Source organism: Ptychodera flava, chromosome 13 (genome assembly GCF_041260155.1).
Source record: "Ptychodera flava strain L36383 chromosome 13, AS_Pfla_20210202, whole genome shotgun sequence".
Lineage (NCBI taxonomy): Eukaryota > Metazoa > Hemichordata > Enteropneusta > Ptychoderidae > Ptychodera > Ptychodera flava.
The window spans coordinates 27602430-27712303 of record NC_091940.1 but is presented as its reverse complement, the minus strand read 5'-3'; the positions used below and the strand labels follow the sequence as shown (position 1 = coordinate 27712303).

General features: G+C 37.0%; 3 protein-coding genes and 1 long non-coding RNA gene across 8 annotated transcripts; 3 read left to right on the top strand and 1 right to left on the bottom strand.

Annotated features, from left to right (window-relative positions):
- Positions 1-8109: 8109 nt before the first annotated feature.
- Positions 8110-63958, top strand: LOC139148732 (uncharacterized). 2 transcript variants are annotated; one of them, XR_011555987.1, is made up of 3 exons: positions 8110-8194; positions 61318-61399; positions 61735-63958. It is a non-coding gene; the product is annotated as an uncharacterized lncRNA (long non-coding RNA). The 2 variants fall into 2 exon arrangements; XR_011555988.1 differs by lacking the exon at positions 8110-8194 and adding an exon at positions 59377-59458.
- LOC139146936 (uncharacterized) lies at positions 17217-41299 on the top strand. Its single transcript, XM_070717797.1, has 3 exons — positions 17217-17284; positions 17777-18006; positions 40595-41299. Exons 1-3 carry the CDS (start codon positions 17260-17262, stop codon positions 41297-41299), a joined length of 960 nt encoding a protein of 319 aa, XP_070573898.1. The 5' UTR covers positions 17217-17259.
- LOC139146935 (uncharacterized) lies at positions 42826-49712 on the top strand. The gene is made up of 6 exons (XM_070717796.1): positions 42826-43793; positions 44369-44934; positions 46452-46586; positions 47286-47402; positions 48347-48433; positions 49600-49712. Exons 1-6 carry the CDS (start codon positions 42826-42828, stop codon positions 49710-49712), a joined length of 1986 nt encoding a protein of 661 aa, XP_070573897.1.
- A 23351-nt stretch (positions 63959-87309) lies between the features above and the next one.
- On the bottom strand, positions 87310-98085 carry LOC139148039 (suppressor of tumorigenicity 14 protein homolog). Of its 4 annotated transcripts, none has more exons than XM_070719308.1 (9): positions 97805-98023; positions 94884-95023; positions 93879-93937; positions 93321-93485; positions 92796-93047; positions 91400-91591; positions 90917-91102; positions 90010-90147; positions 87310-88235 (listed from the first exon to the last, which is right to left on the bottom strand). In XM_070719308.1, exons 6-9 carry the CDS (start codon positions 91587-91589, stop codon positions 88030-88032), a joined length of 720 nt encoding a protein of 239 aa, XP_070575409.1. In that variant the 5' UTR covers positions 91590-91591; positions 92796-93047; positions 93321-93485; positions 93879-93937; positions 94884-95023; positions 97805-98023; the 3' UTR covers positions 87310-88029. The 4 variants fall into 4 exon arrangements, with proteins under 4 accessions (XP_070575409.1, XP_070575408.1, XP_070575406.1 ...); XM_070719307.1 differs by having other exon boundaries at positions 93812-93937; positions 97805-98007; XM_070719305.1 differs by lacking the exons at positions 93321-93485; positions 93879-93937 and having other exon boundaries at positions 97805-98085.
- Positions 98086-109874: the final 11789 nt, after the last annotated feature.

The following is a 109874-nucleotide window of genomic DNA, read 5'->3' as shown; positions in this document are numbered from 1 at the left end:
TTCTCAGTCAGGTTTTAGGCAATTCCATTCATACCATACAGATTGATTATGCCTTCGGCTCAACTTTTACAAGTTTGATCAAGGTCTTTATAGCGGTTTGATATTTGTAGATTTGTATAAAACCTTTGATCTCGTTGTTCACAATGTTCTCATTAGAAAACTGTCTAATTATGGTGTACATGGTTCATCGCTGACTTGGTTACGTTCTTATCTAGCATTTCACTTTGCATACGTGTAAAATGTAAAGGTGTCACATAGAAATTTGAAAAAAACCCGACATTTTCAGGAAGGAAGACAGGAGAATGACAGGTGGAAAAAATTCGAAAACTACTCTAGTTCTCAAACGTTGCTTTCACTCTTATTCTACTACTTTTTTATAAAACTTAATCAAGTTTATTTATGCTGTATTGAATCAAACCAGCGACATTATGCCTTATATAATGCAATTCCTTTGTATATGACAAATAATAAAGATCAATTGGATATTTTAAAACAATTGGATATTTTAAAACAAACAGACAGTCAGGCAGACTGACAGAGACAAGCCCACAATCTGTTTGGTTTATCAATTTAACAGCTTGAAAATATTTAACAAGCTTAAATCACAACTTAAATCACAACTTAAGTAATATCAACAACAACAATTATTATTATTGATTCATTTATATTGAGCTTTTTACAATAATCTGATCAAAAGTACATACAAAAGAAAAGTGAAAAAAAAATAATGTAAATGATAACATCATAAAGGATACAACACTATTTACACGGAATTGGGTTGCAAAGTGGGAGGGTTCTACTCCCTTGTCTAGAAATTAAGCATTCATCATCCATACACGTTCTATTCAGCTCTGTTATATTCAATAAGAGACAGGTAAGTAGACGGACAGACAAACCGACAAATAAAGAATGAGTCTGAGATATAAAGAATCGTTTCACATTTCGGCTGGAATGAGGTTGCATCATTTCTAATTTGTCTACAATGCAGCGCAGTAGATTAATGTACGATCAAATAGCTGCAAGTTTACAATTGTAATTGGCATTTGTCAGGTTGCAGTGCTTTTCCCTCTCATATGAGATAGCAAACAAAAACATATTCATAATTTTGGCAAACTGGAGAGAAATTAGACCGATTTTGCAAACTAGGAGGCTGACTGGTGTTGGTGTTCTTATATTTTGCCTGTAATCAAAGTACAAAAATGTTAACGTTCGGCCGTAGGATAGATGATTTCAGAATAACACAATGTAGAATGCAGTTGTGTGATTATTGCTTCTTTCAATGACATACCATGAACATCAAAAATGATTTATAAATATATCCAAGGTAATAGAGATACTTTTCAAAGTCTAGACGGAAATAATAGGGAATTATGAAAGTACACAACAAACCACTTTACTCTACATAACAACTCTCCCCAGGTTAAACCACTTTACTCTACATAACAACTCTCCCCAGGTTTACTCTCATTCAAGTGATATGCCATCAAATTACGTCAATAATAAACATATTTTACAGCAAATAACTGATTACAAGTTCTAAATTACAAATAGAAAAACTGACAAAAACAATCGATCCTTGTTAAACCATTACTCTATTGGATCATATAAGAAGTTCAATGGACGATACCGAGATGTGGTAATATAGAACATATGTTTCACAAATTATGAGTGCACCTTTCCTGGCTTTAACTTTCTCTATTCAGCTATTTTACTCTAAATTTGTCTCTTCGGGTCAAAATTGTCGAATATAGCATGCTAGCATGGCACGCTTAACTAATCCAAACTTTTGATACCACCACCTGGCAATGGTTTGGCATGACCTATTGTTACTGTCATTTTTCTATAAGTAATGTAGAGCTTGTAAATTAGTTATTTACGATACTTTTTATTGACACGTTTGATGGCATATCACTTGAATCAGAGTGAAACCTAAGGAGACTGGAAATGCAGAGTGAAGTGTTTTATTTTGTTTCCATATTTCCCTAGTCTCCTGCTCTTGTTTTTCTGACTTTTTGAATAGAATATTTCCAAAATGTTTTTCGTATTTTATTCTCAAATCTATTCACAGGTAAAATATAAGAACGAAAACATTTTAAACATTAATGTCAGTCTCTTAACTTTGCATTATTAATCCACACTCTAGCTTAATTTCTCTTCGATTTGTCAAAAATGCCGATACGCTTTTTTTTACATTTAACATATATCAGAAAATGCTGCAAACTGACAAATGCTGCGAAAATACACAGCTGTAAAGTTAAATCGACTATACTGCATTTTAGACAACACTAGACGATTTGACTTTAGTCCGTGTGTAATTTGGAATTATATTTTATTATTGTTTTTTGTATGTTAGTCTTCTTAAATTTGTCTGTATGTATGCCTGTGTGTCTTTATTATTTAATATTAGAAAGCTTGTAGTGGGTACATTAATTAGTGAATACTATTTTAAGATACAGGATTAAAAAGACGCCCTATTTCATTTGTGATTCAAGCTTGTTTGTGGCTGTTAAATGAAACGACTGTGGTTTTGACTGCCTTTGTATGTCAGTCAATCAGTCCGTCTGTCTGTCTGTCTGTCTCTGTCTGTCTGTCTCTGTCTCTGTCTGTCTCTCTCTCTCTCAATATTTCCGTCCATATATCTCACAAACCAGCTTCTACATTTGTCTACAGAAATTATTCTCATCGCTTTCGGCTGGTTTACCTTCATATTATCTTGCCTTCTTAAAGTGTCAATTTTCAATGTTTCACTCTGTAAAGTTTACATGTAGGACAAGTTGATTGGACAGTGACACGTTTTCGTCCAAATAGCTTTTAATACGTCATAAGGAATTGACAGGACATCATTGTAGCTACACTGTATTTAAAGTTAGGTGATACTGTGAAAGTTATGTTATTCATTCTGAAGACTTTACCATAACATAATTTAGTGGTAACGGTATCAGTATATTATCTTTGTAGTAAATGTACCAGTAGTGGTTCTAAACCCTCTTCATTGTCTCTATGTGCTGGCCCTGTATAACTGTCATTTTTTCTTCATGTTCTCTCAAAAGAGCCTCCACTCTTGATCACCATAAAAACTGAAAGTAAATACAACAAATTGCCAATCCATTGCATGCTAGTCTGAAATTCTTTTTTATCGATTACTGTCTACTTGATTATAAGAAAGACAATAGATTTGGATATTTACGAAGTGACCTTGCAGGCCACTTTGAAAAGAATAATACGTATTGTCAAACAATCCTTCCAGATGTTAAAAAAATTTGTAAAACATCAAATTGCTTTATGTCATAACCTTGTTTGCTGCTGTTAGACAATAATCTGATATTTTCTAGACGTTCCCGAATAAGTCCTCAAACTTTTCTTTTTCTCTCAGTCTATCTGATTGAGAATTTCAGCCAGTTCCTTCCCAAATTTTCTCTCCATCGGCTGAGAAATTTTAATATGAAAAAGGAATGGCTCATTTTCATTCCAACTGACACTTTTCCTACGCCCCATACCAACTTACAGTAATTTTCTTTTTTATCAATCGATCGGTTGTAAAAACAAAACATATTCTAATAAATGTGACCGTCACCTGTTTCATCTATTAACCCTTAACGTTCTTCTCTGTCACCAACTTTGCAAAATGTCTTTTCTGCATATTTCAAGAGATTCAGTAATTGACAAAGTAATCAACGCTAACAATTATTTACCTAAAAATTATAAAGCTATCATGTCAAGACCCTAACATTCTCAATTTACTGGTAAAAACTGTTGTAAGACATGCCTTATAGACTTACCAAGACAAAATGTTAGTACGGCAGAAAACGCATCTGTACTCTTCATATAAAAAACATGTAGGCCTACCCCTGTCGTTACAGTTTCCAAATCTCAGGTGCCCAAAGATTTTGCTAGCCATAATAACTAAACTCTCCCTTGTGTTAATATAGCTTAGGACGAACTGAGAAAGGACGATAACTGATCATGAGCGCGTTGTTGAAATACAGCTAGGATCCAATATCAGTACTTATTCTACCAGTTCAAAGTCAAATGCTACGAACATAGCAACGAGACACTCCGATGTGGGTGAATGATCTCGGAATCTACCCCACCTAATTGTCAATCTAGATGAACTTCGGACAAGTTCCATTGTGAGTATTCAAATATTACTCTTGTCTAGACTAGGTTTACAAAGATTGACTTAACCTTATGTTCTTATTAATTTCAGAAGTCTAAAGCTGGTGAATCGTATTTGTTTTCGTCTGAATTTATCGTCGGTTTCCAGTGCCTTTCTCTGTCTTTTTCAATTAACATGAATAAGTCAACTTTTCTGACCATGTAATGTGTTCCCTGAAATATTTGTATGTGTGTGTGATATTATAAAATATCTGCAAAAACCATAACAATGCACCCTTGAATAATCTACCATGGAGAGCGAAACTTTTTTGGATTGAAACTGAGTTTTTTTAACGTTTTCTGGTTTTAATCCATGGTACTTACTATACTACCAATTCTAAACATAATCACTGATAAAAAGTTAATTCAGTAAAAATCAATAAGTCGACTTTCCCACAAACTTAACTCTACAGTGATATTTCCCTCTTCTCTCGATATCACAAAATGATAAATTCAATTATTCTATTGAATAATTATTGAAAGCGCCCTGCAATTTTGTGTTTACCAAATGTGTAGAAAATTTGCATTTGTACTTCTTTGCATGCTTCGCCAACAAGAAAACAAATGGTGTGCAATCAAAATGAGCCAACATTTTACTTACATAATATAAATTATTTTAAATTTACACATTTAGCAAGGCAAAATAATGAGTTGAAAATCTGTAAACTTGTACATTCTTCAGAAATTAACAGTAATGAAATATATGTCACAGACAGGCATATTATTTTTTGGCGTTATTTCTTTTCAATTTCTGTCGGTAACTTTCTCTAAATACTACTTGAAGTCATAGTAATGTTCTGTTCATTTTGTTTCAAAATATTTGAGTCTTTTTGCCATGTTACCTGATGTAGTTACAACATCCAAAATAATTTCATAGCACATATCTATGTCTTTAAATCAGTGATTTGAGCCGCTTTGTCTATATCACAGTTGCTAGAGTTCAATCTTAAAATGGAAGTGAGAGGGATGACATGTTCCTACACCCAACTGCCAATATCTATTCTAATCACTCTTCACACAACTTGTGGGATAACACAATACCTCGAATTGCTTGGCCATAAAATACTAGCATGTAAAGGCGGGCGCGGGTGAAGCTCAACATTTAATTTAATTTTTCGATAACAATCTCTGACTCAGACTAAGTGTCGCAGAGCCAGGAAGCGACGTTGCAAAAATCAACTCTGCGTAACGTTGCTAACACTGAATAACTTGCATGATTTCAACGACAGTGAATGAAATCTCAGTATCGAGACGTTAGTGATTCCCCCGCAACTAAAATGGATCTAGACTTTCCTATTGGTATTATTGATATTTCGAGTGAAGTCCTCCCCGATTTGCTATTTTTTTTACAAAGTATCGATGCGGATGTTTCTGAAGTGGGAAACTCTGAAGTACTCGATTTAACGAGACTTTTGTTCCATGACTCTTTTGTTGAGGCAATTTGTTGGTTGCAAGCAAACGATAAATTTTACCAGGCGTATTTGCTTATACCGGAGCCTGATGCATGAAGATATAAAGACTACGCTGGCGATGTCATTAAGCTGTAGTAGAGGTAGGTCATAACTTTTCATTGCCATTTCCCAAACAGTTTCTTTCCAAACGTGTTTTTAAACTGGAGAGCGCTTTGCTAATTGTTTGAATTTGCCTCCCCAGTCTTATTTGATTTGAAGTTTACCATAAACTCATTCAAATGATAATCTAAATTAGATGGTCCAACAAATTTTACTATAGCCAACTGTATTTTAGGTGAACGACACAGAAACATTTCGTCCTTCGGATTTGCAATGTATTACACTATGACTGAACGATTGCACTCTGTCCACGCTGACTCTATTTTATTTATTTACACTATAGAAATTATTTCAGAGCATACAGACTAACATAATATATGTAAAACAGTGGATACAAGTATTAAGCCAAAGTGGCAAGATGTTGCATCTGCATTGCTAGGGCAATTTTGCATAATTTACAGTAAACTGCACAAAAAGGTTGTGAAAACACTCGTACAACAACTCCGGACTTTACCATTTGTATTACCTGTGTTCAATATTTTATCATCGACGAAGAAACATGGTGAAAAGATTTTATTCCCTCGCTGAAATGTAAGCCCCATCAAATATTTACTACGTGATTTGTAGTACTTGAGATATTTAATTTCAAATATCTTCAAAAGTTTGTCCATGACTATGTGACATTGATGACTATTCTGTCATGCTATCGAGCATTAAACTCTCTTACATGAGATAGTTTTATCAGCTGTAGGTCAGTCATGTTGTCTTATACTGAGTAAAACGTAGAACACTCTATTTATTCTGTTCGTTGCACTTCGGAAAGAATCATGCTTATTTGTGTAAATTCGTATCATTTTTCGTCAATTATAAAGATCGATGTCATTTTCTTAATAACATAGTTAAGGGCAGACTTGTTTGCACATAGGACAATAAAGACGAATCTGTACGTACTGAGGTACATAATGGGGATACTCCAAGTCTAAATCTTATGCTCTTGGATTCAGTGAAAATCCCTCGTAACTTTTCTCTACATACACCTCTTGGACACTTAAATAACATTTTTCTCCTATTTTTGAAAATTTCAATTCAATGATATGTCAATGACCACCTTTTCTTTCTGGGAATTAATATGCTATGATATTTCACTTAAAGTTTTGTGTGAAGCGGGGTGTGTGTGTAACTTTATTTGAGCAGCAATACCTTTCGTAGGCCCCATGACATACTAGAAATGACTACAACGTACCCCTGATTTTGAGTATGAGGTCATCGACTCGTGACGAATTACACATATTACATATTGTGGAACTTCTATGCAGGATACAGCTATATTTGCCACCAAACATTGATTTTCATTACGTTTCAGAGTGCTAAGAAGATTTTGTCAGGCCGAAGACGCAGCCAAACTGCTCACTTTGGTTGTGAAGAGATTGCATTGTGTGGAAAGATGCCGCGGAATCCAAGGCTAAGAGGTACAGTGGCACACCCCAGATCTAGCGCATGTTTCTGTCCTTTCCTTCAAGATTTTGCAGAACAATTTATATCTGCGGAAGAAAATTGTTCGGTTTCCACTCGAGAATTACACCAGCGATACATGTGGTGGCTTGACACACAAACTACTGACAAACAGCTTTTGACCTTGTCGAAACGATTTCGACTTTTCTCAACAAATTTGTCCGTACTTGCAAGCCAGAAAAGATGGATAAAAAATACTCATGGGAAGCAAGGGTACAAGATTATCTGCACCGCTCCTACAAGACCAGTCCGCCGTAAAGCCTGTTCCTTTGACGCAAGGAATATTGCACGAGAGAAAATTGATGCTTATTTGTCATCGGATCCCGAAACTCGTAACTTGCCATTCGAAGTCTTGTTTATCAACCAAGAAGTCGGATTTGGGGCATTTGCAATAAAAACTATAAATGCTGGAGAAATTGTCGCTGAATATTTGGGGAAGAGATCAAGCAAGATGAATATGAAGCCGGGAAATTCTTTACGAGGCGCAGGGCAGGGAACCAACAGTATACACATTCAGGAAGTCAGGGCGTGTTGTATATTTCGATGGCAACCGAAGGTCAGATGGTTCTTTAATTGCAAGGCTTGGAAATCCAGGCGCTGTACTTAACCATAGTAACCAGCCGAATTGTCAAGTTGAAAATTTTGTATACAACGGTCGACAAAGATTACTTGTGATAAGTCTTTGTAAGATGTCACCTGGAACAGAATTGGTTCAAAATTATGCAGCCGGAATTTCATGTGAATCGACCAGCATTTATGAAAAACAGTGACAAACATCGTGAGATAATTTAGGTATTCTTCGGACAGTATTTAGTGACAAATTATTATGTATTCAGCGGACAACTTTATTGACGATGCGTCTTCTGTTTAAATGAAAAGTTTAAAACTCACAAACGTTTCAAGACACCACTCAACACCACCTTATGCGACCCGTCAGATCAGTCCGATCGTGACTTGTCTTCCATCAGTCCGATTTTGACTTGTCTTCCATGATAACGTGTTCTACATCCATTAAGGTAAGCAAGTTTGTGTATTTCTATTCAAAGTAAATTTGTCACAAGACATTAAAGATCACCTGAAAGTCAATTTAGATCAGTTGTATAAGCTACATTTTCTGACAGAATGATATTGAAAAAATCTCTAGCCAGCCCCTTGTAAAATCAGCTGTAAAATGTTGTGTCATGCCTCCCAGTGATCCACAATGCCGGATACCGGGACACATAGATAGGCTGAAAACGAGCCTATTTCTAAATTCTATTTTAATAATGCGCCGACGCATTGCAGGAGTGATACACGCATCTTTTTTTCCGATATTCTCGTCCATGTTTTGTTTCTTCTTAAAATGGTTTACATTTATAGGGAATTGGTAGCGAATCTGCATCATTCTGTAGATTCATGAAGGATATTCATATTCACACTTCAACTTCGATTACTCTTTTTAACAAAGCTGCGAGAGGTCGAGGAAAACGAATGTAACGAAAAGGAGATGAGTTCGGGGCTTGGACGATGTCGGGAATACAAATTGTCGGCTGTTGAAAAAGAAAACTAATTCAATATCGTGTTGGCTAAATATTAGAAACGATGGAAGTAAAAATAATTGTCGCGATATACTTGAATTCAGGGGAAAAAACTTGTTCTGTCATAGTCTCTGGTTGCACTCCTTTATTAATACATTTTCACAGTATTTATGATATATGCACATGACAAAAGTCAGATGAAAACATACACATAATGTTGTTATTTGTAGTGACAGATCCTGGACCACGTACTTCCAGGTTTATAATGCAACACACTAACACTGGTACGGTATTATTTAGATAAAGGAGTTAACTATGTACTTGCTCTGTGAAGAGTAAAAATGTAAGGGCATGTGTCAGAGTTCATAATGATTTTAAAGGTAATATATCATTCTCTAAGTGACTAAATTAATGCGCCTCGGAGACAGATATTTTGACTCTCCATGCAAACTTTTATAATTCTATTCAGATCTACCACTTGTTGTGGTTCATGTTACAGCTAGGAAAAGTTTTTATATTATTAGTTTTTCGAAAATCCAAAATTTATTTTTTTTCTATCATGTTTATAGAATTAACATATGGATGGCGGCCATTTTCAATGCAAATATCTGTAAATTTTGTGTAATTTGTGTCTCAGTAAAAAGATTTGTAAGTTGATCCCCGATTTTTATTTTTGATCTTGAAAGAGTACATCGCTCCCCACAGCAGTCACAATTTGCTTATAGTAATATTTTTTACCAATTTTCTGTCGTATTTATAATCTAAATAAAAAGAATACTGTTAACTGGTATAATTTAGAGGTGCTGTTTCAAACCGCGATAGAGTTACGGAATTTACGTTGCGAATTTTGCAGCCATGACATGTTTATTTTCTTTGTCTATAGGTTGCTCAGTAGTTTCGATAATCTGTAAGAAAAATATGCAAATTTACAGAGTTACAAATATAAAAGCTACAATTTCTGAACACATATTTACAAAGACGATCATTTTTGGGGAAGTCGAGGATTAAGTTGTGTTTAAGATATTTTTGATGGAGTCCGAGTAGTATCAACAGACTCCCGTTGAGTTTCTTCAGCGTCATGCATCACAGGCTAGCAATTCTCGGGTAACCGCCATTGTGTTTTCACTAGATATCAAATCAAATTTTTTCTGGAATATTGCATAGTTTCCAAACTCATTATTGCTTGCCGATTTTAATTAATTATTTTCTATATAGATCGAAGTCGTTAAAGTTACATGAAGCTGTGTCGATTTCCAGGTCCTGGAGCAAGTTTACCCAAGGTCAATTGGTCAACATACACTGGTTTTGTGTTTCCATGTTTGAGGTAATCAATCTTGTGAGCACGTCAGCGAACTCAATACATTCTTGATACCGAACTACTTAGAAATGTAACGTGTCTCTCATCAGCTTCCTAAGTGGACGGGTCAATAGCTTAGAGGACGTAAACAGTAAATCTTTGCAAGAGCAAAGATTTAAGCCCAGTAATAGTTCGTCTGTAGTCTGTTGTTAGTCGCGAGGCGGCGGACGGTTACGCCCGTCCCTCCGTCCCTATATTGATTCAGCCAGGATAATTTGCCCATGTAACGTGTAATAAAATCCAAACATCGGAGACGTTAACCGGAAAACTGTCTGAGACAACGACACTTTTATAGTGAATAATTGTAAGGAACGACGTGCAAGTGTCGCATACACATAGCATGTATTAAGGCAAACCTACGTTGTTTTATTTGTCTCCATAGAGTTAAAACAGGAATGGCGGCCATATTGGATTTCAAATATTGGTACATCCTGGGTAATTTGTTTCTCTAGTACCAAAATTTGCATTGTGACCCCTGTTGTTTCTTATTCATTTTGAAAGTCAATTGTTGAAAGATTCCTTGAGGAAATTTTATGTGAAAGCTTCAGGCTTTCACTTTCGAGGCGCCTACTACCTTAATACAAAAATAGACATGACCACCGATACAAAGGATTTAGACTCCCAGGTCTATCCGACCACATGTTGTGAAAATAAGTTTTAAAACGGGTCTTTAAAAATTGCCAAGACAAGCTTAAAGTTAATATTGTTTGTAGCAAAAAGCCAAAATTTAAATATCAAAACTACAAGGTTATTGGGTTATTTATTAGTCACAACAATGGCGTCACAACAATGGCGTATTTCAGTCTCATCAGTAATGACATATGACATTAATGCTGAGTTGAAAACTTTAACTTATAACATACAGGTTATACTATGTAGTTAATACGCAATTATAGTATCACCACGGAATCTTCAAACGTCGAACGAGTTGAATAAGGGAGATCAACTAGATTAGTAGCTTGTGGATGAAGAATAAAAATCTATACTTCTTTGACAACGATGCTTAGAGAAGAACCCGCCTATGATAACAGGCTGCTTTACCGATTCTACTGACTATCTTTATACTTTATTAACTTAATTGTATTTGCATATTCAACCTAAGGTTATTCCACAACTGTGAAGCTGAAATAGCAAATGATCTATAGCCATAAAAAGTGGTTTTACCGATTGGCTGATACAAACTTAGTGCAATCTCAGCAGTCTACCGAAGGGTGCGACCGGAATACGGATATGTAGAAGTTCTGTCAAAAGTAGAGGAACAATGTCATGTAAAACTTTGTAAGTGAATCATAAAAGTTTAAACTCAACACACTTAAATGAAGAGGAAACCAGTGCAAACTATACAGTATTGGTTGAATATGATCTGCTTTCTTTGTCAATGTGACCAAACGGGCAGCGGAATTTTGAACAAGTTTTAATTTCTTGAGTTGTTAATTTGGCAAGCCAAAAAGTAAACTGTTACAATAATCGAGCCTGGATGTAATGAATGCATGAACTAATTTTTCAGTTGAATTAATATCGAGAAGTTTGCGTATTTTACTAATTTTCCACAAAGCAAATGAAGCGGATTTACAAATATTGTTAACATGGGCTGACATAGTTGTTGATGTATCTACAGGATTGTATAATACGTGTATTATAATTCCTATATTCGTACATTTCTTGACAACACACAAATACAGTAATGACAATGTGATAGTCAACATTTTCGATTTTTAGGCCTTTAGATACCGTTCATTTAAAACTGTTGACCCCGAAATCCTTGTTTTACTCCAGATTCCCAGTTGAGCCACTTTGTTTGTCATATGTTTTATTTTGCCCCGTTTTCAGACTGATGAAAGAAGGACGCCATTTCTGGGGCTTCTGTTTTCTTCGGTGTACAATTGACAAAAACTCCAAATTTTCGCTTCAAATGCAGTTCAAAAATCTGAGGCAAGGCAGGCTACCGATGAATGGTGATGCAACTTAGTTTTATGAGACAAAACTTAACTTCCGTTCTTTACTGTATGCGGACTTGGAGTTAATGATGTCCGAAGGAAAATGACAAATTGGTATAAACTTTTCGCATTTTGATAGAGTTATTTGATCGCCATATTTTAGTTAATTTAAATCCTCATTTTGCAGTTTAAATTCACCATTGGAATCTACCAGTCGGACATCTTAAACTCACCCGGCTGTGTTTGAGCAACTGTAGCGGTACGGAGGTCTCGTGTGCTCCGTGCGGTTCGTGCGTGAAACTTGCAAATTTGTCGCTAACGTTTACGGAAAAGCGCAAAGTCTCTGTAGTTTTGGCGCTAAGCATGGATTAAATATGGAAGTGTGGCAAAATCACGGAGGAGCATATATAACTATCACTAAATAAAATGTATCAAAGTGCTATTGTGACTTTTAAGTTCACTGACCCTACGGCCTGCTCAGTCGAGGCCATAAATCTTATAGGTGTAATCTCTTAAGCGGTGTAAGGGCTTCGTCGTAAACCACGCGCCTCTTTACGGCAACAGCTCAGCGCTACCCGTCAAGAGATTTTTGCGTAGGTCAGCGGAGCGGAAATTATTGCTCTGGCTCGCGAGAATGTGTAAGGGATATTTTACAGGCTATATCACATAAAGTATCGAAAGGAAACACTTGAATTACTGAATACGTATTCAGGAAGCCTCCGATGACCACACAATTTCACACATTGACCCTCAGTAACAACTCATTCTTTATTCGCTGTTTAATATCGTCCCCAGATGTTCGTAGCAATACTGGGAGAAACTGTTTGAGGCAGTAAGCCGCGATATATAAGACCAAAGCCAACCTTAGACAACTAAGTACGACAGGATAATTAAGATTACGACGTATCCTGGCAACGGTCAAATTTGACCCTGTTGCCTTAACTGTACGTTGCGCGTAAACTCCCATGGTCAGGACGACAGAAGAGAATAGCCAGCGTGAAAATCGTATACCAGGGACATAATATGCTAATTTCTGCCCGGACAGAGAGTAACCGATTGGAGTGACTTCAGGCGGTTTAAAACACCTTCCCTCTTAAAAATTAATATATCCGATTCATAAAAATACACTTCCTAATTAAACTTCACAACCGGGAGTTGTTGTCGGCTGAATTTTGTTCGTTTACTGAAAAACAAAATTGTAAGCGAGAGACACTTCATTCCTTCAAAGTTGAAGCATCAAGACCACTGCAGTGTACTTTTACTAAATACAGAAATGGAAAACCTGTATGTCCTTAAACCTTGCCAGGAAAATGTTATTACTATTTTTATATTAAAGGGTCTGCTATAGAAATATATCATTTAACGGGGGCAAACCTTGCACCTCCTTGCAAGCTGTAGGCTTGGCCTGACACCGAAGTAATATTGTTCAATATAATTGTACCTCCTACTTCTATTGAGGAATATCTAATACACTTAAATCACTTGTAGTGACCACTTATATTTAAATGATTCTTTTGCTAAGATTTTCCGATATAATAAATCTGAGCAGAAATCGAAAAAATGGAATTATTTTGATATACATTTTCTTCGACACAATCTGGCTTCTTTGGTTGAAATGCTTTCAGTAACGTTTGACCTCGATGTCACTACTACAGCATAAATGTTTTGAAGCTGTTGTCTAAAATACAGAAAGTACGAAAGAAAAACATATTGCAATCGTTCATGTTTATCATGGACGTGCGTCCTTACATTGATTTCCGCAGGTCTAGGCCTCGACTCAAAATAAGACAAAGGCAGAAAAAAGTATAGTCAGCCCTGTGCCTAAACAAGATAGCTGACGGAATTTTACAGTGGAACTCTTTCTCAAGCTAGATAAGGTTTGATCTTGATGTATCAGATATCAACCTGCAGTTGCCGCACAGTTAGGGGAGGTTGAATGTTAATTCTCAAAGCTACCCTTTTGTAAACAAAGGCACCAGACTGAAATATGGACACTGAACTTCGGGTCAAATAGATTAGGCGAACTTATCACCAACCTGTCGTTGGTAACGTTATTATTAGATTCTACAACGCAACGCCGTCTACATAACCCAACCCTAGAGAAATTGACTCCCATTTTACTGAGATATGTAGAATTGAGTTTTATGGTTTATAAAACAGATTTTTATTAGCTATCAGGCAATGTTTTCTCAAATACATAGTAGTGTCACGTAGAGTGGTTGTGATGCGGTTAGTTATGGTCGGGTTTTATTAGCTGAGTAAAGTTCAAGTTACACGGCAAACGTTTATGACTTACGCTAGTCTAACGATAATCTAGTGTCGGTCACGGTCGAACGTCGTCTCGGGCTTCTCAACAGGTTCTACTTCTAACACACTAAAATGCACAGTTTAGATTGAGTGAGGATCTGACTTTTGTATGTGTCTATAATGAGGAACGCAGGGAACGTCACTTAAATCTAAGTACAAGGTTAACAGGATGGAAGTATTTCTCAACGCCGAGCATAGCTGAAACTATCTGTCAACATAGCGTCCGGTCAATGTTCATGATTTAAGCAGTTGTCAAAACAATTCATTCACTAAAAGAGGTCGGTTCTTCAGAAGTCACGAAAATAAACAAGGGGGGGGGGTATTCTCACGATATACCACAGGCAGGGGGCCACTAATTTCAAGGGTAAAATTCTAACGCATTTCTGAGTCTGAAACGAGATAAGCAAAATATAAACGAAAAATCAGTAAATAAAGCTATAAGTAAATCCCCTGACAGTACATTTGGCATATCACATCATAAAACTTTGTTGTTTCAAGAGATTTCCTTATGTCAGTTTCTATAGAAAAAGTGCATTAAAGAATGGTTTGCTGAGATGTAATAAAGTTTACCAAGCAAGCTTAACCGTGAAAGAATGATCTAACAGCAATCTTTAAGCATTTGCATATAAAAATCTTAGATAATTGAATAGCTATTTTGCAGCCCCAAAACAAGCCTGAAGTTCAAGTGATTTGTCAATTTTGACATATTTTTATGTTTTTCGACTTCCTCAATCTCATTTAACAAGGCCATTCACAGACTTTGAGGGGTAGACCCACCTGTCTCGAGTGATTTTGGTCATTTTTTGTTTTATGGTAAATTCTGAGTACGTGTAATATGGCCTTTGAGTGGACGATAAGTTTAAGACCATAACATACTCGGAAATGTGTCAGATTTTAACAAAAATGAACATTGTAGGCCAGTACGCGTGCCGTCGTTTTCTTACGTCTTAACGATTTCCAGATTAATCAAGACTTTCTAAAGATCGTAAGAAGATTACGTTAATTCCATCTGGAGGAGTGCGCATGCGTCAGTCTTCTTCCCTGCTGCAAGCAGGAAGTATGTCGTGGCTACCTAAGGTAGCCGTCAATTGCAAAAGCATGGTCCACAAAAGCGAAATATCAAGCATGTGGCCGGGAATGAGAAAATAGTTGAATATGTAAGAGCTACATTCCAGCTTAAAACTCCTTTTACCGATGCGTTGAAAAGGTATAAACTTGAACTGGTCGCAAGCGCGCACTGTAACTCAGAACGCTAAGCTTACTCATTCAACACAAAACGGAGCTTCGAACAAAGGCTGGTGATACATATTGTGCACAACTGAGAGGCTGCTTAATGTAGTTTACGTTATTGTACCTCGTTTTCCTATAACACGTATTTAATAAAACTGTTCCCGTACAAAACAAATAACGACCGAAAATGCAAATAGTACGTCTTTTATAGTCTTATGCTTTACATGTTTGCCAAACACAGTCCAGCATTCAAAATTAATCACCGCCGAAAACCAAAACGTACATTTGTGTCCGCTAACAAATGACGTGGACTCAATGAAAAGTATAGTCTGACATTCAAAACTGACTCCGCCCCAATCAAACTAGGCCTACTCCGAGAATAAAAAAAATTACGTCTTTTTTCTGATAACAGTTTACATGTTTGTCTGCACCTAATGAAGTTCGACACTCAAAATTGATCCCGCTCCGAACTAATTGAGACGGACGATAAAAATATCAGATGTTATTTTTTTATATCTGCAAATGCCAAGTGAAGTCCGGCAACCAAAACTCTTCTCGCTTACATTACGATTTTAAAGCATGCCATGAAGATTACGTTCCTGTATGTCACCACCAGTTTTCTATCTTTTTTTGTGAAAATGGTTGCGACGCCTTTTTGTTTCAACACACATTTTTGAGCAAAACAAAGACACGCAAACAGGTTTTGAAATACTCTCACAATTTTTGTAATCTTCAATAGTCGAGCTACCCAAACATATACTACATTCGGGTTAAAGATTCATTTTAATGGTGAAAAATCAGATTAAAGATAAGTGTCTGCGAATGTGGGCCTCCCCATAATACAATGTCTAAAGGCTATTTCAAACACTGTAAAATTCTTCCGAAGGATTCCACAACTCGTCTACGATATCTTTGTGAACAGCTGCACTTTCTCACAATAACTTGGCATACATGTGATATCATATGTTGGCATTTCAACGAAATAAGGGGTACCAAATTTCATGTTATGTATCCTGTTCTCCTTGCGGGGTATCGAGTGTGTAAACATCTGTCTTGTGGGGTTATACACTTGATTTGATTCAATAAACTAGTCTAATTGATTAGTGAGTCTGGTTTTCGTCTGTAACTAATAAAAACGTCAATGATATCAGGAACATGTTACAATTTAAAGCTCCTAGCATCCATCACCAAAGTGATGAAAAATTAGCTGTCTATGGAAAAAATTATGCACCGCTTCTGAATAATAAGCCAATCGGTTTGACCTCAAATACTCAGCAAAGTTTAAGTTCTTTGATAGATGTTATTAAAGTATAATATATTTTCAAAGAAATGTTGTTATTTTGCAGAGTTAATGAAACAGGCAAAATTTTACTGTTCATCGACATTTATTTTATTTGTTCTTCTCGACCTCTCAACCAATGGTTGAGCTGTACCTGAATCACGTGATTTCGAGTAGGGCTACACTTTCCCTCTATAAATGGATCCGAAAATCAAACTAAAGCTCAGCTCTTTTGGTTCGATGAAGAACTATACATGTATGCATCACTAAATGTTACCTTTGCTAACTTCACTGATTATCCAGCTTATGCAAGTTTATATTTGTGCACGTCTTATCCTCATTGGAATCGGAACAGTCTATATATTCTTGAACACTAGAATATAGAATATTTTCACTTTTCCTTCCAGAATTGAAGTTCTTGCGGGTTCATCGTATTCCAAAAAGTCCAAGCAAAATGGAAGAAGCGAAAGCTGAAATCGGTGAGTGTAACATAATGATGTATTAAATGAATATTACGCGAGATTGGTAGAGTTCGTGTTTGTGTGTGCGTGTGTGAGAGAGAGAGAGAGAGAGAGAGAGAGAGAGAGAGAGAGAGAGAGAGAGAGAGAGAGAGAGAGAGAGAGAGAGAGAGAGAGAGAGAGAGAGAGAGAGTTGCACTCCTTTGTGTTTCTTGAAAAGTCAACTGTCAAAAGTCAAGAGATTTTATGATACAATAGGATCAGGAAGAGGAGAATAGAAAACCTGTCGAGAACCGATTGTTAATTTATCCTGCTAACATTGACTAAATACAGTCTAATTTATATGTAACTCCTGACAGCAGTGGTATAAATAATTGCCGTTTGTTGCTGAAACACCCTTCCATAAAAATGTAATGGTAATTTTTGGAGGCCAGTAAAATGTACTATTTTTGCTTTCTTTTTTATTTGTGTTGTACAGTGTACACCAACGAAAGTTATTATATTACTTCACAGATATAAGTGACATCAAGAGAGGTCAAATCCTCGCCATAAACGGGGGAGAAGAAGTTTGGATTGGAAAGGCACTTGAAATCGTTTGCCAGGAAATAAGAGTGCAGTGGTACGAAGAGTACAAATTGGGTACATACCGTCCACTCTTCCTAAAAGGAAAGGGTAAAAGACCGTACACGGACACGATCAGCCCCTCTTCAATAGTGAAAAAAGTAAACCTCTTCCGCGGCAAGGTAGGGGCTGTTATCACGAGTTTTTAATACACAGACATACTTTAGTAGGTAATAGTATTGTGTTTGTCATATTCAAGGACATTGCCATCACACCTATAATTCTATTTTTTCCCAGAGTGTGTGTGTCTCAGATGACATTGTGTAACTTTTTTGACATTGAATTGACACTACGATCGGATATTATTATACATCTACCATCGAGAACAATAGAATTCTGCTTGCGCTAATCGTAGTCATAGCTACTCCGGGCATCTCAATACATTTCCCTTCTTTTGAGTACCCTTTGAACGATATTTGTCATTCGAAAGTTTGGTCATTAGAACTTTGTTCTGTACCTGTTAGGTATATGCACATTAGCGGGAGAAATAAGTCATCTTGCTGTAGTGTCTTCGCATTATCTTCCTTCCATTGAATAGTATGTAATGTCGAGGGCGTCCAATCCAAACTTATTTTGGAAAGCTGCTGATGCAAACACTGGCACATTATCGAAGATTATCTTCGGAGATTCCTCATCTTGCAAATAGATTTTGCAACTTTTAAATTAAATGTTTGTACGGTCATATATACAATTTCGGGATATTTGCTGTAGTAAATTGACCATTGCTCCAACCCTACCATCTTCCTTGTACGGCGATATAATTATAGTATTGTAGTAGTCCATGACGACAATATATTTCTTATTATTGAGTTCGCATCGATAGCTGTGTTCTGCCACGGCCTTTATATCAATGGTGTGGCCATCGGCAGCTCTCTTCGTTGTATTGGTTTGTTTTCAAGGCATAACTAAAGATAGTTTTTTATTGACATCCCAGGTGATACCTGACCTCCAAACTGCTTGTATTGCTCGTTCACGGTATTTTGTCACGCCTTGACTTTCTCATTGACCTATTCTCTCACTGTATTTTGTATGACAGAGCTGCTTGATAGATGAATGAAAGCTGGTTTCACTTTTCCTGCTCGTTTAGGCTATCTGAGACAGGTCAATTTTAGTATCAATCTCAGTTTTTCACTATTTCTTGCCGTCTGTCCAAATTCCTCGAAACTTTCTGTATTCCTAATTCCGTAGCTTAGGTTATCGACATGTGTATGTATTTCTTCAGTACTTTCTTATGGTCGTTTGCGTCTGCAGCTGTATCGATTTAAATTGTCTGTAGGTTTTCCCTGCCTCTGGTCCTAACTGATAGATAAGAGACGATTAAGTACCCCGTCTCCTTTAAAAAGCTTTTTATGCTTTCAGTTATGCTACTCTGACGGCTTGCAGTTTTCAGAGGGCTTTTTGTATTTTTGATTTTTTTGTTGTTGTTGGTAGTATGAATGTTTGCAGGCGAGTGCTGACATCTTAGTCTTCCTATGGTCTAGGTGTTCAATAGTGAACCACCGCTATTTTGTCATGAAATACAATGAAGCCGTACTATGTTGTGTTCAGTACATTATTCTCTTTGAATTATACACAACTCTTCTATCGACGAATTGATGTGCTGCTGTAAAGAAATATCTTATATTGACGTTCATTAATATTGTTACAGTTTCACTTTCGGTGTCAGGGGTTCGAGTGCTTATTCATTTTTTCGTATCTATTAAGGATGTTGGAAATTGTATGTTGGTAAATTTTAACAGATGTTTGATTCGTCTGAGTGTTCACTATCTTCTACATATCTGATAGCTTTTTACATTGCTATTTGAAGAATCAATGAGATGATTTCATATTGATTTTGGTAGTTCATATAAAATTTGCTTATGTAGATTGTATTCTCCAAACCGATTTCGATAATTGCTTTCAAATTTGCGTGATAAGAGGGACAAATTATCTCCGTTTCAGTCAAAACATTTTTTCGGTTTGTTAAATTGCATTTAAATTTTGGCTTACTGTGGATTTTGCTGTAAGCTACAGAAAACCAACTAGAACACACAAACTTTAACTGATGTCATTGAAAAGATCAAGCAAAGGACTTTTTGTTCCCAACAATAAATATGGCATCACAAGGTGATATGAAATAGGAAATATAAAAAGATAAACAGTGATGAATATCATGACTAAAATTATTATTCATTTCAGTTATATATTTGTATTCATTCCTGTCAGAGAAGTTACAATATTTACAAAGATGGCAGGTTTGCATAGTATTATATGACTTCATGGTTTAGGCGTGGCTGATGTGCATGACTATGTTTAAAAGTCTGTAAAATATTCATAATTAGATCGACTATTAATATTTTACTAGTTTTGGTAAGAGCAATATCTAGTGTATCATAAGCAATGTGCGTTGTATAATATATGTAAGAATACACAGTTATTTCCAATATTTCTAACCCCAAAGTAGTGGTACTTAACGAGTGCATTATATTAAAAAATAAATGTATGTGTATTCCACTATTAAAATATCTGTTATATATCGATTAATCGATTGATTTTCATATACTGACCTGTTTCGAAAAGAACAACAATTTTAGTATTTAAACTATTTAGGTTGTCTGAAAATAGGTACCAGGAGCAGAATCCCCTGTTTTTTGTTAAACCCGACCCGACGATCCTACTCCCAAATCACCATATTGTAAATTATAGAGAGTTAGTGGCTATGCACAGGTTGAAAGTTTAATGAAATATTTATAACTAGGTAAATTCGCAAAATTTAATAGTTTTCATAAGAGTGATGACACTTATTATTTTGAAACCAACTTGCTCTGAATGAAAATATGCTCGACGAGCACAATTATTAATAAGTATCTAGCCCTCCTACTGATACTTAACACGTGTCATATTTCAAAAGCAATGGTTGCGTATGCAAAGTTTTTAAAAATCTGCAAAAAATTCATAAAATAATTGATTTGTAAATACTAACCTTTTTTATGGCCTATACTGATAACAATAAAGGTTGTATGGAAATATGCACCGGAAGCATGATACTCCCTGGTATTTAACTCGACGCCGTGACTTCTACCAAAATTCGACCATATTGAAACAGTATAGGCTTGTGTGTGTTTTTAATTTAAAATCTGTAAGATTTTTAAACACTTGATTGTTTGCAAATTGTTAACTATTTTGGATAGGAAATACATGGCGTTTTGAAAATCATTTAAGTTGTATGAAAATATGAACCGGGAGCAGAATGTTCCTTTTTAACCAGAGTCTGTGACCTCTGCCCCTAACGACAATATTGAAACGGTAGAGAGTTGGGTATGCCTATGTTTAAAAATGTGTAAGGTGTCCATAAGTTAATTGTTTTTTGACAGAATAATAAAAGTGCGTATGGAAATAATTCAGGTTGTACGAAAATATGCTCCAGGAGCAGAACGCTCCTCTTTTAACCAATTTCGTGACTCTATAAAAAACGACCATATTGAAACGTTAGTACGTTATGTATGCCTTTGTTTAAAACTATGTAAGATGTTCATAAGTTGGTCGAATTGAAAATTCTAAACTATTTTCGATAGAACAATAAATGGTGTATTGAAAATAATTGGATTTGTATGAAAATATGCACCAGGAGTAGAATGTTTCTTTTTTAATCCGACTACGTGACCTCTCTACAAAGGACCATACTGAAACGCTGGTAGGTTGTGTATGCCTATTTTTTAAAAACCTGTAAGATTTTCATAAGTTAGTCGATTTCCAAATTCTTAACTGTTTTTGATAGAACAAAACAATAAAAGTGCGTATTGAAATTTATTTAGGTTGTATGAAAATATGCACCGGGAGCAGGATACTCCCTGGTATTTAACTCGACGCCGTGACTTCTACCAAAATTCGACCATATTGAAATGGTATAGGCTTGTGTGTGTTTTTAATTTAAAATCTGTAAGATTTTTAAACATTTGGTTGTTTGCAAATTGTTTACTATTTTGAATAGGACAATACATGGCGCTTTGAAAATCGTTTAAGTTGTATGAAAATATGAACCGGGAGCAGAATGTTCCTTTTTAACCAGAGTCTGTGACCTCTGCCCCTAACGACCATATTGGAACGGTAGAGAGTTGGGTATGCCTATGTTTAAAAATATGTAAGGTGTCCATAAGTCAGCCAAATTGCAAATTCTTAATTGTTTTTTGACAGAATAATAAAAGTGCGTATTGAAATAATTCAGGTTGTATGAAAATATGCTCCAGGAGCAGAATGCTCCTCTTTTAACCGATTTCGTGACCTCTATAAAAAACGACCATATTGAAACGTTAGTACGTTGTGTATGCCTTTGTTTAAAACTATGTAAGATGTTCATAAGTTGGTCGAATTGAAAATTCTAAACCATTTTCGATAGAACAATAAATGGTGTATTGAAAATAATTGGATTTGTATGAAAATATGCACCAGGAGTAGAATGTTTCTTTTTCAATCCGACTACGTGACCTCTCTACAAAGGACCATACTGAAACGCTGGTAGGTTGTGTATGCCTATTTTTTAAAAACCTGTAAGATTTTCATAAGTTAGTCGATTTCCGATTCTTAACTGTTTTGATATAACAATAAAAGTGCGCATTGAAATTTATTTAGGTTGTACGAAAATATGCATTGGGAGTAAAACGTTTCTCTTTCAACCAGAGTCTGTGACCTCTGCCCCCTAACCACCATATTGAAACGGTAGTAGGTTGTGTATGCCTATGTTTAAAATATGTAAGATGGTCATAAGTCGGTCGAATTGAAAATTCTTAATTGTTTGGAAAGAATAATGAAAGGAGTATTGAAAATAATAAGTTTGTATAACAATATGCACCGGGAGTAGAACGCTCCTTTTTAATCCGATTTCGTGACCTTTATCTAAAACGCATATTGGAATGGTAGTAGGTTGTGTATGCCTGTTTTTAAAAATCAATAAGATTTCCATAAGCTTGCCGATCTGCAAATTCTTAACCATTTTCGATAGAACAATAATGGTGTATTGAAAATAATCGAATTTGTATGAAAATATGCTGTAAAGGGTGTCCTCATCAAAGATCTAGCTATAATCCTGACGTCCGATTTAAATTTCAAAACTCATATTATTTCTTAAGTCAGAAAATCATGCAAAATGCTAGGTTTCCTAAGGCGCTGTAAACCTTCCATCCTTATACTAGCTATGCAGATTTTGTGCATTTCCTTAGTTTGTTCAGCTGTAAATCTTTCACCAACATAGGGCTTTGCAGACTTTGTGCATTTCCTTAATCGCTCCAAGACCCAATAGGTCAGTCTTCCATCAAACCGTCTAAGATATTTTGCACCGATAACATAAGTGTATCATATTATAATAATATGACAGTATTATATTTTTGTATGAGAATTTTATCTCAGCTTTTATTGTCAGACATGGACTTTCGGCCCGTTGGCTGTAAATAAACGAAATAAAATAAAGATAAAAATATAAACATTACAATAAGCAGGCACTTAACTAATTAACAAACAGTTATAAAGATGAGATTACACATCCAATATCAGCACAATTGCTGATACTTTAATTTGTACTTGTACTTGGTATTTTGATAAAACCTCTTAACCTGTAATTTTCTTCAAAACCAATGTGTCATTATATTGAGATCCATCTGTTGATTTCACATCCAAAATCGTTCCACCTTAGGACTGTGATGACGTACTTGTCTTCAAAACCACTGGTTGTGTTGTTTGCCAAGGAGAATTCATTGCCATCTTTGCACACATCCCTGTCTAACACTTTGTACTTTATTTCATGATGATACATGTATAACCATGCAAATTTCTCTGGTATTGCCCAGGTTAAAAAAGGACTCGTTGAGTTTCATGCATAGAGTTGATTAACTACTTACTTCCGATAGGATTGACCATGATAAATGAGTGTTTTAACCTTAGATTTCAAATACTTTGATAATTCTGTACTTTTGGCATACGCCCCTACTTCAGAAAGGTTGGGTATGACTTGCATCAAAGCGTGTTTTAAATGTGTTCTCAGTAAGGCCAAGTTCATGTTGCATCATTGGCTTCACTTGTAACAGTAACTTCATGGATTACACATTTAGACTGGCAAGTTCCCTTGAGTGGGAAATCTGGCTTTTCATGGCAGCTACATTTGTGAGTTAGTTGTTTTCATTGCACTTGGTAATCTGTTTGTGTGATTTAATAACACTGCCTATGTTCTGCATGTCGCATCCTAATTTAAGCTGTAATTTCCACCTTGATCAAAACATGTTTCTGGAATAGTTTGTCCCTACATAATACAGCGAAGCTCTTTTGGCTGAAAGGTGGACTGTTGCAATTTTTTATCAAAAAATTGTTTCCTAGCATTCTGTTGTTAAGTTGATAACACTTGACTGGTATGTTACTGTCAAAAAGAAATTCGTTTCTCAATAGCAAGTTTTTTTTATGTAATTTCTGTACTTCTTACATTATCATATCTAAATCAGTATAGTGATAGTACAGATACAGTAATATGTTTGATTCTTAAAAGTTGTGATACAACACAGTTTTATGTGTACGACATACATGAATTCTCAGTAAGAGAAAAAACAATTAGAATTTAAATCCAGGATTTCAATATACTAATATACACTTGCTTTATGAGATCGTCATAATCCTGTTGTGTACTTACTGCTGTATTTGATTTATTGCAATAATTTGCATTGCCTGTCAGTCACAAAATAATCTACATCATTCATCAACGAAAAAGAAAATGAAAGCTGGTTTTTCATTTATTAGTGTTGTTGAATTTGAGCTCGAACTATTTTTGGCAAATATCATAGTCTAGTATATTCTAGCACTAACCTGTTGTTCATCACCAATTGTCGCTTATCTGATCTTGCCTGGTGTTTCTGGTTCAATTGGCCTCGTGGTGGCCATTTTGTTGTGATTTTGTCATGTCCAGAGAAATAACTCAGGCAAGTCTCAACCGATTTTCTACGTAGTTGGTACAAGGATATTGACCTATGTCATAAATATGCATGTATATTGGTTTCACAATCCACTTAAAATATGGCTGCCTTGTGGCCATTTTGTTATTCTTCTGTCATGTACAAAGCCATAACTCAGATATTTTTCCACCAGTATCATTCATAATTGGTACAAGGACATTAACCCATGCCATACATATGCACATAAATTTGTTTCGCGACATGTAGCATTATCATGTCAATTATTGAATTTTTCTAATAAGGCTGATATGTCAAGAAAAACTGCATCACGTTTCATGGAACTTGGTACAGATGTTAAGCTTACAAAGCTTTAATAGAGAATAAAGACATTTATCAGTGTTAAGCTAATTAATTTGTTATTGCATATGTAATGAACATTCCTAATTAGAGTGATATGTCCACAAATACTGCCTTACATTTGATAAAACTTTGTACAGATATTGATCTCATATTGTTGTAAATACAACTTAATGACACTTAGCAGTATCATTTAAATTTATTGCTAATTTGCATTCAATAATGATTTTTTGTTTTTCGGGTGAATGCCAAGAAACACTGCATCAAACTTTATGAAATATGGTACCGGTGATTATCTGTCAGTGTTACGATAGGATGCAAAAATGTTTGGAAAAACCCTGTCAATTTATTACTAATTGACTCATTTAATGACCTTTTCTAAATTGGATGGCGGCCTACATTGGTTTTATGTTTTCACCACCATGGAACTCATTCTCGGCCATTAAGCCCCATCTGTGTCGCAGTATGTTTTATCACAGACCTAATTAATGAAGAGGACTCTATCTTCTCCGAGGACTTGTAAAGTACCCATTAACAAGTTTGATTTACGTTTCCTAGGGATCTATTGTGTAAAATCTACTGTAGGAAGATCCAATTTTTTGCTTCATTTTCTGCTTTTAATCAGCCCTCTAGATTATTCAACTTTCTCTCAAGGGAAGTCGCCATTTTTTCAACCACTGGCTCTTGGATGGGGTCTTTTCTTCAGATGACTAACAGTCCATCTTCTTGGCCAAAAGCTGAAATACCATCAGATTGGCTTACAGACAGATGATAACAGCATCAACAGCATAATCTTTTCATATTCTTTATCATAATCATAATCAATACTGAAACGCTGGTAGGTTGTGTATGCTTATTTTTTAAAAACCTGTAAGATTTTCATAAGTTAGTCGATTTCCAAATTCTCAACTGTTTTTGATATAACAATAAAAGTGCGTATTGAAATTTATTTAGGTTGTATGGAAATATGCACCGGGAGCAGGATACTCCCTGGTATTCAACTCGACGCCGTGACTTCTACCAAAATTCGACCATATTGAAATGGTATAGGCTTGTGTGTGTTTTTAATTTAAAATCTGTAAGATTTTTTAAACATTTTGTTGTTTTCAAATTGTTAACTATTTGGATAGGACAATACATGGCGTTTTGAAAATCGTTAAGTTGTATGAAAATATGAAACGGGAGCAGAATGTTCCTTTTTAACCAGAGTCTGTGACCTCTGCCCATAACGACCATATTGAAACGGTAGAGAGTTGGGTATGCCTATGTTTAAAAATATGTAAGGTGTCCATAAGTCAGCAAAATTGCAAATTCTTAATTGTTTTTGACAGAATAATAAAAGTGCGTATTGAAATAATTCAGGTTGTATGAAAATATGCTCCAAGAGCAGAACACTCCTTTTTAACCGATTTCGTGACCTCTATAGAAAACGACCATGTTGAAACATTAGTACGTTGTGTATGCCTTTGTTTAAAACTATGTAAGATGTTCATAAGTTGGTCGAATTGAAAATTCTAAACTATTTTCGATAGAACAATAAATGGTGTATTGAAAATAATTGGATTTGTATGAAAATATGCACCAGGAGTAGGATGTTTCTTTTTCAATCCGACTACGTGACCTCTCTACAAAGGACCATACTGAAACGCTGGTAGGTTGTGTATGCCTATTTTTTAAAAACCTGTAAGATTTTCATAAGTTAGTCGATTTCCAAATTCTTAACTGTTTTTGATATAACAATAAAAGTGCGCATTGAAATTTATTTAGGTTATATGAAAATATGCATTGGGAGTAAAACGTTTCTCTTTCAACCAGAGTCTGTGACCTCTGCCCCCTAACCACCATATTGAAACGGTAGTAGGTTGTGTATGCCTATGTTTAAAAATATGTAAGATGGTCATAAGTCGGTCGAATTGAAAATTCTCAATTGTTTTGGAAAGAATAATGAAAGGAGTATTGAAAATAAATAAGTTTGTATAACAATATGCACCGGGAGTAGAACGCTCCTTTTTAATCCGATTACGTGACCTTTATCTAAAACGCATATTGGAATGGTAGTAGGTTGTGTATGCCTGTTTTTAAAAATCAATAAGATTTCCATAAGCCGGTCGATCTGCAAATTCTTAACTATTTTTGATAGAACAGTAAATGGTGTATTGAAAATAATTGAATTTGTATGAAAATATGCACCAGGAGTAGGATGTTTCTTTTTCAATCCGACTACGTGACCTCTCTAAAAAGGACCATACTGAAGCGCTGGTAGGTTGTGTATGCCTATTTTTTTAAAACCTGTAAGATTTTCATAAGTTAGTCGATTTCCAAATTCTTAACTGTTTTTTGTATCGAATGTATTTCATGCATGAGCACATGGACCCATTAATGAATCCTCTTCTTTTTATCTTGTACATGAATGATGTGTCCGCTGTTATCTCTCGTTCCACCATATACACAGACGACACAAAACACCTTTAAATATCTTGGCTAAGCTGATGACTGTAAATTCCTTCTACCTAAATTAAACAATATCTCAAATTTGTGTACCAAATGAAAACTGAATCTAAATGTGTCTAAATGTTGTATCATATCACACGCTAACGAAATAAACAAATTTATCTCTGATTATTCACTCAACGGCTCTATGCTATAAAGGGTGTCCTCATCAAAGATCTAGCTATAATCCTGACGTCCGATTTAAATTTCAAAACTCATATCATTTCTTATGTCAGAAAATCATGCAAAATGCTAGGTTTCCTAAGGCGCTGTAAACCTTCCATCCTTATACTAGCTATGCAGATTTTGTGCATTCCTTAGTTTGTTCAGCTGTAAATCTTTCACACATAGGGCTTTGCAGACTTTGTACATTTCCTTAATCGCTCCAAGACCCAATAGATCAGTCTTCCATCAAACCGTCTAAGATATTTTGCACCTATAATATGAGTGTATCATATTATAATAATATGACAGTATTATATTTTTGTATGAGAATTTTATCTCAGCTTTTATTGTCAGACATGGACTTTCGGCCCGTTGGCTGTAAATAAACGAAATAAAATAAAGATAAAAATATAAACATTACAATAAGCAGGCACTTAACTAATTAACAAACAGTTATAAAGATGAGATTACACATCCAATATCAGCACAATTGCTGATACTTTAATTTGTACTTGTACTTGGTATTTTGATAAAACCTCTTAACCTGTAATTTTCTTCAAAACCAATGTGTCATTATATTGAGATCCATCTGTTGATTTCACATCCAAAATCGTTCCACCATAGGACTGTGATGACGTACTTGTCTTCAAAACACTGGTTGTGTTGTTTGCCAAGGAGAATTCATTGCCATCTTTGCACACATCCCTGTCTAACACTTTGTACTTTATTTCATGATGATACATGTATAACCATGCAAATTTCTCTGGTATTGCCCAGGTTAAAAAAGGACTCGTTGAGTTTCATGCATTAGAGTTGATTAACTACTTACTTCCGATAGGATTGACCATAATAAATTGAGTGTTTTAACCATAGATTTCAAATACTTTGATAATTCTGTACTTTTAACATATGCCCCTACTTCAGAAAGGTTGGGTATGACTTGCATCAAAGCGTGTTTTAAATGTGTTCTCAGTTAGGCCAAGTTCATGTTGCAACATTGGCTGCACTTGTAACAGTAGCTTCATGGATTTCACATTTAGACTGGCAAGTTCCCTTGAGTGGGAAATCTGGCTTTTCATGGCAGCTACATTTGTGAGTTAGTTGTTTTCATTGCACTTAGTAATCTGTTTGTGTGATATAATAACACTGCCTATGTTCTGCATGTCGCATCCTAATTTAAGCTGTAATTTCCACCTTGATCAAAACATGTTTCTGGAATAGTTTGTCCCTACATAATACAGCGAAGCTCTTTTGGCTGAAAGGTGGACTGTTGCAATTTTTTATCAAAAAATTGTTTCCTAGCATTCTGTAGTTAAGTTGATAACACTTGACTGGTATGTTACTGTCAAAAAGAAATTCGTTTCTCAGTAGCAAGTTTTGTTTTTATGTAATTTCTGTACTTCTTACATTATCATATCTAAATCAGTATAGTGATAGTACAGATACAGTAATATGTTTGATTCTTGAAAGTTGTGATACAACACAGTTTATGTGTACGACATACAAAAATTCTCAGTAAGAGAAAAAACAATTAGAATTTTAAATCCAGGATTTCAATATACTAATATATACTTGCTTCATGAGATCGTTGTGTACTTACTGCTGTATTTGATTTATTGCAATAATTTGCATTGCCTGTCAGTCACAAAATAATCTACATCATTGATCTAAAGAGATTTTATTTTTATGGATGACTTCATTGATAATTTTATGTACAAGAACTTTACATCTTCCCTTATATCAAGTCAAAGCAATATACGATTACTACAGTAACATAAGAGTCAACAATAAGTTGTCTGATCCCGTGTCAGGGAGGGTGTCTACTAATAATTTGGCAACAAGTTATCTCTATTTGTGTATCAATAAAAATATCTTTGTCTGCCAACACTTTTCAGTCTCACTTAGATAAGCTGACGAGAAGAGAAAACAATTACCACAAAAGAAACATATTCCCGAGAGGGAGAAGTGTCCCCCATATTTTCATTTCTTCAAACTCCTCATCTAGGTCACCGCCCACGTTGTGTTTGGTTGGTAAGGTTTCCTTTCTTGATATAACACCACCGCTTGACAAGCTACTACTCATGGTATGGCCGCTTTGACTCACAGTACAACTTGTGTACAAATACACAACATCTACAAACTTGTTTTTCTGACACACTCCCTTCAAAGCGTTGCCTTTCCCGTGATTCCTTGATCTATTTGGCTGCCCGAAGCCTGTAAATGAAACCATTTGCACTTTCTCAAACTTTGAATGCCCCTAAAATTATTGGACCTTTGAAAAATGAGGTTAGTTGCTGGCACTACTAAATGTGTATCATTCTCTGTGTACATGCCAGGTTCTTTATTGAGATTTTACTTGAAAAACCTACAGATGACGCTGATATTAACCAAATTTAAATGCTAAAACACAGCCTTCATTGAACATTTAGGGCTTACATTAGGCTTCCAAAAGAAACTCTACAATCAAGGTACATTGCGTCTGCATCAATATTACATTGATTTTCATTTGCTAAAAAGTGCTATATTTCATTTATCATGAAAGGCATCAAAAGACATGCACCAATGGATATCATAAAGGACATTGCCCAAGGATTTTTTAGGTATTCCGGGATGGAAATGATCCACATCAACTAACAACTGTACTGGGTATTTGATATTCTGCTTCTTTCACATTAAAATTACGTATTTGATTAATAATACTTGTCCGAAATCGTTGAAAACAAAGTTTCTGTCGTTTGTTAGCTTTCTGGCCACTCATGGACCGCTTGAACATGTATCTTAGATGACTTTGAAAACTGCCCCTTTCTCAAATGGCTAACATTTTACGTAAGAGCACTTGCTTGTGGGGTGATTGTTTTATTTTATGAATAAATACAGCCAATTTTCTGATCTGTTCCCTTTGCTATTAAATTATAATCAATACCTTATTACATGCCAAAGCCATCGACAACATTCTTAAAAAGTCCTTGTGAAATATTGTCCTGAACTGATTGATATTCATAGCACCAATAGTGTAGCTATGCAGAATTTGCGATAAGCTTTCTTACTTTTTGATATTACTGGTGATGCCTGGACATTTCACTGCAAGGACTCATTCATAACATTTTGTCACACCTTGATGTCCCTCGCGGATTTTTTCCAGGACCTCCTCTCTCGTTGTGGTTGGTATGACAATTCTGTCTTTTGTGATGAGTTTGCCATCATAAATGGGAGCTGGTTTTTCACTTATTAGTATTGTTGAATTTCAACTGGAACTATTTTTGGCAAATATCATAGTCTAGTATATTATAGCACTAACCTGTTGTTCATCACCAATTGTCGCTTATCTGATCTTGCCTGGTGTTCCTGGTTCAATTGGCCTCGTGGTGGCCATTTTGTTATGATTTTGTCATGTCCAGAGAAATAACTCAGGCAAGTCTCAACCGATTTTCTTCGTAGTTGGTACAAGGATATTGACCTATGTCATAAATATGCATGTATATTGGTTTCAAAATCCACTTAAAATATGGCTGCCTTGTGGCCATTTTGTTATTCTTCTGTCATGTACAAAGCCATAACTCAGATATTTTTCCACCAGTATCATTCATAATTGGTACAGGGACATTAACCCATGCCATTCATATGCACATCAATTTGTTTCACGACATGTAGCATTATCATGTCAATCATTGACTTTTTCTAATAAGGCTGATATGCCAAGAAAAACTGCATCACGTTTCATGGAACTTGGTACAGATGTTAAGCTTACAAAGCTTTAATAGAGAATAAAGACATTTATCAGTGTTAAGCTAATTAATTTGTTATTGCATATGTAATGAACATTCCTAATTAGAGTGATATGTCCACAAATACTGCCTTATATTTGATAAAACTTTGTACAGATATTGATCTCATATTGTTGTAAATACAACTTAATGACACTTAGCAGTATCATTTAAATTTATTGCTAATTTGCATTCAATAATGATTTTTTGTTTTTCGGGTGAATGCCAAGAAACACTGCATCAAACTTTATGAAATATGGTACCGGTGATTATCTGTCAGTGTTACGAAAATGATGCAAAACTGTTTGGAAAAACCCTGTCAATTTATTACTAATTGACTCATTTAATGACCTTTTCTAAATAGGATGGCGGCCTACATTGGTTTTATGTTTCCACCACCATGGAACTCATTCTCGGCCATTAAGCCCCATCTGTGTCGCAGTATGTTTTATCACAGACCTAATTAATGAAGAGGACTCTATCTTCTCCGAGGACTTGTAAAGTACCCATTAACAAGTTTGATTTACGTTTCCTAGGGATCTATTGTGTAAAATCTACTGTAGGAAGATCCAATTTTTTGCTTTATTTTCAGCTTTTAATCAGCCCTCCAGATTATTCAACTTTCTCTCAAGGGAAGTCGCCATTTTTTCAACCACTGGCTCTTGGATGGGGTCTTTTCTTCAGATGACTAACAGTCCATCTTCTTGGCCAAAAGCTGAAATACCATCAGATTGGCTTACAGACAGTTGATAACAGCATCAACAGCATAATCTTTTCATATTCTTTATCATAATCATTAATTTGAGAATCGAATAATTCATTTTTTTCATCATCTCCATCTTCCGCTTCCTTGAAAGGTTTGCCTTTTTCCTGACTCTCTGTTATTTCATTCTTAGCAACGTTATGAAACACTGCCAGAGCTTGAAATTAACGGTAGTCTCGCGACAACTGATCACAAATTTATCTGCAGAGACTAACAACTTTGCAAAATGGTTAAGTCACAATTGACTACCAGTATGGAGCATACCGTTCTCCGCTCTGACAAGTAGAAAACCGCACTGACCTAGTTGATACGGTTATTCGAACTGGCTCATGGCGTCACTGACACTAATTTTGTAGCAAACTTCAGGAACTGTTCAACAATGAGTTTGCAACATTTATGATATGTTCCATATACAGAGATATACGTAACGTATATGCAACTAATTTTGTGTTCCATATACGTCAATATACGTAAATATGCTGAACGTATATCAAGCATTTTGCCCAATGTAACTTAGTGATACACAAACGAAGTTTTTACATCATCAAATAGTAGCATGCACATTTGAAGGCCGCCAGATAGCGCTTCAACAAGGTGAAAATGGCAAATCACACGAACGTTAGGAAAACAGAATGTTTCCAAAGAAATGACCAATATATTTTGTGTCTTGTGCCAGAACTATGTTGCATAGAACATTTTTCAAATGTTTTTCCTGAACTTTTGCTTTAACGAAACAGTAATTGATTTCAAGATTGATATCGGAGCTGATATCACTGTTATTTCTTAGAAAGCACACAAACACATTCCTCACTGCGCTATTTTGAAATCACCAGATACTAATCTTACCAGCCCACGAGGTAAGCTGAACTGGAAAGGACGGTTCATTGTCAACATTAAGCACAAGGGGAAAATATATCATACAAAGGTCTATGTAATTGAAATCACGATAATATTCTATTTGAATGAGAAGTTACTTGTGAGTGGGTCTAGTAATAAGAGCTGAGGAAGTCGTCAAGCCTGACTGTCCACAAGAAAGCCAAAATAAGTTCAGAGTAGAATTGTTAGAAAGTTCAACTTTTCGTCAGTTTCTCGTAATTGATTACCATCTTGGATGATTAAAACATATAAAGGCAACTTTCCTGAATCCCAACTTTGACATTTTCTGTACCATCATGTATTGGTCTTCGTATGTTATCAAAACGAAAATGTCATCAAAACGAAATTGCTCAAAATAAGTTTTCATGATAGATTTGTCGAATAAAAGAGACAGAAAAAGTTCCAATTTCGATTTGTGGTCAACTTGATAAGGGTAAAAAAAAATCACGTTTTCGAAGAAAAAAAGGGTGGTCAGATGTCGATGTGAAAGGGTTTTTATGGTAAAACTGGGCTATAAGTTTCCGTATATACTATTTATAGCAATTATTCAATCTGTGTAAACAGTGCGATCAAAGTCAGGTGCAGCCAACGAACAATGCAGTTTTAAAGGGGTCCTTGCTATGATAAGATATACTGTGCATGAAAAGTAGTGTGAACTGACTAATTTAAAGTCATGAGGGTAATTTATAAGCTGTTCATAATTTGCCCTGAAAAGTTTTCTACTTACCCTCCTGCACTCAAACTTCATTTTTAGCTACTATAGACTATAGTCTATATAGAAGCTATTGGGATGGGTATCCGTCCGGCGTCTGTCCTCAGTATGTATGTATGTATGTATGTATGTATGTATGTATGTATGTATGTATGTATGTATGTATGTATGTATGTATGTATGTATGTATGTATGTATGTATGTATGTATGTCCGTTTGTGAGGCGTCCGTCCACTCAAATATCTTGAGACCCGCTGTACTTACTGATTTAATATTTGTTGTGTAGATGAAAAATTTGGTTTTTAGAAACCATTTTTTAATTTTTTTGATATTGTTTAAAAATATGCAAATTAGCGCCAAAAAGGCGTTTTCTTCTTCATAACCGCTGGTCAGACAGCTTTGTTATTTGGTATATAGGTCCCTAGGGATAACCCAACTGAGGTTTGTTCAAATTGTGATGAAATATGCAAATCTGTATTTTTAATGAATTTTTTTTGTCATTTTTGGTCAAAACTTTATCCGACAGCTTTGATATTTGGCATACAGGTTCCTACAGATGAACTTAATATGATATATTGAATATATGACGAAATCTGAAACTTTGTATTTTTGGTGCAATTATTCCCATTTTTGGTCAAAAATGTGTTTCTCAAAAACTACTTGTCTGATGCCTTTGATATTTGGTATACAGGTTCCTAGGGGTTGTCTTAGTGTGATATATTAAAATTTGATGAAATCTTCGATTATTGTATTTTTGGGTCAATTTTTGCCATTTTTGGTCAAAACGTTTGTTTCTCAAAAGTTACTGATCTGATAGCTTTGATATTTGGTATACAGGTTCCTAGGCTTTATCTTAATGTAATATATTGAAATTATGATGACATCATCAATTTTGTATTTTTGCAGCTAATTTTGCCATTTTTGGTCAGGCCATCCTGAAATGAGCTATCAAAGATATCCACCTCCTTCATCAATACATATGTCACAAAAAGTTATTCTCTACATAAAACAGCAGAGCTCTGTCAACTGTTGGGTCGCTTGTCTTTTCAAAACCGCTGGTCAGACAGCTTTAATATTTGGTTTACAGGTCCCTAGGATGACCTTAGTCAGATAATTTCATACAGTCAGGAAATACTTAATTTTGTATCCATGCCTATAGCAGCTTCATAAGCAGTAATATCAATGTGCACAATATATATAGGTTGGTTGGCTATACATATGAAGTATATATATATATATATATATATATATATATATATATATATATATATATATATATATATATATATATATAAATTAAGATAAAGCCTAGGAACCTGTATACCAAAAATCAATATATATAGGTTTGTATGTATGTATGTATGTATGTATGTATGTATGTATGTATGTATGTATGTATGTATGTGTGTATGTATGTATGTATGTATGTATGTATGTATGTATGTATGTATGTATGTATGTATGTATGTATGTGTGTATGTATGTATGTATGTATCTATGTATGTATGTATATATGTATGTGTGTATGTATGTATGTATGTATGTATGTATGTATGTATGTATGTATGTATGTATGTATGTATGTATGTATACGGATAGTTTTCAATCGGATTCGAACCCACAACATACGGCATCAGTCGCCTAGCTGAAAGGCCAGAGACAGAACCAGTCGGCTAAATCTCCACTCCCAAAAAAGAGTGGTTCAATAGCCGGCTAAGTTGTGTATGTATGTTATGTATGATATGTATGTATGTATGTATGTATGTATGTATGTATGTATGTATGTATGTATGTATGTAGTGTTTGGTTGGTTGTATGAATGTATGGTTGTATGGTATGTATTGTTGTATGTATGTATGTATGTATGTATGGTTGTATGTTTGTTTGGTTTGTCTAAGGTAGGTTGTATGTATGGATATGTATATCAATCTATGTATGATCTATGTATCTATGTATGTATGTATGTCTGTTTGTCTGTTTGTCTGTTTGTCTGCATGGGTCAAGCTGATTTTTGGTCTAGTCGTGCTGTATATGAATGATGCTGTTGTTCTAATGAACATGTCAGCATCGTAAAAATTCGAATGAGGTACAAACAATGTGAAAATCGTCAAAAATCAAGAACTTAGGAACTGCTGATCTGACCATTGTCATACTTGGTGACTCAGTACCTTAGGCCACAGAGGTTTATCTGTATTAATGTGATGTCGATATGGGCTGTTTTCTAATTTTAAACAGGAACTTTCCCTATAAAAGCCGGATTATCGTAAATCTTTGAAAATGTAAAAAAAATACGGTACTTATAGGAAGTGCCTTGTTTGGTCCCAGAATCCTATAATTTTGCCATGTTTAAGGCGTTCATTGTCGTTAAATTGTGCATATGATGTCTGTGAATATACAGCGACTAAACTTCAGTCTAAAATAAACTGAAAACATATCCCACTTTTTGTCGGAGAACGCATATGTTTAAAAATGTGTTCCCTGTATGACCTTTTGACCCCTCTTTGCATATGTCACAAAAGTACCCATCATAATTTTTTTAATGTATTACACAGTCAAAGCGACGCTATGAGAATTTAAAAAATCACGCCCAGTGTATGCAAATGGCTGTGTCATAAGTAATCCCCAATTGTGCATCCAGGGTCCTGTAACTTCCTGTTTAATGATTTTTTGTCTATGTTTCCATTTTCTAAAACAAATGGTCTTGTTGCTTTCAAATTTGGTTGAAATGTTCCTAAAGATGGCCGAAATAGGATCCATTGAAATCATGATGAAATTTGCAAATTTGGTTTTGGGGATAATGTTTTACAATTTTTGGTCAAATCCTATCATTTTGAAAGTAGATGCAAAGCCATTATGCTGCTAGGGTATAAGATTAATTTGCACTTGCAAGGGAATTTTCTGAGAAATCATCTTGTAGCAATTCAATGTCATATGTGTAGTAGTAGCTATTATTTCTGTAAAATTGCAGCACAGTGTCATTGACACTATGTTGGATGCAAATTCTGTCAAAATGGCAAATGTATTTCCAACAGAATTACTAAAATGATTTCCTGAGATTTCCTGAATATAATCTCTTAAGTTGTAAATGTGAATCTCGAATCTATGAAGTTAATGGAACCAATGCATATAAATACTTATATTATCAAACACCAGTGGCTCCGTATGTACACAGTCAAATTAGTTTCAAAAATCGACGTAATCGTTCTTGGAAAATGTATGCGTCTGCAACTGTTCCGACTGTTTAGCCTTTGAAGGTTCTACACATTACAAGGAAAAGGCAAATAAAGACATAGTCACGCAATTTTGAACTGGAGAATCATTAAATCGAACCACTTTTCCCTGTTTATTAGCTCTGCTGTCAGCAACGCAGAGGTTATCAAATAGGTTGATTTTCCGTCGGCGTCCGTCGTAGTCCGTCGTCGGCCGTCGTCGGCCGTCAACAATTGCCTTCTCGTCTGAAACCGCAAGTCCAATTGCTTTGAAATTTTATATGCAGTTCACTTGGGGTGACCTCACTTAAGTTTGTTCAAATCGTGGTGAAATTTGCATATTTGTATTTTTGGTGTTTTTGGTAAAAAATCTTCTTCTCTTAAACCGCTTGTCCGATTGCTTTGAAATTTGATATGCAGTTTACTTAGTGTGACTTCAGTCAGAACTGTTCAAATCGTGGTGACATTTGCATATTTGTATTTTTAAGGCAATTTTTGTCATTTTTGGTAAAAAAAATCTTTAAAAATCTTCTTCTTCAAAAGTACCAGTCAGATAGCTTTGATATTTGGTACATATATCCCTATGGACGATCTATTTCAGATTTGTTCAAATTGTGCAGAAATATGCAAATTTGCATTTTTAAGGCAATTTGTGCCATTTTTGGTCAGAAAATGTATATCTCTAAAAGTACTGGTCTGATAGTTTTGAAATTTGGTATACAGCTTTCTATAGATAAACTGAGTAATATTTATTGAAATTATGATATAATCTGCAATTTTTTTTTTTTTGGGGGGGGGGAAACTTTTGCCACTTTTTGTCAAAAAATGTTTATTTCCAAAACTACTCATCTGATAGCTTTGCAATTTGGTATACAGGTTTCTACAGATCACCTCAATGATATTCATTGAAATTATGATGAAATCTGCAATTTTGTAATTTTTGGACATTTTTGCCATTTTTGGTCAAAAAATGTTTTTTCTCAAAAAGTACTGGTCTGATAGCTTTGAAATTTGGTATACAGGTTTCTACAGATGACCTTAGTAATATATATTGAATTTCTGATAAAATCTACAATTTTGTATTTTTTGGGCAATTTTTGCCATTTTGGGTCAAAAAGTGTGTATTTCCAAAACTACTAATCTGAAAGCTTTGAAATTTGGTATATAGGTCTCTAAAGATGAACTAAATAACATTTATTGAAATTATGATGAAATCTGCAATTTTGAATTTTTGTGTCAATTTTTTCCATATGTGGTTAAAAAAAGTTTCTCAAAAAGTACTGGTCTATCAGCTTTGAAATTTGGTATACAGGTTTCTATAGATGAACTAAATTTGATCTTTTGAAATAATGATGAATTCTGCAATTTTTTTTTTTGGGGGGGGGGCAATTGTTGCCATTTTTGGTCAGAAAAATTTATTCTCCAAAAAAATACTCATCAGATAGCTTTGGTTGACATGTTCTTAGGGGTGATCTGATGTGATATATTCAAAGTATGATGAAATCTTTGATTGTGTCTTTTTGCAACTATTTTAGCCACTTTTTTTCTGGCCACTGCATTGAGCTATCAAAGATTTCCACCTTCTTCATCAACATGTGTCAAAAATAGTTTTTCTCTACATAAACACAGCGGAGCTATATCTGTCGCTAGGTCGCTTGTTCTTCATCTTCAGTAATACGTTTTTAGCTCACATTTGGTTATACCAAAGTGAGTTTATCGTATAAGCTGAAGTCGATGGCGTCTGTATGTCTGTGTGTATGTATGTATGTATGTATGTATGTACGTACAGTATGTCCGTCAACATCAAAAACAAGCAAACCGCTGCACATTTCAGCTTGGTATTTGGTGTGTGGATGCATCCTGGGGTATAGATGGGATTTTGTTCAAATGAAGTCTGCATTGCCAAAATTATGCAAATGAGCTTAAAAATGTGAAAATGGTCAAGAATTAATATCTCGAGAACTGCTGTTTTGATTGCTTTGAAAATTAGTGTGCAAGTACCTTAGGTGAACCTTATACAGTTTTATGAATATTGTGAAGATATCCTTAATTTTGTGTTTTTGCTGAATTTTTTTGGTGATTTTTCTCATTTTCAGTAAAAATTCTTCTTCTCTGAAACCGCCAGCCCAATCGCTCTCAAATTTGGGTTGGATCTTTGCAAGGGTGTTACTCTTCTAATTTGTTGAAATTATGACAAAATTGGGAAAATTACTATTTTGGAGCAATTTTGTCATTCTTGGTCAAAAAATCTTAAACAGTATTTTCTTTTTAAAACCCCTGGACAGACAGCTTTTATATTTGGTACACAGACGTACAGAGATGACAATAGTTTGATATGTGGAAATTGTCCTGAAATATACAAATTTGTATTTTTAAGACAATATTGTCATTTTTGGTCCAAAAAAACTTGTTCTCAAAATTACTTGTTTGATAGCTTTGTAATTTGGTATAAAGTCCCGAGGGATGTTATTAGATAAATTTTCTGCTCAAAGTGTTGGGAAACCCCTAAATTTGTATATTTTAGGTAATTTTCTCAGTTTGTGACCTTAAATGACCTACACCAAACCAGGATATGTTGTGAGACAGTTTTGAAGACTGTGAACATAATTTTTTCATATTGGGTATCAAATTGTAGGAAAATTTGATCCAGAAAACAAAGCTGAGGTGAATTTTTTCAGTTTGGACCAATTTTTGCAACTTTCCTATGTAAGACATACAAGAACTGATGAGAAATTTGGATCCAGGATAATTCAATTTGGATCCAGGATAATTCCAGATGTTGTAATCACCGCCCACAGTGGAAGGCATTTCACCATCTGTAACTAACTTCAGTGCTGTTTACATTAGAATGATAACACTCATCGCATTAATTAAAAACTCCCAAGGTTGTAAATACATTTCCTGGCATTATGTAATACCAAGGGATGGAACATTTGATATTCAGGAGGGGGTAAGGTCTAGAAGATTGATGAGGTAGCATTGCTTTTTACCAGATCCCTTGTACATTTTTTTACCCACTCCCACCTTTTCTTTTCATCCAACCTTCTCTGTCTATTTTTTTTGTTGACATTTGCTTATGTATTTAGGATCTGCTTGTCCCATTGCTGTAGAAGTTGATATGCATGTTCCTAAAGATGACCTCCAGTACCTAAGGTGAAGGCCTTATTTGCTTTTGTCATTCTTGTTTTTCCTGGTTTAAATATTTCTCGCATGGAGCTATTCAAACCGAATGTGAGCACACTGTCCTTGACGGTATTTTTTGATAACTGGGACTTCATAAGCTTATGATCATATCCTTACCCGCGTGCCATACAGTATGGTGCTGATATGGTTTAAAATCATCGCTTATACTTACTGAGGGAATCCTTTAAGAAGTAATATATAGGGGAAAAAGCATGAGACAGACAATAAACTCAGCGTATTGTACAAAGTGTATACTTTTGTTTTGCAAAACTTCCTATTCCAGATTTGTCCTGATGGTACTGAAAAAATTAAAAATAAACATGAAATCAAGCAAAACAAGAGAAGGGTAGTAAGGGCAGCAAATGACCAGTCCTGCACAGACGCTAACCTAAAATATAACGCTGAAAAATTGACGAAGATGAAGCCTCAGGTTGTCCTAAGTCCTTTTTATAGTTGCACTGGAGTAACTGATGATAAATATGAGGTGCTGTCCATCAAGAAGCCTGCAGAAGTTTCCGAAAGTAATGACAGTGAATGTGACGATGTTACCTATGGGCCTAAGCCAAGACTTGACGATTTTAAACATGACAGCGATACCTATTCCGATAGTTACATCGTCTCCCGAAAAGATCTTACATCACAGGATCGCTCAGCAAACGGTGCCACACCAGCGTATACATATTCTCCCCGTACTCCCGATAGCAAAATAAGCAATGGATCAGAGCATGATACGTTTATTTTAAGTTCATCATCTTCAGATGGGTGCGAATTGGATACTGATGATTTGGATGTATCCCTGCATGTAAATTGCAGTGACGTTCGTGACATATCAGTAGACAGTGATAATGATATAATAAAAGAAAAAGACAGAGCCTGTACAAATTCAGGCGAGCGTGATTACGACATTATCCTATCCAGAAAACCTGTGGAAGTTGATTCGCTGACATTAAGTGGTAAGGCAGTGATGAGCTTGGCGATGGAAATCTGAGTATGGTAAAGGAAGATCGAGGTGATGGAGAAAAAAGGGAAGATGGGCCACGTGATGAAGCAAATGTTCACGATGACATGAAAAAGCGAATAGCGAAAGAAAGAGAAACAGAAACTCACTATGATAAAGATGACAATGCTAATAATGATGATGATACTAATGATGATGCTATTGACAGTGATTGTGAAGATCAAGAAACAAATGTTCATGATGAGATTGAAAAGCGAATAGTGAAAGAAAGAGAAATAGAAGCTGACTATGATAAAAACAAGGATGCTAATGATGATGATGATGATGATGATGATGATGATGATATTGTTATTGACGACGATGACGACGACGACGATGATGATGGTGATTATGATGAGGATGATGATGATGATATTGTTATTGACGACGATGACGACGACGACGATGATGATGGTGATTATGATGATGATGATGATGATGATATTGTTATTGACGACGATAACGACGACGACGATGATGATGGTGATTATGATGAGGATGATGATGATGATATCGTTATTGACGACGATGACGACGACGACGATGATGATGGTGATTATGATGAGGATGATGATGATGATATTGTTATTGACGACGATGACGACGACGACGATGATGATGGTGATTATGATGAGGATGATGATGATGATGATTACGAGGAAGATAATGACGGAGACGACCATGATGATAACACCGATAAAGATGAGTACAACTACGAGGATAATGATGAAGGAGATTACGACGACAAAGACGACGACTTCGACTACGACACTGATGATAATGATGATGATGGTGGTGGTGATGGTAGTAATACTGCTGCGCATTATGGTGGTGAGAACAATGAATGTGATGGAGAACAAGGTGAAAGTGTCAGCTCCGAAGTTGTAAACGATGTCAAAGGTGACAGCTTTAATCCCAGAGATGCATGTTCATTGGTAAGAGGTGACGGGCAGAGGAGCAGAATGGAAGGCAGAGGGGACAGAAATTCAGGACCTCGATGCTGTGACCACAATAAAGAATTAAACACCGTATCGACCAAAAAAACACCAGATGACTCGACTACACCAGAAACTTTGTCTGATATAAAGCCTTTAATTATGTATACAAATTATAACAATAAAGTCATTGACAGTCGAACGTAATCCGAAAAGCGGACTACTTGTGAATAAAACTATTCACAACCCTGAAGCAAAGGCTGCCACCAAACATGAACGTTATGACAAAGTTGCTCTAACAAGTAAAACAAGAAAGAATATATTTTTCCCTAAAATTACGTACTGGGACAGGACAATGGGACCGAGTTTGAAGAAACAAACGTAAGACACAGAGAATATACAATAAAAATCAGGCATGTATGTTTTGTGGTAAGCTTGTGACTAAAATTAGTAAACACTTACTCCTTGCCCATAAGTGGGAAGATGATGTACGCAAGGTAGCCTCTCTGGCAGTGAATTCTACAGAAAGACGCATTGCACTAGAGCTACTAAGAAACAGGGAAATTTCTATCACAATCAAAAATGATCTCGAAAGGCCGCGGTGAGCTTATCTTGGTGAGACGTCCTACAAAGGCTGTCAACCTACGAGAATATGGGCCATGCCCAGCCTGTCTTGGCTACTATCATAAAGCGGACTTATGGAAGCACGTGAAATACACATGTGTCTGCCCTAGTAAGGAGAAGGATGAAGTGAAAAATTCCGCAGACATAAAATATGAGAGTGATATTCTAATGGAAAAAAATCCTGCAATGAAAGGAATGCATAAAGTATTTGTTGGTATGAGAGCAGATGAACTCAGCAAAATAGCAAAAAATGACGATCTAATTTGTCGTCTTGGCGAAAGTTGGTGGCATAGATGCTGTGACATGGATCAAACCAAACGGAAATATTACACTTCACAGAAAATGAGAGAATCTGCTCGACTACTCAAAAATCTTAGAGTGTGTAATGACGACAATATGTCTATTAGTGACTTTCTTCGTCCTCAGTATTTTGACGACATTGTGCAGGCAGTTTTACTTACTAGTGGTCGAACAACGGGGTATGCTAAGTCTGCTGGTACAAATTACGGTACTGGAGATATGGAGAATCAGAGCTCAGATGAAAAACCGTCGGTCGCCTTGAAATTAGGGTATAATATTAGAAGGCTTACAGAGTTGAAAAGAGCTTTTGCTATCCGTACAAATGACAAGAACAAAGAAAGGGAATGCAAGAAATTTCTCGAACTATACACGACTGAGTGGAACGAAAAAGTATCATCACTGGCTCGAGCAAGTGCTTCATTAAGAAAATACAACAAAGTGGACAAGTTGCCGGAAAGTGAGGATATTAAGAAATTGGTTGTCTACCTAGAGACAAACATTGAAACCTGTGTAAAGGAGATAAGTTCAGTTCCAAGTCCTGAGAAATATCGACGGCTTCAATCTTTGGTGCTGACACGACTTACTGTTTTCAACAGGCGGCGAGCAGGAGAAATGGAACAGTTCCCGTGAGTATATTACTTATTTACTTTCTTGACAATACAATTGTAAGAAATCAAAAAAGCATTCAACTTGTACCATTCAGCCAGACATAGTAAACGCATCAAACACAAGTGTTCTAATTGTCGTCTTCTAACCCTTATCTTTTCAATATGACTATGTAGTGTTATTATTTTCCATAAGTCCCATCAATGTCACGATATGAATAGACTAAACATGTTATGTATGTTAACATTCGTAAGGCTATGGCGGAACAAAAGTTAGTTTGCTTCTTTATCTGGCATAATTCATTAAAACGGTAGAATTCAGGGCTTAGAGTTGTGGTCGTTCTGGTTGCATATGCGACCATTTGTTTTATAACGATGATTGCACTACGCAGTTGTATCTTGCTACTGTTTTTTACAAGATAGGTAGGACATCAAAACTCAGTAAAAGCCGTCAGTGGATGCTCACAATATTTTTACTTTGTCCTTCTTTGTAGGCTTACCTGTAAGCAGCAAGTCGGCCTAATACTTCGTCTATCACAGAAACGCATATGATTCAATGTCTCTTATGTCATCAATTCTTTTTGTGTTTTTGACAGGTTGTCAGCATATGTTGACCGGCCAAGATGGAAGAAAGACCGCCAAGAAGAAGTTCACAGAAACCTGTCTTCCTTAGAGAGACATCTTTTAGATTCTCTGGACATGATGTACATTCGTGGAAAAAGGGGGCGGAAAGTGGCCGTCATGATACCGAATGACTGCAAGGAGGCCATGGAGATTCTCTGTAACCAACGTACGACGGCAGGAATTACTAATTCGAACAAGTACTTCTTCGCCAGACAGAAAACAGCGTCATCACATTTACGAGCCTGTGACTGTTTAAGAGAGCTGACCAAAGAAGTTGCGCTGAAGAGTCCAGAAGTGATACGGTCCACGAAAATGCGAAAATATATCGCAACCGTTTCGCAGGTCCTGAACTTGAACGAAACACAATTGCATTGGCTTTCGGATCACTTAGGCCATTCCTTGAATGTACACAAAAATTTCTACAGGCTACAAGATTCAACTGTAGAAATGGGGAAGGTGGCAAAACTGCTGCTAGCCGTTGATAAGGGGAAAGTAGGTGCCTGTGCTGGAAAGTCATTGGATGATATCTCTTTTGAAGGTCAGTATCAATCATACTGTAATGAAATATTGCGAACTTCTTGAGCCAAAAAAAAATCAAAATGAAAATTGTCTTTTAAAAAGTGTTCAGATGAGTTATTTGGCAGAGAGATTTTGTGTTGACCCACTGAATATTTTCACGGACAAGAAATGTCATGTACCTTGGCAATGACCTTTTCATTACATCTCAAGCCGTTTTTGTACAGCTTATAAGATATATATTAAAATGGCATTTGTGTGGCAGGTAATGGAACCGTCAACTCGACGTTTCGTAGACACGGCTAACAAAGCTGCTCGTTTAAAGCTGTTCGCGAGCGAGTTCTTGATGGGGGGTGAACATTTTCCCGACTAACAGTGAGCAATTTCGACACATAAAGAGGAAATATAATTCTCCCTTATCCCAAAGGCTGACCTGAATAACGCGACCCTGATTGACCTTTCCCGTTCTTGGTGTGTGCGCTGTATTCTTACACACTCATTCCAGGGCACCAAGTACGCGAGCGGTCAATCGAGCCTGGAATGAATCGCGTATCAAGTTATCACGAGGGCTGGTAGAAATTTGTTAAGTCAATGACATTTAGGGCCAGAGAAACAAATTATAGTCCCCTTTGATTTTTTTAGCGACAAGTTTTTTACGCGCCAGCAAAATCGCCCCCTTGTAATATTGTTACTGATGACTGTGAGTTTAAACTTTACAAACTGTCAACGATAACCGACACATGACATTGACATGACATATAGAACAAAGTCTGAGCGTTTTCACATTCTCCGAAAAGAAAAAAAACTGTGTAGGCTATACATGCCCAAAAGTTTAATTTGGAATTGTACATTTGCCAAATTTCTAAACAAAATCAAGATTGACTCAAGTAGAAACGGGAACTCAGAGGTACAATGTTTTCAGATGACGCGAACTTGTATGTCAGAAATGAATGCCAGAATTAGCGTATTCAACCAACGACCAAATTGCAGCTGACTTTGAAATCAGTCTTGTTTATTTTGCCCAGTGTCCCAAGGGCAATACGATCAACAAAATACGAATGACACCAGCCATACTCCCATACTCAAAGCAACCAGCCTTGCTGCAGTTCATAGCCAACACCTGTTTTCGACGATTTTGTGTTCCGGGGGAAAATGGTCGGGAACAGGTTGTAAGCTAAGGAATCCTGTCGTCTTCTGCTCACAGCTACCCGGGATTTGAGAAACGGACAAGGTGCAATAGGGAAGTAATTGCCCCATCCCTGTTGGCTGCATTGCATCGCTTATCCCGGTAAATCGCCAATATTTGACACTTTTTGCCTGACGTGGCTCCCCCCGCGATGGTGTTGACTGCTGCGTCATGAGGCGCGGCTCTGAGGGGCGTGGCAAATAGCCGAACACTCTCGACATACAAATGCCTACCTTGTACTAGTTTTCGGTAGTTTTTGCTTATGAGTTTTCTTTCTTTCAATGGTCACGATTACAAGACTTTCGCCTTTCATGTTTAGATTTACAATAGATTATGTATTATTTTGCGGGCAGATATAATGTCACCTAGTGACAGTGACAGTGAATATGCACCATCGGCTTCAGGAGAACAGCCACAATATATTGATGCTGGCACAAATCGAAATGGAGAACACCAAGTTCACAACTTGACAGACCATGGTAATAAAGGTAAGCTGCCCTTAGGTCTACCTCTTCCTCCCAAATTCAACTAAGCGTAGCAGACATACTTTACTGTCTCTTTTATCTGTTTACTTTTCATATTTTTGAGTACTTCCGGTCAATGCGTCGATTTGTTTTCGAAAATAAATATGTTAATCTCAGATTTGATCGTACTATTTGCAATTTATACTTTTGATAATTCTTGGTTTTTCTTGGTAAATATTTTTCAAAACTTGTCTTCTCTGAAATCATTTGTAAAATAGCACTGAAATTTGGTCTTCAGGGTCCTAGGATTATTGTTGGTGTTAATTACATTAATTATGCAATTAGAGGCTATTTCAACACTTTAAGGCAAAACATGGTTTTTCTCTCTGCCACTTGTCTTGAAGCTTTTGACTTGAATATGCACTTTTAGGACGAAAGAAGATTAGTAAACACACCTGTTGTTATAACCATGGGTTTCCTAAGGGAGCTTTTATAGAGAGTGGTGTTATGAGCTCATTACCTTCAGTGTTACCTGCACCATTTTAGGAATACCTTTATTAAGTTGGTTGAAATTAGCATAAATTCTCTTATTTAATTTTTAGAATTGTATTCCTTTTTTACTCAATTTTCATAAACAAACAGTTCTTGGTATTTTTTATTGTTATTACCCAAACTCAATAGTATGAACATTATACAACGATACTTATGGTTTTTGTTTGGTAGCTCTGTCATCCGGTATGCCCTACACAACAGGACGAAAAATGAAGTCTCTTCAACAAACATATCTAACGGCTGATGGAAGGGTTGTAGAACTGCGCCGCAGTCCAAGAAAGCATCCTGGTAAGAATAATAGATAAGGACTAAAATTTCACTTTGCATTGGAAATTTAGAATTATCCTGCATTCATGGCAAAGATTAATGGCTTTTATACAACCCTTTTCAGAATTAGAGCGCGAAGCCACTGCAGTGAACTGCAATAAAACTGCTCACTCTAATTAGTTTCAGCTGTAGCCAGCTGGCAAAGTCGACAACATTGTATGTCCCATGCAGACAGTTTGTCTGGGAAAGTTGAAATAAAAAAGATTTGTACATGGACCAGTGCATGGTAATGTTACATTGTATCTTAATCTTGAACAAAGGGTGCCAATCGTAAACTCTCATTTACAACTCGAGCCTCAGACAGAGCTAGTTTTGCCTTTGTACAAGCAGACTTTTTGGTCTTTATCAAGTAGCCTTGTTCAACACCAAAGTGGTCACGGCTACAGCTGAAACTAATTAGTGTAAGCAGTTTTATTGCAGTTCACTGCAGTGGCTTCGCGCTCTAATTCTGAAAAGGGTTGTAATACGGTTCAGATCACTCGGACAAGAACAAAGTGAAGATTTTGCAGGAAATACTCTTCATAACCCCAAAACGTATCGATGCTTATCTGCCCATCATTGCCGGACGGCTGTATCATATTTCAATCGAGGAATATGAAGGCACCTTAAGTCATTTAAGTTTCATTTAAACCCTTAAAAATAATTGTGCTATTTCCGTATTGTGTACTTAATGAACACCTCAAAAATATTACTAAGTTCAAACTTAATAGTTTTGATATGCTTATCAACAAATATTACCTTATCTGAGTCTAAAAAACTGCAAAAAAGTTAGTTTTAAAATGTATATGGCAAAGCCAAGTAGTTTCAACAAAATAATATTTTATGTATTGTTTTATCGATTGATGCCAAACAAATAGAAGCGTTTATGTTGATAGGTTCTTGAACAACTTTAACTTACTTTGCAGGAAGTCAGCTCAAGTCAACACAGGTGTCATCGAGAGTACAAGTTCAAAGGACTTTGCAATCATCTTTTGATCAGAAGAAACAACCTGGTAAGTTATCAGAGTACGAGTAGAAGGAGAAAAGTGTTTGGTTTTGTCAGAGTATCATAAAGCCGAAAAGATGTATTTGTTGCTGGTAATCTCCCACATAACTTTGAGACCCAAAAGTATTTTGAAGCTTGGGTGTTGGCAGCACAGCTTATGTATGATAACTTAATTCACCATCTTCATCTTGCGCCCCTCAATTTCACAATACCTCTACGATAATACTAGTGCTTGTCACAAAACTTTTTTTATGGGTTACCAGTCCTTGAAGATGATACCACTCACTCTTTTCAAGTGAGGATGAAAATTCTGTTTAGAATTCTTATCGAAAATCTCCGCTGATAGAACTATTTCAATCGCTTTGATATTTAGTGCAAAGAGTATCAGGGATTACTTCATTTAAATTGTGTTTAAATTTTCATGAACTATACCAACATTAATACGTTGTGCGACTTTATTTCTTATTTTATGCCAATTTATGTCAAAAGATCATCTTCTGTGATACTCTCTTCTCAAAGCTTTCAAAATAGATTTGAAGATTTCTAGTTTATGCCCTTAGTGATAAATATATTCATAGAAATGTCCAATTGAATTTGAAAGTCTTTGAAAGCGCTCATCTAAGAGCTTTAAACTTAGTAAGTATGCTCATAGCAATGACCCTATTCTGATTTGTCATAGTGCATATTTGGGATGTTTACTATTTCTGATAGTATCGTTAATTTTTCTGATACTGTTCACCTACAGCCTTTCATATTCGATCTGCGAATTTCTTCTCATTTCTTGAAAGTAGTCCATTTTCAATTACCTTTTGACACCTACAATTTGCTTTAGATGTTTTCATATGTTATTTGTTGACACTAAGTGCTAACAGAGTGTCTCTGGACTAAGTGACTGTGTACGGATAAAAAGTGCTTTAGTTACATAACATGAAATTACAGACACTAAATTATCTGTGAATTATTAAGTAGAAAATAGAATCACATGATTTTTATCATTTATTTTCTTAAAAAGAGCATAGTGGAGCTCTGTTCACTTGTAGGTTATCTTCCCTAGTATATTCAACAATATCAGACTATATTCCTCAGGAGATCTATGCACAGCCTAAATTATCATATTTATGTCAGTAATGAGACTACATGTGTAAGACGAATAATATCTGGTTTGTTTTATAGCTTCAATCAAGAATTTACGATCGCCCAGAACAGAAGCAGGCGAATCTTCACCAGGAAAACTGCCTACGGATATCCGCAGAAGTCCAAGAAGACATTATGGCAAGTGTCTATAGTCTTTTCGTTTCTACTGTCATCGTAGTCCTGATAAATTCATAGTTTACTGTTCGAAATATTGAAATGCAAATGTATTGTAAAATATCTCAATCTCCTAAAGGCTATATACAGGAGAAATAGAAAGATTAGAACCAATAGTACTATGCCTTAAACAACAATATTTTGTTAATGAAACCAAGAACTACTAAGAATAAAAGTAAATATATTGAGGGGATCGGACAATGTTACATATTTGTCAGATTGGTTGCATACACTGCCATGTCGTATCAAAGACTACAATCACGAAAGATCAATAAATCCCAATGCTATGTGTACCAACGTGATAGAGAAGGAAAACGAATTCTACTTTAGGGTCTGCTTCAGGTCAAGTGTTCTGTTGTTCCTAGTATTTAAGTTAGTAATATATTATCGAAGTTCAAACTGTCAATAATTTGTGAACACAAAACAAGTAGTTTTTTTATTCCGCATTTTTACATTTAAATTAGCCAAAGCGAATCTTTGTTGTAAGTGGTTGACAATCCACAGACCATTTGAGAACAATGTTGAAAATATAATTATCCTTCTCTTGAAACCTACCCTAATGACCTAAACGTTCCATTGTTGAAAATATATGAAATACTATGTCAAAAGTTTATGTCATTTTGTCTGCTTTCAAAATAGTTGTACGACATGTGACTACAAAAGAAACTGGAGAAAATGCTGAGCAGGAGTTTGTAATTTTTTAAACTAGAATCTTATTGTTAATCAATAAATATGGAAGATACGAATGCGCTACAGTAGAGTGACAAATAAATATATACAGCTGTAATAATAATTCTGGAAAGTGGCAATTACAATATCACATTATGTTACCTCAACCCTTCAGAGAGTGCCAGTGTTCACACAAGAAGACATCATCAGCGTCGTCTTTAACAACAAGTGTACTTAACCCGTGCAGTCCAAGTAAACAACATTGTAAGTACCAGTAAACATTTCGTGACTGTAGTATGTAGTTTTATTGTGGTAAGATTTGTTAGGAACGGTTTTCACCGCAGGATAAAGAGAACACAAGAAGACTAATTTGGGATAATTGGATAGTGTCATTTAGTCGGTTTAATCTTAAAATGTAAGCTCATCTGGTTTTCTTTTTTGCAATACACTTGTTTTGATGGGTAATTTGTAACATTGTAGCTTTCTGCTACAGGGTACCTTACGTAATTTGATCAATTAAAATGTCATATTCTCCTTAATTAGTTTCAATCGTTACATTTGGTGAATTCAACTGTGAGAAAAGCCCATGCAGCTACTAAGGTATTGATTGCATTGGAATAATCTCACTCCCACCTATATGATAATTATTAACAAATAAATTAACACTTTATTCAACTTAATTTATTATTCTAATGAAGTTTGCTACCATTCTACTTATAAAAGCTTATTATTCAAACAAGTGCACACTGTTCTTACACAGCCTTTTCTTTACTCCAGTATATGGAGAAATGTATTAAGTGTCATGATGTGATGTATAAAGCTAAATATTTTTACCAGGCTGTCAACCTTCTCGAGAAATGTGTTTGTGTATTAAGATATACCGGTTAGCTTAGTAACAAGGAGGAGTGGAATACAGCACAACACGACTTCAGTTTGTCATCTCATTGCAGGTGCTGGGTTTGTAAGATCGCCCTGGACTAGCGATGAAACTGAAGCAGTCTGGAAGCATCTTGGACATCTGATCAAAGCTTCTATAACGCCAAACCAGCAGCAATGCCAATACTGCATCAAAAAGGCTGCACCCGTACTGAATTGCAGATCTTGGAAGGATGTCAAATACAAAGTCAGAAATACGATTGTAACAATTTCCAGACGAAAACGATAACTGAGCTGTAACTTTTGATGATATTTCCCTATTTTTGTTTTGTCACATCAACCAAAGCTTCTACCCCAGAGCATGTTTAGAGACACAGAATTCAGCTTGCCAATCCATCCTATACATGTGTAGACCACATAATTATTAGTGTTGACAAATGAATGATGACCTTTTGTAGAGTTCAGATGTACACATTAACAGTGCATATTACAAATATAGACTCCCTGTCAGCAAACAAAATATTTGGTGTTTCAACATTCATTGACGAGAAGAACAAGAATGTGCAATGACATACACAACAAAATGAGTGGAAAACTGATCAAATGTTACAGCTATTGCCACTTTATATAAAATTACAGAAATGTTATTGTCATATTATTTGTATGATTTATCCAACATGCCGGAAAGAGCATTTTGATAATTTTATACATAATCAGTGAGAAAAACTGTTATATAATATCAACCGCAAGGGCCAGCATAGATTATAAATTTGCAATGAGACACTACATTAAGCAAAAGTACAAATTTAAGCTCAAGGTTGTCTACTTCTGTGACTTTTGACGACATCGAAAAAAACTTCGACTTGTTTAATAGAGAAAGCAAAGTAAGTGATGAAACGGTAAGATAGATTTCCTCTCTTGTAAAGTATTTTTAAATTACAAAGATGTTCTGGCCGTTCAGATCAACAATCGCCATATTGACATTCCAGTGGGCGATCGTGAAAGTAGCGTTCTCCTTTGTGCCGACAATATTGTGATTATAACTTGACTCCAAGGATAAACTTTAAAGAGCTATCACAGCACGTCTCGCCCACTGGTGTCAAGAATGGCACATGCTTGTCAACAGGTCCAGTACTTGAATTTTCCATTTGAAAACGAAGTATAACAGACAACTTCAGCTTTCATAACAAGTATTGAAACAACATTTTGATGAATGATGGAGCAGGGATAATAACCGTTTGAGCACTGTCAATGTGTTTTTAATAATTTGTTTTTAAAATGTAATGACTCATTTAATAGTCTACCACACAACCGTATATTTGTAAAATAATAGTTTGGACTATCCTCAATTATTGTGCTTATATTTTAAACTAATGTTTAAAATGGAGCTTTTCAGTGTTTGAATTTTACAGCTGCTAGACGACAAGGTCTTGCGATCGTCATCGCTTTCATACATCACAAGGATATTGTTCTTGACTGAACTTAGTTTTGGTTTGTCCATCAGGCAGATTTGTCCGCAGATGTACTAGTATTCAAACGCCCTTCTCCTTATTGTTATTACATGTATTACACAAATATGCATACATTGGAAGAGATGTTAATAGTAATTGTTTACAGCTTACTCAAGTTATTATTGAAGGAAATAATCTTCTAGTAGCTAAAATGAAAAAAAAATGCGTGACGAAAATAGAGAGCCTGGCAACTACCTTTTTGTTGACTTTTTGTCTTCTCTTCAACCAAATACTTTGGTTGTCAAGATTGTAATGACAAATACAAGTGTTTCCCCAAAATGCTCTATGTTATGTTTGATCATGAAGGTGAAATTGCAATGAAGTCGATGCATTAACTGTCATGTGAACGTGAAATTTATAATGGTCTTTTACGGAGTAGATTGTACTACACATCCATCATATTAATGTATCATTTCCATTTGATTGAAATATATTATTAACCTCTGACAATGACGCGCCAGCTTTAACTTGATCTTGTAATATTCGTAGAGGTACCTGTGGCATAGACAGGCATTCAACAGGATTCAGCGTTCAAATTCAAAGGCAGTAACGATATGTTATATCACAGAATATTAAAACATTTGTCAAATTTTATACTGGAACATTACTGGTGAAATCTTACTTTGTTACACATGATATCATGATCTAGACTTACTTGATATAAAATACTGATATTTTATAAGCATTCCTTTTTATGATAATGGTAAGTTAAATTTCCATCTGATAACGATTCCATCGCCTTGCTGAGTTTTACTTTATTAATTGTAATATTTTGCATTGACAATGTCACTGACATTGGATGAATGTATCTTGCAATATTAGATATATCCTTTGTATTTGCAGAGAATAGCAGATATAGGAGAATATGTATGATTAACAAAGCTCCATTGGTAAAAAGTAGATTCTGTTGAATTAATTTGCTGTTTCCTTCCACAGTTATACTTTCGCAACTTTTGATTCCGTTATTCATGTATGCTTCATGTATGCTTCATTTTATGAATTATGAATGATTACTGTAGTCTTCTCTTTAAGTTTGCAGTTTGTCTCCATCAGGAGGTAATCATTAGGTCTAGAAACAAAACAACAAAAATGTCAACTTTATCGAAGTACTATGCAGTTTCAGTAAAAATGACAAAATGATGCACTTCTTTCTGGATAGTGTTTCACTTGTCTCCTACCACTCACCATTACCAGTACGATCTACACTATCATAGCATCTGTTTCAGTGCAAACTTTTCCAACAGAGAATACCCTGAATTGTTTAAGTGAAGAATTACTTTAGAAAACAGGCAATGAATAATATCGCGGAAAATGTAGTCCATTTATTAAACAGAATTTTTACACAACTTTTGTAAGAATTTTCATTTATTTCGAATCACCTACCATAATAAACTGTCTGAAGACAATGGTATAAAATATATCATCCAGTGAGTGTATGTATTATGTACATCATTTGTGTAGTGACTGCATAGCTTTTTGCAGCTAGCCGTTTTGACAACTGAGATGTTCTAGAATTTACTTGAATTTGCTGAAAGTTACTTGAAACTCTAACAAATCGTATTGCCTATCAATGTTAGTGACTTGCACTCATATTTCATCAAAATAACACGTACAGGTTGCACATTAAAAAGTACTGCATCAAATAATCCATAATCAATAGTGTATCAGAGCTCTGCTGTGTGTGGCGCTTTCATTGCAATGGCCATTCTCACCAAGGCTAAAAGTCGCTACAGTTTCAAGTACACTTATTCACAAATTTCAATTAAACTTTGATCATACCGACTTTCAAGTCAATATTAAACATCTCAACTGTCTAAACAGGTTGCTGCAATGATTTCTGTCGTTGCATGATAAGGCAGTTTGCTGTTCTTCAAGTGCCATTGCCTTAACATTTGTAAACATTCAATCTTATATGTATTGAAATCTGCTGCAGAGATGGCGACATTTGAACCTCTTCTTGCTCTTTATTGTTCCCACCTTGCTACATCAGACAAAAGCAGATCCCACTCAAATCTCTCACTTTTACAGGAGTATAAAATGTATTAATATGATGTTTCGAACTGCACTTCTCAATGATTTATCTCCCGAGTATGTAGACGTGTGCACTGTCCAAATGATTGTGGAGCGGAGGTGTTCAAGGCCACCCCCACCGACAAACCTACCGAAAGAGTATAACCTCTGCAATTTTGACACCACCTTTTCTTCTCATAATGTACATATTCCTTTATTTGACTCGAGCATGATCTTTGAACCCACATTGGCACATTAACCTATAATTTGTACAAGTGGTTGACGAGCGTGAAGTTTGCTTCATCCCCATCCTCAGAACCAGGCTCCCATGACTTCGATTGCGACGTAATGGCTATGATTGTGTGAAAAATGCAATTCTTAAATCGGACGAGCAGGTACCAGAGGCTTACCAGCAAACGTTCAGAACTGTTCACAAGCAAGGCGATCAAAGTCATGTTGACTTTGATAAAGAAAGGGAAAGATAAATCGATATATGGTTGCACGCGAAAGGAATAAATCAGAATTATGATAAACTAATTAGGAAGCTAATGTTGGTTGAAGTGTTTAAACGATGTGTACATGTTGATATAACAAGTCACTTGGATGAACACAAAGTTCGAAAGTTGCAAAAAGCTGCCACAGTGCATGGCTGATGATTATTCTTTGACCTACAAACCGAGCTTTAATTGAAGCAGTCAAATCGGTCAAATCCTTGTCAAGTGATTTCCTATCTCCAAATCAATATAAAAATCTAAATAAAATTCTCCATCTTATCATAAAGTCAAGGAAAAATACTAATTTCCAAGAAAAAGGTAAATTTCGGATCTTAAAGACTACCTGTGCCTGATGAAAAAAGAAAGGCCATGTCATTTCACTGTAATGGGTTTTGAAAAGTCAGGTAAATAAAGTAAACATTGAACTGACTGCTTACACCATTGCAGGGAGACTTCCAAAAATATCCAGTGTCTTTAAAATTGGAAATTTGTTGAAAGGTCAAAGTCGGATGTTATAGACAATTTTAAACCCTTTGTCTTTGAGGGATTTTTATTCTTAATTAGGAATGACACTAATCTTCGACTCATAAAGATACTGCGTGACACAGCAGCATCATAAACTTTATTATTATAGAGTGTGTTACCTTTGTCTGGAATGAACTCAGCTAAAGTTGATGTGTAAATAAAAATTGTAGAATTGGGTTATATTAATGTGCCATTGCATTCGATAAATTTACAGTCAGACTTAGTTTCATAACCTGTTACAGTGTGAGTACGACCCACTCTACCTGTTGAAGGTATTTCTATGTTACTAAAAATGATTTGGCTGGAGGAAAAGTGTTCCCCAATGCAATTGTAACTGAGAAATCTAAATTGATGACGGGCGTTGTGATCATGAAACCGAAATATTTGCCGCTTGTGTTGTAACTAGGGCCATAGGTCAAAAGGACTCAATTCATAGTAAAGATGTGACAGATAGATTTAATGATGATGTTGATATAGGACTAGATGACACCTTCTTTTCTCGACTTGATAAGAGTCACTCTACTGTTAATAACGGCAAAGATTTCTCCAATCTCAGTAATAAAATGCATTCTAAAATGAGGACTCTATCAAGCAAAATTTCAGTCGTAAAAGACTTATTACAGAACAGCAAAAGGATCCTGAAATTGTGAATTTAAGGGAAAGGTCATTGTCCCTCAGTGAAATTATTTCTATACAAAAAATGGCAAACTTATAGGAAACTGGCGGCTACCTGATGCATCAGCTGAAGATGAAGGAAGAATTTTTGATCTCGTACAGATATAATTAGTTTAACCCACGACAATCTATGAGTGGGTATCTTGGAATAAATAAAACTCATAATAAAATTAAGACAACCATTTCTACCGGTTAAACGAGACGGGATGTGAGTAGATGTTGTAAATCATGTCAAATGGTAGGCAAACCAGATCGAAAGATTCAAGTTGCCTCCAGCCTATACCAGGGGTTTCATTAAGAGCCGGCAGCCGGCGAAATTGACCGGTTACTCTCACGATTTCGCCGGCTACTTTTTTGGAAATTTGAACTCTTTCATAGCTAAAATATTTTTTACCTTCGGAAATGATACGGACAAATTTCACAAGCTGTGTAATCAAACTTTTCAACGGCTTTTATGTGAAACAAAATTTAGAAGACGAGCGACTACTACGATCGCCTTGTACTACGATGCAGCACGGTCTTGCGTATACTGCCTCAATAAGAATCGGAATTGCAATTGACGATTCTATTGGCTACCTGAATTGCTGATTCCTATTTGGTTACCTTTATATACGCAAATGAAAACGTGCATACTACACCTGTCGGCCGTCGTTAGCTCAACTCAAAATGGTCGATGAACAAATGAAGACGGAAGCGATCGCAAGGTCAAGCTTCGCTGTACGATCCTCGGTTTTGAAGTGAACCAAGAAACAAGAGAAGGATAATTCCGTGGATTTAAACTGCTTTCGAAGGCAATGACCTGATTTTTTTCGAACGAAAAACTTTCCGGTTACAGTTGGAATTTTAGTAAGCCGATGTGCGTTGCACTACGGTAGGCGTAATTGTGAAGGAGTTTAACCAGCTGGACGTATGATATGTACTGCTCTTCGGTCTATCGACGCCAATAGGAAAGTCGCCCAGAGTGGTTACAATACTGTCAGACCTCTAAATTCACTTCAAAAGCGATCGTCAGGTTAAATCCAATTGTGCGCTTCTAAACGTACAAATTTTCATATCCTATATCAAGGTTCTTACTTTGCATACCCATATAGTCAAATAACCTTGAGGATCTTTGATTCTATTTTCGAAATATGGTAATGATTGTCATTTTTATCATTACTCGTTATATAAATTATCCTTTTTACCTCCTTAGTGGTATCAAAGTTCTTCATCTACAGATTTCCATACCAAACATCAGGGTTCTTAATTTTAAGCATAACATTATGAGTGTTTCATCCAGGATGGCATCAACAAGGGGAATTTTCCCCCCTTTATCGGAAAATTTCGGGGGCATTTCACCAGTTCATGTGTTCTACTTGTACCTCTAAGGTGTGACTGGCACCATTTCATGGAAGGGGGGAGTGGTCCCCTTGACAAATTAATTGGGGTGCCAACATTTCAACAGAGGGGGAATCCCCTATCCCCCTGTCTAGATATAACACTGTATAATATCATCTACATATCAAATTTATATCATTAATAATTATTAATAGTGAATTATAAAAGGTTACCTCCTTAAAGCATAGAGGCTCTAAAGACTTGTTTTCTTTGTTCAAATTATCGTCAACATCACCACATTTTATCATTTTTAATTATGAATTATCATATTTAGGCCTAATCTCCTAGGAAAATGGCTTTTATGATATGAACACAAATTGCCATGAGACACTGCTGACTATTCCCCTGAAAATACTAGAAATTCAAGTAACTGTAAGCTGTGAAGTAGATGTTAGTAAATTTTAGCTCATTTTTTCAGGGTTTCCGGCCTTCGGCCGGGAGGGGGAACACCCCCTCCCGGACCCTCCCCGACGACGACCGCTTTGTGGTCATGGCAGATGCAAGCCGCCTACTTTTCCATTCTAGCCCCCTACTTCAAATCTTAATGAAACCCCTGGCCTATACCCGCTTTTTTCTGAACCATTTTAGTCAAGCTTTGATAGATGACTACAGCTGCTAACTATGTCAGGTTTGACTGAGTGCTTGTTTTATACTCTAGAACCTTGACAACCAAACAATTTTCAGGCCTAATGAAAGCCAAAAGGAGGAGAAGAGGAGAGTGCTGATTGCAGGATGTTAATTAAATGAAATCGTAGTCAAGAGAACATACTACACAATTGTGTTCCGATGTTGCTCAACTAGGAAATAGCTGCCAGGTATTGTTTGTGGCCGATGCCTTGATTGTAGTATAAATGAACGTAATGATTTATGCTTGTATGGCTACAATGAGAGTTTATATAAATCGGGTGTAGGGGTCGCAGTCAGAAAAACTGTAACAACTTAGTTCAGTTATTGAACCAATCTTTTTAAGTTTGGGGATTTGGCCGAGCGGTTCTGTCTGGGGCTTCTACGCTAGGTGACTGGGTACCGTACGTTGTGAATTCAAATCCGATTGAAACCACCGTAATTACTTCAAGTAGTGTCGTCAATATTGCGAAGTCATCTCTTCTAAATTATAGGAGCTTAGATAGTAATGTACGGGTTTACAGAGGTTTCACACATAATTTACTGCGACCCTTGTTGTAATAATAACTGTTTCTGCCATTAAAAATAAAATTTAAACATCAAATCCGCTCTGACATGAAAGAGCTCTATTATAGTAAGTGTTTGGGAGGAAACATCATTCTGTATCTTTGCTGTAAAAAACAAGTTACCAGTAGTGCTCAGTAGACACCATGGCTAGTCTGCATGATGTTTGTTTGTCTTGTCACTTGTCTACTTCGATGTTTCAACCGTGAAGGAAAGCATACTACCAAATAACATTAGCTTCCTGTGACGTATGTGTGCAAACATTCCATTCGACCAGTCGAAGCACACTTGGGCGCCATTTATTCGTGGTGAAGGAGAATCGCGCAACTTACCATGATGCCCGACTTGGAGCTGTAAATAGTTGCTTGAAAAGAAACTATATACCAACATCACTTTTCTGTAAGTAACAACCAAGATTTTTATTCACTTAGTTTGTATTGCACTGCCAGGTTCCAAATAAATTTAAATTCAAAAGAGAAAAAAGACAGCTGTACGTAGACCATTGACTGCCAGGTCTGATTTACCATGAGGAGTGGGCACATTCCAGTATTCGATTCATGTTGCTGATGAGGAATCTTAACCTATCGCTTAACGTTAACACATTTGTAAAATTACTCCAAAAACATCACTTTGCAAGCTAATGTAAAACTTACAGGTCTTTATGCCTTGTCCATCCGGACTTGCACGTTCTCATGCTTTTGGCGGCAATACAAAATTTGGCGGGAAATACTGCTCGCCATTGCAACACTGGTACAGGTTGACCCCTTAAGATGTATCAACAAACGAGACAGACAGTGTTACATGCATCTTCACCCTAATGAATCAAAAAACCTCTGTCCAGCGATTGAGATTCGATGGGCAGCAGGAATTGGGGCAATGCCGGTGTGCTTTTAAAAAATGTATCCTTTCCCCGTCCCGTTTTCAAAGTTAGACTCTCTATTTTATCTAACGCTGTTAAACTTGATCCGACTCTCACAAATAGGGATGAACTTACAAATACAGCCAATCAGACACATGCACAATGCCTCAGTGGGAGTAGTTCGATTTCAAACACCTTGGCTTTGGGGCAAGATTACATTTAAGAAACGCCTTTCGAGAGGTATCTTGTGTGTCACCGTGGAATCCGTTAGCATCTGTCGTCAGTAGATTTTTATTTATCTTTCAACTACTCTCCGGACAACAGCCCTCCCCCGACCATAAGTGTCATCGCGCAAGTGGCGGTTTTTATTTTTGTGGACAGTCTAACAGCTCCGTGATTGCCAAAACTGGGCCATTTTGAAGGGCGCTTAACATAATACGGCAATTTTATTGATAATTTGATTTTTACCGATATCCTCCCTATGTGCCTTTTAGTAGCATCGTAAAGTTAGTTGCGTAGACAGAGAATGCCCATGCTAGGAGTGAGAACCCAATATGCCAGCTCTCAAATAAGACGTGGTGATGGTGGGGAGGTGGTGGACTCCGGGATGATTTGAAATTTCTTGGGATAGTAAGGGGCATCTGTAAACCGTCTGCACTAGTCTTGTTCATGGGGGTTCTGAAAATATGTTCGTTCCTATTTTTACATCTTCAGATTCCATTCCAGATTCAATTAAAAATGATCGAATATTCCACATTGTCAAGTCATCCAATGGCTCTAATGTTAATAATAATTAAACAAATTATGGAATCATTTTGTATCGTTTCATGACAGCTGATTTTAAATATTCTAAAATAGTATGAACACAAATGAATTTTAAAGTAACAATGGACAGAAGCTGAAGCTGCTGAATGATCAGTAATTATTTTAAACGTAATATTTAATATTTTTCTCATCTCAATATTTTCATTGTATTTCAGATGGTTTTGTTTTACTGAATTGTTTAAAATCGTGTTGAAATGCGTATGTTTATTAATATAGCTTGAGTATGAATATGCTGTGTTGTAATTAACAATTTCGAAGTTTAATTTAAGACTGGACTGACATGCAACTACCTTCAATACGAGAATACACAATAATGATGAAAGCTCATTGATAATCTGAACCATGAATATCTCAACATGATAGGGTGTAAAACGACAGATCAGGGTTGATACAAAGAGTAAAAATAGAAAACAAAGTTACATGTATTCAGAGTAATTTCAAACCCTAAGGTTATCAAACTGCATCTTACGCATATGTACTAAACAGACCTGCTATAAAATATTGTAACCTAGGTTATATTTGCATACGTTTAGAATATGTGGACACTTTTTCAGCATTCCCGCTCTTTTCACAGGTTACCTCAAAATCCAACTCTCGCAACGTTGCTGAAGAAGATGGACTCGTCTACCGTAGGTGCTCTTGAACATCCGGACAAAGTGAGTTGACATCACCTTCATATTATAAGAATACAAATCAAATCAAGCCATGATGATGGCGTTCGAAAATGTACAAAGCCGTCACTCCAGATGAGTTCGAGGCGTAAAATTATAAGGTTCTAGAATTTTTCTCAGTAGCCATTTACTCATGTATACGATGGCCAGATGTGCAAGTGTAACAAAGTTAAGGCACTAATATGTACTTCTCTTCGAGGACGCAATCCATCTCAAGGACTTTTAACATTATGAACCATACCGTGTTACTTTTTCCAACACAATGGCAAACGAGGATTGTCAGAATATCAGTCACTTACAATGTTATTTTATTCATACAGAGAATAAGATGGCGACAAAGATCTAGAAGAGAAAAGAGTCTGAAACGGCTGAGAAACAAGAAGAATAAAAAGAAGAGGGTGGAAACACCTGTCATGAAAATGGAAGGATCACCAACTGCTCCGAACTATCGTCGTACAAATTTGGAGCCCGGACATAGTCAAAAAGATGTTCCTCAAAGCTATGCATACGTGCTCCTGGAAAAAATACAAAAGTTGGAAGAACAGCTTGCAAGCTCTGCAGATTATAGAAATACCGCTGGATATCCCAAAGCATCTGAGATAGATAACAGCATACGTTCGAAAATTGCTCGCATGACGAGTGGTGTTCCATATCAATATGCTCAACTACTCGTACAAAAGGTACAAAACCTCAAAAGACAAGTTGCAATATCATCATCAGTCTCAGATATAGATCACACTGTGGATGGACAATGCACGAGATCATCAGCAGGTCTTGATAGTAATCAAGTACAAAATATGACTGAACCATACGGAGATAGATTACCACTTTCAACCAGCATGCAGACTTCGGACATAAAACTTGCCAAATCTTCATCGTTTTCAAATGCCAGTCCAAATATTGAAGACTTAAATTTCTCTGACATTTCGGACGTTACTTCTGACATTGTATCTACTTTCGACATGGATGCATCACCTGCAAGATTCTATAACAAACAGTGTACCAAAGACAGCTATCAAGTGAAAATATTAGCAAAGAGATTCGAAAACAAAATAGCGAGGTTAAAAATTTTCTGGAAAAACTTGCTATTTTCAGAAACTGATCGTCAAGCTATAATGGTAAGGGAAGCTTGCAGAAAGCGACTCGCCTATACAAATGCAGACCTATATAAACATTAAGATGTTTACGACGATTGCTGTAATTCACACTCTAATATTCACATTTATAGTATAGCTTGGTTCAGGGCAATCATCACTGTCATTCACACATTAATATTCAAATCTGTGGTATAGCTTGATTCAAGGCAATTGCCACTGTCATTCACACATTGATATTCAAATCTGTGGTGTAGCTTGATTCAGGGCTATCACCACAGTCATTCACGTATTAATATTAATATTTGTGGTACAGCTTGATTAAGGGCCATCACCACTGTCATTCACACATTAATATTCAAATCTGTGGTATAGCTTGATTCAGGGCAATCACCACTGTCATTCACACATTAATATTCAAATCTGTGGTGTAGCTTGATTCAGGGCAATCACCACTGTCATTCACACATTAATATTCAAATCTGTGGTATAGCTTGATTCAGGGCAATCACCACTGTCATTCACACATTAATATTCAAATATGTGGTATAGCTTGATTCAGGGCAATCACCACTGTCATTCACACATTAATATTCAAATCTGTGGTATAGCTTGATTCAGGGCAATCACCACTGTCATTCACACATTAATATTCAAATCTGTGGTATAGCTTGATTCAGGGCAATCACCACTGTCATTCACACATTAATATTCAAATCTGTGGTATAGCTTGATTCAGGGCAATTACCACTGTCATTCACGTATTAATATTTATATTTGTGGTATAGCATATTCCAGGGCCGTTACCACGGTCATTCATACAATAATATTCACATTTATGGTATAGCTTGATCCAGGGTAATTACCACTGTCATTCACACATTAATTTTGATATTTCCTGTATAGCTTGATAAAGGCCAATTATTTTTGTCATCGACTAATAAATAGATGTGACAAAATTTAGGAATACATTTAGAAATCAACTAGAAACCTTACTAGGTTTAAATTGACATAGGTTTATAATTAGTCGTTTTTTTTATTTTGCAAACGTTGTCGTATATAGTTAGCTGTCAGTTTTGTAAATTAAAAAAATGCAGAAACTAACAACAATTATGGCTCTATATGTGCGTATATATCGTCTTCTTACTATTCCTTCGCCTAGCCTACTAATATGTCACCAGGTCAGCAAAGTCAGTTAACTTTTGATATCTAAGTTTGGTGGGCAAAACACGTAGAGTTCCAGCTCGACCATTACTCCGCGGAACTTGTCTGCAAATTGAAAGCGTTTTAAAGGGCGCAAACTTTACAGTGAGTACAATGCAGAACTGTGTTTTACCGTGGACCGACGGCCCTAACACGCAGTGATTAATGACTCATAGTCAAAGGTGAGACCTCAAGGCTAGGGGTCACACACAAGATGTTGGAATGGTTATTCTGTAGCTGTCATTACGCGGGGGTAATCATGAATTTAAACTGTGAAATAATGTATGTGATTGTGATACAGATGTCAAATGTATCCGAATGTCAAAACTTAACACTAAATTCATCGTTTTCGTTTATACATCCTTTAAAGAGTCTAAGAAGAATGACAGAAAGCTGCAATACACTATTCTCAGTGTTGTATTGGCCTGGATTGGGCCGTTAACCCAAGCAGAACTTCGCCGTCAGGTATCTTTAAGTCAGAACCCTTACGGGGCCCCTCAGCTGTGTACTATTACTTGGGCAGGCTACCACTTCTGCTGGTAAAATACACACACTGTCTTAAGTCCTGTACAAACCTGTGTCACGACACGGAGGCCAGCAGAAAGAAAAAGCGTCGCTTTAATATGAGTTTGCAAAATACCACAGCACAATATATCACATATTTACCTTAAATACAATAATACACAAATATATCAACAAAAAGCAGAATATTTGTGGGTTTTTGTTGATTTTACCAAAGCTTTTGATTCGGTATGGAGAGTTGGTGTTTTCATAAAGTTCTCAAAAATAATATTAATGGCAAATTATACAGCCTTATTAAACACATGTACACTAACACAAAATTACATATCAAAACAATCAATTTTGTCTCGTCCGGCTTGAAAGTTGGAAAAAGGACTGTGTTTTAAGTTCTAGTCTGTTCAATTTATATGTCAATGACTTGAAAATAAATCTGGGCAAAGTAATTACTGAACCACCAGAGTAGAATAATACTCAAGTTAGCTAGTTATTTTACGCTGATGGCCTTGTCTTAATCTCTACCTCAAAAGTAAGATTTGCAGAGGGAGCTATATATATACACATATTTTGCTTTAAGTGAAAACTCAATTTACAGAAAACCCAATAAATTAATTTTAGTTAATCTCCTATGATAGAAAAACACTTATTTAACTTTGCAGTACATGCACCAAATCTGTTAAGAGCTATACATACCTAGGATTGACAATTAAATCAAATCGTCGTTTCATTTAGACAATTACAAATTTGGCTGATAAAGCAATGAAATCATTGTATAATTAAAAAGGGTTTAATTGCACAACAGTAAGATAAAATTTCCCCTAGACATATTCAATGTTTTAATTAAACCTGTTCTACCGTATGGCTCACAGATTTGTGGACAAGACCTCATGGATTACAAAAAAGGGAAAAAATCAGCAATTCAAAAATATTACTTCAAATTTTGTAAGACCATTCACAGTGTAACATACAAGCTTGCAATGCAGCGGCGAGGGGTGAATTAGGACAATTTCCACTTCTACTTTAGAGTCAAACTTAATTTTTTTAAATACTGGCTTAACATTGTACAATTTCCACATTATTTTCTTGCTGTAAAGCTGAGGCGGAGCAAATGCTAAACGACACTAACAATAGATCCTGGTTTAACTGTGTAAGTTATTTAATTAAGGAAAACTGTGTGAACTTTCTCCTTGATAAAGCTTCATCACTTAAACGCCAAAAGGTTATTGCTAGGTTAATGGAAAAAAAAAATTAATAAACAATTATGAAGTCCTTTGGAAAAAATTGACCAGTGATGAAAATAGTAAACTAAGAATGTACGCAAAAATATAACAGTTTAGATTAAGACTAAACTTAACACAGTTACAAGGTGAGAAAAAAAATACTCACAAAACTACGCATATGCAGTCATGATCTAGCAACTCCAAAAAAGGGAGACACACTGTTTCAAAAACCCAAATTACTGAAAGATACTGCAATCAATGGAACACTAATGATATTGAAGATGAAATGCACTTTTATTAATATCTCAGAAATACTAAGTTCAAAGAAATAATTTTTTTAGTAAAATTAATCTCCCAAATAATACAACTGCAAATCAGCTAATTTCTCTATCAACAAAACAAGAGTTGTGTTTTAATGGATAACTTGCAGATTATATTTTTACTTTATATAAAGAAAGAAATACCAGTTACACTTATTATTAACTAATATTATTATACTGTATTACTTTATCTTTATTGGAGCAAAGTTTGAACTTTATTGCCACAGATGTTATGTAAATCCTATATTTACAAGCAAGCAATAAATTATTATTATTATTATTATTATTATTATTATTATTATTATTAATTGATTGATTGATTGATTTTTAAACATCCTCTGACTGCAACTGTAGATTGTATTGGTATAAGCAACAGGTTCACGTGTGATAAGCTTAGCCGTCAAAAATGATGTCGTGCAGTATTAAGTGCGTCAATGGCACTGTGAGACGAGTCAAAATTCAGAGAAAGGAAACTTACTCCCAAATTTGGCAGATTTAGAGCTCCTAAATATTACCAGCGCACTGGCATACTGATCAGCGATCGATAATGACTCATAAATTTGTTTAATTTTAACCACTGCTAGTGCATGGCTCACTACTGGAACTGGTCGTCGTTTGTCTACCTACTGATACACTATAATATTGCATCAGAAATTCAACGTAGCTGTAGTAATAACGTTGTAAGAAATAAAGCGCCTTCTCTGTCTCTATCACTTGACCTACCTCACTGTAATAGTTTCAGAAACAAGTCTAATTATAATGAATCTATGAATTCGGCCAAAGATCCATTCCAAATATTTCTCGTGTAACTCATAAATGAAAACGTTGTGCAAAATGTGTCTGATTCCATCATTTATCCAGAAAAATTATATTATTGAAACATAGTGCGAAGCTCAAAGCTAGTTGCAACAATGAGCTAAACCACTAGTGTAGCAGCAATTTCATAATAAGGTGAATCCTGTATGCTTACCAGCTTTATTCATACAAAGATCTTGCATTTGTTTTAGAGAACCGTGGGGATAGCCAATATTACAGAAATAGGTCATATTCAGTAACCCTTAGGCCCTATTTCGTATTCGTTGACCTCTCAGTGAGCAGATCTTACATGAGCACTGGTACCGAAACAAAACTACATACACTAAGCTTTTTCCTAACGAGTTGATTTATTTTTGAAAAGCACCAGAGCACAATTGCAGTGTTTGGAAAGATAATTAGTGTGAAATAATTGAAGAGGTGCAAAATGAGACATAGGCGAGCGACAAGGAATTATGGTACTATGTAGATGTGGCAGGTAGTGGACTTAGGTAGTGCATTCAACTATAAAGCGCGAGATGGCGCTCGCATACCCGTTCTTAAAGCATTCAGCTAATAAAGATGGCGGCACAGTAAAAATATGTAAACACAGACGACGACGCCGTTACTTTCGTTAAATTACGTACGTACGACGAAATTGTTCTCTCAAGTTATCATATCTTAGTAGTTCCATCGGGTTATTTTTACTGGCATTCAATTCAGCGTCCTAAAATATGATCATGTTGGTTATATGAAATACGCGAAGAGCAGATACGAGGGAATCGAGCATTCCGTCCAATGATTCTCTGATTTATTGATTTCGAAACATGTCTAAAGGAAGCCACATGTCTAATAAGCAACAATAATCGCTAAGGAATATAATAACTCGTTTTTGCTAAAAGTATTCCGCTAGCATGAACTGTTTGGATTGTCACTTTTGTTACCCCACAAAACTAGTACCCCGTATACCTGTTTATTCCTGACAATTGTAAACAAAAACATTATTAATTATTCATGAGTAACGGGAACCCCACAAGGAAAATGTGAGTACCCCGGAGGGTATATCTCCACCTTACAGAATTACCCCATATACAGGGACCCCAGGTTCCGGATTTGTGTGTATGTGTGTGTGTGTGTGTATGTATGTATGTATGTATGTATGTATGTATGCTACCGTCTTAGTATTTGGTGTACAGGTGCACCCAGCGGTGGAGATGTGAATTTCTTCAAATGAACATGTCAGTGTCAAAAATATGCAAATAAGGGAAAAAAATAAAAAATCCTGCAAATTGCTAAAATTCAGTAAACAATGATCAGATTTGTTTGAAACTTGGTATGTAGGTTCCTTTAGGTAGTCTAAATTAGATGTGTACAAATTGGGAGGAAATTTGTATGTTTCTATTTTAGGGTAATTTCTTCACTCTTTAGTCAAAAAATCTTTTTCTCTGAAATCACTTGTCCGATCGCCTTGAAAGTTGGACTATCACGTTCCTCAGGATGACCTCAGCAAGTTTATACAAATTAAAGTGAATTTTCATATTTGAAATTTGGGGGCAATTGTCCCAATTTTTGGTCAACATTTTTTTTATCCAAAAACTACTGATCTGATAGCTTTGATATTCGGTATACAGGTTCCTGAGGTTGATCAAAATCTGATGTATACAAATACTGATGAAATCTGCAATTTTGTATTTTTGGGCAGTTTTTCTCATTTTTAGCTAAAAAACTTTTTCTGAAAAAGTACTTGTCTGATTGCTGTTATATTTGGTATACAAGTTTCTAGGGTTAATCTTCGTAAGATACATTGAAATTAGGTTGAAATCGGGAATTTCGTATTTTAGGGGCAATTTTCTGCTATTTATTTTTTTCTCTATAAACTACTGATCTGATAGCTTTGATATTTAATATACAGGTTCCAAGGGTTTATGGAAATATGATCTTATGGAGATATGATCTTTATTTTGGGGGCAATTGTTCTCGTTTCTGGTCATTTTTTTTCTAGAAAATTACTTTTCTGATTGCTTTGATATTTAGTAAACAGGTTTCTAGGGTTTATCCTAATATGATATATTTAAATTAAGTTGAAATCGGTAATTTTGTATTTTGGGCCAAATTTTGCCATTTTTGGTCAAAAAATTTGTTTCTGAAAAACTTCTTGTCTGATAGATTTGATATTTTTTAGACATGTTCCTGCAGATGATTTTAAGTAAATATGTTCAAATAATGGTAAAATCTTTAATTACCGTATGTATTTTGCAGCTATTTTTGCCATTTTGATCATGCCGACCAGAAGTGGACTATCGAAGATTTCCTCCTTCAGCAACGCATGTGTCACAAAACGTTATTCTCTACATAACAAAAGGAGCATTAAATTTTCAGACAAATATGTTCAATTTTGTGTTTTCAGCTCATATTTGGTATGTATATAAATACCAAAAAGAGCTTATATTTCCTAATTGTTGACGAAAAAAAATTCTTGTACAGAAATAGTCTGATTTGAAATTTGGTTTGTAAATCCCTACAAATGTTCTCATACGTAGATTACTGTGTCAGAATGAGATGAACAATTGCAATATTTTTTTATTTTTATTTTTTGTTGTCGGTAAAAATATCTTTACAACAACCACTTCCAATGCTGGTTTGAAATTTAGCGTGAAGGTTTTAGTGAGTGGTAGAACCATAACTTATTCAAATTGCGTTGATATGAACAAAGTTAATAAATTTTGAGAAGAGATTGTCTTAATTTTGCCGATTTTATACCTAGAGGAACATAGAGTACGTAATGGGGTGATTTAGTTAGTAGGTAAACTGTATTAGGAGTTGAAATGCAGTAAAAAATTCACTAGAAAGCAAAGGTGAAAGTGATTTTAGCTGGTTTGGTCTTCAACAAATATAGCCCATAAATTTGTCAATGTTGAAGAGTATCAAGTTGCAAATAGCCACTTCTTGCCATCTGGCCATGGAAGAAAACAATGTATACTTTTCCCTGTAGGGTTTCTGAGTTAATGGTTGTATGTCGAAATTTTTCAATGTATCTAGTGTATGAGCGAAATGTAAATATTGGTGGCATGTTATATTCTTGATGTCCCTGGTCCAATTGCAACAAATTGAGAATTGCTGCACATTTTACCTGATATTTGTGCTAGATATATGTTTAACTGTAAATGAGTATTTGTTCAAATGAAGTCAACATTACCAAATAAAATGCTAATGAGCAACAAAAGTGTACACCCAGTGAAAATCTCAGTTAATACTGGTCAGAGTTTCTTGACAAGGCAGCCATTATACCATATTTTACAAAAAAGTGTTGCATTGAAGTCACCATGAGTGGGGTGGTATGCAGATCTTGTAAACAACCAGTATTTCATTTACAAGATTCAGGATAACATAATTATATTCACAAAAAGTGTCATCTGTATAGACAGTAAACTTTGCTGCTTAAAGGGACATTAGCTGTAACTTTTGACTAATTTATCACTACTCTGTTTTAATGTATCAACTACAGAATTTTACTATATTCCGATCATCATGACCAATGCCCGGTGTCTTGCTTGCCAAGACGGCCTGTATATGTAAAATGACCATTGTTATTGTTGAGAAATGTATTCTAGTCCGGAACTGAACAATAAAACAATAACAATGCAGATTATACTCATATAGGGTATATTTATGAGCTAAATATTAGTAATTTCTCCATGTTTCAGGGATTCACACCAGAAACTGCAGATGATACACAGAACAAACAAAATAAAAAAATGACCAAAAGTTACAGCTAATGGATCTTTAATCCAATAAGGTCAGAAATTCTTACATCTGTAGATGTAAATATGACAATTTTGTATGAAAAAAACTGCTTATAAATTTGGTTTGAAAGGTTTCTGCTTCTTTCCATTGTCATATTGTATATTTATGGAATTGTTTGTCTGTGTAAGTCACGTAATGGCGTCTATACCAATTCCTGGTTTGATTCTTTAAAATTTGGTTGGACCAGGGCTTTAAAACAGATGTACATATGTAATGCCACAGGCTCCTCGATAGGTGTTTGCTTGGAAGTTTCCCCGTTTGTCTATGATTCTGCAGTACTTGTTTAACTTGATGGCAGTTTAGGATATACCATTATCATGCAGGTGTGGCGGCATCATTACCAGTTGAAGCTCTAAAGAATACTCATTCTTACATGTTACCTTTAATAGTCTCCTATTGTGCAACAATCGACCTTAGAGAAACCAAATACTGTCTACATGAATTCTATGCAATACAATATTATAAGAGGACAACTCTACTGTCGTATGTCAGATTGTATCACTAAGTATGATATACTAGATTGCATTGTATTGCCTAAGTGTGTGTGACCAACAGTTGCAACAGTTACCAACCTTTGCACACTTCAAAGGACAGTGCATCAAACTTTTTTCAAATGCACTTGACTATGAATATCACAAGCGCAAGGTCCATAAAAGCTATGAAATACTGTGTATACACTCATTCCGGCTTCCCACGTGTAACCAAATGTGAGCACAGTGTCACTTTGACGCTATTTTTTAATCTTTGGTTAAGTATTTTTATACTGCTAAATTTGAGTAATCATCGAAAAATAATATTTAGACTGATGAACACTCTTAAATGTACATACCATTACACAGTTTACTGTTATAAGGGTGAGCTGTAAACAGTGTTATCCCTATTAGTGGTGCGGCATGGCAAACCCATTGTGCATCTTGTGATAAAAGCACCAAACTTGGCTCAGATGTGTCTTAATATGTGCTGAACAAATTCAGATACCGAGCCACTGAAAATCTACCAAAGCGTTGCCATGGCAACCATTTTCCCAAAATGGCTACCAGACAGGTATTTCTCACCTAGTAAATGTCAACTGCATAAGTCGTTGGGTAACTTTAGGTTGAATAATTTCAATAAGAAACTGTGAAAAGTGTTATTTGAAAATTATTTTAAATTTCCTTCACCACCTGACTTGTTAAACGGGTAAATACGGGCAAAAAACACAATTCTTATGCATAAAATGCACTGTATTAGATCCTATAAAAGTATGACGCTATGTAAGCAGTCAAGATATGTTAGACCGTGGGCCAGAGGAGTCTACTTGCACCGCCAGGATAACAAACCTATCGTTTAGAAACTTGGGATCCCTAGAATACGAAATATAGAATTTTGACAGAAAAAATATAGGGATGCAATAACTGTTGTGGTCGACTTTTGAACGGTACCGCAAAATAACCAGTTTGCTATCCATGTGCCTTTTTCTTGTAGTACATGTAAGTCATCTTCTAAGTTTTTTTTAACGTAATCTAACTTGTAGGATATCATTAGAATGGAAATTTATTCCTCCTTTAAATGACATATGTAATATGCAATATCTTTGATAGATTTTTTTATGAAATGGGACCAAAACTTACCCAATACCCCAAAAATCTGAAATTCTACCAATTGTTTACCTTGGCATAACACAAAAGGCAATGCTTTGTATGACATCTGTTTATTTGCTACAAGGACATGTCAAAATGTGAAATAGACTTTTGATAGGAACAATATTGGGATGCTATAGGTCTACCTGTCATACTTTGAAGGGTACCGCAAAATTACAGTATTGCCAACTCGCATGCATTTTCGTTTAACCTGTCTTGTTGTAAGTCATCTGCTGAGCTAATTTTTAGTCCCCGCGGACGAAGTCCGGCGGGGACCTGTAGATTGGGTCCCGTCTGTGCGTCCGTCCGTGCGTCCGTGCGTGCGTCCGTCCGTCCGTCCGTCATCAACAGTTTCTCAGACACTGCTGAACCAATTTTGTTCAAACTTGGCACAAAGGCATAGCACTATGACCTACAGATGCACATCGATTTATTTTGTGATACGATCCAATATGGGCGCGAGGCGGCCATTTGGTTGCGATTTTTCATGTCTTTGGACCGTAAGTCAGACATCCTTGAGCCGATTCTGTTCAAACTTGGCACAAAGGCATAACATTATGTCTTTCATATCTATGTCAAATTATTTCGCGACACGATGCAATATGGGCGCAAGGCGGCCATTTTGTTGCGGTTTTTCATGTCTTAGGACCATATCCTTGAACAGATTCTGTTCAAACTTGGCACAAAGGCATAACACTATGGTCTACATATGCATGTCAAATTATTCTGCGATACAATCCAATATGGCCGCGAGGCGGCCATTTTGTTTGCAATTTTTCGTGTCTTTGGACCATAACTCAAACATCCTTGAACCGATTCTGTTCAAACTTGGCACAAAGGCATAACACTATGGCCTACATGTGCATGTCGAATTATATTGCCATACAATCCAATATGGGCGTGAGGCGGCCATTTTGTTGTGATTTTTCATGTCTTTGGACCATAACTCAGACATCCTTGAACCGATTCTGTTCAAATTTGGCACAAAAGCAAAACATAATGCCCTTCATATGAACACCAATTTATTTCGTGATATGATCCAATATGGCCGACAGGTGGCCATTTTTTTGCGATTTTTTTCATGTCTTTGAACCATAACTCAAACATCCTTGAACCGATTTTGTTCAAACTTGGCACAAAGGCAAAGCACTATGGCATACATATGCATGTATCAATTAAGTTTGCGATAGGATCCAATATGGCTGCAGAACTGCCATTTTGTTGGAATTTTGCATGTCTTTGAAGCGTAATTCAAAGGTCATTACACCCATTTTGTCCAAACTTGGCACAAAGATCAAGCACTATGGCATACATATACATGTCAATTTACTTTGTGACATGTTCCAATATGGCTGCCAGATTGTCATTTTTTTCGATATCGCTGCCAGATGGTCATTTTGGGATTTTTTCATGTCTTTGAGGCTTAATCATATGCAAATATTTCTTAACCAATGTTGTTGAGATTTGGTACAAAGATAAAGTACTATGGCATACATATGCATGTCTTCTAATTTTGTGCTATGATCCATATGTTCAATAGACAGCCATTTGATTTCAATTTTGGTGTGATTTTTTGATGTCTTTGAAACATGAACATAGGTCACTGTCCCTCATGGATGGACTGATTTTGTTCAAACGTGATACAAAGATAAAATACAATGGCTGCATTCATGTGCACATTAATTTGTTTCATTATATGATCCGAAATGGCTGATTACAACAACATACCCGATCCCATACCATTTCGAAAATTCCACCAAACCATGTGTATAGTATGTGCCTTCACGACACCAGAGGCAGTGAGGGCCCTGTTATGTGTGATGTAATCAAAAGTTCCTTGAGTGGTCATTACCGGCAGAGATGAGTCATTTATTGAACGTTCCTCAGATTACTTTATTATGCAAGTCACAGGCCTGATACACCCGTTGCATCAATGTCATTCCACAGCTACCTAAACCACAGCTACCTAGACACCAAAGGTTATAACAAAATGGACAAGCGGGGACTGTGTCATCAACGATGACTTGTTTTACATAACCTAGCTTGTGGGCTAACATTGGAAAGGGATTTTATTCTTCTTTTAGATAACATATTTTAATATGCAATATCTTCCATAGCTTTCATAAAATATGACCCAAACTTACCTTATACCCCAAACTTTATATTGCAAATTACTGTCACTGCCTATCTCAAATTCTACCAATTTTTACCTAAACATATTAAAAAGGGCAATTCTCTATAGGCCTATGCCATCTGTTTTATTTGCTACGGAGACATATCAAAATATGAAAGAGACTTTTAAAGAAAAAGCATTGGAAAAGGGAACTGTAAAGTCAAAGTATTGCGAATCGCATCTTTCTTGTTAAACGTCAAATTCTACCATTTTTTAACCTAGACATATAATAAAGGGTAATGCCTTGTATGAAATGTTTTATTTGCTATAAGAACCTTTCACAAATACGAAATAGACTTTTGGGCAATGCCTTGTGTAACATCTGTTTTATTTGCTACGAGGCCATGTCACAAATATGAAATAGACTTTTAACTGAAAAAATATTGGGATGCAACAGCTGTCACAGTCATATGTTGAAGGGTGCCGCAAAATCACGATTTTGAGACCCACGAACATTTTGTTGAAACCGTCTTTGTTTAAGTCATATGCCGAGCCTAACTTATACATAACCTGGTTGTGGGTATCATTAGTAAAGCGATTTATTTTTCTTTAAGGTGACCTTTTGTAACATACAAATATCCGTTACAGTTTTCATGAAATGGGACCAAAACTTACCGAATACCCCAAAAGATTACATTTCAAATTACGGTTTATCTTACGTTCTACCATTTGTTTTTGCTCCACACAATACAGAAGGCAATATCATGCTTATATGAAATCGGTTTTGTTTGTATCAGACGTATGTCAAAATATGAAGTGAACTTAATAAGATTTAGTCGCCTCTGGGATCATATTTCAAGGGGTACACAAATACAGCAAATTTCCTAAACCATATAAATTTTTATCAAACACGTCTTTATGAAAGAAATCAGCCAAAATCATGGTCACGGGTGATCTCAAAATATTATCAGCATCGCATATTAAATTATTTTGTTTCAAGTTTGTTTTGTAAGATTTGACCTGAAAAGTTCTTATGTGGAACTCTAATTTAATTTGGCAGAACAATTTTTGAAAACTAATTATGATATGTGTTCTACTCGCTGTAATGGAGATAAAAAAGAAAGGCACTATACTGAATTATATAACCAACTGAATGACAAGCAAGGTGCGGAATTGAGCCTTTAAAGGTTTTGTTTTCTAAACTGTATCAATGAGCACAGCTAATTCAACACTTTAGCTGGTCCAATAATCGTTTCTTAACATTATACATTACATTAAAATTACCAGGGCGTTCCTGAAGAAAAACTTGCATAGATATATCAGAAAGCTGGACTTTCTTCATTGACAAAATATTATGGAATAGATATACCTGATATTTAGCTGCTTTCGTTATCGTTTCTAAACTTCATAACTTAGCATAAGTGTCTAAAGATATGTCATATAGCTTGGACTTTCTTCATTAACAAAAATAGGGATATGTCCAATATTTAGCTGCTCTAATGATAATTTCTTAATTTCATAAATAAGCAGAAATATAGCTAGCCATTCTTCAGTACTTTATGGCATTCACCAGTAAAATATTTTCAGGATATATTCGGTATTGAACCGATCTAATTATCATTTCTAATCTTTACGAATTAAATCAAAGGATGTTCTATAGTTTAAAAGCATGTATCTGATACTTGATCGATCTAATTATTGCTTCTACACTCAGTGTACTTTATAAAGTAGTTCAGATTTAGCTGGGCTGGCATGTTGAAAACGTTCAAAATTTGGTAATAGCTTTTCTGTAATTGTGTGTTACTGAATGTGCAAATGATTTATTGTGAATACTTAACTGCGTAAAATCTCTAAGGTTTATGTTTCAATTTTGACTGGAGTGTCACTGTTTGTATAGGAAGGTTCCCATTTGATCAGATAATTGGCCAGCCAACACTACCGTGCTTAGGTCTTGGGTGTATGTGTCAAGTGGATAACAAGAAAATGATTGGCAAATATTTAGGATTGTCGTTTAAACTTGTTGTCTAGGCTATGTAAACACCATGGAAAGGAATAAAATACTCGCCAGCTGAATAGCCATGTAAAAGCAAGCAGAGATCCGGGGAGTGCCAAGCACGGACATGACGGACAAAAGTGCAGCATTGTGCTTTAGCTTTGCTTTCCCTACCTTTCATGTTTGTTAAAAATAAAGTGGAGTAATACAATTTAATTTATGGTGCCACGTTTTTGCATTTCAACAACAAATTATGTACGACCAAGAAATTAGTACCAAAATATACCATGTTCTAAATATTATAGGCATGAATCCATATATATATTTATGCAATAGACCATTGAAATAACTCTAAAACCAATATTTAAATTATGAAATAGATATCAAATTACACAAGATCAGTTTCATTTGAAATAAATAATGAAAAGTGATGTATAAAATATGGTACATATAGCCAAAAAAATAATATAAAAATATGATCGTGTTCTCCACGTGGTAAAAATTTAAACGGCTACACTTATGTACTAGTTGTAGTTACATGATAAATCTCTAACATTGACAATTATGGGGATATATAAGAGATTTCCGCCCAAAATGTTATTGTTTTTAAAGTTAAAACTAGAAGGTTTGTTTTACAGTAAATATCATTGTGCTTTTTGGTATGTAGGCCTACACGTGAATGTAGATGAACAAGAGTAAGAGATTGGGTTAAATTTCCCCACAATTTTCCATGTCAGGCCTTGTGATTTAACACCCTGCAAAACTTGTCAATGGCTGACTAATAAAAATTAGAAAAGATAATTAGTCAATGTCAAAATATTGCACATATTCAATATTTCTACTCAAGAACACTCCATCCATTGGAAGAACATGGAACACGCTGTTTTTACACTCGGACGCATCAAACTCTGCCCACCACAGCCATGGGCCGATCTGGGCCTATTTGCAAAACCTGGTGAGTGTCGCACGTACCAGCTACAAGTCTAAAAACGCTTAAAACTGGTGCATCAACGATTACAAATAAGAATAAATAAAAAAAACTCTGAATAGTACCTTCTGATAGTCTAACTAGACAGAACAGCTGACAGCTGATCATCGTATAAAACATTCAATTTGACAATTTTGAATCTTCCACTTTTGCCTTGTTGCAACCATATTGTCAATAATTTTATTAAGAGAACCCGTTTTTCTGGTAGAATGAAATTATAAAACAATAAAAAATGCAAATAGTAATCTTAATATGCATTTATGATGGTAATACATCCACTATTCACTGCAGAATCATCCGTAAGAGTAGCAACTACGGGATTTTACAGTAATTGATGGTCGTCATATTTAAAAATGGCCGCCACACCAGAACGAGGCTCTACCTGTGAGGGATCTGTATCAAAATTGATTTTAAAACAAAAAATATGCAAATGGTAATCTTAAAAGGCATTTATGATGGAAATACGTCCTTTATTCACCACAGAATCATCTGTAGAGCAGCAACTATGGGATTTTATAGTGACTGATGGTCGCCATATTTAAAAATGGCCGCCACACCAGAACGAGGCTTAACTCGTGGTGGCTCGGTATCCAAACTGATTCCTATCATGATAATCTACATTCGTACCAAATTTCATGCTTTTATCACAAAATGCACAATTTTTATGAAAATTTGGTTATGCCGCACCACTATATATCGTTTGCATTGCTTTGTACTGGAAATTAACTACCTAATACCAGCTGGTATTGAAAACAAACTTTTCAAGTAGTTTTTCAGGTACTTCTGTTGTAAGCTACCCAGCAATGTTGAAAACGTTTTGTTACAATCAAAAGCATCACTTTTCGAACAAATTTGTAATTTGTCAACAAAGTTCTGTTCATGTAGATCTGTGCGGCTGGACAGTAACAGGGAAATGCATTGAGGGGAGGGTTGGAGTTTTATCCTTGAGGGAAAGATTCCTCAGCTAACTTGCTGTTAGCTGCAATTTGCATTTTCTGCCTATTCATAGAAACTTTTAACACACTCAGATTCGAAAATCATGACAGGAAATAGAAAGTTTCCATTTCTGTATATGTTAGCCAATTTGAAAGTGTTATGTATTCTTGCAGGGCACAAAGAAGTACTGTGATTTGTTGATGGTCATGTCTTGTTTTTCATGTTTTCTTTCATAGCGTAGATATGACTGGTCAAAAATCAAATTGCATGAAGGTAGAAAGCGCCACGTGGACAGATATTTGAACTGTTCAAAATACGTACTCTCCTCATAGAGGTAACACATGGATGGCGGCCGTTTTGCTTTACAAACATCGATAAATGTTTTGTATTTTGTTTCTGTAGTACACTAATAGGTGAATGTGTGTCGTCAATCGAGTAGCGCCTGTCGTCCGGCGTCTAGCAACTTGTTACATTCAAAGCTTCTTCTTCAAAACGACCTTTCCGACTCTCTTAATATTTGAAGCACACGTCACCAGGGATAACCTTAATCAGATGTATTCATATGCTAAGTTTTATTTTTGAGGCTAATTTTGCTAATTTTTGTCAAAAAATATTTAAAAATCTTTTTTGTATTTTGAAGACAATATTGTCATTTTTGGTGAAAAAATCTTTACAAATTTTCTTCAAAACTGCTTGTCAGACAGCATTGATATTTAGGATATAGGTCCCTAGTGATGACCTATTTAACATTTTTTTTAAATAGTGCAGAAATATACAAATTTTAATTTTAAGGCAATTTTTAAATTTTTGTCAATTTTTTTTTACAAAAAATGCTTGTCTGGTAGTTGCGATCAAAATGTGATGCATTCAAATTATGACGACACCGAAAAATGTTTAATTTGCAATTTTAGACCGTTTTGGTCAAATTTTGTTTCTCAAAAACTAATCTTGTGATAGCTTTGATATTAGTCTTAGTTGTAGTAAAAGTTTGAACAAGTGCAACGTTAAAGAATGGTGTGTACCTCAAACATTGTAAGTGTAGTAGAAAGCATCAAACTTGTGTACAGCATAGACAAAAATGGATACAGTACACCTTGTTGTTATTCTCGCTTCTATACTGTGGTTTTCATGCAATCCTTTAAAAACACGATGTCCACCTTAGTCTTAGCTTACTCTAATTCAATAATTTTTTATCCGTTTTTAATCACTGTCTATTATCGTTCAGCAAAAAATATTGATGTGCGCATGCGTGTATGGCTCATCAAGGAAGAAGAGTGTGTGCTGTTAGGCAAATAAACACTTAAAGATACATCGGAAAGTAAATGTACATTGTGCATGCCAATACCTTTGTGATTTTTTTGTAACAAATGGACCAAATATGATTTTCAGTAGTGTAACAGACAAAATATACTCCTGAAAGCGGGATCAAGTTGCACAATTGAAGTCAGGGTTAATATTGTGCCAAAGAGATGGTAAGATTTTTGAGTTTTGTTTACCCAGTTTCATTATATGAATAATTCTAGGTACTGCTACCAGCAGTGATTGGGTAACAATTGCTAGGAATGTACTACTATGCAATAATGATTTGATACAAAATTTAGAGGTTAATTTTTCATCATCTTTAGTTCAAATATAAAAGCATGGTAAATGTCTCAACTATATGACTTTTGTGTGTGTTTTTTGTAAAGCACATTTGTCTTAGATTTTGACTAGAGAGTTGAAAGGACACTGTTTCAGATGCCACCGGTCAGAGCTGTGACAATTTTGCTACTTAATTTTCCTAGGATGGCCTTATTAACGTGTAGTGAAAATTGTTCAATAATTGGTATTATTAGTGGTAAAACAATAATTTACCACATCCAAGAAACATATAGAAAATGACATTAACAATATAGTCACCTTGATGTACCATGAAGTGGTGGTATCAAGTGCTTTGAAAATTTGGGAAAATTTGCATATTCACATTTTTGAGAATACAAAGATCAATTTGACCTACCTTTTTCAAAAACCAACTCCTATTGAGTAATTACATTTGCATTGTAAGTTTCTTGTATCTACTAAATTGAAATAGAGGTGAAATTTGCCTATGTAGATATTTTTGCTTTTTTCATTTTGGATAACTAAAAGTGTAAAAATATGGTAAAATATCTGTAACTGAGATACACGTACCACTAGCAGATCTCAAATACAATTCATTTTTTGTTCAGATGATAGTTGATGTGTATTGTTTGGATGATTTTGTATAACAATCTTCAATTTTGATTTTTAGAAAATGGATTCTTCACCTTGATGAAATTTTTTGTCACGACCCAGTTAAACTTTTCTTTTCAGGTCTGTATTGGTATTCCCATTCAGCTTTCTTCAAATCTTAATAATATCAGCAAATACTGTATTTTTGTTATATCCAGTATTAAAAAGGATGTTATATTTCAAAAATCACTCGTTGTAATTCTTCAAAAGTTGTCATGAAGGTTCCATCAAAGAGATTCAATGAATGTTTGTATATTTACATATCACATGAGCATTTTTTAATATTTCGTTTTTTCACAAATGATGCTTTCACCTACGTTAACTTTGAATACGTGACTTTCGAGACGGCAGACCAATACGACTTTGCAATATACAGTCCGGGTCAATTCCAACATTGGCGACTCATTCTGATAATGTATTCCGACTTTTAACCAATCATTGACCAGATGACGCCATTAGTAAAGTACAGGTCACAAAGTACAGGTCACAAACCATGCGCCAAGTGTGATCGGCAGAGATTTAGCCCCCTCTGTCTTATGAATTTCGACAAATTTCGACTGTCATCATAATCCACGTGTTCTGCAGAATATGATGGCCAACAACGAGTCTGATAAGTGAAAACATATTAGAAATATTTACAATTCATTTCTACCCAAATTTATCGATGTCTCTCAAGTACCGAGAATCATTTTGTAGACGTTCGTCATCTGTATGAGAAATACATTTTTCAACTTCATTTGTGTGGGTACGCTTATGGCACTTTGCAAGAAGTAAGAGCGATGTCAGAGCTTTAAAATTATACGTATGTTGTGGTTGTCTGACGCAGACTAAAAGTGGTACGTACATTTTGAAAATGTGTTGACATAGAGGCCTCACAACTGTTCGACATTATGACAGAATAGGTAAAAATTTTGATCGCTGCTATCTTCGATACAAATTGGGTTTTCTGAATGATCTGTGTAGGTATACGATTTATATTTCGCAGGGCTTTAGGTCAGAGTCCGAGGATCACAGCAATTGTGGGATTCGGTTGTCTGAGTCAGACTAAAAGTGGTACGCGATTTTGAAAATGTGTATTGACAGAGTGGCCTCACAACTGTTCTATATTATGACAGATTACAGCGCGATTAATTATTATTTCGCAAACGACATCCGTATTCCCATGAAATGTGCAAAACCTGTCTTTCACAACTGACAATATTTTTGACACAGTTGTGCGATACTACACGGAAAAGTTATGAATGGTACAGCGGGGGAGTATTATATGGCGTACGTAACCATGGACGCGTGTGAAGATTGCCAGGAAATACAATTTTTAATGGTTGCGCGCTGGCCGCTGATTGGGTAATGATGGGAAAAAATATTATGGTAAAGCGTCTCCAATTTTATATATGACCCGGACTGATATATACATCGTGGCTTATGATGCACACAACTCCTAAGTTTGTGAAAATTCAGAATTTTGGCTAGAAGCATAATCGACTTTCTAGCTAAGTGAACATTTTAAGAGGAGGCACAGATTCCAATGGCTGCCTCTATGTAATGCACTGAGGAATTTTACAAACGGACATAAACTCTCAACCTCTGAGACTTGTACACATAGTCCATGGTCAATTTAATCTATGAAACGATGGGTAGGTAAATGAGGTAAGATGCTGCAATGTTTACCCTAACTCCTATAGAACGGTTACTTCGTACCGCCCGTGCCCATACAAGATGTAGCAGGCACATACGGAAGTCTAGTATGGTGAACATTCTTAGGTTTTGTAGGTGGTGCAGTATAGCTAAGTGAAAAGATAATATGATATATTTTTGAACAACTGAATCAAATGTATTTACAGATGTGTGAAGGTATTTGATATGCTGATAAACATGTAATGGCTGCGTTTACATTAAGGGGATAGTTGGAACATATGGCAACAAAATATGTTGGCAACGAAGTTAGCAAGACTCACGTATGTGAATTTAAGATCTAAGTCTGTCCTTACAGGTTAAGATATGATTGGGTCATTTGAATAGAAATGAGATCAGACCATTACTTAGCATATCAATATCTACTGCTCATACTACACATTCTAGTCATAACTATAAGCTTAACCCTTTGAGAGCTGTAATTTTTCCCTGCAAATTTTTACTGCCACATTTTGCCAATTTTGCCGAGTTTTGTCTGAAATGTTTTGATAATTTTGGACCAAATGGACATAATATTTTATAGGCAACAGTTTTTTATCAAAACTTTGGCAAAAATCTGAGAAAAATTGACTAGGATATATTTTGTAAAGGGGAGAAAAATTGACGTTGGCTATCACAGGATTAACAGTTACATCAACTCTGTGGAACGAGAAACGATCGTAAAAACTCATTTTTGAAGGGTTACATGTTGGAGGAAATTATTCCGCTTGATGACTTTCATTCCTGACTTCTTTCCGAGTGGTTGCCTACATCGAAATGGATCCTGGATCAGAGTCTCTGCAAGCAAATCAAATACCAGGAATTCAAAATAGTTTGTGATTTTAGAGATTTCTTTTGCATAATTTCAGGGTGAACTTGGCCAATATTTTCTACAAAATGACTTATAAAACCCCAAGGGCCTCAGACTGAAAAATAAGTAAACAAAGAACACACAGAAGGGAAAAAATATAAGAAAATGGACAAAACTATAAAATGAGTTCATAAAATACAAAATAAATGCACAATTAAATAAACGAACGTGAAGCAGCCATTGTTTGAATTCTCTCCTCCAATGAAAGCAAGGGCATTTTCTGTCTCAACACTTGATAGAGAATGAGACGAAGATGTTAGGATTCTGCGGAAATTTCGAGTTCATATGACATCATTTAGTTAAACATTACTTCCGTCACAAACTTCCGTCAAAGTCCTGAAATTCCATGGCTGGGATGTGTGTTATTTTGTGTACAGAAGAGATAAGCCACGGCGAGACAGATGTTATCTGCGTGTCAGGGCACAGTCATTACTATACTCCTGAGTGGATAGGCTCCAGAAATACTGCATCAAATGTGATGACACGTATTTCAGATGTTGGTCTCTCAGTGCTGTAATAGCATGAAAAACATTTAGCACGATTATGTCACCCATATGCTAATTTGCATATTGAATGAATTTTCGTAAGCAGGCTGGTAGGCCTAATATGCTAAGAAATACTGCATCATATTGTTCACATTCAAGCTTATATGTGTATTCATATCGTCAGGCTTACATTCATCATAATATTTTATTACATGCCTCGATGTGAGTGCAAATCAGTGCATTGATTTGAATAGGAACTTTCGGGGAGTTTGCGGGCTGGTGAACGATATACTGTACTCTCGACACCAACTGCCTACAAAGCTCACATTGGCATGTACAGTGACCAATTCCCCACCATCCAAGGGTAACATCACCTTCATGTACACCTTTACTTCACCACATGTCAGCTGAGGAGATACAGTGTCGTACTGTCGCTATTTTTTTGAATAGTTATTGAATATCAGAATTATAGGTACATAGTGACATATTTCTAAAAGTTAGAAATTATCTCTCATGGCCGAAACCTGAGTTCTAAATGATACTTTCTGTCCGAGTCTTCAATGCACATGCGAATACAAATATGAAAAGGAATACAAAACTAAGGCAAGAACCCTGCCCTACCCGCTTCAACTCCCAAGGTTACAGCTGATTAATGCAAAGCGGAGTCTTGTTCCACCAGTCTTTATTGTGCATTTTTACCGTCTCAGTCTACTCAGATATGAACAAGTGGCTGTGTTGATTTACAGCTTTACTCAACCCTCATCCTGCTGGACAACATCACTTTCTCATATCTGCTAAGTCAGGTAGTCGTATTATTTAGACCAAACCACAGTTATTTTTAACTATACTTGGCATGGTATCTTATAGCAAGGGGTAGTCAGTAAAAACCGTACATCCACTATTCACCACAGAATCATCCGTAGAGCAGCAACTATGGGATTTTCCAGTGATTGCTGGTCACCTCATTTAAAAACGGCCTCAACAACAGAACGAGGCTCTAGCTGAGAGGGCTTGCTATCCAAATTGATTCATGCTATGATAATCTAAATTCATACCAAATTTCATGCTGTTATTTACGAAATGCATACTTGTATGATAATTTTTTGTTATGCCGTGCCACTACCTACGTTGCTTCACTTATGTTTGGTCTATCGTTTTAATTCAAATACTGTATTTTTATTGACTGACAATTGCTTCTGGCAAGTTTTAGCAAGTTCTTGTTCGTTATTTGTGGTAAGTTTGGTGAATTTCCATGCTGCCCCTCGTTTTTGGTAACTAGTAAATGTGTCGTAGAGGGCGGGCCTTCCACGATCGGCAGGTATTGCAGATTGCAGTCACATTTTTGTGCAGATGATATTTTTTCGGTTCGTTATTGCTCGTTATTGGCGCGTTCCATTTAGTTGTAGCTCGTTATTACTCATCACTGGTCGTTATTGGTCGCTTTTGCTAGTTACTATATTTACAACTCCTTTTAATGGGGGAATGCACAATTTGATCCTTGGGGAGGGGAGGATGTTGACATGAATGTTTTCATATTGCAAAAGTTGAGTCGATTGTGTTTCCGACCTTGCGTAGCATACATAGACACATACTTTGTACTTTTACATCATTATTTAAGGCGCATGGTGGAAAGAGAGAGAGGGGGTCACTCAAAATATGAAGAACAGTACCTTGAATTACACAGAAACGTTGGGCCAATTGTTCTAAAGTATTGTCCGGCATTTTTCTTCCGTGACACTTTGCATGCCGCTGCTACAGCATATAAAACAATGGGTGAGTTGAAATTCATAATGGTTTCATTGTCGATGAATACAAAAAGTCATTTCTAAAAATCAATATTTGACAACAGCTGTAGCCCATATCATATCCTGCTGGGCAGTGTCTGCCATGTCCGGAAAAGTGATAGTTTTGAGTCTAAAACTTTGAGCATGGTATGTTATCGGAGATTAGGTAAAAATGACGTTAGCAGTATCTCTGTTTTTCAGGGTCCTTCTTAAACTCGGTTCAAGTCTGTGATTTGTGAGAGTTTGAGCGGGATGAACACGATTATCTGTGTTCTGTTTTCACGGGAAACGCGTGACATCATCATCGTATTTAGCATACTGGAAGGAGTTACATCTCGATCCCCAAGAGATGTGCATAAAACCCACATTGCGTTGTTGATAAACTGTCGAGTGCGATCACTCCCATCAAAGCCAGCACGACTTCTGATCATCAGCGAAAACGTATCAACTCTCTGATCGCTGACGTACACAATTTTCAGTCCTCTTTCGTTCAACTTCTAGGCTTGCTCCTTCGAATTCATTAAAGCAATATGTTTGCTGCGGCGAGGGGGGGGGGTGTCAATCAGTACAGTTTTGTCCGGAGCGATGAAAATCAGAACAATGTGGGGCGACCTCGTACGTCAGTGATTTACCGCTACCAATTCAGTTGGTGCGCACACGACTCTGGACAACTTTTCTCTGGTAATCTCGCATGATTTGCGATGGTCAACCGATCAGTTCCAAAACTCAGTCGATGTGCAAACTTTATGCCATATTTGCTAACCATGTAACTTACTCAATATCGAAGTGGATGCGTTCTTCTTATAGGCCAGAATAACAGGGGGAGGACTTTCAATCATTTTGTATTTGCGTTACATCACTGTGTACACAGTCCGTCCAGCCACCGGTACTGTGCAAGGAGTCCAAGTCGGTGAGGCCGGCAAAAAGTAACTCACTACTGCGCAGACTCAACGGTAACGTGTACAATCGCTAGGAAAAGCTGGCATGGGCTGCCTAATTCCAAATAGGTTTGTATGAAATAAAAGAAACACAAGAGAAACTATTACAAATGATTTTTTTTTAATCACCGACTTGAACCATGTCTAGGTACATCTTATCTTCCAATACTTGTTAAAGTGCACCAAGAAGGACACACTAACTGGTTGTATCCAACTCATCTGATTGTGACATGAATGTGGCTGGATAAGGATCAAAGTTATTACTTAGTCATTAGAGGTCAGGTGTTATTTAGTTCTAGATATCACCAAAAGACACAATTTCAACGCTAATTTTTCGACGAAAATATTGAAGGAAGACTCCCGCACCTCAGTGTTTCCTGCAGTCTGCTCGTTTCATCTGCTCATTCAACATGAATTAGAGAAATGTTCATGTATATGGATACCCATTTTTCTTTAAAGCTGTCCCGGTATTCTTTGGCAGTGACTAATATAAATGGCTAATTATCTATAATTATCTACCATTTATAGAACATGGGAAACAAATAAATCAATTTTGACAACGTATTGTTGGGATGATACGGCCATAATCTGATGTTTATATAGGCGACACCTGTCAAAATCACTTTGTTAGCATCCTAACGACAGCTTTCAAACACAAACAAACACACACGAACACACACACAAACACACCTTTATATGAACAGAAACAAAAAACATGCTTATCAATTGTAAATGACTGATGTCCCGTCTATTTGAAGGGTATTTAATATCTCTGTTTATACTTCCCTACGATACCGCATAGGAATTTGCTCTCTTTGACAAGGCCCTAGATAGAGTTCCTCGTGTGACGGAGAATCTACTAAATAATTAGTGGAACATGCCAGTTTGTGTACTATCACTTGTGGCTAAATACACTTCGGATGGCCCTGTCCTGTGACGTACTATGCAACACGGGCTGCCCGCCTCGTACCTACCCACAAGCAACTGCGGTTTTGTGTTGGAGGCGCTGTAGTCTTCTCACCTCACTGTATCTGTGACCTTTGATCTATGTGCTACCTCCATTTTGTTGAGAATGTTCAACAGTGAATTTGAATGATTATACCCTTCGACAAGTGTTTTCAGTTTACGTTCGGTTCGGCGTGAGCGCAGACTTACCATTTAATGCTATCTCTATCATACAAAGGGATAATTGGTTTTACCGTCGGGGGATGATAGTGATACTAAATATAGGTCACAGATTGAGGATGTGTCACTACCATCAACGTTTCAGTCATTTCATCTTAGAAGCCCCAAAGTCCTCGTCACAAATTTGTATTTAATCAGAATGTTATCCACCTAACATAGTCATATAAAAAGCGAATGCTGTAATATCATAATCATTTGACAAACTCCTCGAATATGTTATTGCACAATCATTTTTATTTTCTAAGCAGGAATCAAAATATGTCAGAACTACACATGATGTTTTAGTTCACGGAACTCTGCGTCGGAATCCGAAATTTCCTCATTCGATACAGTGTCAACAAATATTCTATAAAATCAGCCAGTTTACATAGTTAACCTCAAACATGAAAGAAAGAGAAGTAAAGCATAACTAACTTTCATACTACTCCCTGTTAGAATATATATGTATCAAATTTTTTTTAAAAAAGGCCTAATGAATGAAACACTGTACTTCCAACGAACTCTGGCATTGTCACTTTCCCACGGGAACATCATGAATATTGTCGGTTTTAGTTTTCGTTCGCTAGATGTAAATGTAGATGTAAATAGTACACATATGTTTATCTACCATTTGTATAATTATTTACACATTTTTTCATACACATTTATAGATACAGAACGCATATTAACATATAAAATATTCTGTTTCAAATATTACTCATTTGGCACAGCATATTGCCGTGCTCGTGATTGTTCGTCATCTTGCATTTGCTCGATCGATAGCACTTTTGTGTCGCTTAAATATAGGTCTGCGTGAGCGTAGACATTAGTGGAAGGTAAACAAGTACATATCAGACTGGACGACTTGTACCCGAATTGTGTGGATCCGATGTGGGCGGTTGTTTAGACATTGTTGGAGTTACATGCAGCTGTATGGTCTTGGACTGTTGGCAGCACTTCTTTCTTTGTTTATATTGGTGATAACGCACGCCGCCCATAATACCAAAGAACCCTCCAATCATGCCTCCCATGACCCCACCGATCATGCCGCCGACAGCTGGCAAGACAGACGAACAGGCGAGTTAGAAGAACACAAAACCGGAAACGCAGCAACTCATTATTAATGACGTTATTACTGACCCTGCATGTTACGGTGTAAGTAGACTTTAAAAGGAAAAAATCATAAAATACATCCTCGTTCAAGCAAAAATCAAATGCTAAGTAACGAACGCCTGATTTTACAATGTTTTTCTTTCCTTTGTTTTACTTCCGTGTTTACGTAGCTCTAAAAAGTTTAGGGACGGCAGGTAAAAATAGGGTAGGTCGGATTATCGGAACAGCACAACTTTTTTTGTTCGGCCTTAGCAGGAAGTTGGCATGGTTGAAGTCAAGTGCTCCAATCCAGTATCGACTTTGATGTTTTTCAAGGTGGAAAACGGCATTGGACATATAAGGATGTATAAATATGTGAAATGGAAAACCGCGAAGTTTTATTTTGCATAAATATCAATGATAGTGAGAAAAATTGGTAACCATAGTGATTCATACCTAATACTATACCCACTCACTTGCTCTACGTAGATGCCCACGTCCTCACTACATGTGTATCTACAATCCATTACACCGAAAATCAAATCGAAACCAATAATGCTAATCAAGTTGGTAAGCTTTATTTATGCACACTTTACATGGTCACACATCTGGCCAGTGTTCCTGCTAATTATTGCTAAATCTGCAATGCTGTTTCGTTATATTAAAACTGTGATTCAACATTGCAAAGGGCCAGTAACAGTGACATCGCAACGTCGTCGACTAGCAGCCATGTTGGATTTAATCTGGACACAAATCGACGTGCATGAATACGACTTTGAGTTATATTCTTATACCGACTTTGAAGCAAATGACTACAGGGATGTCTAGTTATAGTTGTAGACATGAAAATGTGAAAAGGAATTTACGTGCATATCTATGATATAAACTTACAAACGACCTCAAAAGAGGGATAAAACTGCAGCAAGTGAAAATGAAAACAGTACTGACGAAGGGTTGCACCCGAAACGTCTGCGTTTTCATTCTCTGCGATTTGCAAGTGTTTTATTTCGCGCTGGTCGGTCAATTTTTTACTGAATTTGTTTTAACTTGTTACAGTTATCCTTTGCCTTTTAACAAGTATTTTGTCTCTCGCTGGTCGGCCAATTTTTTACTATGATATATACTTATATGCGCTTATACAAACATCGAAGGAAATTGGTACTGGCATCTTTAAGAAGGCATGCAGACAGATGGACAGACATTTCCGGAATGTTAAGACACGCTGACTTACTGATTTATATGGATGATGCAGAAATTATAGGATTTCTGATAGCCCTGCTTGTTAGATAATACAAGGGAGAAGTAGGCAGGCTGGCAGGGATTCATAAAGATTAGTGCCAATTCATCGATGGCATTAGTTGATTGCAATGAGATTAAAGTTAAAGGTACAAGAACATGACTAAATTCCTGTTCATGGTTTTAATGCAGAAATACGAAGAGCCACGTTAAAGAAAAAACATTGTACCTGAGCTCGTGATAAACTTTCATTTTTTGATGTTCTATCGTCTTTGGAAGAAATGAGCAATTCTTTTCAGGGTCATTTATGCTTCACTTATCTCAGAAAATAGTCAACGATAAGAATGTTTTCTATATATTTAGGTCTACTTTGTTTTAGGCTTTGAAATGGATCATAAGTTGATTTTTAATAGAAATTCCTCTTTTTTATATTTTTGTTGAGAATGATTTTTACAGATTAGCCGTCTTTCAAAAATAATAAAAAAATCTATTTTCAAACTTACACGAACCATCCCCACCACAGTGAGACTCATCCGAACCATCTGGGCAGTGTCTGCTGCGATCGCACCTCAATAAATACGATATGCATTGACCACTGTCACAGCGAAATTCGCCAGAGCCGTAGCAGTCAGAACCATTTGCTGTAAAAAGAACGTCTGGACGATTACGTTGTGTTCCTCTTGAAGTGACTGATGACACCTGACAAATCTTGCAGTCGAGAGAAATAATTATTTGAGCAGATACATTATATAATTTTGCAATATATCGTATGGTGCTTGTCAAGCGAGAGCTCTGTGCTTTTTTGTTGTGCTATTTTAGACGAAGCTCTACTCGAATCCTGAAAAGTGTCCGTGTTATTTCAGTAACGGCGTTCGTGCGTACGACAGTGACATTTCAGGCAATATTCTTATGTGTGATACTTGAGCGAAAACCTAAATAGAAGTGCATTAAGAATAAAATTACGGACTGTATAAAACTATTTATTGGCATCGAAGTCACATTAGAGTGAACAAGCCAAGGGTGACTATTTCTCTTAGTGGTAGTTAAGAGCCAATTTGAAGAAATTGTAAACAAGGGTATTTACAGTCTTTAGAAATGTAAATTTAGTATTTAAAACAAATGTTAGCGGAATAAAATGATTGTAAGAAAAGTGATGCTGTTCGCAACTTCCCATTCATCAGACTTTTAAAGCTACCCCTCCCAATAAGAGCTTTTTCTCCTCTCTGCTTCCACATCTCAAAACTCCCAGTGCCCTTCATAGTTTCATAGTCACGTGACATAGTCACGTGACAGTGATATTACAGCTGCAGCTATTCATGAGTAGCAATATCTCTACATCACACCCAAGGGGCCGGGGCATACTTGAAGTCAGACATTTATCGAACATTTGAGAGAAAATGATGTACTTACGATAGTAGAACAGGAAATAATTAGCCTCAAAGCCTTTGTAAGATTTTGAGGGCCGTGAAGTGACATCAAAGTGTAGACTGGTGTTGAGAGAAAGCTCCACCGTAGTTTCAGTTTGACTGCCGTCTCCACAATACGTGTACTCGGTGATCCCATCTGTCAAGACGAGTACGTCCCCATCGTCACAGCCTGTTTATAAAAGATGTGTAAAAAGACCGTTTCTTTCTCGCTTTTATCCGCTTGATATGTAAACCTGGTGAGTGTTTTGCAAATTTGACTTTAATTAATTTGCTGTTTGGTCTTAACGCGTACACTCCGAAATCACCCTTTTCTTGTTGCATCTCCGGTTTTACAGACACCGAGGAAATCACCCGTGAGAGTAAACTTTTAAAAGCACTTCTGATTTCGATAGGATAGTCGTCTTTTATTTTACATTGACACTTGAAATAAAGTTTCCGTCATCCAAAGAGCAAATGCTTTCCTCACCTCCACTAGGATTGTTGTTATAGATATCGACCTCAGTAAATCTGATCATGATGTTCGTGAAGGGACTCAGAGGAAGGAATGTCAAGGAATACTGCGATGGTGGGACGATCCCATCATGATAAGAACTCGGATAACCGTCGTGTGATTTGATGACTCCTCTGATAGACCCTACGTATGAGGCTGACCCCATTACTGAAATATCAATGAGACAATATTATAAGCCAAGTAAGTGCGGGTAACATTTGACATTTATTTTCAGATTTACAGCATGGTTAACAACAGTTTCTTGGTCTTCTTCTCACTACATGTGGCCAGTACTCAATTTGTTAGCACTGACTGCATACATGTATGTGTGTCCTACATGGTTGGTTTTGATTACAAAATTTGGCGAACTTGAATTCAATTGACAACAATAACATCACATACTGACACTCTGCATTGACAAACGAAAAACTTGGCACTGACTGTGCTGTTGGATGTTTACCAACGAATTGTTGTTGATACATGGAGCAAAAATACATACATACATACATACATACATACATACATACATACATACATACATACATACATACATACATACATACATACATACATACATACATACATACATACATACATACGATGAATAAAAGGCCAATAAATAAATAAAAATAACTAAATATAAGTACAATACACACCATACATACATACATATATATATATATATATATATATATATATATATATATATATATATATATATATATATATATATACAAAATAACAAAACGCAAAAGTATTAGGCTAAGCTTAATATTTTCGAAGTATTGAAATTAACCCTTGATTTATGATGTCAAGTGAGATACTAACAACCAATTATGAATTGACTCACCGTGTAGAGTGCTAAAGATATTTGCATATGTTTGATAGAAAATTATGCGTACAAAGTTGTCCAAAAAGGCATACTTATGCAATAATTTTCTTCATTTAAAAGTATATCCACGAGAACGATATGAGCTTGAATATGATCAACAAACTGATATTATTACATCTGACCTCTGAACAAATGATCAAGCAAATTGGCGTCTTTTTGGAATTTGTTCTCCTCATTCCCTAAGATAGTCTGTGAACTTTATCTAAGTCAACCAGACAGTCAGAAAGACAAACAGAGAGACACACAGACTGCACAGCATACTGCACAGCATAACATGGAAAAGGGTCGTAGGTCGCAGTGCGCCTGAGCGCCCGCACACGACTGAATCTTTCAGTCTAAGCAGCACACACATAGGAAAACAAAACCTAACCAAGAATTAACAGTGAAGAGAAAGCAGATAAAACACTGAGAAAAAAGGGGCAAACGACTGACTTTATTTCAATGAATGCAAATCACAATTGCAAAGATTGTTTGACAAACCTGAAACATCTGGTCCGTAGGTAATGTCAGCCAAACTGCCCTGAAATGATATGTACGTTGCGTAGAATCCTTCATTCGTTCCCGAACTGTCGGACTCAAATACCAAGTACAGCTTGTTACCTGTCGACGTGAAGTCACTTGGAATAGACGAACCCGTGTATGTTGCATGAGACACATACCTGTTTGTGTCAGCGCCGTCGTACACATGTAAAAAATCACGTCCTTTTCAGTTTTAAACATATTAAATGTAAGCTGAAATAGAAAAAGAGTTAATATGCTATTTGTCTTGAATGCTGAAAGTATCTACACATTTCTTATCATTTCATTAGGGTAAAACCCTGATTGTCAAGTTCATGATAAAGAAGTATTCTCGTCAGCTCCCGGATCAATGCCATGATACTTAGTAATTTGTTGTGATATTACCATCCAGCACAGGTGGTCATTGTTTCCCGGTCTACTGCGTTAGTCCATCCTTGTATTGTCAAAATGAATTTTCAGTACACCAACAAAGTGGCTCATGCTTACTGTGTTGAATACATTCACACGCCCGGGGAAATGAGATAAGCGTCAACAATGCTAGACCTATTCTTGCTCTTGTCATACAATAAAACAACAGCATTACTGATCATGGAGGGGACCGCATAATCAGGAACGGACCATTGATATAAGTTATGCATCTGATATTCGTATCTAGCGTAAAATGGAACTAAATCATTAGTCTACAGACATTTAAAAAATCTTCAAAACAAGCTCATTAACATAGAAAGGCCGACTCGGAATACTGATCGACAGGTTGAGCACTTCACTTTCATAGTAAGAATAATATGGGAAATTGATTATTAAAACAGCAGATTGTCAATAAATCATTAATTTGCACATGGAACAGAGGTAAACGAGACTAACAAGGCATGTTTCTGAAATATATATTCCTTTTTTGTCATCCACAAGTCCATATTTTGGTTGATATCAGGCATTCTAGTCTTTAATGAATTAAAGAACTTATAATTAATGATTACCAATCTTTAATTACTGGAAGACAAAGAAGGCCATGTCGTACTAAAAAGTGAGATCTCAGAGAATTACCCGTAAACCTTTTGTTTGAAGGTAGTACTCTACAGATTTGGGTCTTGCGCATTTAACCACTGTAACAAAACAGGAATCGAGCATCATTAGCGGCAAAAGGGTTGCTCGGAAGAGAAAATAAGGGGTGGGGGACAAAAAACAGCTGAGGCTGTTCGGGGGATTGGGCTTGGAAATTCCAGCGAACCATTAAAGGATGGGGGCTTTCACTCAATGCAAATCATGCCCGACCCGATAATCACGCTAAACGGGACAGAAAACATTTCTTTCCTAAACTAGTTTTCTGAGGTTATCAAATGGAAGAGCATTGTTTCTATTGTCGATAATCATTTACATTTTGTAATTGTGGACACTGTAATGCTGACTGTCAGAGTGTGGTAATGAGAAATGAGAGCAACAGATGGCTATCAGTGGTGTACTAAAAAGGTAGAAAATAGGCTGAGAAAGACATTCAGGCAAATAAATCAATTTTAACAGATATACACGATGCTAGTTCTATATTGATTTTTCTATTGTTTGCCTAGCAGACTCTATAACATACATACATACATACATACATACATACATACATACATACATACATACATACATACATACATACATACAGATATCCAGATATCTTCTATGTATGTGAGAGCCTATAGGATATGTTCGTGCTGGTTTGCTCTACATCTTTATGTTGGCGGTGGTTTGACACAGAAAATTTCTTGTCAACAGAGGGGTATCTGAAAATTTTGGCTACCAAATCGATAGAATATTTCCCTCTGCCGTTAATTGTGCTCGTTACCTTAATACGTGCCATACTGCTATGGTACCTTTCACCCGAGAAACAACGTGTTGAATCAGACTGTCGTTCTGGGTCGTGACAGTACTACTAAACAGGCATTCGCACTATATTCACCATCGCAATTGAACAGCAATAGAAGTTAGATAGTAAGCAACTACAGCGACGCTAAAGTGTACAGTACAACTTCGAGCATAGAAGCAAATTAGAATAATAAAACTTACAAGAATTCTGTAGTTCAAGGGCACCTCCACAAGGTAATGGCAATCAGCGTTGTTGCCATAGTTGCCAGGGTAGTTAGGGGAACTGAGCACTCCCCCGACTCCGGCGTAGGTGCCACCACAGTCACCAGTAGCTCGTTGAACTGAAAAGAAACCGTATAGATAACAGATGCTAGTTAGCCATAAGTTGACAAGGAAAAAACAGCGCTTTAATTGGCAAACATCATAGTAAAGCTGGATGTAAACTATAGTACACTCTTACACTAGTCGGCTAATGAAAGAATAATGTGGTATTGTTTCAAAGAACAACTAGATATGAACTGAAAATGCTCACGTCTTTCATTATATATTGCTGTTTTGTGTACATTTAAACTTTTGCCACATGTCTGTAACTTCATTGAAAGTGTTCATGATCAACGTCATGAACAATATTCACCACATCATATCAGATATGCAAATTATAAACTAACTGATATGGAAATGCGAAATGACTTTCAATATTGTTTTACCTGGTATCAACTATGTACATAGCATATTTCACCAACTGTGATCAAGGAAATCCCGGTATATATCCCTAATTAGGAAAGTTCATTAAATATGTAAATGGGAATTGGCTGCAAAAACTGCTTAATGACTTTGAATATTGTTGTATTATAGTATCCTCAATGTACGTAGCAAGTTTCGTCAATCGAGATATATATTCCTATTTAGAATAGTTCATTAAATATGCAAATTAGGAATTTCCTGAGGTTTAAATGCTTAATAACTTCCATTAATGTTGTATCATAGTATCTTCAATGTGCATAGCAAGTTTCATCATCTTTGGTCATGTCAATTCAGATAAATATCCCTAATTAGGAAAGTTCATTAAATATGCAAATTAGGAATTATATTTAATGTCATCCCTTATTACCTTTCACAGTTAATACATGTTGATGTGTTCACCATTTGTAGAAAATCTTATTAAATTGTGTGCCGTCGTTCTCAATGTATATCTGTTTTTTCTAAAATCATTAATTATGCAATCAGCAAAAAGTGTGCAAATGCAAACCACATTTGCTAACTGAATCTATGTACCAGATTTGATTCTGTTCTGATTAGCCGTTTTTGAGATATCGGACCAACAGACAGACAATCAAACAGACATCGCTGCGATATACACTCACGTGTGTGAACACATGAGCTAATAAAATAGGATTTCAATGACGCTTTAGAAGTCGATCACCCAATTTATGAAGTATTAATCGAACTATAGTTGCGGGTTTCATTTTCCAGTATCCGCGCCCTATATTGTAACATTGCCAAGTTTATCATAAGCGGCAATCGCAGGGTTTCACCTGCAGTACAAAAGAAATCCTTATTTCGGTCTGATCTAATATTGTCTCTAGGGTAACAGTAGAAGCCAGCAAAATCAAAGCCTGGAACAAACATTTCGGTCGGTCGGGATTTAGGAGAGATTATCGAACAGCATGACTTCGCAAATTATCACAAACACGGCACATGTTCGGGCTGAAACAGTCCAGTATTTTATTCAAGCTGACAATGACGCTCTGTGAAGTCGGTTTACTGTTGCGGCCATATCATATACAGTATAATATAGGATAACTTTAGCTGAAAGAATTTCACGTCTTTGTAAGCGACGATATCATTAAGAATATCTTAAGCCGATTACAGTCGTCCGATTAAAGTAAATAACCGTTTTTAGTGCTTTCATTTAAGTTTGAGAAAGCAGTTGTGCATATTGCACTTTGAACGACATATTCAGCTGAATCGAAGCGACGCGTTTACCAATATGTAATCTGATTGTTGTGCTTTCGCCGCTGTGACTAATATATGTCACGGGCTTTCACCCACGGCTTGAATAGTAAGTTGTGAGAATAATACAATAGGTAACGTGGAATAAAGCATGGTGCAGTACATTTAGTTCTATATACAGATCTAAATTATTTGAGTGTTCAAGGCTTTCCCTCAAACTGTGATTTAAATAACTTGCTCGGCATCTCAAGCATAAAAGCTTTGGCGTCTTGACAAAAGCGGAGTCGAAAAAAATTCATGAGGACAATTTAAAAACTAATTCAATTTTTTAAAACAAAGAGGATACTGATAATTGATACTGGTCAGAGAAGTCATATCTTTGTGAGCACGACACAAATTTTACAAACGTTTTCAATTCGTTTTTAATTCTCAGCAAAATAAGGTTAGTATTTGGCTGTCTCGTGGTGGAATCGTCCGTCAACCTTCAATACACGGCAGCATGATCGAATAATAATGGCTGTCCTGAAAGGTTCATGGTGTACTGTTACTTGTCACAGGGGTTTTCAAACCGTTTCCATACATAGCGATGTCATCCACTGGACCCTATTGTAAAGTCAATATTTGCATAACACAGACTATTGATATAGGTGCCAGCTAACGTTCGTAAATCACCAGTGAGGTCACCTTCACCTGATTTGACCTGTTCACACGTATAGCGTATCATATTACCGCAGCAAATAATTGGAGAGTTTCCGCATATTACAATGGCGCAGTGTAATTTCTACCGGTCACTTATTCACAAACGGATCATTAGGGTCGATTGACACGTTGTCAGCTTGAAAGATACATACCAAATATATATATGATTTACCTTAATTCTCCCGATATATCCTAAATTTTTGAAACCGGCGACATATTTTGCAAGTCTTGCTATGGAATCCCAGCCACGGATTTTGTAAATTGCTCACTCAGAAAATCGTTCAGTTGAGTTTCCGGCACCAGGTGATATTACACTGATGCCTTTTCGGCGACTAAAAATGTCCTAAACTCCGATTATTAAAACAATCGTAAACGTTGGTTCTCTTGGCAGTGTTTAGATACTTTGTAGCAGGGTTTCGTAAATTAAGTCAGCCATCTTGGCGGTACCATTGCCGGGCCAAACGACTTACCCCTATCGAGCACTCTGGTTTCTATCGTCAACCTTGAATCGGCCTCGGTCTTCAATGCGGTATGTACACTTCGCAAATCACACAACCGAGCGTTTGAAATATAAATAGTACCAGAACCGAGCATGCTACACTCCTTTCCATCTTGCTGATGGAATCGCCCTTTTCTGCACAGTTGTTGACCTTACTACACTTGCTTTCAAGTTAACGGGTCATTAGTGGCAACAGGTATTCAAGAAGTGGCACGCACATGAAACGCGCATGAATATTAGTCACAGTGTGATGACGTCACAAACGCTGTATGGTAACACAGACACCCAGTCACTGCGGCTCTGACTATGTTATAAAGTTCAATAGAAATACTAAATTTTCCCTTTCATTCAATCACTTTTAAGATCCCAGACTGCTTAGTAATTCTGTTCGGTGACGCAAGAGGGGGGGGGGTGTTAAGCTGACAAGATTGTCGGCACTGAGAGAGCATCAGTGGAGTCTTTTCATTTTAGGTGCGATGCTGTCTGACATGTTTTACAACAAATTGGCTGTCACTCAAAAATGTCGTACACTTGTGACAGGTTTTCTAAAGGAAGTATGCGCCTTTCTCAAAGTAGTTTGTGAAAGAAATTAATACTTTAATTTGCTCAAACTTTCCTCTGTGAGACTTTCACAGCATATTTTCTCAAAAATAATTTTTTGCAAAGATTCATTAAATTCACGTAAAGTTTCATAAATTTTTTAACCAAAGATCAAAATATTGGTTGGGTTCACCTTTGCGCATGCGAAGCCGTCGTAGGTTGGGTGAGAAAGAAGTGTAAATTTATCATGCAAATTTATGCATATTACGCGATATCTGGCTTTTTTCTCCCATGTTCAACATTTCAAAAAAAATAAACCTATTCTAGCTGGGAAAAATTTGGAAAAAAGTTCACATTATGTTCTTTGAACACAATATAACAAAACTTGAATTGTCTTCCGTGAAAAAGTTCTTACACTAAGAGTCATTTCAATTGTGTTTTTCATGATTTTAATAAATATTTTTGAACTTCAGTCTTTCAACCTTTGCCGTTTAAAACTTAAAGTAGACAATACTAGAAAATGTTATTTTTTCTGATTATACCATTTCAAAGTAGTATTAAAGTTCATAAAGTATGATCACATTTTATATTTGAATTAACTTTAATCATCAATACATTTAGGTTTTCTACTCCAGATGTGTACCATCTTCATCCTCCGAGAAAACTATTTCTCCCACACTAAATTTTAGATTATCTTTTTTTGAAAAGATACAGTATAAGAGGTTGTTCATGTCATCTTTGACAACAAACATTACTTTGAAAAAAGTCTCGACTATGTGCATCGCTAATTTGAAGATTACTATACGTCTGATTTGAAACATGTTCGTATCAATTTTAAGTCAGTATACCATAAACCAAAGTAAACATTTCTATGTATCGAAACGGTTTATACCCTTCCTCCGAAACGTTACAAGTCCCCCGTGCGCATGTCAGTATATTGGTCATCATCCGATCTTACTGACGAGTTGAAACCCATATGATTCTTCCACGAGTAAGACCAAACCTTATCTAATTTTGTAGTGAAGATTGTAATCACCACTTTACAGCTCGATGGTAAATTAATTCTCTTTTTAACTGTAAACTTTCACCAACATTGTCAAAGATGAAATGGAAGAGACTAAAAAGCCATGCATTTCTGAAAGTCAACTATAGTTCGATCTTTTTATGTCACTTACTCTACTGTGATTCAATACGCAAATTTTACCAATAATTCAAAAATGGGGAAGATGTCTGAGTACTGACTTTAGCTACTCAAACATGAAGGCAGTTGGCGGCCCTGCAGTGACGTAAAGTTAACCCAGAGTTTAGACAATTTTTTTCTCCTTGTCTGTGAACGGACCAACTTAAGTTCATCTTATCTCAAAGCGTGCTTCCATATGCAAATACGGCTACTACACATCGACTGTCATGACGCACTGTGTTCGCACTTGTCACTTGCCCATGCACTCGTGTAGTGAAAAGTAGCTCAACCATTCACGAAAGTGGTGAGGCTAAGTTCCATTAAAACGAAGGTCATACTCAAACTCGCGCCTTTATCAGCATGTGTCACACCTGAGAGTTGACAAAAATTTGTTTGAGTTGTGCTAGGCGTGACTATAAGAAAAGTATATTGTCAAACAGCATGAAAGTCTGTGCCTAAACTGACAATTAAAATGTTCCTCACTTTCGTTCCACTGAGACCTCTTAACCTGGTCGCGATAGTTCGCTCAGATAGGTGGTATTTACTTCTAAATGTACAATACAAAGCGATCTCACAATCATATCAGTTGGCACAACAGTTCCGCCAACAACAATATTTATTACCCAAGAATAAATCAACAACAACAGCGGGTATTCGCAGATACCCCCGTATTGTACAATGATGACAACTCGCTAACAAGTATAGCAAAGATTGACAGTAACACATCAAAGAAATTGTTTCCGTGACGTCACAATTTACTTGAATAACACTGAAAACATGATAGCTATGTGCTAGTAAGCCTTAATGTCTTTGAACTGGCTGTATTCACAACACATAGAAATACACACATTCTCTGTTCATATGGTGTGCACTCAAAACAAACTCAGCAGTCTAATAGTGACAACTCTACAGTATTTCCGGTCACTATGACAAATAAAAGTTATCTCAAAGTTTGAACACACTGTAGTAATTTTACAAGTGTACAGAAAATAAAAGTAGCCTATAGCAGTGAGGCTTTAACTCTAAACTGATACTCGAACAATGCAACAGTTCAGTATAATTCAGTAAACACTAAACGTCAACCTGAACTCAGTTGTAGTTCTATCAAACTAATACAACAGATTTTCAGTGTCAGACAACTTGTACAAACACTCATACTATTCTAAGCCTTCTTGTAGGGAAATAACAATCGCCCACTTTTAGAACCAATTTCACCCACGATCCAAACTATAAACGTCCCTCCAAGCGGCAAAGAATCACTCATACAAAATCGACTTACAATCGTGTGTGTGTGATTATTAAAGCACGATTTCGATTCCGCCGAGAGTTCGGATTTGTAGGCAAAGTTTACACAGTTCGAAGGACGAGAATCTTTGTTGTCCTACAAGCGTGTATATCTACTAAACCTGATCGTTACTGTTCCTGACGTCCGGTCCGGTAGCGCGGCGTAGCGTTGAAGGTGCATAGAAGTTCCATATACAGGCTGGTGAGTTCCCACTCGCGCCGAAGCTTCCGGTCTGTCCTTTCACTCGTAGCTACGTCACTCGCCCACACGTGGTTGGGGCTTGATGGATCGTTGTGTCAGAAATTGTCTCTCTTACCACATATGAATGTTCTCTAAATGTTCTTGAGTCTCACCCATACTAGACGGTGTGATGGTTGAGTCAGTTCCGACGTTCACAACGTCGGAACAGAAAGTTTGAAATTCGACTATACACAAGTCGCGTCCGGCCCCATGCCGTCTTCCAGCTTCTTCTTCTACGTCACCAGACATGTGACATAGTATACGTCATGGCCTGCCAATCATTGGCGCTTAGCCGCTCAAACTTTCTAGGCTAGTGTTCTGTTTGCTGGCTACCGCAAGCCCAGCAATAAGTTCTTGAATTCGTCATCTCCATCCAAAGATACGAAGATTTATAGAGTCTATATCTCCAGCAATATAACATCGCGTACCCTCTGAACAATTCTATAATTATCGTGTAAGTGTACTGAGTGCACAAAACACATTCACTCAATCATACATGTAGAAACTGTCTGACAACATATGGAAGTTACTTTTTCTCTATTAAATAAAAATGAGTGAAATCACACATGTGATACCCTCCCTCCCCAAAGCATGTCATCCCTTATCCTCCATTTCCACCATCAGTCTATAATCGGCCGACTGGGAGTGTAAGGGGAGACATGCCAACAACCCTCCTTGGAACTGCCCCCACATGGAAATATGTACCACACAACTCTTTACAGTGGCTTTGACTACAATAGCTAAACTTCATCTTAATACGGACCTATTACATTGCGGTCTAATAAGGATGCGTTTGCTCTTCCTTGACAATCTAGAAGTCCTACCTACAAGTAACCACCCTAGTATATAAGGTATACCAGGTAAGCCCTCCAGGGGTGAGGTGTAAATACATGCAGTAGAACAGTTACATAATACGAATGTTCACAGATATGACCAAGGGTCATCCAAGGACAATCCAGGTGGGCACTGTTGGGGTGACTCTACAACATTACACTGCTAACCCTGCAAGCAAAAGAGACTGAAGCCATATAGGGTAATGAATGACTGGCTCCTCTGCTGCAACCAGTCAGTGTTGACTACTCTAAAAAGAATACTGTAAGAAATTCTGTAAACACAAAAGAACAAAACCACACATAGACTTGGCAAACACGCAGGCTAGCGACATGACAGGTTGCCGCCGTCTTTATATTTATGCTGCGTATAATTTGTTTGACCAATCTCTAACACGCCTCCACATCCAACCCGTACCAACACATCTCTGGTACTCTGTCGCCGACTCGTACCATGGCCAACTATCTCTCCGCCATATGTCACACTGTCCCCCAACTTGCGAAGCCATATGAGAAGGATAAATGTCAACTCGAAATCTTGCAATTACGCTACACGATAGCGTGTACGGGAACAATGCAGCAGGGCGAGAATTCCATCTAACACACCTGGTGGCAGGACCCTTGGAAATACTCCATCAAACGGGCTCCTCCTTACATAGTAGCTACATGACACACACACACCTGTACATGAATCGGTAAGTGGAAGCGGTCAATGCATAACTTAAAATTGTTTGGTAACATAACTCTATAGTCGTCCATGGCTGACTGTCGGTAATGGTATATATCGCCAGTCTGATAGATATGGGTTGTTTCCCAAAATAGGTGGCTTCGGCTGTGAAGTCGGCATGCGACGAATCTCATCCCTCTTGCAGACTCCAACATAACTTGGCTTTCTCTCAGAATTTCTCCTGGCAGCCAGCTTTCTTGCAGAAAGTTGATGACTGTACACTTCTCTGTTTCTCAGACCAGGTAACTCTATTCTCATTCTAGTCCCCTGGATCACAGGGTAGCGAGGCATCTGAAGTGGTTCGCATCCCACTAATTCATTGTTCGGCATGAACGCTGGTGCTTCTGCATTCAACCCGTGGTCGACGACATATCTTGTATTACTGTAGCTGTAATACTGTGGTTTCTGTCGATTTCTTGTTGGATACCGTCGTTCTGTAGCTGTGTCATCTGCTACTTCCGTTCCAACCTTGACGCTAGGGGAATCAGTCACATCTTTATCATGTTTACTCTGTTCCGATGCCTGACTGGTAACATTCCCTACATCCTCTTCACAATGCACGGAACTCACTGCATCACTCTGAGCAGTTGCATCCACAGTTGGATTGCTGATATGGGTGTCTGACATATCTTTAGACTTAGCACTCTTGTCGTCGTCAGTACCACACGACATCACAGCTGCACTGTCTGGCTGAACGTCTGTATCTGCCATTCCCACATTATCACCAGGTGGGGTAGGTAGCATCACATTGCTGTTCAGGTTGTTGTCTGACGATGCTCCATCCATCTGTGTTGACTGGTTCTGTTGCTGATCGTGAGGTGGACTGGTATCTTCTGTATCACCATCAGAATGTGACTCTTGTTCAGGTGGATCAGCTTCTGGCATCTGTACTTCTGCGCGTCTTGTCGGACTACTTCGTCGTACCCTTATTTTCTGAGCCCAATTTTCATCACTGGAAGAACTTTCACTTTCTGCGTCGCTCGGCTCTGCAGCTGCTCTATTTGTATGTCTAGTCGGAGTTTGTATGCGGGTATTTTGCCGAGAGGGTTGTCTCCTTGGTACGCGCATAGGGCGATCTGGAGGAATTGCTGGTAGTGCGTAGCATGGCATCAGTAAATTACGATGGACTGTCTTACGCTTCCCTCCAAACTCCGGCTTCAGTACGTAGACTGGGATTTCAGGGTTCACCCTTTTCACGACTAGATAAGGACTGTGTTCCCACTTGTCAGCAAGCTTCTGTTTGCCTCGGATAGACACGTTGCGCACCAACACACGATCACCTGGTTCCAATTCAGCTTCTTTTGCTTTCTTGTCATACAGGTACTTATTCTTCTGTGCCTTGTTTGCCATTCTGCTGCCCACTATCCTGTAGGCCATTTGCAAGTCCTTTCGCAGATTCTCCACGTACTGGTCATATGTCCCCTCTGCTTCATCAGTAGGCTCTAACCCAAGGTATAAGTCTATTGGCAATTTCGGGTGTTGTCCATGCATCAGATACCAGGGGGAATAACCTGTGACCTCATGCGTTGTGCAGTTATATGCATGAGTCAGCATTTTGACTTGTTGAGCCCAATTCTGTTTCTGTTCTGGCTGCAACGTACCTAACATGCCTTGTAACGTCTGATTGAAGCGTTCCACAATGCCCGCCCCTTGAGGGTGGTATGGGGACGAATGCGACTTCTTCACGCCCAACAATGTGCAAAGGTGAGCAATCAACCGACTCTCGAAATTCCTCCCTTGATCGGAGTGGATCCTAGTTGGGATGCCGACTTCCTGCAAGAATGTGTCCATCAAGACTTTCGCAGTTGTCTTGGCAGTTTGGTTTCTAGTCGGCACTGCTATGGCATATTTAGTAAAATGGTCCGTCATGACCAAGATATCCTGGTATCCTCCTTTTGATCGCTCAAGGGAGAGAAAGTCTATGCACAGTAACTCTAAGGGCATTGTTGTCAATATCGGCACCAAGGGAGCAACTACACGACCTCCAGCTGCAATCTTCCGGCGTGTGCACCTCTCACATCGACGGATTCTGTTGATGATGTCATCTGTCATACCCGGCCAGTAAAATCGTGACCTCATCAGTTCTATACTACGTTCCTGGCCTAGATGACCCATCTCGTTGTGTAATGCATCCATGGCAGTCTCTCTATGGCTAGGTGGTAAGTATAGCTGGTATACTGTCCTACCGCTCTTTTCTGTTCTTTGCCTGTACAGCACACCATTACGCAACCTATACTTCTTCCATTCTCGCAATGCTGCAGATACTTGGCGAGTTTCTGACGCACGTTGCTGACGGTCAGGTGGTTCACCTCTTTGGACATAGTTGTATATCGCACCGATTGTCGGATCTGCCAGTTGTAGATCCTTCCACTCAGCACGACTAATGGTGGGTAATGTCGTAGTACCTTCTGGCACCATGTCAGCCAACGTCTGGACATTACATCTTGGAATTTTGCCGATAATTTCCATGGCTGGTACCATGGGACAAGTTTACTTTCAAGAATTGCCACGACCATCTGGCTGCTCATTACTGTTGTTTCTTGAGGGTAGGGAGGGACCCAATCAAGCCAGTGAGGATGTCCTTCTGCATCTGTTGAGTATCCCGACTGTGGTTTCCTAGAGAGCGCGTCTGCGTCTCTGTTGAGTACTCCACGACGGTATTCAATCCGAAAGTCATAATCTGCCAACCTTGCCATCCAACGATGTCCAGTAGCATCTAGCTTGGCACTGGTGGTAACGTACACGAGGGGATTGTTGTCAGTCAATACCAGGAAATGGCGGCCTAGCAGCATGTCAGAGAACTTATCTGTCACAGCCACTTTAGCGCTAAAAACTCCAGCTTGTGGGCTGGGTATTTCCTCTCACTTTTCGAGAGCCCACGACTGGCATATGCCACTACTCTCTTTACATTTCCCTCGTGTACCTGGTATAGTGCTGCTCCAAGCCCTAGTAGGCTTGCGTCAGTGTGCAACTCGAAAGGCAGTGAGTAATCAGGATATGCGAGGACGGGTGGGTTTGTGAGACGCTCAACTAAGGTGTCGAATGCCACCTGACACTTCTCTGTCCACACAAATTCTGGTGGCTTCTGTCGTACCATCTTCCCGCCCTTCGTCCTTTGTTTTACGTAGAGTCCTGTGGTCAAGTCATTCAGGGGTTTCGCGATTTTGGAGAAACCTTCTACGAATCTGCGGTAATAGCCACACACTCCCAGGAAAACTTTGATTTCTTTAGCACTGCGGGGTACAGGCCAGGTCTTAATTGCTTCAGTCTTCGCTGGGTCGGTCTTCACCCCCTCATGTGACACAATGTGTCCCAAGAAGCTGACCTCTCGCCGGAAAAACTGGCACTTAGAAGCCTTCACTTTCAACCCGTGCTTCTTCAACCGCTTGAGTACCTCCTCAAGACGCTGGCAGTGCTCCTCAAACGTTGAAGCAAATATCACAATATCATCAAGGTAGACTATACACGAGCGGTTAACCAAGTCTCCAAGGCACTTCTCCATTGCACGCTGAAAGCTGCTAGCGCTGTTACACAGCCCCATGGGTAAACGGAGACACTCGTAATGCCCAACCGGAGTCACGAAGGCTGTTTTCTCGATATCATCTTCGTGCATCAATAGTTGCCAGTAGGACGACTTGAGGTCAACTGTGGAAAACCAGTCGGCTTCTTTCAAGCATTCCATACTTTCCTCGATCCTTGGAAGCGCGTAGGCGTCCCGGATTGTCTTGCTGTTCAGACGTCTATAATCAATACATAGCCGGGTTGTCCCGTCTCTCTTCCCAACTAAGACAATCGGCGCTGCGTACGGCGAGTTGGACTCCCTTATGATGCCACAATCCATCATGTCTTGTATCAATTGACGAAGCTCCGCGTACTTTGCTGGCGGCAGTCGACGATGTCTTTCTCGTGTAGGTATGTCGTCTGTGAGTCTAATGCGATGTTTCACTAGGTCACACTTCCCAAGGTCTGTATCGCCAGTAGAAAATGTACCCAAGTTCCGACGAAACAAATCACACACCACTCCAAGACGTTCCTTGGACAACAATGTTGGGTCTAGGTCAAATTTAACACCCTTTATAGTAGTTCCTTTAACGTCATCACATGAGTCACTGTTGGTATCGGCCTGGATACTGTTTACGGTTGCATCCAGTCTACTCATAGGGACACTTTCTACAGTTGTCACTGCGTTGATTTCCGCGATAACACTGCCAGGTCTGATTGTTATGTTGTGGTTGTTGCCATTGTATAACCTGACGAACTGTAGACTGATCCACTTGGCAATGCATCGCTGTAACAACTGGACTGGCCGTTGCTGCACAGCTGGGTGACAATGCTGGTTCAACGCTGACCATGTACTCATCATTCGCAGTTGCGCCTGACAATTTGCCGGTCACAATTACGCTACTTTCCGGGCGAATCGTAACTGGTCTCTTCAGAAGAGCACGTGCCGACCCCACATGGCCATCCTTGCCAGCAAAACGGTACCTGGACTGAATTCTGTCATACGCTCGTCTTCCTTGGACCGACATCTTGTCAACTTTATTGTGATTTGATTTTCTGATGACTGCCGCAGCTCGCATACATGGTTCTAACACATTCGTGCCAAGTGTTATGGGTATCCGGTCTCCATACTCGGTGTCGGGGACAACTATCACCAGGGCGTCCATCGTCTGTTCTACGCCATATATCGCTGACGGCAGTCTCACCTGTACTTCCAGGATCCCTAATACTTGAACTGCCTGGTCACCGGCTCCAAGTATATGCAAATCATCAGCTGATGCTTCCAGTGGGCGGTCCGAAAAGTGTTTGTCATAAAACCACTTGCTCAAAGTAGTAACTTGCGAACCTGTGTCCATGAGGCAGCGGGCATCATGGCCATCCACTACAATCGCCTCTTCATATGCTGGTCCAACCACTCTGCGGCGTATATCTGTCTGCATCATCCGCAGGGTTTGGTCAGTTGTGTCTACATCCGACGGTGTCGTTCTGTCATCTCCGTTTGATGCATGATACCATTTTCTACGTTGTAACCGCCTGCGGTGATACCTAGCAGGTGGGTCACGTTCTGGCCGAACATTTTTGGTTTGACTCCTGTCAGACTTATGGGCCTTGTTATTTGACTGGCCAGATGCCGACGATGTTTGTTTAGAGTCATCTTTGTTTTGTGGACAGTCCCTGGAGAAGTGTCCTCCCTCTCCACAGCGGTAGCATGTTGAGCTCTGTTGCTTGGGGTTTGGACAGTCTCGCACCAGGTGGCCAACATTGCCACATCCGAAACAGCGTCGAGGTGCCCTGGGGCTAGACGCATACTGTCTATCTGTTTGTTGTTTAAGTCTGTGTTGGTTGGCGTTGTTAGCGGAGCTTGGACCCTGTGTGCCATACCCCGAAGTAGAACTAACTTTCGTCTCTAACATGTCCAAGCGTTGCACAACCGAATTCAGGGATGGCTCAAGTTGTCGGGCAAACTCTCTAGCTGCACTGTCTACGATGTCCTCTTCAGAAAGCAGTGTCCTCTTTGAGTTGTCTGCCATCTCCTCTTCTTCATCGGCAATCATTTGGTGGGTAGCAGCTGATCTCGAACGCGATGTCGAAGGACGGGGCTGTCTTCGCTCGCGGACTTCTTCCTCAGCCTCTCGTGCAAGCCCTACCATCTCGTCAAAATCATTAACTTGGCTTACACGATGACGAATACTGTCTCTGACACCTTCGTCTCGTAAACCTCTCCAGAACGTGCTTCTCAGCCGTTCATCCATCGCTGACTTGGGTATACCACCCTTTCGCTGTACCTTATTTAATTCTTCCTCCAAGCGGTTTGCAAAGTCAGGTATGCACTCATTGTCTCTTTGAAGACCCTTACTATAAAAGTTCGCCAGCAAGGTTTCCGCTGATTGCACATTACCATAGCGTTTGCGTAACTTTCTCAACATTTGGTCAAATGTGACTGTAGGTCCCATTCCATCAACTAGTCGGACCGCACCGCCTTTCAATGACGCTCTGATAGTTCGTAGCATCGACATGGCAGACTCTTTATTTCCATGTATGTACGTCATGACTTCCCCTTCCCATGTCTAGAAGTCAACATCAGATTTGCGGTTTACATCACCAGAAAATGTACTTAACTTGTGTTTGTCTCCCAAGTACACAGCTGTATAATTACCATCGCTGTCTCTGTAGGTTGTAGGTGTAGCATCAGCAGTTTGCCACTTTTTACCATGTGGGCCCACGGTCATCTTTTCGTTCTCTAATGCATTGTCTAGACGAGCGATCTCATCTTCAAACAAGTCTTGACATGAAGAGGCAGGTATGTTGTACTCTCCTGTACTCGGCCTTGTTGATCTGGAGCGCGGAGTCTCCCCTGTAGCAGGTGTGAAATTGGGCGATCTGGATCGGTCTGGTCACGCAGGCGTACTCTGTGCCACACGAGCTCCTCCTACCGCACCACCAACTCCATCAGCAGCATCCCCGTTTTCCTTTGCACACCTGTACTGTTCTCTATGCTCCCAATCACGCCGTTCAATTTCCGGTTTTCTATACCTCTCTTCTACTTCTCCCTGTATGGCTGTCTTCCAAGCCTCTCTTGCTTGTCTTTCATCTGACAACCATTGCTCCTTTGCTTGGTTTAACCGTTCACTCTCTTCAGCTTTCCATCTTTGTTTCTCTTGCTCTAGCCTGAGTGAAATCTCTCTCTCTATATTTGTTTGGGTAAAGTCTTGTGGCTCACCAGCTCTCCTACCAACTGCTGTGTCTGCTGATGAGACGGACGACACTCCTGGCAAGCGCCTCACTCCCCGGCCAGCCATGCCCAACGAACGAGGGGTTGTTTCATCCGATGCCATTCTAGTCGTTGTGCAAATCACAGTTGCAAATGCAAGCCACACGCACAGCGACATACAGAGCACACAACTTACAGTAAATCACTTTGAAACTTATGTAATACTATACACTTGATAATGCTATGAAATGTTAATATCCTTAACATCAGACAAAGCTGGTTAAATAATTCTTTTATCAACTGTTTACCACCTGATCTGGATACTGGGCACAACCTTTTTGTTAGTTAATGCCCCACGTTGGGCGCCATTTATATGTCACACCTGAGAGTTGACAAAAATTTGTTTGAGTTGTGCTAGGCGTGACTATAAGAAAAGTATATTGTCAAACAGCATGAAAGTCTGTGCCTAACTGACAATTAAAATGTTCCTCACTTTCGTTCCACTGAGACCTCTTAACCTGGTCGCG

Coding starts and splice junctions, on each gene's coding strand:
- LOC139146936 (XM_070717797.1), top strand. CDS start 17,260: ATGGAAGAAGCGAAAGCTGAAATCG. Junction 17,285..17,776: donor AGAAGCGAAAGCTGAAATCG/GTGAGTGTAACA, acceptor ATTACTTCACAG/ATATAAGTGACATCAAGAGA. Junction 18,007..40,594: donor TAAACCTCTTCCGCGGCAAG/GTAGGGGCTGTT, acceptor TTCCTATTCCAG/ATTTGTCCTGATGGTACTGA.
- LOC139146935 (XM_070717796.1), top strand. CDS start 42,826: ATGATCTCGAAAGGCCGCGGTGAGCTTATCTTGGTGAGACGTCCTACA. Junction 44,935..46,451: donor GGATGATATCTCTTTTGAAG/GTCAGTATCAAT, acceptor TTTTGCGGGCAG/ATATAATGTCACCTAGTGAC. Junction 47,403..48,346: donor CAGTCCAAGAAAGCATCCTG/GTAAGAATAATA, acceptor CTTACTTTGCAG/GAAGTCAGCTCAAGTCAACA.
- LOC139148039 (XM_070719305.1), bottom strand. CDS start 91,589: ATGGGGTCAGCCTCATACGTAGGGTCTATCAGAGGAGTCATCAAATCA. Junction 91,103..91,399: donor TAACAACAATCCTAGTGGAG/GTGAGGAAAGCA, acceptor TTTTATAAACAG/GCTGTGACGATGGGGACGTA. Junction 90,148..90,916: donor TTATTTCCTGTTCTACTATC/GTAAGTACATCA, acceptor TTCTTTTTACAG/CAAATGGTTCTGACTGCTAC.